Here is a 144,179-nt window from a genome sequence, read left to right as displayed (position 1 = left end):
AATAACTGTCTGGTTTGGTTCAGCTACGAAATCAGACATCAGAAGACTACAAAGGACAGTTCGGACTGCTGAGAGGATTATTGGTTGCCCCCTGCCCCCCCTTCAAGAACTATACACTTCCAGAGTGAGGAAAAAGGCTGGAAAAATCACTCCTGACCCCACTCACCCTGCCCACTACCTTTTTGAACTGTTGCCTTCTGGCGACTCTTCAGAGCTCTGAGCACCAGAACCATCAGGCACAGGAACAGATTTTTCCCTCAGGCTATCCATCTCATGAACAGTTAAATAGCCCCATTCAGCAATAACTATGTGCAATACACAGTTTAGTCTTTCTTATATTTATCCAACACATCCAACCTCTTCTGCCATTTCATTCCTCTGAAAAAAAAAAGAAAAAAAAAAAAAAAAAAAACAAACATTTGCACTGTACATAACAGATTTGTATTTACGCTGTACATAACAGACTGTATTAGATTTGCACTACCCATGTGTATGTGTGTATGTATGGATGTGTGCGTCTGTACGTATGTGTATAATTATTATTATTATTATTATTTATTATTATTATTATCTATGTCTTGCTGGTGTTTTTGTATTGTTTTTGTATTGTTGTACACTGGAAGCTCCTGTCACCAAGACAAATTCCTTGTATGTGTAAGCATATTTGGCAATAAAGCTCATTCTGATTCTGATTCTGATAACTGATCATACTGTAATCACACCTGTAGTAAGTCCATCTATCCTCTAGGAAGTTACTATAGCCTTTAGAATGAGAAAACATCATTTTTGTGTATTTTTGTGATTTTTTTAAATAAAATAATTGATTACTGTACTCATATAATGGATCATAATGTAATAATCTCACCTGTAGTAAGTCTGATATCCTCTAGGAAGTTACTACAACCTTTAGAATGAGAAAATATCATTTTGGTGAATTTTAGTGAATATTTTCCTTAAATAATTGAATACTCATATAATTGATCATTCTGTAATAATCTCACCTGTAGTAAATCCGTCTATCCTCTGGGAAGTTACTACAACCTTTAGAATGAGAAAATATAATTTTGGTGAATTTTAGTTAATTTGTTTCTAAAATAATTGATTATTGTACTCATATAATTGATGATACTGTAATAATCTCTCCTGTAGTATGTCTGTCTGTCCTCTGGGAAGTTACTACAACATTCTGAATGTGAAAATGTATTTTACTGTTTTTGTGTTTGTTTTGTTTTTTTCGTGTATAACTTGCACGTCATTGAATGAATGAGTGGACATCTCCTATGTTTTAGCGTAGTGGGTGGAGTTTTCAGACGGTCCCTTACATCTGCTAAGCAGTCAAAGCGCATAGGAGCATTTCAGGCATAATTTTGCAGCCACACCAAGCGTTGACTGTTCTGAGTCCAGTTTTTATGCCCATATAGTATAGTTATACTCCTTTAAACCAAGTGTGCTAATGACATATTTGTAAGATTGTAGACTGAAGAGAGCGCGGGTAAGAGAAACCGAATATCCAACGAATGTCGAACGTAAAACTTAAGGTGGGTGCACACTACGATTTTGGCCACGATTTTGCCGTCTGAGACAAATTTCGTCGCAGGGCAAAATCGGCAATCTTACAACGTTCAGTGTGACATGTTTACAGACGGCCTATTAATAGCCTTTGCGATGATCTTCAGCCTCCGAAGTTCTGGCAGTGTCAGAAATATAGCATCGCAGCCGTATAGTGTGACTGCTATTACGACGGCCAGATGAGATATTCCGCCCCTCTCGCGCACCCCAATTCACTTGGAAAGAAACCTGCTCCGCGTTTGCACCACCACAGCAACATTTGTGCCCAGTTATCACTCTACTCAAGCACTTTCAATGTTTTTTCTTCTTTTCATTTTATATAAAAAGTTTTAATAAATAAATAAGCAGAAAATACTTGGAGAAAAGTGTAACACGTCAGCAATATGAAAGCATTATTCTCTGAATTAAATAAATACAGAGCTTAGGCTACAAAATTAAAATAAATAAATGATTGCATTTTCTCGTTTTTTTTTCTTTACATTTATCATGCATTTTCTTTACAATGTTATTTTAATTACTATTTTACTTTTAATAAATTTACTTAAAACGTCTGTAAACTTTAGTTAAGATTCACACCACTCCAATTTTATTTATAAATAAATAAATAAAATAAAATAGAAAGATTGAACAATTTATTCTGGTAAGTATTTATGGGACGTTTTAATCCAAATCAGCAAATACAGCTGGATACAATTATAAAAATCTATGTGATATATTATCAGTTTGGTGGCCTATAGGTTACTAATCGAAAAGAGGAGAAAGACGAACTATAACCCACCTTTTTTGTTTTCTCCAGTGTGAACGGAGAAGTTTTTAATTTTTCGGGCCACAAATCTTTTTATTTCCACAATGAATATTTGCTTGTGGTAGCTCATTATTACTGTAGGCTACCTCCCGCACTCGCGTTCATTCTCAACATCTGTAATTTGAAAGTAATCGTTCAAACATGCATCCGTTGTATTATTGGTGCAGCATTATTTATTATAAAATGAGATCTGTGTGTTCGTCAGTGGAGAAAGACGGGAATGGTAATCCATTAAATGAAGCTCAGTGTGAAGTATGCAGTGCAACAGAGCCTGCTTTCTCTGCTCCAGATAACACAGGCAACAGGTAACACGGCTGTCCTTGACAATGGCTAACTATCCCACTATGCTTTCATGTTACTTTTCATATCTTGCAAGTGGATTCATTTTGGCCGCTCTGTTTTCTTTCTTTTTTTTTCTTCCTCTCGCTCTCTCCATTGTGTTTGTGTGTGTTTGCACAATTATATGCTTAGGTGTGTGATATGCGAGGACAAAAACTCATTTCAGTCTTGTGTTTGCGGGACCTCAAATATACTGGTGAGAATATCAGATATGCAGTGCATTTGTTTACATTTGGATATGCAGTGTTTATAGTATCAGAGAGTTTATAGTATGATCTCTCTATAATAGTAGAGAGATGAAATGAGGTTAACTGGAGAGATACTGTATTCTCTTATTGAATCTACGTTTTTGTATTTACAGGCAGGAGGAATGTGCTTCCTAACAATCTGCCTACCTCAGTTGCCTCCAATGTCATATTTGCCCAGCTGGTAAGAGATCAAAGTGTCTGTGTATTGTTATTTATGGACTGGGTGAGTTTTAAAGGAGTTTTGTAGTGTAATGTGTGGTTGTATTACACAGGCCACCCCTGTTCCATCGGTATGGTTTTCAAGCTTTATGTACTCTTCAGCAGCTGCCTGTTTGGTAAGTTCATACACACATCCATTGCAATACTTTAACATTTATGTTTACACACACACACACACACACACACACACACACACACACACACACACACACACATATATACACTGTATATACTGTTATATATTCAGGTAAGCAGACAAGACCAGTCAGTTTTGATCTTTGTGAAGGCATACTTAACAAACAAACTCAAACTCAAGTGTTCAAGTGTGCTGGTTCTAAATCAACACATCCCTCATATAATTTAACTGAAGTGTTGTGAAAGATCTAACACTTGCTTTATTTATCCTCTTTAGCTTTGTTGACACCCCTACCAGACAACAGTCTGCCTTCATGTTTGGGACAGCCTACGAGCAGAGTGTGAGTGACTGCTCTGTCTCACTCGTTTTCTGTTGTGGATCCATACGTGTTGCTGCTGTGTTGTGAATATGCATGTGCATGTTTTTATTTTACAGTTGAATATGTGGATGGTGTTTTTTTCCCTTTGTGTGTGCTCTCTGTATCAGAGCTACTTATTGGTTATCCAGAGCCTGTATTCTATGATGTGTTCCTGGTTATTCAGAAGGCCCAGGAGAAAAGGTGTATTCTTGCTGTACCACTCCAAAATCTCAACCAACAGTACAATGGCCAGTTTATTAACCAGGGAACTACATACAAGCACAGACACACATGCTGCTCTTACAAACTTAAATGGTAGTATGTGTGGAGGCCTCAGCTTTGCTTTGCTGCTCCATCACCATATCGATTTCTCATGTGACAGGATCTAACATAAATAACTGGTACCTGACCCAGAGGCTGATGCTTGTGGACACACTGTGTGGAAGGGAAAAGTCTTTGAGTTCTACACCTAGAGTCATACATGTTGCTTCTGACATTAAAATTGTGTAAGTAATACAAACACACATACCCTCATGCCCACTGTTCTTGCTTAGCACAATCTACACCCAAACCATTTCCATAAAAGGGTTTTCGGCACAACCCCACCTGAACAGCCATTCTTTACTCTCTAAAGATGCACACTTACCTGAATAAAGCCAAGTGTGCCATTCTGAAATTCAGTTGAAACACAATGAACATCTTTTATGTAGGGATAGACTACATGTGATCAGATGCATTTTTATGTAGAACCCGTCCCAGATTGAGCTTTAACTTGCATAATTTGTGTTACTCTGAAATTAGAAAGACTTATTGTAGAGTCATGTAGTTATTCCATTTTTAATAAGAATGTACAGTCTGTAAATTGTTTGCATATGTGTGGTTTGAGTTGGTTAAAAAAATAATATATACACTGATGGCCAAAAGTTTGGAATAATGTACAGATTTTGCTCTTATGGAAAGAAATTGGTACTTTTATTCACCAAAGTGGCATTCAACTGATTACAATGTATAGTCAGGACATTAATAACGTGAAAAATTACTATTACAGTTTGAAACATTTTTTCAGAACTTAAACTACAAAGAGTTCTCATAAAAAATCCTCCACGTGCAGCAATGAAAGCTTTGCAGATCCTTGGCATTCTAGCTGTCAGTTTGTCCAGATACTCAGGTGACATTTCACCCCATGCTTCCTGTAGCACTTGCCATAGATGTTGCTGTCTTGTCGGGCACATCTCACACACCTTACAGTCTAGCTGATCCCACAAAAGCTCAATGGGGTTAAGATCCATAGCACTCTTTTCCAATTATCTGTTGTCCAGTGTCTGTGTTTCTTTGCCCACTCTAACCTTTTCTTTTTGTTTTTCTGTTTCAGAAGTGGCTTTTTCTTTGCAATTCTTCCCATAAGGCCTGCACCCCTGAGTTTTCTCTTTACTGTTGTACATGAAACTGGTGTTGAGTGGGTAGGAGTCAATGAAGCTGTCAGCTGAGGACATGTAAGGCATCTATTTCTCAAACTAGAGGCTCTGACATATTTCTCCTCTTGTTTAGTTGTACATCTGGCCTTCCACATCTCTTTCTGTCCTTGTTAGAGCCAGTTGTCCTTTGTCTTTGAAGACTGTAGTGTACACCTTTGTATGAAATCTTCAGTTTTTTGGCAATTTCAAGCGTTGTATAGCCTTCATTCCTCAAAACAATGATTGACTGACGAGTTCCTAGAGAAAGCTGTTTCTTTTTTTGCCATTTTTGACCTAATATTTACCTTAAGACATGCCAGCCTATTGCATACTGGGGCAACTCAAAAACAAACACAAAGACAATGTTAAACTTCATTTAATGAACCAAATAGCTTTCAGCAGTGTTTGATATAATGGCAAATGTTTTTCTAGTACCAAATGAGCAATTTAGCATGATAACTCAAGGATAAGGTGTTGGAGTGATGGCTGCTGGAAATGGGGCCTGTCTAGATTTGATAAAAAATTACTTTTTTCAAATAGTGATGGTGCTGTTTTTTACATCAGTAATGTCCTGACTATACTTTGTGATCTGTTGAATGCCACTTTGGTGAATTAAAGTACCAATTTCCTTCTGAAACAGCTAAATCTGTACATTATTCCAAACTTTTGGCCACCAGTATATATATATATATATATATATATATATATATATATATATATATATATATATATATATATAAATGTAAGTGCGAAATTGATCAATCATGAATTCTGCGTGAGAACGTTCACCCTCGTTTAGAGAATGACACGCTTTGAAATCACATTAAGCCTAGTGTCCTGTCTTGTGCTCAGCCATTAATGTAAGTATTAGGCTTGAAATGTTTGCAAGACAGGACAGATAAATCATATTTCATAGCTAATAAATGTACAATTTTAGACTATACGAAAGGTGTAATGCTGCCTTTTGTAAATTTTGACTTTTCTTCCTTGGAAAAGTATTATTTAAAATGTATGTCTTTTAGATCTGTGCTACTGCTGTCTCATTGATGTTTTGGCTACTACATCCATGGACTCTCTGTTCATGGTCATGCTGACACTAACATGAACAAGATGAATACAAACCTGAGGAGGGAGGCAGTAGGAGGGAGTTTGTGTCATGCAAATGTTTAATAGTGGAAGTATATATTGTCCACTGACATAATGTGTTTGTGTGCTCTTCCATTAGGAAAATCTGTGTGGCCAAAGGGGACTGTTGCCAAACTCATACACACAGACATTTCAGTTTTCAATAACCAACCGCCTACGAGCACAATATGACAGGATAATTGAGCCACTCAACAGGGTATGAACACACACACATTTCCTAAATGGAGTCATGCCATTGAATTCTGTTGTTTTTATGTAAAGTTAAAGGAATATTCCGGGTTCAATTCAAGTTAAGCTCAAACGACAGCATTTGTGGCATTATGTTGATAACCACAAAACATAATTTTGACTCGTCCCTTGTTTCTTAAAAAGCAAGGCTATAGTAAGGCACTTACAATGGAAGTGAATGCGGCCAGTCCATAAACATTAAAATATACACTGTTTCAAAAGTGTAGCCATGAGACTGTGATAAAATCGCTTACTAACCTTTTCTATGTAAAGTGTATCCAATAATACAACTAAGTTATAAAGTTGTTATGATCATTACCAGCAATCCTGTAATCCTTATTTTATCACACTAAAATTATGTTAACACAGAAATTGTTTATAGTGGCTATACTGTATATAGTGTGAAACTGTGTATTTTAACATTTATGGACTGGCCTCATTTACTTCCATTTTAATTTCCTTGCTATAACAATGATTTCTCCTTTTTTATTTTCTTTTTTTAAATAAACAAAAGATGTCTTTATTTTCTTTGTTTTTTTTGTGATAATCGACATCATGCCACAAATGCTGTCAATTGAGCTTAAGTTGTATTGAACCCAGAACATTCCTTTAATTATAATTGCTGTAGACTAGCCCAAACCCTAACTGAACCCTTAACAGAAAACCTTCTACATTTTTAGAATAAAAAAAAAAAAGGCTAATAAATGTCTTTTCACCTAGAGAAACGGGCCCTCAAGATTGCTGGATGCTTCAGCCAATCCATGTGAGCATAGCACAAAAGCATATCATACTATGAACGGTTTCCTGGGCTCAGTCATTGATCATGTGAGTACTGCAAGCCATTTAATCTATGCTTGAGATTTCATTCGTAGTTGAGTGTGGTTATTTTTTGTTTTTTTTTTAGTTTTGTGTTCTTTCTCAATGTTGTTTTCTCAGGCACATCATGAGATGGATTACATAGTGAAAGATAAGTTGCTATTTGAGAGACTCATTGGAATGGAGTTCCTAGAGCCATTGGATAAAAGCATCTTTTACAATGGTAAACACTCTGAAGGTTAAATACACACTCATAATAAGTCATGGTCATTAATTCAATTTATGCTGTGTAAATTTGTTGTGTACTGTTTAACTATTCTGTTTCTTCACCAATGCCCTTTCTTTGTGTGTAGGAAATTTAGCCTCCTTTTTGAGAGAGGGAACATCTCTTTGTGTTTATCTTTCTTTAGATGATTCTCACTCATTCGCTGATGTTCTTTTTTATGGAAATGAGGCTGTACTGTTGATCTTTGACACACTCTTCTTCTGTGTGGTGGATCTTGGCAGTCAGAACTTCATTCTAGCAGCAGTGTTAACATACCTCCAGCAACTGGTCAGTATTTGTTTATCGACTGATGGTCTTCAGATGATTGAGGTGAAATTTCTCTGTGCTCTTCCTCAGATCTTCAGGCTAATCCGAAACGGAATGGGCCGCAGGAACCTGGCCACCAAAACTCTGGTTGACAAAAGATTTCTCATCTAGTTCATTTGCCTACTCAATCTACTTACTGTTGTCTTAATGTTGATCATACTTTAATGCCTTGTGTAGGCTTCTATAGACTTTTGTATTGTTTTTGTTTTAAATGATTGTTTTTTGTGCTGGACATTTTATACTTTATTACCCTTGAGTTTACCAAATATATAAATGGTGTTTAAAGATACGTTTGGCTTTGGTACATAAATGTTTTGATATTTAAATGTTTTTGATTAAATAAATACTTTGTTTTTACAAACGAGAGCTTTCGTGAGTATATCTGACACTACATTTTAGCATATGAATAGATGTTGTTAAATGTGTCTGGGTAGTTGAATTTTTGATAACTTTCACTACAAAATTTTTTATAAAGTGTATGTGTTACATGAGAAAGAACAGAATGTTTTTACAAAGTTAGCTTATACCGTCAAGTTCTTCAAGAGCTCACAAGCTGGACATATTAGGTTGTAAGTTCAAAAGCCAAATTTAAGTTAATGAGTGTCCCTCTTTTGCAGGCTCTCTTGTTTGACAGTGTTATAGTCTGCAAATTCTTTTTTATTATTTCTCAGAAGTAACTTTTAAGGTATCTTTCAGGCCCCAGCGAGGATCGAACTCGCGACCCCTGGTTTACAAGGCCAGTGCTCTAACCACTAAACCTGTTCCTGTGACTGTCTTTATTACCATATGAAAAGCAGACACACCCCGTTGAACACTTTAATGGAATGTTCCGGGTTCATTACAAATTAGGCTCATTAAACAGCATTTGTGGCATAATGTTGATTACAACTAAACATAATTTAGGTTCATCCCTCGTTTATTGAAAAAGAAGCAAAACTCGTAGTTACTGTAAGGCACTTACAATGGGACCAGTCCATAAATGCTGATATACACACCATTACAAAAGTCTAGCCAAAAGGCATAAACATTATACTCATTAACATGATTTTAATTTGATCACATTGCTTTATAACCTTATCTATTATATCCAATACCAGGATTACAGGGTTTGGTTGTCATGACAATGAAGTTGTAATATAGTATATAACTTTTAGATTTGATTTGTTGATTTTGCCAGCCAGCTTGAGATCACTCATACTTTTAAAACTTGCTATTTAGGAGTTATTTAGGATTATGCCAGGGAAAATACTGTCATTGTATTTTTATGATAGACAGCTTCCTGGTACCCATTTCTCTCTTGATGTCTCTTCCTTCTAGAAGTTATACAGCTCCCAATGCATTTATTAGAGGCCGAGATGACCTTCTCGGCCTTGGAGGGAGGAGGTGCACTTCTAGTATCTCTTCTTATCCCACAGAAAGCTGATATCCAGTGGATGTTTATATTTCTGGAGATAGTGTCTGTGAACAATGTATTGTGACCCAGGGGGCAAGTACAGGACTTTGGAGAGGAGGACTAGACTCTTTGAATTCACAGCTGTCACATGATTTCTGATGAGAGTAGAGCCAATCGTTATTTTGCCTCTTCTTGCTGTAATTAGTTTGGATGAAGTTCATTTTTGGAAAGTTGCAATCCTTGAAACAATTTTTTAATGCTAATAACTATGACTGAAAAGAAATTAGAATCAGAATGAGCTTTATTGCCAAGTATGCTTACACAAGGAATTTGCATTGGTGACAAATGCTCCCAGTGCAAAGAGAATGCAACCATATATACTGTACATACATACAAACATATACATTTAAACATATATACATATAGTGACATAAAAAATAAGATATAACAGATAAATAAAAAGAGAAATATACAATAGAGCAATAATATTGTTTGAATGTTTTATATACAGATATACAGTTATGTGCAGGTGATGTAATGTATTGAAGAAGAGGCAGGATATGTAAAAAAAATATAAATGAAATATAGGAATGGATGGATTGAATATTATACATGGTTGTTGACAAAAAGGAAAGTATTTGGGGACAGTTTTAACTGTTCATGAAGTGGATGGCCTGAGGGGAAAAAATTGTTCCTGTGCCTGGCTGTTCTTGTGCTCAGTGCTCTGTAGCACCGGCCAGAGGGCAACAGTTCGAAAAGGAAGTGTGCTGGGTGAATGGGGTCAAGAGTGATTTTACCAGCCCTTTTCGTCACTCTGGATGTGTACAGTTCTAGCACGGTGAGTAGGGGAGTGCCAATAATCCTCTCAGCAGTCCGCAGTCTTTTTATGTCTGACTTAGTAGCTGAGCCAAACCAGACAGTTATAGAATTGCAGAGGACAGACTCAATGACTGCTGAGTAGAACTGCATCAGCAGCACATGTGGCAGGTTGAACTTCCTCAGCTGGTGAAGGAAGTACAACCTCTGCTGGGCCATTTTCAAAACTGAGTCTATGTGGGACTCCCACTTCAGTCCCTGTGAGATGGTAGTGCCAGGAACCTGAATGACCCCACTTCAGCCACAGTGCTGTTTAGAATGGTGAGCGGGATTAATGCTGTGGTGTTTCTCCTAAAGTCCACTATCATCTTCTCTGTTTTGACCGTGTTCAGCTCCAGGTTGTTTTGACTGCACCAGACAGCCAGCTGTTCAACCTCCCTTCTGTATGCAGACTCTTCGTCATCTTGGATGAGGCTGATGACAGTAGTGTCATCTGCGAACTTCAGGAGCTTAACAGAGTGGTTCTTGGCAGTGCAGTCATTTGTGTAGAAGGAGCAGAGCAGTGGGGAGAGTACACATCCCTGGGGGGCACCAGTGCTGATTGTACATGTGCTGGAGGTGAATTTCCCATTCTCACTAGCTGCTACCTGTCTGTCAGAAAGCTGGTGATCCACTGACAGATAGAGGTAGAAACAGAGAGCTGGGTTAATTTAGTCCATAGGAGAGCAGGGTTGATGGTGTTAAAAGCCGAACTGAAGTCCACAAAAAGCATCCTTGCATATGTCCCTGGTCTGTCTAGATGTTGAAGTATGTAATGCAGTCCCATACTGACTGCATCATCCACAGACCTGTTAGCTCAATAAGCAAACTGCAGGGGATCCAGAAAGGGTCCAGTGATGTCCTTCAGGTGGGCTAACACCAGTCTCTAAAATGACTTCATTACCACAGATGTCAGAGCAATGGGTCTGTAGTCATTAAATCCTGTGATTTTGGGTTTCTTTGGGACGGGGATGATGGTGGAGCATTTGAAACAGCAGGGAACTTCACACTGCTCCAGTGATGTGTTGAAGATCTGTGTGAAGATGGGGGCCAGCGGGTCAGCACAGGATTTTAGACAAGTGGGTGAAACACCATCTGGGCACTGTGCTTTCCTTGTCTTCTGTTTCCAGAAGACCCGGCACACATCCTCTTCACAGATCCTAAGTGCAGGTTGAGTAGTAGGAGAGGAGAGGAAGGGGGTTGCAGGAGGTGTAAATGTTTATGTGGTGTGAAGGTCGGAGCGGGTGTGGGGTGTGAGACTGGTCTTTTCAAATCTACAGTAAAACACATTCAGATTTATAGCCAGTTGTTGATTCCTTACAGAGCTGGGGGATGGTGTCTGGTAGTTGGTAATATCCTTCAGGCCTTTCCACACTGATGCAAGGTCGTTAGGTGAGAACTTGTTTTTCAGCTTTTCAGAATAGCTTCTTTTAGATACTCTAATCTCCTTTGTCAGTCTGTTTTTGGCCTGATTGTACAAGATTTTATCCTCACTTCTGTAACTATCCTCTGTGGCCTGATGAAGCTGTCTGATTCCTGCTGTAAACCATGGTTTGTTATTGTTGTATGTTAAATAAATCCTTGTAGGAATGCACATATCCTCACAGAAACTGATGTATGATGTCACAGTATCTATGAGCTCATCCAGGTCAGTGGCTGCAGCCTCAAAAACACTCCAATCAGTGCACTCAAAACAGGCTTGTAGTTCCAGCTCTGCTTCATTGGTCCATCTTTTTACAGTCTTTACTACAGGTTTAGCTGATTTTAGTTTATGCCTGTAGATCAGAAGAAGATGAACCAGACAGTGATGAGAGAGTCCCAAAGCTGCTCGAGGGACAGAGCGATATATATCCTTTATTGTTGTGTGGCAGTGATCCAGTGTATTTCTGTCTCTGGTGGGGCATGTAATGTGCTGTCTGTATTTGGGCAGTTCATGTGTGAGATTTGCCTTGTTAAAATCTCCAAGAATAATGTCCGGATGTTGTTGCTCCTTGTCTGTGATCTGATCAGCCAGCTGTTGCAGCACTGTGCTCACACACGCTCATGGAGGAATATAAACACTCACAAGAATACACTAGGAAAAGTCCCATGGCAAGTAGAAAGGTTTGCAGTTTATGAAAAGCGCCTCTAAATTAGGACAGCACATCTTCTTCAGCATTGTTACATCTGTAAACCAACATTTGTTGATGTAAAAACACGTTCCACTGCCTCTCGTTTTCCCCATTTACACCGTGATGTGATCTGCTCTGAACAGCTGGTAGCCCGGTAGATGTAATACGCTGCCCGGAATGGCTTCATTCAGCCAGGTTTCTGTGAAGCACAATGCAGCAGAATTCACAAAGTCCTTATTTTTTGTGGATGAGGAGAAGTAATTTGTCCATTTTGTTAGGAATTGAGCGGAGATTCGCTAGATGGATGCTTGGCAGCATGGTTCAAAAGCCACATTGTTGGAGCTTGACCAGCGCGCCGGCTCACTTCCCTCACTTGCGTCTTTTAGCGTGCTTGTACAGCATCACTGCTCCTCCGACTAAAATGTCCAACAGAACATCAGAGTAATCAAAAACCAGTAAAAGATTGTCTTCCGATCCACGGCGCCATCCTGAACAATCATTAGGGTTTTTCCTTCCTCTTAAGACAAGGCTGGAGGTTTGGGTGGTTTCTGTATTAGCACTTTTACTTATTTGTGTTTTACTTAAGTGTTGTCGACTGAACTCCCAACCACTGGTTTACTAGACCAGTGCTGGGACAGAGATCTGTTTGGTTTAGTTTCTACTGGCAGTTGGACATGTCTGCTAATTATTTTTGGTCCTTGTTCAAAAGTGACCCTGAGTTATCCTTTAGGCCCCAGTGAGGATTGAACTCACAACACCTGGTTTACAAGACCAGTACTCTAACCACTGAGCTAAAGCTGGGGAACAAAACTCTAAAATGATGGAATGTGGAACTCAGTGGAACATGTTAAGAGTTTGTCTGTCTATCTATTGTTCTATGGTTTTGACTCGTATTGCCTTACAAACAGTGAACAGATTGCTCAAAGTTAAAATATGATAATTAAACCTGTCCTACATGGACCTGTGCCAGAGAACATGATCACCTAAAAACAGAAAGGGTATGTGAGAGTATATGATTTAATTTAATGTTATTTTTTACAAAAGGCAAATAGGCCTCTAACTGGCACCAAATATGACCAGACATTTAATGCAGCATTGGAGATGCTCTTTGTATTCATGTGTGTTTTGTTCCTTGGCCTGGATTTTAACCATGAACTACTTCCCTCACTCCTTCTTAGTAAAGTGTAAATATTCTGTAATAGTCACAGTGCAAACAACAGTAACTGCTATTTGTCTGTTGTACCACTGAATATACATAAGTGAATAATTTGCATGACTTATACACAACATATATGATTTCTTTATGCATGGTATCTAACAAATTATTAATTGATTTGCTCAAAATATTCATTAATTTGCTCAAAACATACATAATCGCAAAGTCAGTGGGCATGGCCATGAAGTTTTGGTATTTTCATGCAAGCATGCACTAAGTTTCAGCGCAAGAGGGTTTGGCAAAATCACTTGTGCAGCATGGTTATGGGCTGGGTCAAGTGTAATTTAATTTGGAGGTTCTTCTCTGGTTATAATATTACATAGTCCATTCCCTCAAGCGCCAGCAATATAAACTAAAACAGCACATTCATAAAACGTTGGTAGTGTAAACTGTATGCAGTGAATTAGAATAATAGAAATATGGACACGCTCCTTTTATATGCTTAGAAAATGTTTTTCTCATCAGGATTTGTATGTACGCTCTTATAAATTACAGGGAATGTAAGTATTATTAATCATTTTCATCTACTGACACACAAATCATGGCTAGTATTAATAATAACTGTATCAGCACTCACTTCTACTTATCAATTTAAATTTTGAACAATTAAATCCATTTATCGAAACAGAAAAAATATTAAGCCAAATATATTTCTAAATTCTAAATTACACTTCAAATGAAAAGAAAATATAAACAAAATATTGAAATGGTCAAAAAAATAATAATATACCAAACAAAAACATTTTATCCTCTCCAACTTCCTTCACCGGCACCTTTTGCAGTGACTCTGTGACAACAGGTGGAAAAATACCAATACAAATTAAATCAACAATAAACTATGACCTATAGATAGTTTAACACAAATCTCATAAATTTGTGTTTCATAAAATGGCTATAACTCTGATTGCAGGGACATAATTTGATCTTCCACTATATTTTCAGAGTTTGGACAGGAAATGTATTACCGCCTGCTGGTGGAAACTCCGAACTGCAAATGCAGGAACTAAGTTTGGACATAGTGCTGAAAACATACCTGTTTTTGAAGTGTCATAGCACACTGACCTATTTCTCAGGAAAATATCTACTTTCACCTCATTTACACACAATATACCCTCAGTTTGCATGCATACACCCACAGTTAGCGCAAACACCCCCACCAACGCCCACTTGCACTTTGCACTGGCACGAAAATTGCACTTAGAATTAACGTTCTCATGAACATTGGATGCATACACCCAATGCATCTAATGGTCCAATGTAGCACACTGTTGTTGCGCATAGCACTGCATGTGGTGCACTTACGAAAATAGAATATTTGATTCTATTCTGAAATTATTGCCTTCAGTTGATTACATTAAGGCCCAGCATTTGATGGAACATGGGATACTTGACCTTTGCTTTCTAACTAACTAACTATTTGGCATTAGATAATTGTACCTAGACTGTAGGGACTAAATTAAATTATTATTTAGAAAAAACTTAAATATCAGTAGTCATTAAACTTTTTTACTATAAATGTCCACTTTCACTTTCACTTCTACATTCTTCTTTTGTTTTTGGTGATTCGCAGAATTAAGAGTAAAAAAGGACTCAAATGTTGATCTGTTTCTCACCCACACCTATCATATCACTTCTGAAAACATGGATTGAACCGCTGGAGTCATATGGATTACTTTTACTGCCTTTATGTGCATTTTGGAGCTTTAAAGTTCTGGCCACCATTCACTTGCATTGAATGGACCAACAGAGCTGAGATATTTGTCTAAAAGTCTTTGTTTGTGTTTAGCAGAAGAAAGAAAGTCATACACATCTGGGATGGCATGAGGGTGAATAAATGATGAGTTCTGGGTGAACTTTAAGTGTATATAGGAAACTATAGGACTAAACAAAACTATTTGGATAAAGGTAATGTTGGTCAGTCTATCCAAATAGAATTAGTCATTACCTCTGACTTTTTATAATGTTGCTTTAATTAAATGTATACAGATCTAGGGGACTAAGCAAAACTACTGTTTAGATAAACGTAAGCAGGGAGCAACCTATCTAAACAGCATTAGTCGGTTACTTCTGGCTAATGATCCAAAACTCGGTTTCTGAATAAATGAGCACAATTTAAAATACAGAATTAAATAGAATAATCAAGTATCTCAAATATCAAATAATGATCAATAATAATTGGAATCAAAACCTAAAGTCTAAGTCTGATTTAGTCTAAACTAAACAACAGTTGGGTCCTTCCTGGGATTCTGTAATACTTCAGTCTCCCAGACTTTTTAAAGTTGTGGTTTACTAAACTTAAATATTGGAAATTTATTGCAATATGTTAAAACTGTATGTCCATTATAACGAATTTAAAGAAGTATTGCATTAAAATAATCTTTATCATAAAATAATGTCTTCTTTCTGTCTTATACCAAGCATTTTGTCATGTCCCTGAGGCACTTCACTGAATTTTTACCAAGAAAACAAAAAATTAAATGTACACAATGTCATGTCAAGTAATTTTTATTTGTATAGCACTTTTCACAACACACATCGTTTCAAAGCAGCTTTACAGAAAATCATGCTTTAACAGAAAATGAAATATCTATAAAGTCTTAGAGTCATCATTGTGTAGTTTGATTAAATATGATTGTAAATTCTGTATAAAAATAAAGAATTAAATAATTAAATAATAATTGTTTTTAGAACCCCAGTGAGCAAGCCGAAGGCGACTGTGGCAAGGAACACAAAACTCCATAAGATGTTGGTTAATGGAGAAAAATAACCTTGGGAGAAACCAGGCTCACTGTGGGGGCCAGTTCCCCTCTGGCTAAACAGCATGAATATAATGGCAATATTAGTGCAAGTCATGGTTTAAAATGAGTAAAATAAGTAAGTGTTAAGGGTCAGTGTTTAAACAAAGATTCTGTATGAAATGTAAGATTAATGACTAATGTCTTTGAAGTCCATCCTGGATTAACTGCAGTAGTTCACTTAGATGCATTGTCCTTTGTTAGTTGGCTGATGAAGGCTTTTGTTGGCAATTAAATGATAGTCTATGTATTCCATTATAATGTCAACTGTATATTGTTTTTCATTAAAGTAAACATTTATTTCTGTTCCTTTGCTGAGAAAGCTATTTTACCAAAAATTGCATGTTTATATATATATTGGAATTGCGAGGTGCAGTGCGAAAGTGCGAGCGAGGTTATCGTCTTTGTTCCGCGACTGCTACTGGGTCATTGAATAATATATAATGTGCAAGTAAGGGCAGCCGGTGGAGTTTTGCTTCCACCAAAAAACATGGTTTCTACCATATTACTATAGTAAAACCATGGTTTATTTTACCTGGACCAAATCTTTCTCTCAACTCCTGGACATTCACCGTGACCAAATCACTGAGAGGCAATCAAACTTCATCTTAATTTATATGCATTATTATTATTATAAGTAGTATTAAAGGAAATATTAAGAGTGGAAACAGGAGGGGGCCTGGGTAGCTCAGTGGTAAATTACACTGGCTACCACCCCTGGAGTTCACTAGCTCACTAGTTCAAATTCCAGTGTGTGCTGAGTGACTCCATCCAGGTCTCCTAAGCAACCAAATTGGTCCAGTTGCTAGGGAGGGTAGAGTCAAATGGGGTAAACTCCTTGTGGTTGTTATAATGTGGTTTGTTCTCGGTGGGGCGTGTGGTTGCCACAGTGGAAGGCAACGCACTCAACAAGCTATGTGATAAGATGCGCAGGGTCTCAGACACGGAGGCAACTGGGATTCATCCTCCACCACCCACACTGAGGTGAATCACTACGCAACCACAAGGACTTAAAAGCACATTGGGAATTGGGCATTCCAAATTGGGAGAAAATGGAAAAAAAAAAAAAAAAAGAGTGGAGAGTTATGAAAAAGTTATGTTTTCAAGTTTTACAAAGAAAGCTCTCCATGTTTCTTTAAACTCTATTATAATATATTAATATTGTACTGTAGTGTTGGGTCTGTGAGAGCCAAAATGACTGCTGCTATGCCCCTGCTGTAAATGATTATAAGAATGAAAGTGATTAAGAATGAGAGTACATGTTGAAACTAAATATTGAATATTAAATGTCTCTTCTTTGACTTATAAACTCTCGGGTTGGGTAAAAACAAGAATTAAAACATTAGCTGCCTAATGTAAAATAAAAAAATATGCTTGCTTAAAATGGCAACTAACTAGATGGTCCTTCACTTGTTCACTGAAATTCTATCTTTTCTGTGTAAGACTTTTATTTTTATGTTTGTGCTTCAAAAATGTATCTGTGCCCTAAAAGTTCTACAAGAAACTGTTCAGGGCTGCGTTCCACTTCAAATCTTTAGGCCCTCCCCTCGTTAACTTTCCTTCCCTCTCATGGACTCGGATGTTCAAAACTTAAAACTTTGTTTTATTTAGTTTTCCAGAGATACAGATTTACTTATATTCAGTTTTTATTGAATGTTTTTACATGGGGAAGTTTAACATTCATAAAAGTAAGTAACCTAACACTAAACCTTTGTTATTGTTGTTTCCAGTGATAGTCACAAATACATGAAAATGTATTTAAAATAAAAAAATAAAAAATACCTCAGTTTAAATGTATCAAAATAAAATACCAAAGACTGTGTGGAAAACATTTATCAAAATAAAATACAGTATTTTGTATCTTGAAAATACACAAAATACATGTAAAATTAGCCATTCAATGAAGTATCACTATTAGGCTGAAATCTATCTGGACCTATTCTGAATGCAAAGAACATTTTGGTGCATAACTGCTTAGAAACTTTTGTTTTCATTTCACCTACTTACCTCTTCAGTCAATCAAAGGCAATTATATATAAAGAGGTAAATTATTACAAACAAACTAACGTACTGCAAAATTCCAAATAGCAGCCATTTCTATACTTATGTCTGTCCAGGTCACACTGCAGCCTGCTATGTTGCAGACCCTATTAAATAAATCATTTGTAAAACAGTGGGTACTTTTCCTGCTATCTAGCAAGGAGTAATGCTTTACACACTTGACTAGCTAATAAATACACAAGCAGTTGCTAACACCAACAACCAATTAGCTAGCGCTAATGTCCTCTGTTAGTGCTAACGCTATTTTCCCCTTGCCAGTGCTCTTTTATTCCTTCATGTTAACTGAAGGCAAATCTGAATGATGTTCCATTTTAGCTTGCTAGCTAGTGATTTAGCTAATGATAGCTAGTGAACTCACTAACATTTAGAGTTAGACTAGCTCACTAGCTGGCTGCTGACTAGTTCCCTTACGATTCAGTTCACTCGACATTGCGTCATGCTGATGCATATGGGAAATCCTTTTCTGTCGATCTAGTTGAAACCCTTCTACAATAACGGTAATTCTAAGATTGGCTATGGTGTTTAAGCCCCACTCTTTTAGGCGCGAAGCTGTCCAGTATATAAGAGGGCACGCAAACACCATTCCTCCGAATTTTCTTCCTTCAAGACTGTGAGCATCTCTCTCGTCTAGAAGCCCTCTACAACTTCGCCGTCGACATACATGGGTGGGATCTTCATGGCATCGAGATGTCTCTCCGCTCCCCTGCAGTGTTCCAGCGGACACTTACTCTGCCTCGCTGCTTGATGCTTCGCTGGTGAACGGGCCGCTTCAGCATCCTGATTCCCCGCAGCACTTCGGCAGGAGTTTTGTATTCTTATAAGCTTATTGTTGATATTGTGTGTATATACACTGCGTGCCCAATTATTAGGCAAGTGAGTATTCTGATCTTATCATTATTTCTATGCACATTTTCCAACTCCAAACCATATAAAATTGAATGCTTATTGGATTCAATCATTGTCAGGTGGTATGTATTTGTGTAATGAGGGAGGGTGTGGCGTAAGTGACTAACACCTTATATCAAGGTGTGCATAATTATTAGGCAGCTTCATTACCTCAGGTAAAATGGGCCTAAAAAGAGATTTAACTGACACTGAAAAGTCAAATATTGTAAAATACCTTTCAGACAGATGCAACACTCTTGAAATAGCTAAACTAGTGAGGCGTGACCACCGGACAATCAAACGTTTTGTTACGAATAGTCAACTGGGGCGCAAAAAACGCATGGAGAAGAAAAGGCGCAAATGAACTGCAAAAGACTTGAGAAGAATTAAACGTGAAGCTACCAGGAACCCATTATCCTCCAATGCTACCATATTCCAGAACTGCAACCTACCTGGAGTGTCCAGAAGTACAAGGTGCCAAGTGCTCAGAGACATGGCCATGGTCAAGAAGGCTGAAACACGACCACCACTGAATATATTCACAAGTCGAAGCATCAAGATTGGGCAAAGAAATACATGAAGACAAATTTTTCAAAGGTTTTATGGAGAGATGAAATGAGAGTGACTCTTGATGGACCAGATGGATGGGCCCGTGGCAGGATCACTAATGGACACAGGGCACCACTTCGAGTCAGGTGCCAGCAAGGTGGAGGAGGGGTACTGGTATGGGCTGCTGTCATTAAGGATGAGGTAGTTGGACCTTTTCAAGTTGAAAATGGACTGAAACTCAACTCTCAAACCTACTGCCAGATTCTGGTAAGTACTTTCTTCAAGCAGTGGTACAGGAAGAAGTCCTCAGCATTCAAGAATGCTATGATCTTTATGTAGGACAATGCTCCATCACATGCATCCAAGTACTCCACTGCTTGGCTAGCCAACAAGGGCCTCAAAGATGCCCAAATAATGACTTGGCCCCCTTCCTCACCTGACTTAAATCCTGCTGAGAACTTGTGGGCCCTTCTCAAACGTGAGATTTACAGTGAGGGAAGAAAATACACCTCTTTGAACAGCATTTGGGAGGCTGTGGTTGCTGCTTCAGCGAAAGTTGATCATGAACAGATCAAGAAACTGACAGACTCCATTGATGGGAGGCTCATGGCAGTTATTGAAAAGAAGGGTGGCTATCTAGGTCACTGAATATTTCTGAAAGGCCAAAATTTTTATTTAATTGTCGTTTTGTGTTACTTATTTGTTGCACCTACTCTAAAAATAGAGAATAAACAAATAAACAAGAGTTGGGAGAAAATATTTTTTAATTTAGTTGCCTAATAATTGTGCACACTAATAGTTGCCTAATAATTGTGCACACTTATATATTCCCCTGAGAAAGACAAAACTCACTTTTTCTTTGTTAAACATACAGGTTTGAAGTTCAGTAACATTTTGGATTGACTGAGGGCATTGTGTTTGTTCAACAATAAAATTAATCCTGAGGAATACAATTTGCCTAATAATTGGGCACGCAGTGTATACACCTATCAGCCACAATATTAAAAGCACCTGCCTAATATTGTGTAGGTCCCCCTCGTGCTGCCAAAACAGAGCCAATCAGCATCTCAGAATAGCATACTGAGATGCTATTCTTCTCACCACAATTGTACAGAATGGTTATCTGAGTTACCATAGACTTTGTCAGTTCAAACCAGTTTGGCCATTCTCTGTTGACCTCTCTCATCAACAAGGCATTTCCATCCACAGAACTGCCACTCACTGGATGTATTTTGTTTGTGGCACAATTCTGAATAAATTCTAGAGACTGTTGTGCATGAAAATCCCAAGAGATCAGCAGTTATAGAAATACTCAAACCAGCCCATCTGGCACCAACATTGCCATAACTTGCCGCTGTCTTGCTGCTCTAGCACCATTGACATCTCCAGCCTTTTACCGTCAGGGTGTTATGCTGGGTCAGGTTTTCAAGTGGAAAGTAGTGACCATGGGCACGTCCAACGCAGGCTGAGGTTCGTTGTGTGACAGATGTCAAGCCTTCGGTACCTGGACAGGTGCGAAGAAGGTGTGTCACATCAACCACCCGGAACTGTTAGCCATCTTTCTAGCCCTGAAGGTTTTTCATTCAGAGATACAGAATCACCATGTGCTGATTCAGTTGGACAACATCACAGTGGTAGCGTATGTAAATTGCTAGGGCGGAATTAATTCACTGTCAATGATGAGCCTGGCGTGGCGCCTCCTCCTGTGGATTGAGCACCATCTCCTCTCCCTGCATGCAACATATATCCCAGTCTGTCTGAATTACGGTGCAGACCTGTTGTCACGCCAAAGAGCGATGCCGGGTGAATGGAGACTTCATCCTCAGACTGTCCTGAGGATTTGGGAAATATTCAGCAAAACGGAGCTCGATCTATTTGCCTCCGTGGAGAATGCCCACTGTCCCCTCTGGTACTCCAATACCAAGCTCCGTTAGGAGTGGACACAGTGGCCCACAAATGGCCTGTGAAACACAAATACATGTTTTCCCAGGTGTGCCTCCTTCACTCATATGCAAAGTCCGAGAGGACAAGGAAACTATTCTATTAGTTGTGCTGAAGTGGCCCAATTAGTCCTGGTTTCCAGAAATTATAGAGATTCCGGACGGCCCTCCATGGGAAATACCACTGAGAAGGGATCTCCTCTCTCAAGCATAGGGCACAATCTGGCATCCTCAGCCCAAGCTGTGGAACCTGCATGTGTGTACCCTAAACGGAGCATGCTTAATGTGCCAGAATTAATTCAGTCGGTTATGAACACCATTTTACAGGCTAGAGCACTGTCTACGAGACGCCTTTACGTACCGAAATGGAATGTGTTCACTAATTGGTGCTTTTCACAGGCAAAGACCCAGTGAACTGTTCCATACCAGAAATTCTTAAATTTCTTCAAGAGCGACTGGACGCAGGGCTAACTCCGTCAATGCTCAAAGTTTATGTAGCGACTATCTCTGCGAATCAGGCACCTGAAACCGGCACCTCTATAGGCAAACGTGATTTGATCATATAGTTCCTTAGGGGAGTGAGGCAGCTAAATCCCCCTCGCCCAGCTACAGTCCCTACTTGGGACCTAACTTTGGTCCTAAAAGCACTTGCAGGGCCCCCATTTGAGCCTCTGGACTCTGTTGAATTGCGCGTGCTTTCTCTTAAGGTCGCATTACTGCTGGCTTTGGCCTCAGTAAAATGGGTCGGTGATTTGCAATCGCTATCAGTCTACAATTCATGTCTAGAGTTTGGTCCAGGTCTTCAAAAGCCACCATCAAACCCAGAAAAGGCTATGTGACTAAGGTCTTATCCATGCCTTTCAGAGCTCAGGTGGTTCAGCCTTTTTCCCTCCTCCATTTAATTCGGATGAGAAACAGTCCTTGCATTTGTTATACCCTGTGTGAGCACTACACACTGACGCTGAGCGCACCTGCCAGTTCAGACCATCTTACTAGATCTTTGTGTGCTATGGAGGATGCACAGAAGGAATGTCTGTCTCCAAGCAAAGACTTTCTCACTGGGTTTATGCGAATTGCCTAATTGGTGTTAAAGCACACTCAACTAGAGGCATGGCCTCTTCATGGGCATGGACGAATGGTGTGTCCTTACAAGACATACATTTTACAGCAGGTTGATCTTCTCAAAACACATTCGCAAGGTTTTACAACCTAGAAGTAATGTCTCTCTCTTCACAGGTCCTCTCTGTCTAGAGCACTTGCAATTTTGTTGGCCAAACATAAACTTGTGCCTTTTTTAAGTATGGGCTCCCCCATCATTTTACACAACTACCTGCATTCAGACCATTGTATTTCCTATAAAATCACAAGCACTTTCATTGTAAATAAAACTCCCTCCCCGATTGGGTTCATGAAGGGGTTAATTCATACTATATGACTATAGTTCATATATCTATTCTAAGTGCTCCCCTCCTAGCTTAACATGAGGGTTATTCACTTGTGGCACACTCAGTCGCCCTCCCACATCGTCATGTTCTTTTGAGTATTATGATTCGTTATCCCTCTCTGGGAGGGCTATGTCATGTAGTGCACCATGATGGGATGTCGAGTGAACTGAATCGTAAGGGAATGGTTACCTGAGATGTAATTACCTTATGTAACCTTAGTTCCCTGAGATGAAGGGAATGATAAGCTGGCCGCACTACAGACTCAGAGTTTTTTAGGTGGGAGCGATGCGCTCTTTGTCCCTCAGTCAGAAAGTTCCGAGGAATGGTTTTAGCTTCACGCCTAAAAGGGTGGGGCTTGAACACCATAGCCAATCTTAGAAGTGTCATTATTGTAGAAGAGTTTCAACTAGGTCATCGGAAAAGGATTTCCCATACATGATGCAATGTCTCGTTCCCTTCATCACACGCATCGCATTGGCTGGCGAGAAGTATTATAGCTACCTTAAAGGGATAGTTCCCCCAAAATGAAAATTCTCTCATGATTTACTCACTCTCATGCAATCCCAGATGTGTATGACTTTCTTCAGCAGAACACAAATTAAAATATTTAGAATAATATTTCAGCTCTGTAGGTCCTCAAAATGCAAGTGAATGGGTGCCAAAATATTGAAACTCCAAAATCCACATAAAGGCATCATAAAAGTAATCCATATGACTCCAGTGGTTAAATCCATGTGTTCAGACACAATATGATAGGTGTGGGTGAGAAAAAGATCAACATTTAAGCCATTTTTTGTCATAAATTCTCCTCCCTGCCCATTAGGGGGCGATATATACCAAAAACAAAAGGAGAATGAAGCCCCTTACACACATGCAGCGACTTTATTGCTTGATGTCGCTAGTCTCTGTACTGTGAAGTCGCTCTTGGGCATTCCTAGAAATGTTGCTCTAATGTTATTGGTGGAATGTACCTCTGGCCATATCTTTAAAAATGTGATCACAGATATATTGCTGGTATAACTAACATATTTTAATTTGACAAGGAATTTGAACTATCAATGTACAAATCAAACTCACTCAGACTGCTGACATTTTCCTTACCATGCATAATTTTTTTGTATATACATTTACAGTTACAGACAAATCATATAGAACAGTGAAATAGCTCATAGAAACTTCTCCTGTCTTGCCTGCACTTGACTCCATTATCTCAAAGGAGACGGGTGATGCGAGCTACAATGGCATCCTCTTCACTCCTATTGGTTGTCGCTCCTCATTTGCATCAAGTTAAATGTTTCTCAGCTTTATCGTGTCGCTCGCCATGCACAGATCTGGTCACTCGTGTCGCTGGAAGTCGCCAGCTCTCATTGAAAATTAATGATATCAGGTTGCTTTGTCGCAGGAAGTCGCTGCATGTGTGTACGGGCTTCAGAAAGTGAAAGTAAATTGGAAATTGACTGAGCAGGGAGGAAAATTTATAGTAAAAAAGAACTTAAATATTGATCTTTTTCTCACCCACCCACACCTATCAAATCACTTTAGATTATATGGATTTAACACCCAGAGTCGTCTGGAGTACTTTTATTTTGCCCTTATGTGGATTTGGGAGCTTAAAACTTTGGCACCCATTCACTTACATTGTATGGACCTAAAGAGCTGATATATTCTTCTAAAAATCTTCAATTGTATTTAGCAGAGGGGTTCACGTGACGCCATGCGAGAGATAGACGTGTGAGACACGAGCTCTGCGAACTTTGCTAGTTTTTTTTATTATTTTCATGTTGTGATCCGGTGAGATTTGATACACCCAATTACATACTTGCTCTTTGAGGTAAATACAGCAAAGAAGTAAAAATTCTCAGACTCTGGAGACATTAAAAGACACTTACGTGTTCAAGCTGAGGCCTCTGATGGGACTGCGGACCGGAGACTCGATTTGGACGGCACGTCTGGAGAAGATATTCAGCGTCAGTTGTCCAAAATGTCGGTGATGCTGACGAAGGTTCTTGCTGACTTGGAAGATCTCGCTGTAATACGTCGATCGATTACGGCGATGGAAACAAAATTCTCTGAGTTGTTTACAAGAGTGACAGAAGTTGAAAAACGAATCGATTATATTGAGTCATCGGAAAGGGAATTAACCGCTAATCCGCCCGCGAGCAAAACAGACTTGGAATTAATTTCGGAAAAACTGGAATATTTCGAAAATATGAGCCGAAGGAATAACATACGAATTGTTGGAATTCCTGAGCATGAAGAGGGCAGAGATATGGTGAAATTCCTGGACGAGTTTTTCCCAAGTCTGCTCCACATAACAGGCCAAACTGGAAATCGAGCGAGCTCACAGAGTGCCTGTTTGCAGAACTGCTGAGGGAGATAGGCCTCGATGCATTCTGGCCAAATTTCTGAAATCATCCAATAAAGATCTCATGTTGCGCCAGGTGAGGAGCAAAGGGAAGCTTTCTTGGAAGAACCATAATATTTTCTTGTTCCCGGACTTTGCGAATTCCAAAAGAGAGAAATGTGATCGGTTCAAGGAATGCAAGAAACTCTTACATCAGAAAAAGATCTCATTTGCTCTGATGTTCCCGGCCAAATTAAGAATAGAAATGAAGAATGGTCGCAAAGTATTTACTTGTCCAAAACATGCACTCTCCTTTATAAATACATTGGAGTAAGCCATTTGATGTTTCTTATATTAGTGGACTGACTCACGGTTCAGAGACTCTATTATCTGAGGAAGCTGGGTGCCATTTTTGTTTCTTTTTGTGTTGACTCCACCTAGCGGCTGGAGTTTGTTTTATGGCATGACTCCAAGAAATTTTGAGATTGAGAGATTTTGCATTGACGGAAGTTTTTTTGTTACACTGAAGTTCCCGGCCAGATCGAGAATGGACACTTTGGATGACCACAAAATATTAATATTTTCACATAAAGGACTTCTTTTATAAAGTTAATGGGCTGAGTAAGTTATGGTGTTTTTTATTTTTTATTTTTTTTGCTTTGCACCTCCGAGTTAGTTTGGCTCTTGATCATCCGAGGAACCGGGATGCCGGTTTTGTTTTTCGCGCTGGCTCTGCCTAACGGTTGGAGCTTGTTTTGTGGAATTACACTACTTCGGGACAGTTGTGGTTAAATATGTTTGTTCTTTGTGCTTATGCCTCCTAGTAGAACGATTACCTCATCTGCTGCACTCATAACAGCCAGTTCACTGAACAATTGTTTGTCTGTCTGAGGAAACTGAACAGTTTTATATCAGCTGGAGTTTATTTTGAGGAGGAATACACCTTCAAGACAGTTCTGTGAATGAATCTACATGTTTTTTCTGTTATTCTGCCTGTTGGCTGGGGTATGTTTTACAAAGTATTTTCTGTTATTGTAATTGTGTCTCACAAAATTTGTGCAGAAGCACCGGACTTGAGCATTCCGATGGCAAAGTTGTTGCGGAGGCTCTCGTAGGCGTACATGGACTCTTTGAGTTTAGGGGGATTGTCGCCGGTTGGCGCTTTCGTGCATGGGGTTAATGCACACGTTTTTTTTATTTTTTCGTTTTGTTTTGTTCTGGGGGAAGTTTGGGGTTTGATTGTTGCATTAATGGGGAATGTGGTCTGTATAATTTTGTTTTTGACACTCATCTTTTTTATTTTTTTTTATTATATCAATATGTCAAATGTTGATGTGAATGGGTTATCTCTCTCCACATGGAATGTGAATGGGTTGGGGCACCCCATAAAAAGAAGGAAGGTTATTACTTTTCTTAAACGTAAGAAATATGATATAGTGTTTCTTCAAGAAACGCATCTTTCCCTGCAAGAAGCTGAAAAATTTGGGAAGATATGGGGTGGACATGTTTTCTTTAGTGCTGGCTCAAGTAAGAGCAGGGGAGTCATTATATTGATTAATAAACATCTACAATTCAAATGTCTCAAACAGATTAAAGACAAATTAGGAAGAGTCATTGTTGTGTTAGGAGAAATTCAGGGGCAAAGGTTGATTTTGGCTAATATTTACGCACCTAACGCTGATGATCAGGGCTTTTTTATGAAGGGATGTTGCAAGCTGCTGGCACCCCTCATGATATAATATTGGGAGGAGACTTTAATCTTTTGATGGACTCAGTCCTTGATCACAGTGAAGCAAAAGTGTGTAAGCCCCCTAGAGCTACATTGACACTTCACAAGATCTGTAAAAATCTTGGTCTTGTAGATATCTGGTGACTTTTGAACCCATCTGGTAGGGATTATACATTTTTTTCATCAGTTCATAAGATTTACTCTAGAATAGATTTTTTTTTTATATCGAAGTCCCTCATTTCATCTGTTGTTGATTGCTCAGTTGGAAATATCTTAGCCTCAGATCATGCCCTGGTGAGTTTAGAGATATTGCCACATACAGAGAAAAGGAAATCATATAATTGGCACTTTAATGTATCCCTTTTGCAAAATCCTGATTTTCAACAAATGTTAAAGACTGAAATCAGTGTCTATATGGAGACCAACTGGTCCTCGGTGTCCTCTGTGGGCGTGGCTTGGGAGGCACTTAAGGCGGTTCTTAGGGGTGGAATCATGCAGTATGCCTCATTTATCAAAAAATTCAAAGCATGAGAACTTGTGGAGTTGGAAGGAAATATTAAAAGTACTGAGGCAGAGCTGAAGCGCCGTTTGTCATCTGATGGCCTCAGAGAATTGACCCGATTGAAATACAGGTATAATACTATTCTGTTGCAGAAAGTGGAGTTTTGGTTGTTCAGGGCAAGACAGTCATACTTTGAGTCAGGGGACAAAGCAGGGAAGCTTTTGGCTAGATATATTAAGCAGAGAGAGTCTTTTTCTACTATTCCCTCAGTGAAATCTGCTGGTGGTGAAATTTTTACCTCAGCCATTGATATTAATAATGCTTTTAAAGAATTCTATCTTGATCTCTATAGTTCCACGTCTTCGTCTACTGATGATGATATTAGGAACTTTTTGGAACCATTAGATCTTCCTAAACTGACGAATGAGCAAAAAAACTCTCTTGATTCTGAGATAACCTTGGAGGAACTTGACGAGGTAATCAAGTCCCTACCTACTGGTAAGGCTCCGGGGCCAGATGGTTTTGCCGCTGAATTTTTTAGATCCTATGCTACAGAACTGGCTCCACTTTTGTTAGAAGTTTATACTGAATCATTAAAGAATGGAAAGCTTCCTCCAACCATGACACAAGCCCGGATCAGTCTGATTCTTAAAAAGGACAAAGATCCAAGCGAGTGTAAAAGTTACCGTCCAATTTCCCTGATCCAGTTAGACGTAAATATATTGCCAAAAATTCTGGCTAACCGATTAAGTAAAGTTATGACATCTCTTATACATATAGATCAGGTGGGGTTTATTCGGGGCTGCAGCTCTTCTGATAACATTAGGCGTTTTATCAATATCATGTGGTCAGTGGCGAATGATCAGACTCCGGTCACTGCCATCTCACTTGATGCTGAAAAGACATTTGTTATGGTAGAATGGGATTATCTTTTTAAGATTTTGGAAATATACGAGTCCTTTTATTGGATGGATTAAGTTACTTTATAGACACCCGGTAATGGCAGTACAAACAAATTGATTAATTTCAGATTATTTTACTCTGGATAGGGGCACCCGGCAGGGTTTCCCTTTTTCCCCATTATTATTCTGTCTTGCCCTGGAACCATTAGCAGCCGCAATAAGAAGGGAAAATTATTTTCCAGGGGTGGTGGTGGGAGGTGTGGTGCATAAGCTTTTGCTTTACGCAGATGATATTTTGTTATTCGTCTCCGACCCCATTAGATCTATGCCTTGCCTTCATAGAATTAATTCCTTTTCTAAGTTCTCGGGATACAGAGTCTATTGGTCTAAATCCGAAGCTTTGGCTCTGACAGTGTACTGCCCAGTAACGGCTTTCCAGCTGGGCGCCTTCCAGTGGCCCAAACAGGGCATTAAGTGTTTGGGCATTTTATTCCCAGCAAATTTGTCTGATTTAGTTAGTTAATTTTGACCCCTTAATAAAAAGTTTTTCGAGCGATGTGGGCAGGTGGGCTTCATTACATTTATCTATGATTGGGAAGGTTAATGTTATTAAAATGAATTGTATCCCAAAATGTAACTACCTGTTACAATCTCTCCCTGTAGATGTCCCCCTCTCTTATTTCAAGCAATTTGATAGCATAGCAAAGTCCTTCATTTGGAATGGTAAGCGTCCTTGATTCAGTACCGGTTCTTCGGGGGTACTTGAGGGTGATAAGCACCCTCAAATGAAACTTGGGAGCACCCTCAATTGCAGACCAGGGCAAACTACTGCCCACGGGTCAATTTATCATTAATGTTTTTTATTAGATCTTTCATTTATCTGGCTTTTGGACCTATCACGCATCCACAAGCTTTTAATATGCTCAGGGTGCCAGATAATATATGCAACACCCCAATCAAAGATTTATACTTACACAAATTGGAAATATTTCGCATTATGTCATACTTAATTTATGCAATCTGGCAACCATACATGCAAGTGCACACACTTTCTCTCCGCAAAAAACAAACAAACAAACAACAACTTAGCTCTCAATAGTGCACAGAGGGGCCACGCGAGTAAAACCAAATGAGAGAGGAATATATTTATTCTTTGTGTTATTTGTAAAATGCTGAATTCCCTCACACCTGTATGCGAATGTTACTTTGGCAGTAATAATTTATCAGTGTCTTGCAGCCTGTTTTATTCAGTTGTGTGCTGAATGGGGAGCCAAACATTGACAAGACTCACATCATGACCCATGAGCATGTAAACAGGTTGATAATGTTCTGAGAATAAAACAAGTAAACGGGTCCACTTTGCGGCCAACATTAAAATAAGCTTATAGAATCTCTTTCCCAAATATTTTATTTTACTTTTAAACCAGACTCCTGATATAGAGTGTTAAATTGAATACAAAATTACCATTGCGTTGAAGTATGGTAAAATAATCAATTAATAATTTTATTCAGCCTTTATTCAGTTTTACTAACACATGATAGAAAGTATAGCAGCAAAACTTCAAGCAATCACAGAATGGTCCCATCAGTATGCACTTCAGAAAATTGTGCATCATTCATTGAGTGCATGTCCGGGCTTAAAAGATACAACTATGCAGAAATTTTTATCTTCTCTGTTCCATGTTCTACTTAATGGCTGATGTGGCCCCAGTACCAAAATAATTGCACACCCCCGCTCAATTGAATATGTAAGACTACTGCTGTAAATTGGCAAGCAGATTTTCTTAAATACCAGCACAAACACAGAAATTTTGAATGCACAAAATGCTGCATCAAAACTTATAAGCATGTATGATTTTTGCAGTTAAGTCACACCGTTATCTCGCATTTGCACTCCGTATGGACAAAAATGTCCAGAGTGTTTAATTCGGACATTTATTTGAATGTTGCCTCAAGCATATGGCTGAACCCCAAATTACATATTAATAAGTCCCCTTTCTGCTGGTCAGAGTGGATTGTGAGGGGGGTTACTACACTCGGTGACCTATATGAGAGTGGAGTGTTGAAATCTTTTGAAAATATGGTTAAACATTTTAAGATTCCCAGATCTCAGTTCTTTAGGTATTTACAGCTGTGCCACCTGCTCTGTTATATCTGGGAGTAGCATACACCCCCCTAAAGCAGTAGATACTCTGGGAGAGGTGATTACTGCTTTTGGAAAAGGTCATGAGGCATCAGTGTATTACTCCCTGCTAATTCAGAGTCTGGGGGTTGGAGCTTTAACTTCTATCAAGAGAGTATGGGAGAAAGATTTAAACTTGGTATTGGAGGAGGGAGTGTGGGCTAGGATTCTAAAAAATGTCAAGTTTACATCTAGAGATGCAAGGGTGCATCTGATGCAATTAAAGATCTTGCATCGATTCTATTGGACCCCCTCTAGACTGTATAGGCATGGTCTAAAAGACACACCCACCTGCTGGCGATGCCAGTTGGAGGATGGAGATATAACCCATGCTTTCCGGTCTTGTCCTGGGATTCAGGAGTTTTGGTTGAGAGTCCAGAATTTTGTTTGCGAGTTCCTGGGCACTCAAATTCTGTCCTGTCCCAGACTTTGTGTGTTGGGTGATGGGGCGGTTATTGATATAACTGACAGGTGTTTAAAAAGGTGGGTCCTTACCTTCAGATAATTCAGATAATTCTGAGGGGATGGAGATCAGCGGGCGCTCCCTCTTTTTATGAATGGTGCACCGAACTGGGCAAGGTAGCGTCATTTGAAGAGATGTCGTATAGGTGGCTTGGCAGTTCGGTTGCATATGACAGGAAGGTGCTCAGTGACATTTTGTTTTGTTTGGGTATATACTGTATTTGATGAATTAGATTTTTAAATATATTCTTAAGTGTTTCCTCTTGTCTGTTTTTTTTTTTTTATATATTTTTTTATGTGTGGTTACTTTCATTTTGTGTTGGACCACTGGATGTTTGTAGTGGGGGGGGGGGGGGGTTCAGGGGGAGGGACATATAATTTTATGAATTGATTCTGTGTGTGTATGTTCTGTTTGTGTAATCCTGGTTTTCGAATCAATACATTTTTTAATATATATAAAAAAGGGTGTCACCATACCACAATTTTTAGCATTCTTGTAGGTCAACTACTTCAAACATTTTAACATATTACAAATATGGACTGTTTCTGTCTTCGTGAAAACAATAATTGTTAGCCACAACATTATGGAACATAACAAACTTATGGTCAGATATCAGAGGTTAGCCATCAGTTATGGCTACTCCTTATTCCTTTATGTCAAAGGGGTACCAAGGAGAGCAATTAAAATCCTTGGAATTTGTTTTCAACTATGGCAGTCACATCTGAGAGGGCACAATAACTGTAAATAATTCAGAGACATAAGTTATTTAGACATTCAATGTGTAGGTGTTATCTTCTCATTAGGAATAGAGGCATCCTCCTAAACCTTGCTGGAATGCCAGGCCTCACCATCTGTGGAACAATAGGACAGAGCTCAGAGAGAAACAAAAGGGCACAAAAAGAGCATTCCATTGCTGCATCTAATTGAAGTAAACTAATGAGGTAGATGTGTTGTCCAGTCATGGTTACAAAAGAAAAAGGGCTTTTGCCGTCGTTCATTGTGTAATTGTTTAAGATTGGCTTCTTTCGTATTTTGTTCCCACATGAATGCGTGACATGTTGTTGACTTGGAGGCACGAGCATCCTAGGTGCACTTGAAGGCAGCATCCGATTTCACAGAGATGCAGGTGCATGACATCACTCATCACCAAACATGTCAGCACCAGGGGAGATATACAAAGTAAGTCACTTTTATTAAGTAATATCGATAAATGAGTCAAAGTTCCTACATTACATGATATTAAAGCTTGTTTAGCAAACAATTATATATAAAATTATATATAAAACATATATAATACTCTCTTTTGATAATCGTACACCTGCAGTACAAATGCTAGTGTTGCAGCATTGTTTATCAATTGGGTTTCTAAGAGGTATCTCTGGTGACAGTCAAACACCTACTAAGCTAATGAGAGCATTGCAGTTTTGTTTCCTTACACGTCATCTTCCGAGCATCAGGCAATGGAATGCCTTTATGGTTGGAGATTGGAGATATCAAGTAGAAATGTCCCACATCCGAGTTGAATGGAACGCAGCATGACTCCATATCAGGGTCGCTCTGATACCAAAATTTTGGCTTCGGTACGATACCAGTCCTGGTACCTCGGTATCAATACTAACTCGATACTTAAGCAACAAATAAAAAAATTCAGATTTTTTATGAAATTACACAGAAAATTATTGACAAAAAGAACTGCATAAAGTCTAATAGATAAAAATTATGCCTTTTTTGTTTTAATTTTTCTGTATTCCATATTCAATATTTTAATTAAATGTTATGATCAAATTGTGTTTAAATACATACTGTACAGCTTTGATCAAATGAAAATATAATAATTTATAAATAATTATTTTTGGTAAAAAACAAAAAAGATGCACAACAGAGCTTTACAGTATTAATGAAAACATTAAAACAAAACAATATGATTACCTGAGGCTGCCATGGCTGAATGCTGATATTCATTCTTAACATGCTGATATTCTGTACTGGTATTCAGCTTTTGTGATATTGCTTACAGATAGTAATACTAATAATATAACCATTTAATATTATATTATTGTTATTATGAGTATTATTGCTACAACTTTTAATATTACACTTTTATACAGTAGTAATATTTCAGTCGTAATGTCTTCAATTTCACGCATCCAGTTAAATAAAGCTCTCATTTCAGCGGGACTTTTAGTTTGAAAGATTTTTGAAGTTCTTCCTGTTTCTGAACGGTTTGTTATATCAAACTTCCCAGGACTCGCGAGCTGAAATCTCTGGTGAAAAAGGTCATTTGAGAGTTGACAGCCATTTATAAACTAAACACACTGCTCTGCGGCCCTGCCGATGGATACTATTGGACACTCTGCATGAAAATCAAGCAGTAGTAGTAGTGTGTGTGAGCGTGCGTGCGCACCTATATGTCTGTGTGTGTGAAGGAGATGGCAGAACAGAACCTCTCGTTCATTCTGTGGTGCACAGCGCATGTGACTGTTTATTATTTAATTAAATTAAATCCTTTTTCTGTTTAATGATCACACTTGGCCATATCGAGACTTTGTTTTTTGGTATCGCAATATTTTGTTAGTACCGGTATACCCTACTCCATATTTCCGTGCAGGAACGCAGAAAATTTTCTCACCCAATGCTAGATGAAGCCGTTCTCTCAGTGCCTGCCCTCCTTAATGGCAAACTAAGCAAGTTGCTTAGGGGGCCCCCACACTGTCAGAGACATTATCTTACGAATATAAGTGTATGTTATGAACATAATGACGATATGATGATCAAATTAATCATAATTAAATGCATGCATAAATATTTGCTGAGAAATCCTCTCAAACAACAATTCAATATATAATGATTAAATAAATAAATAAATATATATATATATATATATATATATATATATATATATATATATATATATATATATTTATTTAATCATTATATATTGAATTGTTGTTTGAGAGGATTATATATATATATACAGGGTTGGGGAGTAATGGAATACATGTAACAGGTTTACGTATTAAAAATACAAAATATTAGTAACTGTATTTCACTACAGTTACAATTTAAATCATTGGTAATTAGAATACAGTTACATTCAAAAAGTATTTTGATTACTGAATGGGAATAATGGGAATCGTAGTTTGTAAGAACAGTTAATACTCGGGTGACGGCGCTGTCTGGTGGTTATCGAGAGGAGTGTTTGTAACAACTGAAGAGATTACTTTGCATTTTATTGTCATTTGTTTCATTTAATATTTAGTCCTTTCAGATGGAAAACATTTATACATATAAATGATGCAATCCAAAGTGCATTTGAACAGCAGTGAAACACATTCTTATGATGTGTTACATTCATATGAGCAGACAGAGAAGTGAGTTTGGAGCAGAAGAAATAGAAATAAACCTTGTGTAAATTGTCAGCTTTGTGCTAAGCTAAAATGCTATTTCTAGCCATTTTGCATGCGTTACCAGGCATGATCATTTTTTTTTTTATTTTTTTTTTTTATCAAGAAAATTCATGTTGGATCATAATTTCTCTTTTTCTAGTAAGACCTTTGATATTAGGGCAAAAAAATAGTATTCTTGATAATCATTTTTGTATTGTTTTCTTGTAAAAATATCTAAAAATCCTTAAAACAAGATCAGTTTGATTTATCTTGTTTTAGAAACAACACTGCATAAGATATTTAGGTTTTTCAGAGAATGTATTGTTAACGTGTATTTTGTCTTACTGTACTGGCAGAGTTTTTATAGTCAAAACAAGTGAAAAAATCTACCAGTGCTGAAGAAGTAATCCAAAGTATTTAGAATACGTTACTGACCTTGAGTAATCTAATGGAATATGTTACAAATTACATTTTACAGCATGTATTCTGTAATCTGTAGTAACCCTACACAAGGAAAAAGACGGTGTGGTTGTTTCAAGGAGCACAATACTTGTTGACCCATCTCCAAACATAGCGCTTATGATTGTGATCATAAATCTCTATTTTGGTCTCGTCACTCCAAATTACAGTGTGCCAGAAGCTGTGAGGCGTGTCAAGGTGTTGTCGGGCATATTGTAACCGGGCTTTTTTGTGGCATTGGCTTCTTTCTGGCAACTCGACCATGCAGCTCATTGTTGTTCAAGTATCGTCGTATTGTGCTCCTTGAAACAACCACACCGTCTTTTTCCAGAGCAGCCTGTATTTCTCCTGAGGTTACCTGTGGGTTTTTCTTTGTATCCCGAACAATTCTTCTGGCAGCTGTGGCTGAAATCTTTCTTGGTCTACCTGACCTTAGCTTGGTATCAAGAGATCCCCAAATTTTCCACTTCTTAATAAGTGATTGAACAGTACTGACATTTTCAAGGCTTTGGATATATTTTTATATCCTTTTCCATCTTTATAAAGCTCCATTACCTTGTTACACAGGTCTTTTGGCAGTTCTTTTCTGCTCCCCATGGCTCAGTATCTAGCCTGCTCAGTGCATCCACATGAGAGCTAACAAACTCATTGACTATTTATACACAGACACTAATTGCAATTTAAAAAGCCACAGGTGTGGGAAATTAACCTTTAATTGCCATTTAAGCCAGTGTGTGTCACCTTGTGTGTCTGTAACAAGGCCAAACATTCAAGGGTATGTAAACTTTTGATCAGGGCCATTTGGGTGATTTCTGTTAACATTATGATTTAAAAAAGGAGCCAAACAACTATGTGATAATAAATGGCTTCATATGATCACTATCCTTAAATAAAAGACTTTTTTTTTTTCTTTTTTTGCATGATCAGTCATATTTTCAAAATCAATGCCAAAATTTCACAATTTCTGCCAGGGTATGCAAACTTTTGAGCACAACTGTATACACTTTATCAAAAGTTTGTAGACACCATATGTGCTTGATGTACATTTGATTTCAAAACCTTAGGCATCAATTTCCCCCTTTGCTGTAATAACAGCTTCCATTCTTTTGGGAAGGCATTCCACTATACTGTATGTAGTAACATGGCTGCAGGGATTTGCTCTCATTCAGACACAAGGCTATCAGTGAGGTCAGGAACTGATATTGGTTGATGGGGCCTGACTTACAGTTGCTGTTCCAGTTCACCCCAAAAGTGATCAGTGGGGTTCAGGTCTGGCTTTGCGCAGGCCAGTCAATTTCTTCCACGCCAGACACAGTAAACCATTTCTTTATGGACCTCACTTTGTTCACAGAGGGTCATTGTCATGCTGGAACAGAAAGGGGCTATCCCCAAACAGTTGCCACAAATTTGGAAGCACACAAAGCCCAAGCCATTACATAAAGAAACATTAAGATTTTTCTTTACTGGATTTAATGGAGTAACCAAATTCGTTAATTAGAACGAGGTGTCCACAAACTTTTGGCTATATAGTGTATATATATATATATATATATATATATATTATAAAAAAAATAGTACAGATTATTAAAATGCATTACATTCTTTTGGCACACAAGTGAAGCATTAAAAAAAGACAATTCAAAAAGTGGCTTTAGAGAAGGGAAGCTTTTAGGGAAACAAGTTATTTATTAGAATCAGATAGTGAAACATAAGTGAAGCATATGTTTATTTTAGTATAAATAAATATATTCAACATTATATAATGTGTTTGGGATGACTTAATATCAGCATCATAATTACAAAATAATATTTATGTGTATATTTATATCCTTCTTTGTTATCCTTCTCACCCAGTAATCACCTAATTTTGTTTGTTCTTGCCTAATACTGCTGGTCATTTTGGTAATTTATCATCCAGTGTGGCATATAATATGCGGTCTAGTAAATGTTGTTTTAAAATGAAAAATTCTGATAAGTTGTGTAAAGCACAAGCAGTCTTCAGTTGTCTTATACTGTATAAATGAGAAGCCAAAGCATATAATTTAAATGGTTTGTGTTAGTAGCTATTAATTGATCACACAAGTTTAAAGAATAAAGTTTTCATTAATTAAGTTTTATGCAATGTATTGAGAAACAGTGTAGAAAGAAACTGCTTATATTTCATATTTTCAAGCAGTTATGGATGACGCAATTTTACAGCTGATGCATGTGGTTAGAGTCTTTTTTTATATTTAATATTTTTGCTTATTGATATTATGCTTGAAATCAACTATAATCAGAGTTATGCAATCATATTCACATTCATGTATTCAGTTTTATATTAATTTCATTTTATCACTTTGGCCAAAATGTGTATTCCTTCATATATACATTCATGCTACGAGATGCATTCCTTATGTGCTCTTGTATATGTGTTCATGACTTTATGACCCGATGAGGTTATAGAGCTGGAGCAAGAGAGCCTAGTTTATGGTTTTATTATTGTTCCAAGTAATGTACAGACGAGGTCTTTAAGACACAGGATATGTCTAAGACACCTGTGTTCGTTTCTTGCCGAGATCAGGAAATTTACAAGTACTTGCAAAGATATATGTACGAGCTAGTCTGCAGTCTACCCTTTCCACTCAACCACAGTTTTCACACTTCAACAGATCATAACAATATTACCTGACACCTTGAATTACAACTTAACCTCGTGCAGAACTCTCTGTGCCTAAAAAGGAAGTGCTTTCTGGCACAGTCTCAAGAGGGTATAAAGACCTTAACGAATCTTCGGGTGTTACACTAACACATCAGCTCTCTGGCTCTTCGCATCTGATCTCCAACTTTGAGGCCTCATCTCGACTCATTTCTGTACTTTAACTTTTTTTCCATTTACTTATTTCATTAGACAAAGACAAGACTTTGTGTTGTTAGGTTTACCCCAGGACTTAGACCTTGGGTATATCCTTAGGATATATCTACTTAAAATGAATAATCAAACATTTATTTTTATTCATCTATTAATTTCTACAAATTAAAGTTGTTATTCCTTCTACAAATCATCTAATTTATTGAAGTCATTTCCATCTGCTGGATCTCACTGCATCAACAGTTTACAAAAACTTTTACAATTATTTTCACACAATAAAAACATTATAAAAATTTAACTTATACATATTTTCTACAGCACAATACACTTCCAACAACCAGTAGTGTATTCATAAATGAAAAAAAAAATGGTAAGATTTTCAGTGATTTATTATTTTAAGTAGGCTATAACACTCACCGCTACCAAAAACAATAAGTCTTCAGCTGAGAGAAAAGACAAAAAAGCTGTCGCAAACAGCACCAACAACGTCAAGTCAACGAGTGTCCAAACGTGCAATCAAAAGTCATACACACACTCGCAGACTTCACTTCTACTTGCAGGCCACATAAGGGCCAGAGTGGCACTAGTCCACCCAAATTGATGGCTGGTCCACCCAATCAAAACTGCAGGAATATAAGAACAGTTTGCAAATAAAAAGGAACTGCATTTTGTCGCACGCAATATAGCTCACATGCAAGATAATCATCACATTCCTGTTATAAATATAGTTAGAAAAATGTGTTCCCTTACAACTCAGTACACTTGACATTGCATTTGCAAATGCATATGAGCAGTGTCCTTCCACACGACCTAGTTGAAACCTCTCTACAATAATGGCAATATTCTAATACTGGCTATGGTGTTTGAGTCCCACCCTTTTAGGAGTGAAGCTGTTGGCTATAAAAGCAGGTGCATAAACACCATTCCTCAGAATTTGCTTCCTTCAAGACAGCGATTCATCTCTCGTCTAGAAGCCCTCTACAGCTTCGCCATCGACAACATAAGTCAGCAGGTGGGATTTCATGGGAACGAGAAGACTCTCTGCTCCCCTGCAGTGTTCCGGCGAACATCACTCTGCCTCGCCGCTAGACGCTTTGCTGGTGAACGGTCCGCTTCAGCATCCTGATTCCCTGCAGTGCTTCGGCAGGAGTTGTGTATCCTTATAAGCAATTGTATATTGTTTTATTGTGTGTGTATATATATATATTATATATATATACTGTATATATCTCTCTCTAAAAGAGTCGCTTAATTGTTTGTGTATTTTTAAAGATGTTGTTCCGTAAGTGTTCTTTGTGCAAGAGGCACATCCCACTGTCAGATCAGCATGAGAGCTGCATTCACTGTCTGGGCCACTCCCATGCAGAGTCAGTTCTCATGGAGACAGAATGCCCTCACTGTGAGGGCATGAGTCTCAAGACGCTTTGCTCACGAATCGCCCTCATTCTGAGGGATGATTCAGCCTCCCATGCCCTCCCACCCACCACTTCTGTGACACCTGAGGGATCACACGAGGAGCCACGGCGGGGCCATGAGGTCGAGCAGGATGAATTTGAGGTGGTCCCTGTGCTGGCACATGCCCCGCGAGCCCCTCAATCTCCATGCCTATGCCGATACATTCTGTGCATGACCAGTGCATGGCCTCATCTCATTCGGCGGTTCTGACACTGGGGATGATAAGGATGCCATGTCTCTTGCTGCATCAGGCGAGTGGTCAGTGGATGACCGTCCCTTCCCCCAGCGAGGGCGAGGAGCGTGTATGCGCCACTGACAAGAAGATGCTTTGCGTCCTTTCAAGGGCAGTCGAAGAGCTCGATATCGAGTGGTCTCCTCCAGAGGAACCTACACAATCTCGCCTTGATGAACGGTTCCTGCAGTCCAGACACCGTCAAGCAAAAGTGTCCTGTAGATCTGCCCCGTTCTTCCCTGAAATTCATAACGAACTGTCAAAATCCTGGCACATGCCCTGTTCAGCTCGCCTGTGCAGCGATTATATCCTCTCTAATGTGGATCACAGAAAATGGTTATGCCCAACTACCCCTGAAAGAAGCGGTAGCAGCACATCTCTGCCCAGCGAGTAGCAGGGCGTGGAACTCATGCCCCGTTCATCTTTCTAAGCCGTGTCGACTAACGTCCGCACTGACTGGAAGAGCATACTCAGTGGTGGGCCAAACTGCTTCAGCACTCCATGCGAAGATGGTGCTCCAAGTTTTCCAAGCTAAGCTCCTCAAACAAATGGACGAACAAGGCTATGATCCAGAGAATTTCAAAGAGCTCCGCACCGCTATGGACTTAGCGCTGTGAGCCACGAAAGTCACTGCACAGGCCATTGGCATGTCAATGAGCAGCCTGGTGTGTTTGGATAATCACATCTGGCTGACCCTCACGAAAATGCGTGACGTGGGAAAAGCCACTCTATTTGATGCTCTGGTGTATCCACCCGGCCTTTTTGGAGGCTCTATGAATAGAATTGCTGAGCACTATGTCACAGCACAGCAACACTCAGCAACAGGCTACGAGACATTTCATGCCAAAACAGAGCAGTACTTCATCACATCCGGCTCACTCCCGCTCTGTCTCGGTCCAGTGCCTGGCTAAAAACCCCACACCAGTTGCCTATATGCCGCCGCTGAGCCGCTGGTAAAGCCACGCAAGCCGAACAAAATGTTGTTCAATATGATGTTTTCTGTGTCTCACATTAATCACATGCAATAAAGTTTCACATAATGCACAACCGCTTCCCAATGGTGAGCGGTGCATTATATCATGTATGAACATACAAAGATTGTAAAAAGAGTACAGCACTCGCACGAGACGCTCACACTTTTTCAATAAAGGGCTTTCCCACTTCAAACCCACATATTTTGCTCAACAACTTCCCAATGGTGAGCAGCGCATTATATCTTGTAATGAATTACAAAGATTGCAAAAAGATTACAGCGCTCCTTGCACATGCACGAGGTGCTCACACTTTTTCAATATTTTCAACAGTGTTCTGCTTCCACGGTTTTATCAGAAGACGCGCTGATGTTACAAGCCGAAATACACAATCTTCTAGCAAAGAACGTGATAGAGGTTGTTTCATTTGAATTAATAAGCCTGCTGTCCCGATGCATGAATGTGTGACAAGTCCTCATGGGTGTGTCAGAGCTGGTGTTTACAACGATCGAGCACAATCTGTGGTCCGACCACACGATATGCCGGTGTTGCAGGCACAGAATGTAACACAGCGAGATTTACAGCCATTATTTTGTCGTTCTGGAGAAGGATGGCGGGCTTCGGCCCATTCTAGTTCTGAGACTCTTGAATCACGCGCTCGTGATGCGCCCATTCAAAATGTTAACTCAGAAACAGATCTTATCGCACAACCGTCCTCGGGACTGATTTCCGTCAATAAATCTAAAGGACACGTACTTCATGTACCAATTGCACCACGTTACAGGCGGCTTTTTAGATTTGCCTTCGAGGGAACTGCATATTAATTTAAAGTCCTTCATTTCAGTCTGTCTCTGGCTCCCCACACATTCACGAAATGTATCGTTGCGGCGCTCGCCCCACTGAAAATGAATGGTGCATGTGTGTTTTGAATTACCTCAGCGATTGGTTATTACTAGCCAATCACAGGCACTACTGAGCGAACACAGAGACTTGCTGTTTTGCCATATGGAAAATCTGGTCTATTGTCAACTGGGCGAAAAGCACACTTTCCCCCAGCCAGTAAATCTCCTTTTTTAGAGGATCATGCTTGCACACCTCATGAGCGAGCACGTACAGACCATTCTTCGGTGTCTGTTTCAGTTCAAACTGAAAAAACATTACCACTTAAGTCAGTTCATTTTCGTGTGCATCGCGGTAACTCACCACTGTTTGGCTGCTCTAGCACCATGGACAGCGGCAGCCTTCTACCTACAGGGTGTTATGCTGGGTCAAGTTTCAGAAAGAAAGTGCTGACCACAAATGCATCCAACACAGGTTGGGGCATGGTGTGTAATGGACGCCTGACTTTCAACAACTGGAAACAGGTGCGAAATGGCCGTGACATGTCAACCGCCTATAACTACTGGCTGTCTTTCTAGCTTTGAGAGCTTTTCATTCCGATATTGTGAATCACCACATTCTGTTAATTGCCCCGAAATGGCCCAATCAGTCCTGGTTTCTGGAAATACAGTTGAAGAAGGATCTTCTTTCTCAAACACAAGGCACGGTTTGGCATCCCCAGCCAGAGCTGCGAAGCCTATACGTGTGGCCTTTGAACGGAGCACACTAAACGTGCTAGAACTGATGCATTTAGTCATGAACACCTCATGAACATTCACGAGACACCTCTATGCGCTAAAATGGAATGTGCCTTTCACATGGCAAAGACCCAGTTATCTGCCCCATACATGAAATTCTCATATTTCTTCAAGAGTGATTAGATGCAGGACTCACTCCATCAATGCTCAAAGTTTATGTGGCGACTATATCTGCGTATCAAGCACCTGAAGCCGGTGCCACTATAGGCAAACGTGATTTAATCATAAAGTTCCTTAGAGGAGCAAGACAATTAAATCCACCTCGGCCGGCTACAGTCCCGACTTAGGACCTAACTTTGGTCCTAAAAGTGCTCGCTGGGCCACGCTTCGAGCCTTTGGACTCTGTTGATTTGTGCATGCTGTCCATTAAGACTGAACTACTTCTGGCTCTGGCCTCAGTAAAACAGGTCAGTGATTTTCTCACTGGATCATTGATGTGATTGCCCTGGCTTATGAGTCACAGGGTAAGATTTGCCCAATTGGTGTTAAAGCATACTCAACTAGAGGCATGGCCTCCTCACAGGCATGGACGAACGGTTTGTCTTTACAAGACATATGTTTTGCAGCAGAATAGTATTCTCAAAACACATTCGCAGGGTTTTACAACATACTGTACTTATGGCCCTCCCTTTAAGTACGGGCTCCCCATCATTTTACACAAATGCCTGCATTCAGGCCATTGTAATTTACCATAAAGTCACAAGCACTTTCATTATGAATAAACTTCCTTCCCGACTGGGTTTGTGAAGGGGTTAATTCATACTATATGACTATAGTTCATATATTCATTCTGAGTGCTCCCCTCCTGGCCCAACATGAGGGTCAATCACTTGCGGCATACTCATGTTGGTCACCGTCCTGCAGGACTGCGGCGTCATGTTTCCTCTCTGGAAGGTTATGTCGTGCAGTGCAGCATGATGGGATTCTGTTCCCCATATACGGTAGCAAATGCAATGTCAAGTGTACTGAGTCATAAGGGAATGTCTCAGTTATGTACATAACCCTGAGATGAAGGGAACTTTGCGAACGCAGGTCGCACTACAAAACTCAGAGAAATTTTGAGGTGCAAGCGATGCGCTTCTTGTCCCTCAGTCAGAAAATTCTGAAGAATGATGTTTGCACGCCTGCTTTTATAGCGAACAGCTTCACGCCTAAAAGGGCGGGACTCAAACACCATAACAGTATTAGAATATTGCCGTTATTGAAGAGAGGTTTCAACTAAGTCGTGTGGAAGGACACTCCCCATACGTGTTAGCAAACGCAATATCTCGTTGACTTCATCTCAGGGAACCGAGGTTACGTATGTAACCGAGAGGTTTTATTTTAAATAAAAAGCTTGATATGATTAAGGTGAACTGAAATGGGTTGCGGCGCGCTTCTTACCGAGTCGCTAATTTTCTCTGCACTGAGCAGCTTTCTACAGTCATGCCTGCAAACAGATCCACTTACTGCACTTAGCACCAAGATAATGTATCCACGCTTTGTCTCACTTGATTAATTATTATTAATATTTTACGTGGGAGTGTGGTAGATGTTTCTGTAGATTACATGGCAGGGTATGAAATTATCAGGTAATTTTGCTCGTCATCTACATGAAACTGTGTAGCAGGCGACCTTTAAAGTATACTTCAAGCAAATAGCAAACGCAGACACAAGCGCTTGGCCAACGCGTGGTCCCGTTGTACATACATTATGTGCGCTCTTGCGTTACTCTTGTGGTTACAAACCTCAGACCACAAGAGGGCAATAGATTTTTCAGACATGACCGCGAAACCGCTGCTGCTTCTGAAACCGGTATTTTATAGATCCATGTCTGAAACCAGGAAAATGCTGCCTTCGGAGGCAGGATGAAAATAAGGTGCTTTTCAAACTGTTCGGAGAACAATTCCTTTAGAGTTCCATTCTTTCAAATGTTTAAGCCATTAACTGATTAGGCAGCAAGTCAGCGGCCTACGTTTTCGGATGCAGCCCTAGTGGATAGTTGAGGAGTGGGGAGAGACACAGAGCAAAAACAAGATCGTTCAATGGACTGGGGACAAAAAGTCGTATATATATATATATATATATATATATATATATATATATATATATATATATATATATATATATATATTATATTTAGAAAATATAGCAACGCTGAGAATGCAGTGCGTACTTGCATTGGGATATGAACTGACACATTTCACAACGCAACGACGCGTGAAATCGAGCTTGCTTAGCAAGGTGCGTTTGCGTTCACGTACTTGCGAAGAGTATATGTTTGGGCCTTAAGACTTCTCGGAGTGACAAATGACAAGAAACGCTATTGACACAAACACATGCGTTTGAAGACCATCGACTCTATGATTCGCTGTGTGTTTAGAGGTTTATATGAGGCGTTCTCACTATTTCTTCCCTGTTCATAATCTGGGAACAATTAGCAGGAATGGTGTCGTCTATGAGAACGCTGAATATGATCTCAGACCATCTCAGGATGCAAGGACATTGGGACGACAGGTGAATTGTCACATGTGTCATAATTCAGTAGCTTCAACCTCAGAAATGGTTCTTGACAAGAAGTTTCTCTTCAGTGCTTGTCTACTCTTTAGCCTCCATTTGAATGTAACATTCCCCAACTCTGTAGGACAGCTGTTAAATAGAACATCTGATTCACTCGCGTTTTTCACCAGACCTCATATTTTACATAGACTACAGGTGCATCTCAATAAATTAGAATGTCGTGGAAAAGTTCATTTATTTCAGTAATTCAACTCAAATTGTGAAACTCGTGTATTAAATAAGTTCAGTGCACACAGACTGAAGTAGTTTAAATCTTTGGTTCTTTTAATTGTGATGATTTTGGCTCTCATTTAACAAAAACCCACCAATTCACTATCTCAAAAAATTAGAATACATCATAAGACCAATAAAAAAAAACATTTTTAGTGATTGTTGGCCTTCTGGAAAGTATGTTCATTTACTGTATATGTACTCAATAGAATATGGTGACATGCCAATCAGCTAATCAACTCAAAACACCTGCAAAGGTTTCCTGAGCCTTCAAAATGGTCTCTCAGTTTGGTTCACTAGGCTACACAATCATGGGGAAGACTGCTGATCTGACAGTTGTCCAGAAGACAATCATTGACACCCTTCACAAGGAGGGTAAGCCACAAACATTCATTGCCAAAGAAGCTGGCTGTTCACAGAGTGCTGTATCCAAGCATGTTAACAGAAAGTTGAGTGGAAGGAAAAAGTGTGGAAGAAAAAGTTGCACAACCAACCGAGAGAACCGCAGCCTTATGAGGATTGTCAAGCAAAATCGATTCAAGAATTTGGGTGAACTTCACAAGGAATGGACTGAGGCTGGGGTCAAGGCATCAAGAGCCACCACACACAGACGTGTCAAGGAATTTGGCTACAGTTGTCGTATTCCTCTTGTTAAGCCACTCCTGAACCACAGACAACGTCAGAGGCGTCTTACCTGGGCTAAGGAGAAGAAGAACTGGACTGTTGCCCAGTGGTCCAAAGTCCTCTTTTCAGATGAGAGCAAGTTTTGTATTTCATTTGGAAACCAAGGTCCTAGAGTCTGGAGGAAGGGTGGAGAAACTCATAGCCCAAGTTGCTTGAAGTCCAGTGTTAAGTTTCCACAGTCTGTGATGATTTGGGGTGCAATGTCATCTGCTGGTGTTGGTCCATTGTGTTTTTTGAAAACCAAAGTCACTGCAGCCGTTTACCAAGAAATTTTGGAGCACTTCATGCTTCCTTCTGCTGACCAGCTTTTTAAAGATGCTGATTTCATTTTCCAGCAGGATTTGGCACCTGCCCACACTGCCAAAAGCACCAAAAGTTGGTTAAATGACCATGGTGTTGGTGTGCTTGACTGGCCAGCAAACTCACCAGACCTGAACCCCATAGAGAATCTATGGGGTATTGTCAAGAGGAGAATGAGAAACAAGAGACCAAAAAATGCAGATGAGCTGAAGGCCACTGTCAAAGAAACCTGGGCTTCCATACCACCTCAGCAGTGCCACAAACTGATCACCTCCATGCCACGCCAAATTGAGGCAGTAATTAAAGCAAAAGGAGCCCCTACCAAGTATTGAGTACATATACAGTAAATGAACATACTTTCCAGAAGGCCAACAATCACTAAAAATGTTTTTTTTATTGGTCTTATGATGTATTCTAATTTTTTGAGATAGTGAATTGGTGGGTTTTTGTTAAATGTGAGCCAAAATCATCACAATTAAAAGAACCAAAGACTTAAACTACTTCAGTCTGTGTGCACTGAATTTATTTAATACACGAGTTTCACAATTTGAGTTGAATTACTGAAATAAATGAACTTTTCCACGACATTCTAATTTATTGAGATGCACCTGTACTAATCAAAAGAATTAGAATTTGCGACATTGCAGCAGCTCTACAAAGCCCAGAACGTAAGCCAAAGGAGAGTTGTCATATTTTAAAGATTCGATCTTTGGGGAAATAGCCAACGCTGGGTTTCCCGAAAACGCTGCAACTTAAGCCTTTACGATCCTCTTAATTGACGTCGTTCATTATTTTACAATGGAGTAACGCCTGTTTCCCAAACCAGCACGTAGGTTGCTCGTTATAAAGTTGAACTTAAGTGCTTCGTAACGGGAGCTGTCCGGTCTAAAGGTGCTGATCACTTTGGCAGATATATCCAGATGTTTGTCTTCTCAAAATGGAAATAATGTGGAAATACTAACAAACATGGAAGTTGTTTGTAACCTTGTCGAGGCCCTAAAATGTATTAACTATTACATAATTCAATTAAATAAATAATTAGGGCTTTGATAAGACAGAGTTTCAGATGTTTGCTCAGCTTATAGAGATTAATAAAAGTGACGCAAGGTGTGCATGTAACGTGAATGTACCCGATGAGCATCACATCATAATAAGGGGATCTCACGTAGCCTGTGTTGTTTCTTTGGCTGGAAACTGAATAAAATGACGGACATCATTACTGAACTACTCATAGACCTTTCTAAACAGAATGAAGGGAATCTCTCACTGCACACTCACTCTAACCTCCTTTGATAAACGTATTTTATTTATTTATTTAGGCCTATTTATTTAAGTTTTAAACTGCAGGGTCACTTTACTCACATATGTCTAAAGAAATCTATTTAATAAGATGATCTTTCTGTTGCTATCATAGTTATGATTATCAAATAAGGCCAATAAAAAGTTATACTGTATTATGTACATTTAGATTTATCTTTAGACCTAATTTAGACCTATCACATTGCTTGCGCAGACTGTGGAGACTGCCTGTTGATTTCAGTGCGATTTTATTTCACACTTTTTATCCTCTAAAAGAGTGTACAATGGCTTTCCAATGATCAAAATATATTAATATAATGTATTCAATGTCCCTTTGTCTCTGATAAACTGTGAAAGATGCGAGAAAGATACATTTAAGTTGCACTTAATGGACGTAAGAGTGGTTCGAAGCTCTCGTTAATTTACAAACGTTTGTACTTAAATAACGATGCTTTTGGGAAACTCACCGTAGAGATTAAGTAATACTTAAGTGCTTCCAACTTAGTGCTTTGGGAAACCCAGCCAACACCTGTGAAAAGCAGGAGGACTGAAAAGTGTCTAATAATAATGTTTATTGCAATATCTCTTATTTTAATTGGTTGTATTTATTTCTATGGCCGTTTCATTTTTCATTATGTAACAGGGTCAGAAAGGTGCTTCCGCTTGCTTTACTTAATTTTGTGTATGACCCTTTAATTATATTTAAGCTGCACTCTCCACCCATTCGCTGGTGCTGTGTTGCGAACTGGTTCCGGTTGGGTCATTAAGATTTCGCACCAGCCAAGTGGTTGTGGTAGGCGAGTGCTCCCCGGAAAAGTATTTTAATTAATTTTATCTTATTTTTGGGGGGTTAACATCGACATGTATTTTGTTTTGTCATGTATGAAAGTGTATTGTATGCTCTCTTCTCAAGCTATCATGTTTTATATGTAGTAATGTTTGATTTAATGTTCATCCTCATCATGCGTGAGCATGATTATTGGGATTGACCACCGCTTTTCGATGTGTTTAAACAGAATAAAATCCAACAGAGGTGTGAGATAGTGTCAACTGAGTGCTTTATTCAACACAACGCAGAGACAGCCCCATTACAATTGCATCAATATGACCTATTAGGGTAACATTTTAATAATAAACTTAATAATTGTTATTGTACATTTAATTATGCAACTGTAAGTATTAGGTAAATAAGCGAATATTGACACATAAAGGCTTAGGAAAGGGGCACGCTTCATTATATTCACGATGAAATTAGGCACAGAATAGAGGTCCACCCTGTTTCACCAAGGTCCACTCATTTGGAGATTTCTGGCCTCACCCCGTTGCACACTAGTGGCCAAACACCGGAAATACGCAAGTGGGTATGTAGGCAAGACCAAAACCGCAAGTGGGGGTATTGGGACAGGGCCTTTGTTATACAGTCAGCCTGTGTTCATTGTAAGGTTGCCATTTTCATTTTTGTAAAACTTGATTAATCCTTTCTAACTATTAATGCTAATAAAAAGTTCTTTTTTTCATGACAGACAAGATTTATACAAGCCTCTGAAAATACAGCTAAACTTTACCTGAATCTGTGATTGCATAAATCTCTGAAAACGTTGTCTACTCGTGTGCAAAAGTCACTAAATAATTCCACAAATTGACAGCCCTCAACGAGCTCCAAGTGATCAGGGGCTTATGTTGTATCCATTTCAATACATTGCACGGATTCCGCCAGTAGTGGGCACTCGCGCAACGTAAGCAATGACGTACATCCGAGTCCATGAGACGGAGGGAATTTAGAGAGGGAAGGGCAAAAAAAATGTGAAGTGGAACGCAGCCCGAATTTCTCCCATTCTTTTTAATAGAAGTGGCCACTCTCTGCTAAATACTCTCTGGTGGAACGCAGCCCTGGTCATTCATTTGTTACCTGACCTAGTACAGGACGCGGGTTAAAACACCCTAAATGCAATTTGGTGAGTAAATTATAATTTATGGCTATAGAAATATCAGTTTGTTTTTAACAGTATCTTTTATAACTTTGGAGCAAAGTTTGCTTAATTTAAGATCATAACTAGCATAAATTATTCTAAATCTATGGGATATTTTGTACAATTACAAACAAAAGTAATTTGTTAAATGACGGAATTTCTAAATGATTGCATTAAGAAGCATAATTGAGAGTTCAAGGTTATTTGGCTTATTTTAAAAAAATAAATAAAAAAATAAATAAATCAATGACTGGAAATAGGTTTGTCTAAAATGTACAAGAACAGATCAAAGTAGTCAGTGCCAACTCTACTCTCAACAAGCGACATTTCCTGCCTTTATCTTGCTGTGGACATGTTGCTACTTTGTCAGTTAGACATGCCCAAAGTTTCGATTTCCACACAAAGCTGAAACTGTGTCATCTGTATAATTAAATACACAGAATAATCTTCTCATAATAATAAGCAGACATTTTAGGAGAGATCAATTAATTCAAAGTAAATATTATTTTGTAACACTTTGGAAACAAAATCACTGTGTGTTGGTAATGTAGAAGTTATTGTAATTTGGCAGTCAGCCACAAGACCAAAACAAGCACTGACATCACATAGTTTACTAAGAGTACAAAAAAATATTACTAGTAAATGCTTTACTAAATATTTCAGTTTTGGTCTCAGTTTTGAAAACTTCAATAAGTAGAACAAGCATAAAACAAAGTCTTGTGTATTCCTGCATAAGAGAGAACAACACTACACTTAATTGACACATTTTGGTTGTCTGTCATTGTTAATATCTTTGTTTAAATTATTTTATATAAATTGGAGAATTTTTAACATTTTATAAAATTGGTATTTTTTATTCCTATGGTGCAACTAGCTACCACACTCCAATTTCAGATGTAATTTAATCTTCAAACAGTGCCATATCCCAACCTAAAAGAATGAATCGGCTCAATGAGAGAGGATCTGAGGAATATTTCTTTGAGGGGGTGCACCTGAAGCTTCATGAGCTCAGATGGACAGGAATGAAAAATGGATACCTGTATACAAACAAATCAATCCCAGCACACCCTAAAAAGGTGCAGTTCAAAGTGGCATACCTTCAGCATGACACTAATCTTGGTGGATACCACAGTATCATGACAGAACTTGGGTTCAGAAAGCCAACAGCAGATGCCTCGCCAACACGCAATCTGGTATGGTGGAGACCGTACATTTCAAATAGTGATATTACTACTGCTGAGGATCAATACCTGTACCAAAACAGATTGCATCCAGAAAAACCTTTCCTGCACAAGTTCACCTCTTCCCCAGCCTTCCTGCCATCCTCTCGCCTGGGGAACTTTCGTTTCAGGCTGTCGATCCATGAGCTGTTACAAAACTACAGAGAACAGTTCTGCAGAGGCCAGGAGCCCAACATTCGCATTTTTGAGACTGTGGTCTATAAGCAGGAAGTGATGTATTCTGTTGTGATTCATAATCCTAATGCTAAAGATCTGTTCTCTAAGTATCCTCTTCTCCAGGAGACCCCTGATGCTGTGTGTGTGTTCCATGATGACACCATTATATGGCGTCCACAGGCAATGAGCGAAACACACCGTTTCAGACTGTCTCGTTCCATACAAGCATGCCGGTTACCTGTAAAAAAACTTATGTACTACATGTGGGATAATATAGGAGTGGCATTCCATGTTCCACATGGACAGGTCTTCAGCTTCAGCAAGGAAAAACTGGATGAGAGTCTTCGACTCTGTGAAGGGACTGAACCAAAACTTAACACAGAGGAGTTTGTGAAGTGTGATTTTGGCAAAATCTAGTCTTAGAGTAAACCGATATGTCAAAAATGGCCATATGTGTTTTAGGTTTTTCTTTCTTTTTTTCCTTCTTTTTTTTCTTTTTGGAGGTGGGGGGGGTTTGTTGAGGATGTCAACAATTAGCCCATTTCTCTATAATTCTATTCTCCTTTTAATATTAGTCTACAAACATTGTTGTGTTCTGTGGCATGCTGCATAAATAAAGTGCTAATGATGAGAGAAATGATTCCAGCCTCTGTCTTTGTTCATGGAAGAGTTGAAGAATACCTAACATACAAAATTTTGCTTACTGTTACTTTCCTGATGGCATAAATACAGTGAATAGAACATTCACTGAACTTATAAACTGGCCCAAACGGAATCTAAAGACTTTTATCACATTTTCTGCATTTTCTGTGTAAAATGTGTTAAAAGGAGCTGAGAGTACTTAATTCTTATTGGTAGTTGAATGCATCATCTAATTAGCCAATATTTTTGCAAGTGGGAAGGAAAGATTAGAACTTTTACGACTACGTATTCTGTACGCGCAGATTTCGTTTGGGCCTGCTTAAAAATAAATGTAAGCAACGTTTGCTGCCGTAACTAAGATTATTGCAGTTATTTGAGATTGAAGCTTCTTCATTTGTTTGTACATGAGGTGATTGTTAGCAAAAACATTTTTCAGAAACAGAGTGGCTTTTTCCAACGCTTTGTAGAGAACATTGTAAACAAGTGTGCAATGCTATTCTAACTGCAAATTCCTCCTAAAAACGTTTTTTTTTTTTTTTTTTTTTTTTTTTAGGTTCCTGGCCAAATATAACATCATGCGTTGTATTATATTTGTTTTTCATCCTTGCCAGGTCATTAAAGTCGCAACTTGTGGTGAAGACATTTTAAGGTAGACAAAAAAGGAGCCTATTTATTTTTATTAATTTTAAGACTTTAGTTATTCATAACGATTTACGCAATGTGTATTTTTTGTAGGTTTGTAGCTAGTAGCTGAAACAGGAGGAGGCGGTTCGCAGAGAAGAACAGTTTGTCTTTTTTTTTTTTTTTTTTTTTGAGTGTGAGCAGAGAAGAACATTTAGTCTGAAGAAGAGGGGAAAATAACGTCCCTCGAGTAGCAGGTAACATCTTAGTTTTATTTACAAGTTATTTAATATATGCCTATGTAATGTTCATGAGTGCAGCATGTCGTGCACGTATCATCAATTTGAATCTCACGGTGAAGCTGTAAAATCGAAACTTAAAATGCCCGCTGTTATTACTTGAATTCCAGTAAGTAAAAAAGCCATAGAGATGTTTCTGTATGAACTGTGACTGAAATTAAGCATTGTCGTATTGACAACGGCAGACTCTGACAGCTCTGCAACTCAAACTTTTTACGTTTAGCTTTGTCCAAACAGATGGCACTGCCTACCTCATAGCCTACTTTGTGGCGCCAGCAGTTAATTTTCATCTATATACCCATGTTACTACAGTCTGTTTTTTTATTAGTATCTCGAATCATGGAAAGCATCACCATATAGTTCACATCTGCTAAACATCTTGATCAGAATTACAAACATTCTAAATCATAAACATCTCAATGACATCTGTTGAATGTCTTATTGATATCTGAGACAAACTTGTTGACAGATGTCTTCTAGATGTATTGCAGATGAACAAACAACATAAAAAATACCTCTTCCAGATGTAAACAGACACATCAAATAGACTTCCGGGTGATGTACATATGCTATCAAGGTCTGACTCTGAATAAACTATATTGGTACTTTCACCAATTTTCTTAACAGCTTTTGTCTGTTTACAAAGTGCGGACTGGTTAAACTGGAAGAGATTGCAGCTTTAACCTAACCCGTTTTTGGAAATGGATTACATTTGTTTATTTGTTGGAAAGTCATGTGAAACTATAGTAGTGACCAATTTTCAGTTATTAGTTTTCTGAGCTGTTATTTTGGAATTAAGAAATAGGCAAATACTGTACTGTAAAAAGTGGTAACATTCAATTGTTAACTAAAGGAGCAATTTCCATTTAATCTAACCATTAACACTGGGTTTGTTTGTGTGATCTAATGTATTATTCAGGTTGATTGAGTGAGGTTTTATTTTTTGACTTAAATAAAACCAGTTAATTTAGAATTGTGATATTTTAAGACAAATTACAAGACTATCATCATCGTCTCTTCTGTTTTAGAAACATGAACAAGCGCCTAAATGCCAGAAATGTTAAAGAGACCTACTTTGTGGGACAACACTTGAGTGTGTCAGACCTAAAAGAGGACCCTAATATTGAGCATAGGTACTTGCATAAGAAAAGCATTCCAGCTTATCCTGAATCAGTGGAATTCCACGTACAGCATGTGTCCCATGTCACTGGAGAAAGTGGTCTCAGGGGGATTTTTGACGATTCAGGGTTCAGACAGCCACCGGACATGGTGGCTAGAGATCAGTCCCATTTCCTCTGGTGGGATTTATCAATCACATCTGATGACATATCCACAGCTGAAGAACGTTACCTGACATCTTTATTCCCTCATCGAAGCGTTGCCCAAATTCGCAACCAGTTGCCTGTCCTTAAGCATTTCACCACCTCAAAGGCCTTCCAGGAAGAATCTTCCTATGGAAACTTCTGTTTCACCTTTTCACTTAAAGAGCTTCTCTGGCACTATGGCGACCAGTTCTGTGATGGCCACAGTCCAGCTCTGAGTGTTTATGAGACTGTGCTCTACCGGCGAGAGATTCTCTATACAATTGTGGTGCACCCTCGTGACATTCATCTTTATGACCATTGCCCTCCACTTCCCAAAGACAGTAAGGGTGTGTGTGGATACCGTGATGGGGCCATGTGGTGGCATTGTCAGGCCCCCTCCGAAACCTACAGGCAGGAGCTTGAGGTGAACAGGTTGGATTGTAGTGTTAGTGTCAACCCCTACAAAGAAGAATACTATGTGTGGGATCATGTGTGTATAGCCTTTCACATGGAGCCAGGCTGGGTGCTGCGTTTGGATCAGCACAGGCTATTAAGAAGTGTGAGTGTGTGCAAAGTGGCTCAACCCTGTCTCCTGAGACCCCCGGAGTCTCCACTGAGTTTACATGAGGCCAGGACTATACTCCGTGATCTGAAGGCCAGTATGGGCTAGGCTGGGGCTTAAAGCTAGGAACACCAAAGGCCACACAGACATTACATTCACACAGAATAACAAAGAATAATGATGTCCTTCATATTAGTTAAACCATTTATAACACCACTTATTTTCGTTAAGTGCTCCAGTACACAGTTAAGTACACAAGAAAAGTTTGTGAAACCCATGTTGTGAATGTATTTCTGTTGCATGAAAGGCATCCAGTGGCATATTGTATTATGTTGTATTTTAATAAAAGTCATAATAAAAATAAAAAGTATTACCTACATAACAACAACCAGACATTTTCTGTCACTGCTGATCCAATCACTGCAGCACATTTGAATGTAATTGTATCTACTTGTACTTTATTTTTTCCTCTTTTTTTTTGTCTTGGATTGATCAATTTGCCTTTGTACTAATCTCTTACTTAAAGTGAAGAACAGATTACATTTTAGGAACCATTCATTCAAGTTCCTTTAGTTGCATTAGGTGCTGTTTTTCTCGTGTATAATCTACCACAAAACAGATCTTGTGATAGTTGATTAGTATTAACAAAAAGCTATGTGACTTTTGTTCATACTTGTACCTTTAGTTCTGTCCATAAGAGGTCTGTATTTTATTATTTTATTCCATAGTGATTGTAATGCCACTGATCTATTCATATTTTACAAGCAAAATTTCTTAATATTATCTCAGAATTATATAGTCATTTTTTGTTAGTCGATTTCCTTTACATTTGCATTTTATTGTCCATTATGTTTAAAAGCAATATAAAATTTTCTAAAATGCCTGTATTCAAACTTGAAGCATGTTGTGGGCAAATCTCTATGCCTATAGCTTTACTAGTTTGGCATTTTTTAAATCTGTTTATCTTCCTTGATGTTACTTTCAGTGATAAGTTACTAAACCAATAAATAATGTATGTGACTTAAGTTTTAGCCTGTGGTTTTCTTTTTCCAGAGTAACAATTTAAAGAAACAGTAAGTGTTAGTGTAATTATTTATACTTATTGAAAACCCCTCTCTGTGGAGAAGTAACAGCAGTATGACATAACAGACTACTTTCATCCCTCACAGCCATCTTTTTTTCACATCAAATTGTATAGGTATCTCTCATTGCAAAAGTCTAGGAAAAGTTTGATTATAGTAAATTGGTGCTTTAACCAAGTGGAACAATACAAAAAAGCTCTTTTGTTTTGGCTGTATCCACTATGGTGGCAGCAGTTTTTGTGGCACGTTTTGTGAAAAGGGGTAATGGCAGCAAATGTGCAAAATATGACGTTAAATCATGGTCAAACATACGCAAGCGCAGAAACACAGCGCACAAGTGAATTACTTTAGGGTAAGCACAGTAACAAAACTTGCAAGTAAAATGTAAATCTGCAGAAATCGCAAATCTCAAACTCGAGAGGAAAACAATATGATTGTGCACATCAATCAACACGCTGCAAGGAGACATAACAAAAACGCACATCTGGCAGGTCCCTCACGCGCAGAACTGAACACACGCACGCGAGTTTAATCTTCACGCTCAAGCACAAGTTGTTTCTACACGCTCACGAGTCATTTGAGGTTTGATAGTCAGGGGCGGGGCTCAAAACTTTGTGTAAACAAATTCTATTGGCTGCTGGCCATCTCCGGGAAGGAGGCAGCTCAGAGTTGAAGAGAAAACGGGATGATGCAGACACTGAAGAGGTAACTTTTCTTTTTATAATATAACCGAATTCCAACATATTTGGAATTTGTACAACAGCTGTAATTTTCAATATTCAATGGGGCACTGCCTATCAAATAATTCATGCTAACTTTAGCTATCTAGATGTGTTAACTATGCAGTAAGCACATTGGTGGATTTTTGTGTCCCTCATTAACATGTGTAAAAAATGACTTTAACGATGAATAGCTGATATCAACTTTTACAACGTGTTTTATATAGGCAGTTTTTCTTGAACCTTATTTAATCGTTTTTGAGGATGTCTGTCATTTTGATCGAAAAAACAAAAACATGGGAATAAAGGCTAGTATTTATTGTCTTGATGTATGTTTTATACTTTAGTGGACATAATATACGAGGATTCGACTATTAAAATGTGCCCTCATTGCATGTATGAATGGAAGCGGGAATACAATTTGGCGTTCTTCAAAAACGACTCATCCACCTTATCATGTAAGTGATTCAAACATGTTAAATGCTTACATAATACCTCTATTGACAACTGGCTTATGATGTATATGTTTTTTATTTTTCTTTCTTTCTTTCTTTCTTTTTTTTTTTTTTTTTTTTTTTTTGCATGGCAATTCCAATATACAAAAAAAAAAAAAAAAAAAAAACTCAAACCAGTAACTCTGATACAGTGAAACACAAGTGTCGACACATCCATAAAACATATTTTTCTGCAAGCATACCAATTGGCACAGAGATGGAAACATACTGTAACATAGTCAGCATGGCCTTTTTCTATTACATAGGCAGGAGTTCTCATCTGCTGTCAATGTCCTAGTGATAAACCTGCCAAAGAATATTTGCACATATCTAATCACCTCGGTTAGCCATGTTCACATGATATTAAAATACACAGATGACCTCTTGTGAATAGATGGTTATGAAACGGATTCAGTAAAGCAATCAGCTTTTGAAGGACTAAATGTTTTCTATTTTAAAGTTTTTACTTTTTTGTCCATCTTTGAACATTCTTCAGTACAGAATAACTGTACAAATGAAGCTCATTGCTGTGTAATTCTGCTTAGTTTTCTGTTATGTTTTTTTGCACATGAATTTAACAGTTTTGAAAACAGTATGTTAATGTGTACAAAAATAGCTATAGATTCACAGAGGTTTGCTAATAGTTGCGTTAGAGTAAGAAAAGTTTCAAAACTTTTGATAGATCTTGACTGCATTTTGTATCGAAGCAAAGACAAAATGATCCACCATTTAGTCCACAGACACTGCTGTTGTGTTGACTAAGTTATTTTAGTGTTTAGTTAGGTCTGCTGGAACACTTCAACTGTTCTATAACTCTACTTTAAAATTAAGTGAATGGCATCTACACTAATATTATTCCATTTTTTTTTTTCCTTTTCTCATCATAACTACCGCCCTATAGCTTTAACCAGTTGTTTATGCAAAACAATGGAGAGGATGGTCAATGATCGCCTGGTCTGGATACTGGAATCTAAACACCACATAAGTAACACCTAGTGTGGTTTCAGGAAAGGTCGAAGCACTATGGATCACCTTATTTGTCTTGAAAGCTATATTCGTGATGCCTTTACCAGAAAAGAACACGTTGTAGCTGTCTTCTTTGATTTGGAGAAAGCTTAAGACACGACATGGAAACATGGAATTTTAAAGGATTTGTACCAAAGGAATTTTAGAGGTCGACTGCCAATCTTCATTGAAAGTTTTTTATCGAACAGACTTTTTAGAGTTAAAATAGCAAACACCTTGTCTAACCTACATAAACAAGGACTCGGAGTACCTCAAGGAAGTATCCTATCAGTAACCCTCTTCAGTATTAAACTAAATAGCATTGCAAAAGTCATTGGCTCTGATGTCCTCTGTAGTTTATATGTAGATGATATCTGCATTTGCTACAAGAGCAATTACATGAATACTGTTGAGCGAAAAATCCAATTGAAGATAAACAAAATGCACTCCTGGTCAACACAGAACGGTTTCAAGTTCTCACAAACAAAAAACATCTGTATGCATTTCTGTCAGCTTCGTTCGCTACACAATGAACCAGAGCTGTTTATGGATGGAGTCCCCATTAAAGTTGTTAAAGAGAACAGGTTTCTTGGTATCACTTTTGACAACAAACTGTCTTTTATTCCTCACATTAAATCACTAAAAAAGAAATGTTTTATAGCCATGAAAGTTTTAAAGGTTTTATCCAAAACCAAATGGGGAGCAGACAGCTCAACTCTCATGAACTTGTACAGAACCATGGTACGCTCAGCTGGACTATGGAAGTATAATTTATGGATCAGCTAGGAAGTCATACATACGACTTTTGGACACTGTACACCATCAAGGTATACAACTAGCTTTGGGAGCCTACAGAACATCACCAATCCAAAGTCTCTATGCGGAAGCCAGTGAACCTTCCTTGGAAATCAGACGCCTAAAGTTGGCCTTACAATATGCAACCAAACTTAAAACAAATAAAGAAAACCCAGCCTATTCAGCAGTTTTCCCACTTCAGCATTCAACAATATATGAAAAAAAAAAAAAAAACACGTTTCATTTGTCCATTTGGCCTACGTATAAAAACCCATCTGGATAATCTGAAAGTGGATCTAAACAGTGTGGAACAGACACATTTCTGCAAAATTCATCCATGGGATCTCAAAAAGCCTAAAATCCATCTGGATTTAACAAGGAACCAAAAATCCAAAACGCATCCAAATGATTTCCATCAACAATTTCTGGACATAAGAGCAGTATACCCACAACATATCCCAATATACACAGATGGATCTAAATCTGGAAATAAAATGGCAGCAGCTTTTGCAACAAACCAACTGTGTCAGGGTATCTGCATCCCTGACCAAAGTTCAGTCTTCACTGCAGAGGCAAACGCTCTACTACTGGCACTGAAGTTTATTGAGACTGCTCCACAACATTTTTTTTTAATAATAACTGATTCAAAATCATGTCTCGAAGCATTGGAAGCTGCTAAAACTGATCACCCAACAATCATGAAGATTTTAATCAAACTGTCATCTCTTGAAGCAAAGAGTTTTAATATTATTTTCTGCTGGGTATCTGGACACTCAGGAATCTCCGGTAATGAACAAGCAGACAGAGCTGCCAGAGAAGCACTATCTACTGAACCAGTAAAATGCCCTATACCTTCCACAGATCTGAAACCAACTCTGAATGTATATATCAAAAACAAATGGCAGTCGGAATGGGATCAATGTTTAAACAACAAATTACGAGAAATAAATCTTGTTGTTGGAACAAGATAGGTGTTCCCGTTTAATAATCGCTGGGATCAAGTCATTTATACACGATGCCGGATAGGACATACAAGACTCACACACCAATTTTTACTATCAGGAGAAAATTCACCAAAGTTCTCATCTTGTCAGAACTCACTATCCATTAAACATATTTCACTGGACTGTCATACCTCTACACATCTGAGGAACCTGTATTATTCAGTTAATTCTTTTGAAAAGGTTTTTAATCAAGTGAATCCATATTTAGTTTTAAGGTTTTTAGGAAAAATGAATCTTAAACACCTCATTTAACTTATTTAACTATTTTAAATAACTAAACTTGGTTCCCACCATGAATATAGCCGTAGAAGCTGGCATGGCGTAAAAAATGAAAGAAATAAACAAACAAACCTACTGATACACTAAAAGCATAATACCCTTCGTAAGACAAATGTTTTTCTGAAAAATATAACATGCCTAAGACTTTTGCACCTGCATGTCAATATAACTTTAAAATACGACATTTCATGGCTTTTAAATCACACGTTAAACACGTTTATATATGTATAGTTTATATATAATAGAAGCTACAGAGTGTGAAATTAAATTCTTGTTTTCTTTGTGTTTTTCAGTTAGCCAACCTTACATTTTGCAAGTTAACTGCTAACCGATTAGCAGTCCTTAGTGTAATTACATCAGTATTATATAAAGAAAAAGTTATATTTTCTTAAATGGGGAAAAAACCTTAGTCTTGAAATGATGTTCAATTATGTGTTTATTATCATCATTTACCAATAGTTTTAGGACAAGTTCCATATTAAGTGAAATGTTAAAAGAAATCAGATTATGTACATCAAGTTTTTGCTCTCAATTTAGATTTAATTATGCAATGTATGGTATGGCATCACACACCAGATGATTTTTATTTGCAAATATCTACTCAGTATAACATACAATTTTTAAATGACTTTACTTACTACTTATACAGAACATACATAATGCATAATAACATGAAGAAAAAAAAAATGACTGAACCATAATACATTTTACATTATACTGTATATTACAGATTTACACAACTTTCAATCGCTCAAAGAGCTCCAACTACATTAACGCAAAAACACGGTGTAACAAAGTTCGTGGATGACGGTTGAGGAAGCGGGAGCCGGTTTTCAGTCCATGTGAGTCAACTTTTAATTCTTGTTAAATAACAATTGCATTTCAGCTTACAATAAACAGAGGGGCTTTTCAGCATACACACATCAGTATTGGCTTTTCATCACTCAAACAAAACACTCGTTAGAACACAGTATCTCGTGGGTTTCTCTCCCTCTGTGGACTGGGCCGTCTTTTATCTCCCCCGATACTCACTGTGAGCATAGAAATGGTAATTAGTCACAATTCATCTCAGGTGGATGTCCTTACTGCTCTCTCTCTCCGATCGACCACGCCCTCACCTCCACACACTGTTTTTAATCAAGCATTACAAACGGCTACCCCCTGCGCACTCGATTGACAGGACAGAGAACTGACCCTAACCGAACCCTTTCCCTAACCCTAATAAAAGGCCTTTATATAGCCTACATCCTACGAAATCAAAGAACGAACGGGACATTTAGAACAAAATCTTGCCAAAAATAAGTTTTTGCGAAAGTTGCAGCTTTTGCAGTCAACATCCAGAGACAGCTATTTATTTTGGCACTGCCCATATGTGACTGTTATTTTTGGAAAAAATGAAGCCTACTTGATTTTATTGTTGGAAGTGTTGAGGAAAATGTTACTTTACAGTAGAAACATGTTCGGTTAGACATGCAGAAGACAAGCAAACTCACACATTATTCATTTTATTTTAATGGCTAAATTCCACATTCATAAATGTGGATTTTCAGGGAAGAAACCATGTTTTATAGTATTTAAAAATGAAGTGAAGCATTATATTAAAACAATATTGCCCTCAAAGAAACAGAAAGCTATTCATATTCTACAGGCATGTATTTTCTTTAAAGTCTTTGTGTAATTTTATGTATACATCCCCCTAGCATTATTGTACTATGTTTGTATTGTATTGTATTGATCAATAAAAATAAAATAAAAAAATTGCTTTTGCATTCGTTTCTGTGTTTCGTAACAGCTCGCTAGGGTGAACTTTTCTAAAAGTTCTATTCGACAGCAAAACACCTTCTTACTGCAATTGGTCCACGCCATCGGTAGGTGTGACCTAGAGCTCCACCTACCTTGATGCTGACAGCAAGTTCTGTTTACGTTGTTCAGGGGGTCAAAATGAGTCAACATGAACACATCGGCATGCTGTCCTTTTCTGCATATCGCCCCCTTCCGCATATCGCGGCGCCTTTTTGTGGCACGTTCTGCATAACGTGGCGGCCCATGCAGCCCCAAAAGTCTGTACATTATCACTTTTACACACTTATCTTTGCAGTTGTATCTGTGTCATCAGTGGCAGGGGCGAAAGGATAAAAAGGCATGATTTTGTTTTCTTTTTTAAGAGTAGCACTTACATATACTTAATTTATTCTTTGCTTTTTGAGTATTTAGCATTTTTCCTTGTATTATAAACACATTTTCCATTATTTCCTTTTTGACAAATAATAGCCTATTCTGTTATATTCCTAACAAAAAGCACCATATTTTACACTTTTTCAGACATGGGCTGGGTTTCCCGAAGCACTAAGATGTTAGTAGCACTTTAGTACTTAATCACTGTTGGGTCTCATGTGCTCAGATAGGAAACAAAGGCAGGCCTACACAGTCATAAAGCCTGACTGTGGCCTGTAGGAACACTCAAAGCCTGATGACATGGAAACGGCACCAAAATCAAACAAAGGGAGTCCAAAAAGACTACAGATCTCATCAAGCCTTGTTCACTTTACACCTAGGTGTGAAATTCTGAAGGATCGAACTCAGAACTCCTATTGGATGGAATGCACAACAGAACGCGTCCCTCAACCATGATGTCATTGAGAGTATAAAACCCCGGAGATTCCTCCTAAGCCTTACTTCCAGCGACAGTATTCGCCACGTCTAGTTGCAGCCCTGCTGCTCCCAGGTGTAGCCTCGCTGCCCAAGGAAGTAATGTACGTACCTGAACTTTGGCCATACAATCTCCATCTCACTTGATGAGCCAAAACTCTCAGTGTTCCACAGAACATGCTCACGGATCCGAAGGAGACCGCCAAGTAATCCGCGTCTCACCCTTTTGGCTGCAGAAGTGAAGAAAGATGATTTTTCTTCTTTCTTCAACCAAGTCGATTTCGCTGATTTCTCTGCCAACCTGCCGAGAATCAGCCGCTGTACTGCCCGCCGACAGAGCGAGGAAACAGCCTCAAACGGAGTCAAACGACGGACGAACACACATTGTACCCGCGTCCTCACACGACTCAAGTAAGAGGTTTACGCCTGGGCAGAGATAGATTTATTATGGGGTTATTCTTGTGTATCAAGGTTATTGCTTGTACAGTTTACGTTTTTGTGCAATGCGCAAAGGTTACTCTTTAGTTTGTAGTTGGAAGTCGGAAGTTTATCGACTGCATTGTATTGATTATTAATTGATATTACTGCATCAGTAAACTTTGTTATTGTAAAGAGGATGCGAGAAGCAGTTTTCCTGGTTCAGGTCAGGGTTTATTTTGTCCCTCTCTGCAGCAGCAATTACAGTCTCCCAGTCTTTGCGTTATGCACAAAGTTAATCAACAATTACACACCGCTTCACAAAAATAAACTCTCATCATTTGTAATAAAAACTCCTTGCTTCTTGCTCAGGTCTGTCGTGCCCAGGCTCTCTCTCTCCTATTTGCGGTGTGTCTCTATTTATGCCGCTCTCCCCGTGCTCACTGAAATTAGAGACAGGTGTTATACATAATTTAGCTCAGGTGTAAGCGCCCTTACCGCTTTTTCTCTCTCCGGAGAGATGCTTGACCACGCCCCCGCTGCCACATATCCCCACCGCCCGACTCAGGCCGGGGCGACATCCGGCCTGCCTACCACTCCCCCCCCATTCCTGGAAAGGAAGTCGGCGACAGCCATCTGCGCCCCCGGTCTGTGGACCACCTTGAACTTAAACGGCTGAAGAGCCAGATACCAACGGGTGATTCGGGCGTTAGTATCTTTCATGTGGAGGAGCCACTGGAGTGGGGCGTGATCCGAGCAGAGGGTGAAGGCCCGCCCCAACAGGTAGTATCGGAGAGTGAGGACCGCCCACTTGATGGCGAGACACTCCTTCTCCACGGTGCTGTACTTAGTTTCCCTTAACGAGAGCTTACGGCTAATGTACAGCACCGGGCGCTCCTCCCCCCCCACCACCTGCGAGAGCACGGCCCCCAGCCCCCTGTCTGAAGCATCTGTCTGTAAAACAAAAGGGAGAGAGAAGTCAGGTGAATGTAACAGCGGCCCCCCACAAAGTGCGGCTTTAACTTGCGTGAACGCCTGTTGACACTGCTCCCTTTTTAGTGAGATCAGTCAGCGGGCTGGTGACGTCCGAATAGTTAGGCACAAACCTCCTATAGTAGCCGGCCAGCCCCAGGAACTGCCTCACCCCCTTTTTGGTCTTGGGTCTCGGGCAGGTCGCAGTCGCCGCTGTCTTGTCAATTTGGGGCTGCACCTGCCCGTGGCCCAAGTGGAACCCCAGATACCGTACCTCCACCCGCTCAATCGCACACTTCTTCGGGTTCGCTGTGAGCCCCGCTCGGCGCAGCGATCTCAGAACCGCCCTCAGGTGTTGCATATGCCGCTGCCAATCATTGCTATAAATGATGATGTCATCTAAATAGGCAGCAGCGTAAGCTGAATGCGGCCTGAGGATTCGGTCCATGAGACGCTGAAACGTAGCCGGGGCCCCAAACAAACCGAACGGAAGTGTCACAAATTGGTGTAATCCAAACGGTGTGGAGAAGGCGGTTTTTTCACGGGAAATTGGTGTCAAGGGGATCTGCCAATAACCCTTCGTCAAATCCAATGTCGAATAAAAACGAGCAGTGCCCAACTGATCGAGCAACTCATCAACGCGAGGCATTGGATATGCATCAAATTTAGACACCGCGTTGACTTTTCTATAATCCACACAGAATCGCACAGACCCGTCGCTCTTAGGCACTAGAACAACTGGGCTGGACCAACCACTGTGGGATTCTTCTATTACCCCCATATCAAGCATCGCATCCAATTCCTCCCGAACAATTTTCTTTTTGTGTTCGGGTAGTCGATAGGGGCGGCTACGTACCACCACCCCCTGCTCGGTCTCGATGTGGTGATGGATGAGGTTTGTACGTCCCGGTAGAGGGGAAAACACATCTGCAAACTCCTGTTGCAACCTGGCAACCTCCGCGAGTTGGCTCGGTGAGAGGTGGTCTCCGCAAGTGACCGGGGTGAACTGTTTATGTTTTGAGCTCACTTCCGGTCCGAGCTCTGCCTTCTCGGGAACCACCGTAGCCAACGTCACGGGGACCGCCTCTCTCCACAATTTTAGGAGATTGAGGTGGTATATTTGACGTGCGTCCCCTCTATCGGATCGTTTAACCTCATAATCGAGATCTCCCACTCGTCGTGTGACCTCAAAGGGTCCTTGCCACTTGGCGAGTAATTTAGAGCTCGATGTGGGAAGCAATGCAAGCACTTTATCTCCCGGTGCAAATTCCCTTAGCTGAGTTCCCCTGTCATACAGTCGGCGCTGTCGTTCTTGAGCTTGGAGCAAATTCTCCTGTGTTAATTGCCCCAAGGTGTGGAGTTTTGCTCTAAGATCAAGAACGTACTGAATTTCATTTTTACTGTTCGAAGGTCCTTCCTCCCAGGCTTCTCGCAATACATCAAGCACGCCGCGTGGGCGTCGCCCATACAGTAGCTCGAATGGGGAGAAGCCAGTGGAGGCTTGCGGGACCTCTCGTACTGCAAATAACAGGGGGTCGAGCCATTTATCCCAATTTCTAGCATCGTCGTGCACGAACTTACGAATCATGTTTTTGAGGGTTTTATTAAATCGTTCCACCAGGCCATCCGTTTGAGGATGGTATACACTGGTGCGAATCGATTTAATATTTAATAACTCGTACAGTTCGCGTAGTGTCCGTGACATAAACGTTGTGCCTTGATCGGTGAGGATTTCTTTCGGAATCCCCACCCGGGAGATTATTTTGAAGAGTGCCTCCGCAACACTGCGTGCTGAGATGTTGCGAAGAGGCACTGCTTCCGGATATCGCGTTGCATAGTCCACTAGGACCAATACAAAGCGATGTCCGCGTGCTGACCGTTCTAATGGCCCGACGAGGTCCATTCCAATTCTCTCAAAGGGGACCTCGATCAGAGGGAGAGGGCGCAATGGCGCTTTTGGGGTGGCCGGTGGGTTAACCAGCTGGCATTCGCGGCATGCCGCACACCACCTGCGGACATCGCCGCCAATGCCCGGCCAATAGAAACGGGCTATTAGACGGTTCAGTGTTTTCCTTTCTCCTAGGTGACCTGCCATAGGATTATAATGAGCCGTCTGGAATACCATTTCCCGACGGCTCCTTGGAATCAAAAGTTGGGTTGTATCCTCTTTGGTTCGAGTGTCCTGTGTCACTCGATACAACCGCTCATTTATAATTGCAAAATAGGGATATGAAAGTGCGATGTCAGGCTGGAGTCGTTGACCATCGATAACTCTCACTTGGTCAAAGGCGTGTTTGAGGGTTTCGTCTCGCGACTGCTCCAAAGGGAAATCCCCCTCAGGGAATTCCCTGAGAAGGGGAGGGGCCGCGGCCTCTCCCCCTCTCTCGTCATCATGACGCGGAGCTGTCGAGGACGGCCCCGGCTCCGCCTCCCCTGCCAGAGCATCGCACATCACACATCTCCCTATTCTCACACAGGACCCATCCGCACAAATTCCCTTTAATAAAGTTTTAAAATCAGGCCAATCAGTTCCCAAAATCAGCGGATGGGTGAGGCGGGAACTAACCGCAGCCTCCACTCTATGCTTTTTCCCCCAAAATTTAATTGTCAGGGTCACCACTGGATACTTGTGAATATCCCCGTGTACACACTTCACCTTCACCGTTTTGGATGTGGCCAATGCCTCGGGTTGAACCAGGCGTTGGTGGATAGTGATTTGGTTACACCCGGTATCCACCAACGCTTGGTGAGTACCCCCCTTGACACTTACCGGTATCCGGTACGCTCCGGCCCGGTCGGGGGCAGCCTGTGGGAGGTCAGAGACCCGCACCACCGTCCCCAGCTCCATCAGAGGGCATTGATCTCGGAAGTGGCTCGGGTCTCCGCACCTCCAGCAGGCAGGCCCAGGCGCCACGCCCGCACTTGCGTCGGCGGGCGCCCCCCCCCCGAGGGGGAGAGCGGCGGGGCACTGGAGTAGGGGAAGGTGTCGCCTCCCACGCCCGGGGAACTGGTCTCAGGGGCTGGGTTCCTCCTCGTCTGCGTGGGGCAGGAACAGGACCTGGAGAGAGAGCAGACGAGAGAGAGAGAGGGGAGGGGGAAGAGACAGAGGGAGGAGAGAGAAGGTAGGAGGGATCTTCTGTCCTCGGGATCGCCGCCATGTGGTCCTCCGCAAGTCGGATAGCTTCCTCCAACGACGCCGGGCGGTGGCACTGGACCCACTCCGCCGTTCCTTTTGGCAGTCGAACTGTGAACTGTTCCAGTACCACCTGGTCGATAATTCCCTGGACGTCGCGATCCCCCGCTAACAGCCACCTTCGGCAGGCGTCACGGAGCCGCTGGGCAAAGGCAAACGGGCGGTCAGAGCTTTCCAACTTCAAGCTCCGGAAGAGTTGACGACTTTCCTCCGGAGTGCGACCAACCCGTTGCAAGATGGCTCTTTTTAAATCTCCGTAGGCCAGGAGGCTCGACGCTGGCAGTTGCTAGCAGCTGGGCTTCCCCGGACAGTAGTGGGATCAGTCGGGCTGCCCATTGACCGAGCGGCCAGCCCCAGATCTCGGCGGTCCGCTCAAACAGATCCAGGAAAGCCTCGGGGTCGTCCGCCGCCCCCATTTTCTGTAATGCTGGCGGGGGTAACGGCGTGGGTGTGTCCGGGGTCGCGGCTGAGGATGCCCCCTGGTTGAGGAGGCTCCGGATCGCCTGCCGGTCCTCGGCTTGAGCATGCATGAGCTCGACAAACCGGCGGTCTTGATCTTGCCGGAGCTCAAGCAGCGTTTGTTGGTGGTTCCGATGTAGGCTGGCGAGGGCTTGGAGGATCTCCGCCAACTGGGAGGACTCTACGGGACGACCTCCATCCATCTTCGACCCAAAACTTCAGTTCCTGGGTTTCGGCACCAGTGTAAAGAGGATGCGAGAAGCAGTTTTCCTGGTTCAGGTCAGGGTTTATTTTCTCCCTCTCTGCAGCAGCAATTACAGTCTCCCAGTCTTTGCGTTATGCACAAAGTTAATCAACAATTACACACCGCTTCACAAAAATAAACTCTCATCATTTGTAATAAAAACTCCTTGCTTCTTGCTCAGGTCTGTCGTGCCCAGGCTCTCTCTCTCCTATTTGCGGTGTGTCTCTATTTATGCCGCTCTCCCCGTGCTCACTGAAATTAGAGACAGGGGTTATACATAATTTAGCTCAGGTGTAAGCGCCCTTACCGCTTTTTCTCTCTCCGGAGAGATGCTTGACCACGCCCCCGCTGCCACAGTTATACTTTAAAGAGAAGTGTTTTGTTATTGTTCTGCATGCACCTGTGCCAAGGGCTGGCAGGGGATGTCAGTGCTCAGATTCAAGCCTTCATTGTTCCTTTTTGAATGTTGATGTTCTCTGGACATCAGCTTTGCTAAGAGAACAATCCTATATTGAGACTGCTATACTGTCTGGTTATTAGTCCCTAATTCCAGGGTGGTGCCCCGGCAATATTAAATCTTATGAATATTTAATTGATTTTGATAATTGATCATTATCTTTGATGATTGTTGTTTTTACTTTTTTATCCCCTTTTATCCCAGTATGGAATGCCCAATTCCCACTACTTAGTAGGTTCTCGTGGTGGCGCGGTTACACCTCAATCCGGGTGGCAGAGGACAAGTCTCAGTTGCCTCTGCTTCTGAGACAGTCAATCCGCGCATCTCATCACGTGGCTTGTTGTGCATGACACCGCAGAGACTCCCAGCATGTGGAGGCTCATGCTACTCTCTGCGATCCACGCACGACTTACCACGTGCCCCATTGAGAGCGAGAACCACTAATCGCGACCACGAGGAGGTTACCCCATGTGACTCTAACCTCCCAAGCAACCGGGCCAATTTGGTTGCTTAGGAGACCTGGCTGGAGTCACGATGATTGTAGACATGAAGGATTAATAAGCTAATGTTGATTCTAATCAATGTTCTATTGATTTTAATAATTATTTGATAATTATTAATTATTGCTAATAACCAAACCCGCTCCTGAATGAAGCCCCAACAATCTCGAAGGTGCGTTTTCCAAAAAAACATCGTTATCCAAGTAGTTCGTAACAACGTTCGTAAATTAACGATAGCTTTGAACCGCTCTTAAGTCCATTAAGTGCAACTTAAACGTATCTTTCTGGCATCTTTCACAGTTTATTAAAGACAATTGTATTAATATATTTTGATCATTGTAAAGCCATTGCAAAGCTATTTCAGAGGATAAAAAAAAGGTAATCAAGAGGCAGTCTCCGCATACAACATGATAGGTCTAAATTACAAGACACGTAATACAGTATAACATTATATTAGCCTCCTTTGATAAGCATGATTGTAATGGCAATAGAAAGATATTCGTATTAAACAGATTATTTAAGATGACATGAGTAATGTAATGTGACCATGCAGTTTAAAACTTAAAATATGCCTGAATAAATAAAGTATGGTTAACAAAGGATATTAGAGTAAGAGTGTTCAATGAGAGTCTCCCTCTATCTCTTCCTCCTCCTTCCTCCCTTTTAATGGATGTTTCAAATCGACTCGCCTATAGTCATTTTACAAGGCAGTAACAAATTGCATGATGCATAATGGCAGTAAGGCTACAAGTACACAATGCCTCGCACTCCAACTAGATGATCTATTAATATTTAGATAGGTCTATGAGTAGTTCAGTACTGATGCCCATCATTTTAATCCTGTTCTGTGTGCATTTGTTCAGTTTCTAGCCAAAATACTTTAGGCTACGTGAGAGTCGCTTATGATTCACATCGTGTACATTCACGTTACATGCATTTATTGCGTCACTTTCATTCATCTCTATGATTGAGCATCAATAAATCTGAAACGGTCTTACTCAAGCCATCATTATTTCTGTAATTAATTCATTTACAGTTAAATTTCCGTGCCTCGACAAGGTTACAAACAACTTCCATGTTTGTTAGCATTTCCACATTATTTTCATGTTGAGAAGACAAACTCTGGACATATTTGCCAAGGTGATCAGCACCTTTGGACCGGACAGCTCCCATATCGAAGCACTTAAGTTCTACTTTTTAACGCTATCTACATGCTGTTTTGGGAAACAGGCGTTACTCCATCGTAAAATAACGAGCAATGTCAGTTAAGATGATTGTAAAAGCTTAAGTTGCAACGTTATTGGGAAACCCAGCCTGTTAGTCTATCCCTCACAGCCATTCCCATTAAAAATCAAAGATGGCGCTAGCGTGAATAAGGTCTATAAGGAGATCTCCATCCTGAAGCGTCTCTCTTTTTAGTGCAAGTGTGCAAAAGATTGTTTGGGCCCCGTCAAGCGGAAGATAACGTTCCCTTTGTACAAGGTAAAATGTAAAGTAAAATGTATTTTATGCTTTGTGTTTGTTGTTCGCTAATACATTTTTTATCTAGAATGAGCTCTTTTGTCATAACATCATTTAAAAAGCCATCTTATTTGATTCTAGAGCAGTATTAAGACTTAAATTCCTCAAAAGGAAAACCCCAAAGTGATGCGATTTAGGTTCCCTCTTTGATGCACGAAGATCCAGTAGATGAATGATTACACACAACCAGATGATTTGTTAAATGAATAACAAACTTTAATTTGTAAAAAATTGAATGAAATAAACCAGAATAGAATGAATACACTGAATAAATGCAAAAATAGATGTTTGAATATACAGTGGATGTTGTCTGGGCAATTAAGGAGTCAGGTGGCAGCGAACTGTCAACGTGAGTATTTTTATTACTCTTCAGTGTTGTTCATAAAACATAAACAAAAAGGCACTCAGTTGCCAGATAGTCACACACAAATGAGTAAAGTCTTCTAACGAGCACACACAGGTACAGTCTCACTCTGACGCCTCGTGCGCCTTTTTATGTCTCCTTCCACCATCACTACAACAAGAAACAGGTGTTCGAGATAATGACCACCCAGGTGGTGAGCCTTTTCCGCTCTCTCTCCCGCAGACAGATACACAACCACGCCCTCATCACCACAGTGGACAAGCTCTAACATGCGGTGTATTCATTCTCTGTCCTCTTGTCTTTCTCTGTCAGGCTAAAAAGATAGTAATAGTGGAGAGAGAGCCTGGAGAAGTGTTTGAATGTTTACTGGTACATTGTCATTAAGATATATTTTAAATAGCCATCTCTATCCGTGACCGCCTCTTCCCACTGTAATACACGCCTTCGAAACATACCTTACGCACTCCCATGTGCCAAACGCTCCGTCTGAGCTTTCCATTGTGTGAAGTTCAGATGGAGCGTTTGATTTATGGGAGTGCAAAGGATCGGTTTGGAAGGTGTGCACTACAAAGAGGCGGTCACGAATAGAGATGGCTATTTAAAATATATATTTTTTTTACACTGTACCAGTAAACACTGAAACTCTTCTTCAGGCTCTCTCTCAATTATTATCTTTTTAGCCTGACAGAGGATGCTAATAGAGGACAGGTAATGAATACACTGTATGTATGAGTGTCTTTTTAAAAAAAAATTTTTTTTTTTTATTTCATAGTGCAACTAGTCCCGCCTCTCCGAGATTCCCATTGGTCAACGGACGCCTACACCAGAGTGCGTTGTAGCAAAAGTTTCAATGTTTTCAACTTTGGTTGCATGACGGAGCTTCACTATCAGACCCTTTACAACCCTTGTGTTTTCCCTCTTTGTCCTTCCGATGCACCGTCCCCTTTGAAATTAATGCATTCACAGCGTTCTCTGACGCAGCGTTAACTCTAGTGTGTAGATGCCCTAACATGGCATAAGAAGCCTTTATTTGAAGAAGAAGCCTTTATTTTGACACACATTATACATTTGCACTTATACAGTGACATTCTTTTTTTTGCATATCCCAAGGGTCAGAGTGCAGGGTCAGCCATGATACAGATAGGAGCAAGGACCTTGCTCAAGGGCCCAACAGTGGCATCTTGGCAGTGCTGAGGCTTGAACCCCTGACCTTCTGGTCATTAATCCAGAGCCTTAACTGCTGAGCCACCACTTAACCACACGTTACAGTTCGGTTCGACTCGACTCTGCTCGCTTTACTTTTCTGAGCTTGCTTTTCCACTGCAGTTTAGTGCCGCCTCAACGTGGGTGGGATTTATAGGCTGATCGTCATAGTTGCACCGCCTCTACTGCCGTGACATAATCTTAAACGTGACACAAACATTACAGACCATAAACAATAACATGAACGCTAGCTGTTCGCTACTAGCTCATTGTGCTGCATAAAGCAGTTGTTGCATGGTGATTTTACACGAGTGTAACAGTTATATTGGCCTGGTTGTTTTAGAAGCAAGCTTTCCAGTAGCTGGTCAACTAAATAAAGTGAAGTTTTCAAGCAGAATATAGAGTTAACGTAACAAAATGTACCATCCTCCATCATGGACTCCAACAACGCAGAGTCCAGGGCACTCTCCCTCCCATTGCTCGCCGGTCTATTGCCATAGATTGCGTCCATTTGGTCGAACCACTTCCACTTTCTTCTGTTTGAACCACTCCGGCTGTTGTGGTCCTTGATGGTTCTGTAGTCACTTAAGTTTTTTTAACTTTTCCCTACACTGTTGGTAGGTCCGGTGGTAGCCATGTGTGGCCAACAGCTGAGACATTTCCTGACAGACTTTTTCGTTTCACGTCATTTCGTTCGTTGCTAATGAGAGGAACGTCTGCACCTCGTTTATTGACCACGGCATGGTTTTGCGCATAGCCATTTCTTTTTACAATTTGAAAGTCGCGTGAACAAATGATATCGCTGTCGCTGTTGCTAACTTTAAAACTAGCGGGCTGATGTCTTGTGTCGCAAATCCAGTGACGCTGATAGTGACAATTCTCTCTGACCAATTAGTGATCTGCAGGGTTTTGACATCACATTTAGTATCGGCTCGGCTCGCTTGGAACCTCGACCGAGGTGGTACTAAAAAAGTATCAGGTACCAGGTACTATCCACAGTGGAAAACCCCCAAAAAGCAAGCAGAGTCGAGTCGAGTTGAGCTGTACCGTGCAGTGGAAAAGCCCCATTACACACTAGGGAAGGCTCAGACAGACCATTTGGTGTATGGGAGTGTGTAAGGTCCTTTTGGAAGGCGTTTATCACACAGGGAAGAGGCCAGATCTTTTTTACAATGTACCAGTAAACACTGAAACTCTTCTCCAGGCTCTCCCTCCACAATTACTATCTTTTTAGCTTGACAGACAAATATAATAGAGGACAGGGAATGAATACACAGCAAGTATGAGTTTGTCCGCCATGTTTGGTGCCAGACGGGCTGGTTTGAGTATTTCTGTAACTGCTGATCTCCAGGGATTTTCACACACAACAGTCTCTAGAATTTACTCCAAATGGTGCCAAAAACAAACAAACAAAAAAAATCTAGTGAGCGGCAGTTCTGTGGACGGAAATGCCTCGTTGATGAGAGAGGTCAATAGAGAATGGCCTGCCTGGTTTGAACTGATAAAGTCTACGGTAACTCAGATAACCTGTCTGTACAGTTGTGGTGAGAAGCATAGCACCTCAGAATGCTATTCTGAGATGCGGGGTTGGCGCTGTTTTGGCGGCATGAGGGGGACCTACACAATATTAGGCAGGTGGTTTTAATGTTGTGGCTGATGTTTAATGTATGTTTTATTTTATATTGTTTACAACAATTTTAATCACATTTAAGTCTCTAAAAAAATGCAGGGTGACAAATTAATTTTAAAAATTACAATTGTAATTTTCTTTAATGTTGAGCTTGTATATGAGCTGTCACTGTTGGAAATTTCATATCAACTACACATTTTTAACACAAATTATTAACAAGTTGAAACCTAAAAATTAAGCAGAATTGAAAACGCTTGTATTATGAAAAAGTGCAGTGTGTCATAGCTAGGGATGCCACTTTTGAAGTTTTAAAATAAGGGACACTTAAATTAAACTCCTCCACAGTCTTAGCAATAAATGCATTGAGTTAATATGCGTTATTAATAAAAAATTATATGCTAAAATGAGAGCTTTCCTGACCCATGACTTATAAAAAAAATACATCATTTATATGTTAAAAATATATGTATTTAAATTTTTTTGATTATTTGTCGTTTTTATGTATACATTTTGGATGGTTTATATATATATATATATATATATATATATATATATATATATTAAATAATTTGTATTTATTTTATTTGTTTATTTTTTTCCTTCACCTGTACTTGTCTTTATGATTGTATTCATACATTGTTTGATCTTACTGAACATTTTACATTTTAAAAAAACTCCACAGTTTTACCACCATTTGTGGACTTTTCAGACGGTCCTTTACCCACCCTAAATTGGCGATCTGGAACTATTTCACCATGACGCCATCTGACCATACGCGACAAATCGTGGCAACCCTACTTGGCTGTCTGAATGTGACCTGCCAGGTCCAGTTTACCTCTGGGTAAATTGCATTTTCACGTAGTAAAGGGGTGGTGTAGACTCACACCATCCACTCTTGGTGAAAAATACTTTATGTGCTCCCACATGTAATCCATTCTTATCGTCTCTTCTCAGTAGCTTCAATACAAAAACTAAGTTAGATGACAAAATTCGGAAGAGCAGAGCGCGGAAAAGGGGCGGGGCTAAATAAGGTGAATACGTTCCTAAGGCTATATGAACCACTGCCCAATCGCAGTGGTTCATATAGTGGTTCAACAACTGCCCAATCGCAGCCCAAGTAGCTCTTAGTAGCCAATGCAAATGCAGGAGGCGGGACCTGCCAGAAAACGGGTGGAGAAAAAAATAACGCTTAGCTGCTGCTCAGAATCACGCAGCGTCTTTCTACTTCTTTTGTAACGACAGATCACAAACTAAAATAGCGCATTACCATTAACTACTGGCAGATAAGAGGCTGTCTGATGGTTATGTAAAGCGACCAACCACAGTTTGTTTACTTTTTTTTTTCTTTTTTTTACAGCGGTAAGTAAATCCGAAAATGATGAAAGAACACCAATCTATTTTATGAAACAAAGAATGTTCCAAACACTTTGATTCTAAAATAGACAACACAACAGCTTATCTTTAGATTTTTAATGAAACTAATTCAGTAAGTTATTGCCTTTTGATGGATTTATTTTCAGTTCTGAATATGTTTATTTCGTTTCTCATTATCTGTGCGTTATTGGGAGCAGCGAGACAAATAATTTCTGTTTGTAAAAAACTCTTTGATAACACATTTTCTCTATAAGCATGTCAAAAAAATAAAATGACTGGTAAAAATAAATAATTTATTATGGCATGTATTATTATGCGACTATTTATTACAGGGTGACCATACATAATTTATTTTCCTGGGACATGTCCTCTTTTTGGACCTGAAAAAAAGCGTCCGGCCGGGATATCAAAATTGTCTCTAAATGAAGGTCACGTGACGCCATGCAAGAAGCAGACGTGTGAGCGAAGAGCTCTGCGCACTTTGCTAAATTTTTAATTATTTTCATGTTATAATCTGGTGAAATTTGATACACCCAGTTACACACTTTCTTTTTGAGGCAAAACATGGCAAAGAAGTCAAAATCCTCGGGCTCTGGAGACATTAAAAGACACTTATGCGTTCAGGATGAAAGCCCCGACAGGCCTACAGACCGGGGACTCGATTTGGATGGCGCAGAGGGAGAGGAGATCCAGCGTCAGTTGTCCAACATGTTGGTGATGTTGACGAAGGTTCTTGCTGACTTGGAGGATCTCGCTGTAATACGTCCATCGATTATGGCGATGGAAATAAAATTATCTGATTTAGTTATAAAGTGACTGATGTTGAGAGACGAATCGATTGTCTGGAATCTTCAGAGAGGGAATTAACTGCTAATCCGCCCGCAACCAAAGTTGATTTGGAACGTCTCCTTGAAAAGCTTGAAGATCTTGAGAATAGAAGCCACAGGAATAACGTTCGAATTGTTGGAATTCCTGAGCATGAGGAGGGCAGAGATATGGTGAATTTCCTAGAAGAGCTTTTCCCGAGTCTGCTCGACATAACAGGCCACAAGCTGGAAATCGAGTGAGCTCACAGAGTCCCAGCTCACAGATTTGCTGAGGGAGATCATCTGATAAAGATCTTGTGTTGCGCCAGGCGAGGAGCAAAGGGAAGTTTTCTTGGAAGAACCATAATATTTTCTTGTTCCCGGACTTCGCGAGTTCGACGAGAGAAACACGATTGGTTCAAGGAATGTAAGAAACTCTTACATCAGCGAAAGATCACTTTTGCTCTGTTTCTGGCCAAACTGAGAATAGAAACGAAGGATGGTCGCAAAGTATTTACATGTCCCAATCAGGCAGTCTTTTATTGAATCAATGGGTGAGTAAACCATTGGGTGTTTCTCATGTGAGTGTGTTGACTTACTCTGTACTTACTCTGGCTTTTGAGGAAGCTGGGCATCATTTTGGTTTCTTTTTTCTTTTTGCGTTGGCTCCGCCGAGCGGCTGGAATTTGTTTTGTGAATAACACTTTTCCTTAAAGAAACTTTTGCATTGACGAAAGATTACTTTTGCATTGAAGTTCCCGGCCAGTTTGAGAATGGACACTACGGATGACCTCAAAATATCTACATGCTCACACAAAGGATGTCTTTTATAAAGTTGACGAAATGTGTAAGTCACGGTATATACTTTTATGCGGCCTCCGAGTGAATTGACTCGATCATCTGGGGAACCGGGATGCCGGTTTTGTTTCTTTTTATATTGGTTCCGCCTAGCGACTGGAGCTTGTTCTGTTGAATAACACTCCTTTGGAACAGCTGTGGATTAATTGTTCGTTCTTCATGCTTATTCCTCCTGCTGGCTGGAGTTTGTTTTATTGAGTATTTTTATGGGACATTGGAATGATTACGTCATCCGCTGAACATTCGTTTGTCTGTCCGAGGAAAATGAACGGTTTTATATCAGCTGGAATTTGTTTTGTGGAAGATCACACCTTTGAGACAGTTCTGTGAATTAATCTACATGTTCTTTGTGTTCATTCTTCCTATTGGCTGGGGTTTATTTTACAAAGTATTTTCTGTTATGTAATTTTGACCAAAAGTGAGCAATCCGATGGAAATGTTGTTGTGGGGGCTTGTGGGCATTCATGGACCTTTTGAGTTTAGGGGGACTGTTGCCAGTTGGCGCTTTCGTGCGCAGGGTTAATGTGCACATTTTTCTTTTTTCTGTTTGTTTTGTTCGGGGGGAAGTTCGGGATTTGATTGTTTCACTAATGGGGAATGTGGTCTGTATAATTTTGTTTTTGAGACACAATTTATTTTTTCTACTATATCAAAATGTCAAATGTTAATATGAGTGTACTATCTCTCTCCACATGGAATGTAAATGAGTTGAGGCACCCCATAAAAAGAAGGAAGGTTATTACTTTTTTAAATGTAAGAAATATGATATAGTGTTTCTTCAAGAAACACATCTCTCCCCGCAGGAAGCTGAAAAATTTGGGAAGATATGGGGTGGACATGTTTTTTTTTAGTGCTGGCTCAAGTAAGAGCAAGGGAGTCATTATATTGATTAATAAACATCTATAATTCAAATGTCTCAAACAGACTAAAGATAAATTAGGGAGAATCATTATTGTTTTAGCTGAAATTCAAGGGCAAAGGTTGATTTTGGCTAATATTTACACACCTAATGCTGATGAGCAGGGCTTTTTTTATAGATCTTGAAGGGATGCTGCAAATCGCTGGCATCCCTCATGATAATATTGGGAGGAGACTTTAATCTTTTGATGGACTCAGTCCTTGATCACAGTGAAGCAAAAGTGTGTAAATCCCCTAGAGCAACATTGACGCTTCACAGGATGTGTAAAAATCTTGGTCTTACGGATATTTGGAGACTTTTGAACCCATCTGGTAGGGACTATACATTTTTTTTCATCAGTCCAAAAGATTTATTCTAGAATAGATTTTTTTTTTAATATCCAAAACCCTCATTTCATCTGTTGTTGATTGCTCAATTGGAAATATCTTAGTCTCAGATCTGCCCTGGTGAGATTAGAGGTGTTGCCATATACAGAGAAAAATAAATCATATAGTTGGCGCCTTAATGTGTCCCTTTTGCAAAATTCTGATTTCCAACAAATGTTAAAAACTGAAATCAGTGTTTATATGGAGACCAACTGGTCCTCAGTATCCTCTGTGGGCGTGGCTTGGGAGGCACTTAAGGCAGTTCTTAGGGGTCGAATCATACAGTATGCCTTATTCACCAAAAAATCCAAAGCACGAGAACTTGTGGAGTTGGAAGGAAATATTAAAAATGCAGAGGCAGAGCTGAAGCGCCGTTTGTCATCTGATGACCTCAGAGAATTGACCCGATTGAAATACAGATATAATACTATTTTGTCGTGGAAAGTGGAGTTTTGACTATTCAGGGCAAGACAGTCACACTTTGAGTCGGGGGACAAAGCAGGAAAACTTTTGGCTAGATATATAAAGCAGAGAGAGTCTTTTCCTACCATTCCCTCAGTGAAATCTGCTGGTGGTGAAATATTTACCTCGGCCATTGATATTAATAATGCTTTTAAAGAATTCTACTCTGATCTCTATAGTTCCACGTCTTCGTCGAAGATATTGGGAACTTTGTGGAGCCATTAGATCTCCCAAAACTGACGACTGAGCAAAAAAATTCTCTAGATTCTGAGATAAACTTGGAGGAGCTTGGCGTGGTTATTAAGGCCTTACCTACAGGCAAGGCTCCGGGGCCTGACGGCTTTGCCGCTGAGTTTTTCAAATCTTATGCTACAGAACTGGCTCCACTTTTGTTAGAAGTTTATACTGAATCATTAAAGAATGGAAAGCTCCCTCCAACCATGACACAAGCCCAGATCAGTCTGATTCTTAAAAAGGACAAAGATCCAAGCGAGTGTAAAAGTTACCGCCCAATTTCCCTGATCCAGTTAGATGTAAAAATTTTGTCAAAAGTTCTGGCTAATCGATTAAGTAAAGTTATGACATCTCTTATAGATTAGGCGGGGTTTATTCGAGGCTGTAGCTCTTCTGATAACATTAGGCGTCTCATCAATATCGTTTGGTCAGTAGCGAATGAACAATCTCCGGTCGTGCCATCTCACTTGACGCCGAAAAGGCATTTAATATGGTAGAATGGGATTATCTTTTTAAGATTTTGGAAATGTATGTGTTCGGGAGTACTTTTATTGGTTGGATTAAGCTACTTTATAGACACCCTGTAGTGGCAGTACAAACAAATGGACTAATTTCAGATTATTTTACTCTGGATAGGGGCACCCGGCAGGGTTGCCCTCTTTCCCCATTGTTGTTCTGTCTTGCCCTGGAACCATTAGCAGCCGCGATAAGAAAGGAGGATGATTTTCTAGGGGTGATTGCGGGAGGTATGGCGCATAAGCTTTTGCTTTACGCAGATGATATTTTATTATTTGTCTCTGACCATACTAGATCTATGCCTTGCCTCCACAGAATTATTAATTCCTTTTCCAAATTCTCAGGATACAAAGTCAATTGGTCTAAATCCGAAGCTTTGGCTTTGACAGCGTACTGCCAAATAATGGCTTTTCAGCCGGCCGCCTTCCAGTGGCCCAAACAGGGAATTAAGTATTTGGGAATTTTATTCCCAGCAAATTTGTCTGATTTAGTTAGAGTTAATTTTGACCCCTTAATAAAAAGGTTTTCGAATGATGTGGACAGGTGGGCTTCATTACATGTATCAATGATTGGGAAGGTTAATGTTATTAAAATGAATTGTATTCCAGAATTCAACTACCTACTACAACCTCTCCCTGTAGATGTCCCCCTCTCTTATTTTAAGCAATTTGATAGTATAGCGAAGTCCTTCATTTGGAATTGAAAGAGTCCCAGGTTACATTGCAATAAGTTACGTAGGCCAATTGACAAAGGTGGGCTAGGCCTACCCAAGATTTTGTTTTATTATTATGCGTTCGGTCTCAGACATTTAGCTCATTGGTAACTTCCACCTGAGAGAGCTCCTCCCTGGTTTGGAATTGAACAGAAAGTTATTGCCCCTATTTTACTATTATAAAGCCTTTATATTATACTAATTGGGGAAGTTAAGTTGCACCCCATTATCTCGCATCTGCATGCGCTATGGACAAATGTGTCCAGAGTGTTTAATTCAGACATTTATTTAAATGTTGCTTCAAGCATATGGCTAAACCCAAAGTTGCTTATTGGTGAGTCCCCTTTCTGTTGGTTGGAGTGGATTGAGAGGGGTGTTAATATACTCAGTGACCTATAGGTTGAGATCGTTTGAAAATTTGGTCCAACATTTCAGGATTCCTAGATCAGTTCTGCAGGTACTTACAGCTGCGCCACCTGCTTTTTACTATTTTTGGGAGTAGCACACACACCCCTAAAGCGGCAGATACTCTGGGAGTGGTGATTACTGCTTTTGGAAAAGGTCATGAGGCATCAGTGTGTGGCAGCGGGGGCGTGGTCAAGCATCTCTCCGGAGAGAGAGAAAGCGGTAAGGGCGCTTACACCTGAGCTAAATGATGTCTAACACCTGTCTCTAATTTCAGTGAGCACGGGGAGAGCGGCATAAATAGAGACACACCGCAGATAGAAGAGAGAGAGAGAGCCTGGGCACCACAGACCCGAATAAGAAACAAAGAGTGTTATTATTACAAATGATGAGAGTTTATTTTGTGAAGCGGTGTGCGATTGTAGATTAACTTAGTGCATAACGCAAAGACTGTGAAATTGTAATTGTGCTACAGACAGAGAAAATAAATCCTTACCTGAACCAGGAAAGCTGCTTCTCGCCTCCTCCTTACACTGGTGCCGAAACCCGGGAATTGAAGTTTGGGTCGAAGATGGATGGAAGTTGCCCCGTAGAGTCTTCCCAGTTGGCGGAGATCCTCCAAGCCCTCGCCAGCCTACATCAGAGCCACCAACAGACACTGCTTGAGCTTCGACAAGATCAAGATCGCCAGTTTGTCGAGCTACTGCACGCTCAAGCCGAGGACCGGCAGGCGATCCGGAGCCTCCTGAGCCAGGAGGCGTCCTCAGCCGCGACCCCGGACACTCCCACGCCGTTACCCCCGCCAGCATTACAGAAAATGGGGGCGGCGGATGACCCCGAGGCCTTCCTGGATTTGTTTGAGCGGACCGCCGAGATCTGGGGCTGGCCGCTCGGCCAATGGGCGGCCCGACTGATCCCACTATTGTCCGGGGAAGCCCAGCTCACGGCTCAACAACTGCCAGCGATGAGCCTCCTGGCCTACAGAGATTTAAAGAGATCCATCTTGCAACGGGTTGGTCGCATTCCGGAGGAAAGTCGTCAACTCTTCCGGAGCTTGAAGTTGGAGAGCTCCGACCGCCCATTTGCCTTCGCCCAGCGGCTCCGTGACGCCTGCCGAAGATGGCTGCTAGCGGGGGACCGCGACGTCCATGGAATTATCGACCAGGTGGTACTGGAGCAATTCACACATCGACTGCCAAAAGGGACGGCGGAGTGGGTCCAGTGCCACCGCCCGGCATCGTTGGAGGAAGCTGTCCGGCTTGCGGAGGACCACATGGCGGTGATCCCGAGGGCGGAAGACCCCTCCTACATTTTCTCTCCTCCCTCTGTTTCTTCCCCTCCCCTCTCTCCTCTCGTTCTGCTCTCTCTCCAGGTCCCGTTCCTGCCCCATGCAGACAAGGAGGACTTCAGCCCCTGAGACCAGTTCCCCAGGTGTTGGAGGCGACACCTTCCCCTACTCCAATGCCCCGCCGCTCTCCCCCTCAGGGGGGGGCGCCCGCCGATGCAAGTGCGGGCGTAGCGCCTGGGCCGGCCTGCTGGAGGTGCGGAGACCCGAGCCACTTCCGAGATCAGTGCCCTCTGATGGAGCTGGGGATGGTGGTGCGGGTCTCTGACCTCCCACAGGCTGCCCCCGACCGGGCCGGAGTGTACCGGATACCGGGCCGGAGCGTACCGGATACCGGTAAGTGTCAAGGGGTGTACTCACCAAGCGTTGGTGGACACTGGTTGTAATCAAACCACTATCCACCAACGCCTGGTTCAACCCGAGGCATTGGTCACAACTAAAACGGTGAAGGGGAAATGTGTACACGGGGATATTCACAAGTATCCGGTGGTGACCCTGACAATTAAATTCCGGGGGAAAAAGCATAGAGTGGAGGCCGCGGTTAGTTCCCGCCTCACCCATCTGTTGATTTTGGGGACTGATTGGCCTGATTTTAGAGTTTTATTAAAGGGAATTTGCGCAGATGGGTCCTGTACGAAGTTAGGGAGATGTGTAATGTGTGATGCTCTGGCAGGGGAGGCGGAGCCAGGGCCATCCTCGACAGCTCCACGTCATAATGACGAGAGAGGGGGAGAGGCTGCAACCCCTCCCCTTCTCAGGGAATTCCCTGAGGGGGATTTCCCTTTGGAGCAGTCGCGAGACGAAACCCTCAAACACGTCTTCGACCAAGTGAGAGTTATCGATGGTCAAAGACTCCAGCCGGACATCGCCCTTTCATACCCCTATTTTGCAATGATAAATGAGCGGTTGTATAGAGTGACACAGGACACTCGGACCAAAGAGGATACAACCCAACTTTTGATTCCAAGGAGCCGTCGGGAAATGGTATTCCAGGCGGCTCATTATAATCCCATGGCGGGTCACTTAGGAGAAAGGAAGACACTGAACTGTCTAATAGCCCATTTCTATTGGCCGGGCATTGGAGGTGATGTCCGCAGGTGTTGTGCGGCATGCCGCGAACGCCAGCTGGTTAACCCACCGGCCACCCCAAAAGCGCCATTGCGCCCTCTCCCTCTGATCGAGGTCCCCTTTGAGAGAATTGGAATGGACCTCGTCGGGCCATTAGAACGGTCAGCACGCGGACATCGCTTTGTATTGGTCCTAGTGGACTATGCAACGCAATATCCAGAAGCAGTGCCTCTTTGCAACATCTCAGCACGCAGTGTTGCGGAGGCACTCTTCAAAATAATCTCCCGGGTGGGGATTCTGAAAGAAATCCTCACCGATCAGGGCACAACGTTTATGTCACGGACACTACGCGAGCTGTACGAGTTGTTGAGTATTAAATCGATTCGCACCAGCGTGTACCATCCTCAAACGGATGGCCTGGTGGAACGATTTAATAAAACCCTCAAAAACATGATTCGTAAGTTTGTGCATGACGATGCTAGAAATTGGGATAAATGGCTCGACCCCCTGTTTTTGCAGTACGAGAGGTCCCGCAAGCCTCCACTGGCTTCTCTCCATTCGAGCTGCTGTATGGGCGACGCCCACGCGGCGTGCTTGATGTATTGCGAGAGGCCTGGGAGGAGGGAACTTCAAACAGTAAAAATGAAATTCAGTACGTTCTTGATCTTAGAGCAAAACTCCACACTTTGGGGCAACTAACACAGGAGAATTTGCTCCAAGCTCAAGAACGACAGTGCCGACTGTATGACAGGGGAACTCAGCTAAGGGAATTTGCACCGGGAGATAAAGTGCTTGTATTGCTTCCCACATCGAGCTCTAAATTACTCGCCAAGTGGCAAGGACGCTTTGAGGTCACACGACGAGTGGGAGATCTCGATTATGAGGTTAAACGAACCGATAGAGGGGGCGCACATCAAATATACCACCTCAATCTCCTGAAATTGTGGAGAGAGGCGGTTCCTGTGATGTTGGCTACGGTAGTTCCCGAGAAGGCGGAGCTCGGACCGGAAGTGAGTTCAAAACATAAACAGTTCACCCCGGTCATTTGCAGAGACCACCTCTCACCGAGTCAACTCGCGGAGGTTTCTAGGTTGCAACAGGAGTTTGCGGATGTGTTCTTCCCTCTACCGGGACGTACAAACCTCATCCATCACCACATTGAGACCGAGCCGGGGGTCCTGGTATGTAGCCGCCCCTATCGATTACCCGAACACAAGAAGAAAATCGTTCGGGAACAATTGGACGCAATGCTCGATATGGGGGTAATAGAAGAATCCCACAGCGATTGGCCCAGCCCAGTTGTTCTAGTGCCTAAGAGCGACGGGTCTGTACGACTCTGTGTGGATTATAGGAAAGTCAACGCGGTGTCTAAATTTGATGCGTATCCAATGCCTCGCGTTGATGAGTTGCTCGATCAGCTGGGCACTGCTCGATTTTATTCGACATTGGATTTGATGAAGGGTTATTGGCAGATCCCCTTGACACCAATTTCCCGTGAAAAAACCGCCTTCTCCACACTATTTGGATTACGCCGATTTGTGACACTTCCATTCGGTTTGTTTGGAGCCCCGGCTACGTTTCAGCGTCTCATGGATCAAATCCTCAGACCGCATTCAGCTTACGCCGCTGCCTATTTAGATGACATCATCATTTACAGCAAGGATTGGCAGCGGCACATGCAACATCTGAGGGCGGTTCTGAGATCGCTGTGCCGAGCGGGACTCACAGCGAACCCGAAGAAGTGCGCGATTGGACGGGTGAAGGTACGGTATTTGGGGTTCCACTTGGGCCATGGGCAGGTGCGTCCCCAAATTGACAAGACAGTGGCAATTGCGACCTGCCCGAGACCCAAGACCAAAAAGGGGGTGAGACAGTTCCTGTGGCTGGCTGGCTATTATAGAAGGTTCGTACCTAATTATTCGGACGTCACCAGCCCGCTGATTGATCTCACTAAAAAGGGAGCTCCAGACCCGGTCCAATGGACAGAGCAGTGTCAGCGGTCGTTCACGCAAGTTAAAACCGCACTTTGCGGGGGGCCGCTTTTACATTCACCTGACTTCTCTCTCCCTTTTGTTTTACAGACAGATGCTTCAGACAGAGGGCTGGGGGCCGTACTCTCGCAGGTGGTGGGGGGGGGGAGGAGCGCCCGGTGCTGTACATTAGCCGTAAGCTCTCGCTGAGGGAAACTATGTACAGCACCGTGGAAAAGGAGTGTCTCGCCATCAAATGGGCGGTCCTCACTCTCCGATACTACCTGTTGGGGTGGGCCTTCACTCTCTGTTCCGATCACGCCCCACTCCAGTGGCTCCACTGCATGAAAGATACCAATGCCCGGATCACCCGTTGGTATCTGGCTCTTCAGCCGTTTAAGTTCAAGGTGGTCCACAGACCGGGAGCGCAGATGGCTGTCGCCGATTTCCTTTCCAGGAATGGGGGGGGGTGGTAGTCGGGCCAGATGCTGCCCCGGCCTGAGTCGGGCAGTGGGGGTATGTGGCAGCGGGGGCATGGTCAAGCATCTCTCCGGAGAGAGAGAAAGTGGTAAGGGCACTTACATCTGAGTTAAATAATGTCTAACACCTGTCTCTAATTTCAATGAGCACGGGGAGAGCGGCATAAATAGAGCCACACAGCAGGTAGACGAGAGAGAGAGCCTGGGCACCCGAGAGCCAATTGTGAAGCCAAGAGTTTATTATTCCAAGAGTTTATTTTGTGAAGTAGTTTGTATATTTTTAGAGTTAGTCACTGAACAGTGTAAGAGCCCTGAACGAGTGCATTTGCTGCAGTAAGGAAAATAAAACGCTTACCTGAACCAGGAAATCTGCTTCTCGCCTCCTCCTTCCACTGAGAAGTGTTACACAGTCATTAAAACTTCACTGAAATATGGCGTGCCTTATGACCGGAAGCATGATTTAGAGTTAAAAAGTACTTGAATATTTAGCTTTTTTTGCACCGTGTCATTTTAGAAGACATTAACAGCTGGTGTCGTATAGATGACGTTTATGCTGACTGTGATTTTTGGAGCTTCAAAAGAGAAATCTCCATTCACTTGCATTTTAAGGGCCTACTGAGCTATAATAATGAGTTATTTTTCTGTTTTTCTTCAAATGTGTTCTGGTGGAGAAAGTCATACACACCTGAGATATCATGAGGGTGAGTATATAATGAGAGAATTTTCATTTTTGTGTGAACTATCCCTAACTCATCTCGAGTCAGTTCAGCAATATCTTAGGTTTATAAAATCAGACTGATTCAAACAAGAGTTCAACAGAACAGAACATTCAAACAGAACAGTTCTGTGATGGCCAAAGTCCAGTTCTGCGTGTTTATGAAACTGTGCTCTACAAACAAGAGATTGTCTACAGAGTCATTGTGCATCCTCCCAACATTCTTTATGACAGTTATCCTTGACTTCCTAAATCATGTTGTGTGTGGATACCGTAATGGGGCCATTGTGGTGGCGTTGTCAGGACCCTTCTGAAACCCACAGGTGTAAGCTTTATGTGAACTGGTTCGATTCCAGTGTGCATGTGTACCCTCACCCAGAAAATTATTATGTCTGGGATCATGTGTGTGTGTAATTTACCACATGAAGCCGGGCTGGCTGATGCATGTGGACAAAGACAGAGTGAGTGTATGTAAAATGGCTCCACCCTGTCTCCTGAGACTCCTAGAGACTCCATTGAGTTTACATGAGGCCAAAAGTATATTAACTGATTTTATGGCCAGTATGGGCTAGGCTATAGGGCATAATCAATCTAACGATAATGCCAGCAAACTTGTGATTATACAATTACACCTATATTGGTAACCCACTACATTTGCTAGCAATTTAGTATGTACTACAGCAAACCTTTATGTATTTCTTTAAAACAGTATATAGGCATATTAACAATTGTAAATATAAACTAACCAGTGTATTTAGCAGCAGTACAATGAAGCTTTCAGCAAACCAATACAAAATTCACACATGAAAGAAGACATCAATATGTATACTTGAAAACCAGTGGCCAGAGACAGAAACCAATGTACTGTATGTTATTGAAAATGAATATACAGGATATCCTTGAAAGCCAAAATGTAAGCTTAGAAACCAACATACAGTATGAGTAATCATACTAATATATTCTAAATCAATACCATTACATATTTACACAATATGTGTTTTATTTTCTGAACTGCACCCCATATATTTGTATCTGATTGTTGCCTACTCTGCTTAGATTTTGTTTTCTTTGTTTGAAGATTTATTCATGTGCCTTTTTTTTATTGATCTTCGTAATTCTTTGAAGAACAAACAACATTTTAATAATCATGTAGAAACCCAGATAAAGATACAATGAGGACTCACAAACCTTTTATGTTTTAAAAGTGCCTTTATTTGGATTTACAATCAGGGTGTTTGTCATTGTTGTTTAATATCTACAATGAGATGCTCTAGTGAGAATTATCTGATTACTACTGAACGCAATATGTAACTTTCGTTCAAACCTGTACTTTGACTGCACACCAGAGGTCGTTGTTGGATAGCTGGTTTTATAGTGCTTTTCAGCCGTGACGTCAATTTGTAGGCGAACCCGGAAGTCTAATTCGACATGGGCTCCCTCTGGATTTTCCTATGGGGTTTTATAATGGAAGATTTAGATTCGAGTAAAATAAGCTCTGTGGTAAACATTACTTGACGATACGTGGAAGTTTTGTTCTACAACATATATTACACACTTTCATACCTCAAACGTGAATTTGGAAGCCACCATGTGATTAAAAAAAAAAAAAAGTATTCAATTCAATACGGGTTCCAAATTGACCTTTGAGGTATGAAAGTGTGTAATATATGTTGTAGAACAAAACGTCCACGTATCGTCTAGTAATGTTTACCACAGGCCTTATTTTACTCATAAATGTAAAACTCCCATTATAAAACCCCATAGAAAAATCCAGAGGGAACCCATGGCGAATTATCTTCCGGGTTTGTGGATTACAAACTGAACAGCTCTATTGTTGTGTCTAATAAGCGATTGCAATGCCACCTACTTATTTACATTTTGACCAAAACAAATCCTTATATTATCTGATCTGATATTATGGGTTTTAAGTTTATGTTGCAAAAATGCAATGTTCTGCTGTCTTAAAGGAAAAGTTCACCCAAAAATGAAAATGCTCTCATTATTAACTTACCCTGATGCCATCCCATATGTGTATGACTGTCTTTATTCAGCAGAATGCAAATTAAGATTTATGAAAAATTTTGAAGATCTGTATGTCCTTATAATGCAAGTAAACAGGTGTCATCAGGCTTCTGGCTGTTTGATGGTCCAAAAGCATAAAAGTAATCCACAAGACTCCAGTTAATCAATTAATGTCTTCTGAAGCAAATCGATAGGTTGGTGTAAGAAACAAATTGATAATTAAAACTTTTAACTTTAAAAATCGCTTCCTGCCAGCAGTCGACACTTTAGTGTCGTAAGCGCTATGGCGCGTTCACGTGAGAAGTCAGATGTGCATGCTTTGTATACAACAGAGGAGCGAATGTCATGCGAGAGTTAGTTAATTTAAATGAACAGAAGTACAGCGCTGGTTAGAAGCAATGATTTAAAGTTAAAAACAATTTATTTATCGATTTGTTTCTTATACCAGTCTATCGGATTGCTAAAGAAGACATTAATTGATCGACTGGAGTTGTGTGGATTACATTTATGCTGCCTAAATGTGACTTTTGGACCGTCAAAAAGCCAGCAGCCTAATGGCACCCATTTACTTACATTATAAGTACCTATAGAGCTTCAACATTTTTCTAAAAATCTTAATTTGTGTTCTGCTGAAGAATGACAGTCATACACATCTGGGATGGCATCAGGGTAAGTGAATAATGAGTCATTTCATTTTTGGTTGAACTATTCTTTTAAATCAAATTTGTACACTGTTGCACAAAAATGTCTATTTTCTAACATATAGTGTAGTTTTGAATCTTATGGTCTTGTTTGATTTGATCAAGTAACCAAATATATATGTGATGATGCTGTATGTGTTTAGCCTTTGTTTTCACAGCACCCATTTAAGGAAATAATACAAGTTAATTGCATTCAGGGTACTAATTTATTCAACCTTTAGTGATTACAAAACATAAGTTTTTATCTGGTACATAGATTTACACATCCACACCCATGTGTATTTTGGCACAATGTCTGGACTTTTTGGCATTTTCTTTAATAACATTAATAGAAAAAAATGTAATTACACTGCAGGATTTCATCTAATTAGTGACATACCCTCTATGGATAATGGCTGATAAGTATTTTTTTTTTTACTGTTATAGGGCTATCAGCCAGTTCCATTTTTTCCTTCTCTCATTCCGTTTTTCCTCAGGAAAAAAAAAAAAAAAAAAGAGAAAAAAAATGATGAACTATAACCATATCACTTTTAAACAGCTAGGGCTTAACTTTTAAATTCTTACAGCCTGCCCAGTTCTGAGATATAATTGGTTGAGTAGCCATCTGACAAACAAACAGTTTTCTTTCAAGTGTGCATGCTTGTGCAATGTGCATTCTCTTGGTTTGGACTTGGTTTTAGCTCAATGTCTCCAGCTGGAAACAGCAATGCCAACACCCATATATGGCCACATGGCTTATAAAGATGATGTCATCACCATAGTCCTTAGCAGAGAATCCCCTCTGCCCTTGTACACAAATGCGAGAGAATGAAAGTTAAGTGAGGAGGAAAGAGAAAGAAAAAGATACCCCCTTTTTGAAATGCTGAAAAAGGAGGCATTTGAAGTATATTTGTATAATGTTTAGAAATAAACATCAAGTGTATGCATTGCAGTGGATGAAAAATTAGATTGCAGACCAAATAGAAAGAAAGAGAAAGGGGTGGAGAAAGGAGAAGTATTGTAACAGCTGCCAGGAACTGTGACAGTGCATACAAGCAAAAACACAACTAAGAGGACTCTTCTTACCATGGGAAAGTCAGGTAAGTGCGCAGTTCTTGTCTTTGCATCTGTGATATTATGGAATTAATATCTTCAGTCTCTTTCACTGCCATCCTCTGCTGCTGAATGATGTTTTGTTAGCACAGGTTGTGTATATGCCAACTATATCATGCTGTATGTGTGCTTGTTGTTGTGTGTGCCAGGGATTGTTAGTCACTCAGTCTTTTCTTTGTTTAAAAGAATGGCATCATGCTGTTGGATTTATGCCTCAGTAATAGTCACAAGCATATTTGTTTGGTAATATTCAGAGCTAACATTGCTTTCAATCATTTCGTACATCTGAATGTTCAAGCCCTGTATAGCTTCACTCAAAATAGACTAACATGCTTAAAAAATTTTACTTCAGTAAACTTATACGAAGCAACTTTACTTGAGCTAATAAAAGATGGCTGTGCCAATGCAATCCAGAAAGGCTGCAGACATACCTGTACATAGATTTGGCTTGGTGATCTTGCTGAAAGGAATAGTTCACCCAGAATTGAAAACTGTCTCATCATTTACTCACCCTCATGCCATTCCAGATGTGTATGACTTTCTTTGTTCTGTAGAACACAAATTAAGAATTTTAGAAGAGAATATCAGCTCTGTTGGTCCTCACAATGCATGTGAATGGGTATCAAAATTTTGAAGCTCCAAAAGCACATAAAGGCAGCATAAAAGTAATCTGGATGACTCCAGTGGTTAAATCCATACCGTAAAGGAATATTCCGGGTTCAATACAAGTTAAGCTCATTAGACAGCATCTGTGGCATAATATTGATTACTAAAATAATAATAATAAAAATAATCATTTTTGCACTTGCCTCACCTTTTCTTTAAAAAAAAGCAAACATCTGGATTACAGTGAGGCACTTACAAATGGATTTGAATGGGGCCAATCCATAAACGTTAAAATACTCAATGTTTCAAAAGTAGCCACAAGACATAAACAATATGCATGTAAACATGATTTTAGTCTGCTAAAATCACTTACTAACCTTTTCTGTTTAAAGTTATAGCCAATTTTACAACTTTACGATGTAATGTCAACAAACCCTGAAACCCTAAAATGACTGTAAAAATGACAATTTAAACAACTTTACAGCTTAAATAATACATTAATTTTAACAGAAGAATGAATGTAAAATTATAAGTTTCACATTTCTGCCTTTAAACCCTTCAAAAATTGACCACATGCCTCACTGTGGGAGAGACAAGTCGAAATTAATTTTTGTGGTAATCAACATAATGCCACAAATGTTGTCAGCTGAACTTAACTTTTATTGAACCCGGAATATTCCTTTAAGAAGCGTAAAGTGTTTGAGAAACATGTTGATCTGTTTCTCACCCACACCTATCATATTGCTTCTGAAGACATTGATTTAACTACTAGAGTCTTATGGATTTTTCCTTATGCTGCCTTTATGTGCATTTTAGAGCTTCAAAATGTTGGTACCCATTCACTTACATTGTGAGGACCTACAGAGCTGAAATTTTCTTCTAAAATGTTCATTTGTGTTCAGCAGAAAAAGTCATACAGATCTGGGATGATATGAAGGTGAGAAAAAGGTGAGACTTTTCATTTTTGGGTGAACTATCACTTTAAAATATGTATATAGAGGATACCGACAGTAAAGTGAAAGTTCACCCAAAAATGAACATTCTGTTATCATACCTTCAAGACTTTCTTTTTTCGCCGTAAAACAAAAAAGGAGATGTTAAGCATTGTTCGCTTTCATTGTATGGAAAAAAGATGCAATGAAAGAGAATGATGACTGAGGTGAACATTCCGCTTAACATCTCCCTTTGTGTTCCACTGAAGAAAGTCATATGGGTTTGGAACAACATAAGGGTGAGTAAATTATGAATTTCATTTCTTTGGTGCATTACCCCTTTAAACACAAAGTGTGGCTCTTTAGTTTACTCAACCCAACCCCCCTTCTGCCCCACAGTTAAACTTGTTTACTCTCAACCCATCCCCCCTCCCGCCCCACAGTCAAACTGGTACTAGCATAAAAATGAATATAATTTTCACTCACATTCTTAGAAAGGATGTCAAAGCTGTACATCTGTTGTGTTTGTTTTATTTTCACTAAGAGAAATTATACTGCTTTCTGATCATTGCAGCCTCCAGGCTTTTTTGTGAGGAGGTGCTGAAGACTCATAATGAGTACAGGAGAAAGCATCAAGCCCCATCTTTAAAACTCAGCAATAAACTGAGTCGTGAGGCAGCCCGGTGAGACCTCTTAAGAGACCTTTCCCATCTATGTTTGTTCTGCTCTTTGCTATTTAAAGGGATAGTTCACAGAAAAATTTAAATTCTGTTGTTCCAAACAGGAATGATTTTCTTTCTCCTGTGGAGCACAAAAGTCATCCAGGTTCGGAACAACATGAGGGTGACTAAATTATGATAGAATTTTCACCTTGGGGTGAACTATCCCTTTAAATCCACCTTGTTTCATTTCCATGGGCTTCTTTGTCATGTTACTCCTGTTAAATGCTATTCAATTAAGCTTTCACCCAAGATTTATCCGGTTATGTTTCAGCTTACTTAAAAAGTTTTTTTTTGTGTTCACATGCATGTGTTTTGTAGATATGCAGAGAGTCTTGCTAGCACACGGATTCTGAAGCACAGCGCTGAGTCTAGCAGAGGAAATTGTGGAGAAAATTTAGCTTGGGCATCTTATGATCAAACAGGTATGAACACCCATGTCTTCTGTGTCCACTTCATGTTTCCCGGCACCTCTCATAGAGAATAGCACAGTGTGTCTTAGGTCAAGCTTTATTTCTGCCTGCAAACATTTGATAACCATTGATCATCCTGTAGACAGGAGCTGTACTTGAATTTATGACAAAAAGAGACTTGCCTTGTTTATTCAGGTTCAATGGATGGAAGGCTTGTGTGGGCTGCCAGTTTTAGGGGTTTGAGTGAGATATTTCACACCAGGTTTTTATATTCAGGCCAAAATATACCTTCTTTCAAAGGGTGCTCAGCAAAGGTGTTGAAAAGTAATTGGTAGGCTTTTCTCTTCTCAACAGCTGGGACTCATTATGCATTGACTAACTCTATGTTCGGCCTAACGTTGATTACTAAGTGGAATGGAATGTCTGCCCACTCCAGGGTGATTTGTACAGTGTCAATAAATGTATAGTGGTCTGGGTCATATAAAGTTAAAGGATTAATCCGGGTTCAATACAAGTTAAGCTCAATCGACAGCATTTGTGGCATAATGTTGATTGCCACAAACATTAATTTCGACTCGTCCCTCCTTTTCTTAAAAAAAAAAAAAAAAAAAAAAAAAGCAAAAGTCTGGGTTGCAGTGAAACACACAATGAAGTGAATGGGGCCAATCTGTAAATGTTAAAATTTTCAAAAGTTTTCCAAAGTTTAAGCAAAAGACGTAAACAATTTTTGTGTTAACATGATTTTAGTGTGATAAAATCGCTTACTAACCTTTTTTGTGTAAAGTTATATCCAATTGCAATGACAACATTGTCAACAAACACTAAAACGACTACAAAAACGGCAATTTAAAATACTTTAAGCTTTTATACAATTATAAGCTTCACATTTTTGCCTTGCTTCCCATTCATTTTCATTGTAAGTGTCTCACTGTAACCTTGATTTTTGCTTTTTTCAAAGAAAAGGAGGGACGTGTCAAAATAGTTTTTTGTGGTAATTTGAGCTTAACTTGTCTTGAACCCGGAATATTCTTTTAAGCTTAATAGAAAAGTTAAGGAATTTCTGATCTCTCATTTAATTTACTCTGAAACATAGAAGTTCCACAGCCAGCTCACAAAAAATGTGATAAGGAAAGTTTGAAGATGAATCTTCAACTTTATAATTACTACACTTCCTGCCACTTTTACTTTAAAATATCTGTATATGTTTGTGTGCATGTGCCAACAGGTAAAGACGTGTCCGATCGCTGGTATAATGAAGTGAACCAGTACAACTTTAACCAGCCAGGATTCTCCTCTGTCACGGGTAAGAATATTTACAGTAGACATGACAATAAATACATACAGAAGATTACAGTATAAAAGAAGGTGATCATTATTTCCTCACTTATTTCTACTTTCATGTCTTTGATTTTGAAGACTCTATTTTGCCTCAGAGAGTGGATAAAGAAAGTGATATTTTATAATATTTCCATTTTAATTTTTTCTTATCTGGAAGTATTTAAAGGGATAGTTCACCCAAAAATGAAAATTCTCTCATAATTTACTCACCCTCAGGCCATCCCAGAAGTGTGTGACTTTCTTCTGCAGAACACAAACAAAGATTTTTAGAAAAATATCTCAGCTCTGTAGGTCCATTCATTGCAAGTGAAAAAAGTAAAAGTAATCTGTAAGACTTCATTGGTTAAATCCATATCTTCAGAAGCGATATGATAGGTTTGGGTGAGAAACAGATCAATACTGAAGTCCTTTTTTACTATAAATCTCCACTTTCTCTTTCACTTCCACATTCTTTTTTCTTTTCTTTTTCTTTTTTTTTTTTTTTTTGTCGATTCACATTCTTCATCAGTGTTGGGTAAGTTACTCCAAAAAAGTAATTAATGACTAATTGCATCTTCTACATTTTAATTAGATTACTGTACTAATTACTTATTTAAATTACTCATTACTTTTCTAAGACCCATATCAACTTTGACCAGATGGACAATAGAAGGACAGACATCAAATTATTATTTTAATTCTTTCAAATAAATTCTATAACATCAAATAAATTTTTCTTGAACTGTTCTTAAATGGTTAATGAAATAAAAAATAAAAAAAATAAAAAAAACTCAAAATCGATCACTCTATAATTTCTTCTCCAAGCAAGTACATTTGTTGCAAAAGGCTGCATGTCATGTAAGCATCGTAGGCAACATTCGTAACAGTACTGTAACAGTAAACAGTTTTAACAAGGCACAGCGGCCCCTCAGCAAACTAGAGCAGAAGGGAAAAATATTGGCTTAATGTTTATCATGCGCTGAAACTTTATTTGGACTTAAACTTTCACATCTGGAATCATGTAAAGGTGCAACAGTCACTTGACTCTTTGATGCCTGAACTTCCTCAGAACATCGAATCTTAGTGAAGCCTGCGCTAAAAACTCGCTAGACGCACTGCAATAAATGAAACAGAACGCAGGTGTCTCGAGGTGCATTTTTAACAGCAAGATGCGCTGCAGCAGTCAAAGACGTCTGTCTAGAGCGTGATTACATCAGAAAATTTGAAACACAGTGCAGACGTGGGCAAAAACACGTTCGGTTTGAACAGCCCCTGCGATCTCTCAAAAGTATATATTTATGTTGCCGTGTCAAGTGCTTCGGATCTGCATTTGTCATAAACTCGTAGTAATGGGGATATTTCCATTTAGTAAAACAGCCACTAATATCTTCCAACCTCTTTTCACTTGAGCGATTTCTCAACATACTGGCGCGAGCTCAAGCGTGCAGGCATATTGCCAATGCATTTAATTCAATATTGTTTTAAATATAATTGTTGAAAGTCTATACAGAAACGCAAGTACATCATAAGTAACTAATGAAATTACTAAAAAATGAAGAGTAATCCCTTACATTTTTCATGGAAAAAGACATTTTATTACAGTAATGCATTACTTTGTAACCTGTTACACCCAACACAGTTCGTCGTGCATATCGCCACCTACTGGTCAGGGCTGGAGATTTATGGGGGGGGGGGGGAGGACTTAAATATTGATCTGTTTCTCACCCACACCTATCATATCACTTCTGAAGACATTGATTTTACCACTGGGATCATATGGATTAATTTTATGCTGGCTTTATGTGACTTTTGGAGATTCAAAGTTCTGGTCACCATTCACTTTCATTGTATGGACCTACAGAGCTGATACTTCTTAAAATCTTTGTGTTCTGTAGAAGAAAGAAAGTCATACACATCTGGGATAACATGTGGGTGACTAAATAATGAGAGAATTTTACTTTTTGGGTGAACTATCCCTTTAAGTTCTGAGAAATGACTCATTTTATCAGAATGAGGCATCCTAAGCCCTCCCAGTCACAAGAAGTTCCCTATAAATTCAGCTGTGAGAAGTCTCTTTCACCACTTATAACTGTATAACATTCCCTCAGCTTTTATTTCACATCACCTTGCTGGTGATTCGGACTGCAGGAAAGTAGTATTACCATGCACCACCACAAGAGGGCAGAACACATTTGAAAGATGATACAGTAAGAGTAACAAATAAAATAAATAAATAAATACAATTCTTCTGAAGCGAAGAAGGCTCTTTATACTTCATCTAAACCTGTAAGATGAGGTGGGGAAACCTCCTCAGGAAAACAGGAATCTCTAACTCCACTCAAATATTTCCAAACAGACTTGCAGGTTATACATGTTTATATTTAACTCCGTACTAACATAAACATCATACAAGTCAAACACACAAACACTTCATAAAAGTCACACAGACATCCTAATCCTTGCAAAAATATGAATTTATGTAAGAATTGTCTTTTATGTTCTAGGTCATTTCACTGCAATGGTGTGGAAAAGCTCAAAGAAAATTGGTGTGGGTAAGGCTGTGGCCTCAGATGGTTCTACCTTTGTAGTGGCACGTTATTTCCCTGCTGGCAACATCACCAATCAGGGCCACTTCCAGGCCAATGTCCTTCACCCAAAAAGCTGATCCAAATGCACAAGGAGAACAAGGGTATAGAGGGAAATAGAAAGCAGTGAGAAGAGCTGAATTTGGAGAGAGCTTTACCTGGAGGACAAAACACTATCCAACATGGTGACTGCACAGTGCAGGCTTTGGTTGGCTTGAATACACAGGGCTTACTTGAATAAAGTAACTTAATATTATTCAAGGCAATTATTAACTTCAATTCAATGGGAGCTAATGTTAAACCTAATGCTGCAAGTTAAACGGTTAACTATTCAATGAAAGCACATTTTCTTCTTTTAAGACCCAAGGTGAAACCAGTCCAGGATTAAAACTAGTAAAATTGGTTAACTTTAAATTGGTGCCAGGTTTCAATGGGGAAAAAAGGGGCATCACAATAGAAGTATTTAAAATAATTCTATGAATGACATGGTAACATGTCAAACTACATACAGTACCTCTAGCCTACTTAATCTATTGTCAGTGTTTCTTTAGGAGCCATGTTTAATCAGATTTGTAAAAGAATACTGAATTTTAGTAATGTTCATGACTTCATGCCATAGCCTGATAATTTTTTAAGCGCCAAGTATGAGTTTTTGATAATCATTGTATTGATGTATTAATGTTATGAATTAAAATCCCAAGTGTTCAAATGGTCTAGCACATGTCATGTTTTCATTTAAAGTGGTTAAAATGTTAGCTTTAATTTGTACATGCTGAATCCACTCACAGTCTAGTTACAACTGAGTGAACCATAATTTGTTTGCATAAATCTGACACCTACACAAAAGTACAGGCAGGTTCTCTATGTAAACCCGTTTCTAAAATCAATTTCAGTTTAATTATAGCGCCATCTGCTGGGTACATACTTCTCTTGTGTCTGCAAGATAAAATATACTGGATGTATCACAAAACGATCAGGAAAACTTAAAGTCAGATTCAAACCAGCAATCTTAAGGATACCAGCTTTTATTTCTACAATTTTCTGCTCTAACAACTGAGCCATTAAGGCAATATTAAAAGTAAGTTCAAACTGTATTATGATTTAAGAAACAAACAGCTATAGTTTTAACAGATTTATTTCAACAGGATTTTGGGTGGTGCAATATAGCAGCATTACTTGGGGAAACACACAAAGGGCAGAGATGATGTCTTTTCCTCTCTTACATTGTCAGCTCCTAAAAACAGACACAAAATGTGAAATATCAGGGGGGGGGGGGGTTCATGTCCCTACAAGGACAGTACAACCTGAAATCTCCTACATTGTGCGAACCAGCCAATGGTCCCCATGAGGAAAACAGATTAACAAACATAATTAACATATTAATGAAAATGTAAAAGCGCAAATATGTGTGAACTTGTTTCTCTACACTTATAGACAATTTAGTGTAAAGGGTAGTATTGCACTGGATAGTGGAACTTTGAATGGCTTATATTAAAGTAATCTCTCACCATGATGGCGTTGACAATGTCATTCTTATTGTGACGCAGCGCTCGGACAGCTTTAGCTCGAGACACATTGGCCTGTGCCATTACCAGCTCGATATCTCTCTGCTCCAGCCCACCCTCGTCCAGCTTACAAACAGAGAAAGAGAATGAGGTTCACCTTAATGCATTCAATTCATTCAATCAATTATATATTTAGTTTTATAATTATATAAAACTGTACCTCTTCTTCTTCCTCACTCTCTTCCTTTATGGTCAGGCTGGGTGTGATGTCTGATGGCAGAGGTGAGGGGTCGAGAGGAACCTTAAATTTCTCTGCTGCTGCCTTGTGTACCTGCTGTGACAGGTCTTCGATCTTACAAAGAGAGAGAGACAGACAGAAAGCACTGATAAACAACAATGGACACTGATCCAATTTTGGGAAATATTTGTGCTTATTGCATGTAATGGAAATCTTTGATGGGAAATACCAACCTTGGCCTCTCCAAATACTATGTAAATATCTGATGCAGGACTTTTGAACACATCTGGGCGTGTAATAACAAAGAGTATGTTCTTGGACTTCCGAATGGTGATCCGTGTCACTCCATGGATCTGTTTCAGCCCAAGCTTTGACATCGCCTTGTAATAACAATTACACAGAGGAAAGTCAAAGATTACCTGCACAATGTGGTTGCATAAAAATCAACTAGGTGTTCTCTTTGATGTGAACTTTAAGACCTCACCTTTCGTGCTTTTTTCTCACTTCGACTCTGCTTAGCCCTGCTCACTGATTCATCAGCAGGAGAGTTTGGTAACTGAGAGAGAAAAAATAAAATAAGAGTACATACGTACATAAACACTGTCCATACAGTACATTAAATTACATAAATTGTTCAGTTGTGCTTGTTTACAATGCATCATACACAAGTATATGTACTGATGCCTTTTGTTTTTGTACTGCATTGTGAATGACATATACTGCAGTTTATGAAAATGGCTTATCAGCTACCCACCTGTGGGTTTGAGGGTCTTAGCAATGTTCCAGTGGGTTCCTCTAGCTCAGGCACTGAATCATCACTATCTGTTTCATTACCTGAACCTACTAAAGGAGAGGGAATAGTTAACAGGGATAACCCATACAGAAATCTGATATGTGGCAATATTCATTATGTAAAACATATATAATATATTCAGGTATGGTTTTCACAGATACAGAAAGTCACATATTTGATCATGTACATTTGTACAAAAATTTCCATGTATGAAACTTATATTTATCTTAGTGGAATTGAATGTGAACACACAGTATATGCCCAAATATGTGAAGTATAATTTTACATAAATGTTCAAATATGGACAGATATATATATCAGATTTCTGTATGAGAAAGCAGTATAATATTATTTATAGAAATTATAATTTTCAAAGCAGAAAAAAAATGCTTTGCAAAAGTTAAGGTATTTCAAGAAAGATATACAGTGTAAGAAAGATGCTGAGGGCAGATGATGTACATACTGCAATTTTTGAAGGGGAGATCCACATCCTCTGGGCTTTTTGATATGTAGCTAATTGGGCACACATCTCGTTCTTTACTCTGTTGCTTTTGAGATTTTACCAAGGAGTCTGGTCTTGGACTGATGCAAGGTAGGGTCTCTCTTTCACCTGACTGATTCAATGATCTTTGGGCACAGGTACTGTCTCTTTGTCCATTGGATGTTGTGGACTGGGACTGTTCTGTTCGGTGTCCTTTGTATACTACTTAAAAATAAAATAAATAACAAATGACATGTAAATAATTGAAATACCTGCGCTTCCTGGGATAAAACATGAAACACATCTGTAAAAATACTCTGATAAAAAAATTAAAAAAACTGCTTCAGCCAGCCTAAAATGGTTTGCTGGTCTTAGAAGAAATTTGGGTAATTGTCAGGCTGGGAGACCAGCTGGCCCACCAGCTTGGCTAGACGGTGAGACCAGCGAGACTAGCTGCAGACCATCTTAGCCAGGCTGGGAGAACGACAGACCAGTTGAAGACAGCTAGATCAGCTTAAATCAGCCAAGACCAGCAGACCTGTTTTTGTTTTTTTAGTTCAGCAGGGTAAACAAACAAACAAAAGTTTACCTGGAGGGTTCTCATGTCTGCATGGCTTTGCCATCATGACTGTTTTCTCGCTCTCATGATGGCATGTGTCTTGAATAGGAAGCAAAATTGGTGTTTGTTCCTCTGATTCCCATGATTCTACTTCCATAGTGCTAACTCCAGAGGACTGAAGGGCACTTTGAAAGTCAGAAGGGCATGGTTTGTCATCTGGATCTAGTTGCATATGTGAGGAGAGAGTAGATGTTTGGGAGATGTCATGTATGGGCTGTGACTCCTGTTTGGGGGTAGAGAGGTCCTCCTCCTGGATAACTTTGGATGTACATCTGGGAGAGACCCTGTCTTGTTCTGAGACTTCCACACAGAGGGATAGACTGCCCCCTACATGATCGTCATTGTTGTCTCTTGTGATTTCTGTCAAACCTACTATACACTTTGGAAGTTCTTTTAGCCCATCAGGACTTGTAAGGTCTTTTGTCTGAGTTGCAACCACTGACTCTGTACAAACAGAATCTTTTGGATCAATACAACTACTATCAGGGGAGTGAAAAATGGAATTTTCTGATGTTTGAAAAGGTTCAGTGTTCTCTGCTATACAGACAACCTCTTTTTGCTGCACTTCAGCAAATACCTCTCTCAATGAAAATATATCAGAGCTTGACATTTGATTATCTGTAGCCTTCATTTCCTTATCTTGGCACTGGATCTTTTCTTTATCCTTTGAGACTGAAACTGCAAGGTTGGTTTCAAGAGCATCAATTACCTTTAGTTTTGTGGCATGAACAGAATTGGTATCTGGCACTGCTTTTAGCGCTGCCTCTTCTCTCTCATCATCAAGAAGAGCTGATTTATTTGAACCTTCATCAAGCTTTTTGTTGCTCTCCAGAACTTGAATTTCCTCTGGAAAATCTTGTGCCTCTCTTTTTTGACATATTTTCGATCCATTTTCTATGTCCTCATGTGTGACAAATTTAACACTCTCCTGAACCTCAGTGCCAGCTGTAGTCTCTTGCTCTTGGTGTTGTAGGTCATTTAAAATTTCATTTTGGATGTTTGCCCCCACTTGACTGACTTCCTGCCCTACTGCTTCATTTTGAGCCCCATCTTCAAAATATGATGTTGCCTCTTTATGTGCCACAGATATTTGTTGGAGAATTGTTGCTTCTGAGGTGCCAACAATCTTTACATTGGTTGGTTTCTTTCTAAGTGTAAAATTGCCAAATGATCCCCCTTGCAAGTTGAATGTGAGCTTGTTTTCTGAGAAAGTGTTTGTTAGGCTAATTTGTTGAGAGTTCGAATGACACTGATTTGAAGCTAGACCAAGATTGTCTGATTGGTTTGAAATCACTGTTGTAGAATCACTTTGTTCATGGGAAACGGTCGATGTTGAAATAGGGACCATGTCAGGTTCTTGACCAGATTCACGATCCTGAGATGTCAGTTTAGAAGTTATTTCAGCACTTCCTTCGCTAAATATGTCTGAAGACAAATTCTCTGGAATGTTGAAGTCTGTGTTTGGAGTCTGATCTTTCACATCTCTCCCATCACTTGAAAGCATATTCAATTTAAGTTTTGATGGAGCACTTAAAATTATGGGTTTGCAAGTTTTTTCAGGATCATTCCATGATGTAATCAGACCCTTATCAGAACTGCAATGTATGAGTGGATTGCTTTCTGGATTTTGAAGGTTATTTGCATCATCCTCACCCCCTCCTGCCTCTGAAAGATCCTGAATGGATCTCCAACTGGCAATGTTTGACTCAACCACGGCAACTTCAATATCTGCCATCTTCTCTTGGAGGTCACAATATCTGTTGTTGTCCTCATCATCACCCATTATATCTTCTCCAGCAGCAATGTTATGAGCAACAGACAAACCCTTACTGTGCACTGTTCTGGCTATCTCACACAGCAGATTTTCAGCCTCAAAGTCACTGCATTCACCTAAAGACAAGGGATCCCTTGGTCTCCAACTCTCAGAGTAAAGTTCATTTTCTGTCATGTTGATCTCTGCATTCTCTTTCTTTGGTGAAATGACAAGTCTGCTGTAAGTGGAGCAAGACATATTTGAAGAGCTATGGTTTATATCATCATTGCCAGGCTGATTGTCTGTTAGATTGTCTTGATTCATGGAACGTTCAAATGGTAGAACATCAGCTGAAGTTAAGTTATCTGGTACATCAGAAAGTTCAGGATATGCACAGACTGGAATGTTTGTGGGGCTGCATTCATCAAGGTATGTTAGCTGGGGGTCTCCCTTATTTAAGTCATTGGTTGCCATTTCAGCCAGCTTCAGTGATGTGTCCATCAATTCCATGCTATTTCCATTTTTCATATCCAGTTCCTGGTTATTGTCTACATTAGTTTCGTAGCATATGTTAGCGGCTGAGGCACCTTCCACACAGAGGTGAATTGTACTATATTTTCCTAATGCTTTGTCTTGATCAACTGATCGGTCTTGATCAACTGTTGGATCATTTTTGATGATCTGCTGTCCTTTCTCTTCAGTTAATGTGACTGTTGAGGGATCTGTGCTATGTTGGTCTTCCTCTGTTGCTTCAATATTTACAGATAATCCTTCTGCAAGCTCAGCCTTTTTTTCTGGGGATGGTGGTGTGATTATGCTTTCATCATGAACATTGCATTCTGGTAGATTTTCCTGCGATTCTACATTTGGAGACTCAGATGATCCAGAGGATATCTCCATTTCACTCTCTCTGCTCGAGGATTCTGGTTTGGGGCAGCTCACTGACTGCAGAGGTTCATCTGGCCCAAGAAACTGTTGTGCAAGTTCAGCATGCTTTTCTGTGCTATATAGGTGGTCATCTTCATCCCCGTTATAAGAAGTGGAATCAATAGACTCCTCTGTGTCATCCTGATAAGCAAAAGTCTCATCTACTCCATCATTTATTGAGTTCTCTGAAAGGGAATTTAGGAAAGATGCTGTGTCATCTTCATTTGGGTCTTCCACACCCCTTCCACCCCTCCCATCTGCCTCTTGCTGTTGTGCATCGTTGTTGAGATCCACATCTTCATTATCATCACCACCATCATCATCTTTATCCTCCTCATCATCATACTCATCTACATCTGCTTCCTCCTCTCCAGCAGCATATGCATCAACATCATTCCCCTGCTCATCATCTGTAGGGAACAGGGTTATCTCCATGGAATCAGCCTGGAATATCAAGCTTCCGTGAAAAGGCAACATGGAGGCAGGAATCATTGCATCTCCCATGGGTCCATCCTCTCTGGAGTAGCCATGAAACAGTGGAGCAGAGGATCCAATCTCAAGATATAAACTGTTGCTGTCTATGTCTTCGATCTCTGAGGAGCAAGCAATAGGGGTTTCGCTCCCTGTGTCATGTACAGTAGGCAATGTTGTCAGCCTCTGATTGAGGAGAAAAGAAGTTGTATTCTCTTCTGGTGTTAGAGGGGGATCCAGGCTTGCAAATGGCTCTGACACACAAGGATGAAATTCCAGTTCCAGAGTATGATGTGGATAATCCGAAGCATGGATTACACCAGGTGCTCTCTGGAAATCTGTTGGCCCTGGAGAGCCCTCAGACATGCTGGCCTCTTCCTGGCAGTCTGTGTGTCTCCTGCTGCTCACAGGTGTGGAAACCTGTTCCATCACCCAGGTCTCCCTAGTTTGCATATCCCCCTCACAGGCCACATCTTCGAGCAACTCTGGTATATCAGGTTTACACATGCAAGCATCCCTCTCAGTTCCAATTCGCTCATCTCCAAGCTCGTCACCGATCTCTGACAGGGACCCCACATAGCAAGCAGGAGCCTCTTGCAACTCTGCCTCAGCTGTTATATTTGGGGAGCAGGAGTGTGAGGTGCTGGAAGTGTATGAGGTCCAGCTGCCTCCCTCTGCTGTGATGTAGGAGCCAGAGGGAGATGTAGGAGGGGAGCACAGATCAGATTCATCAGTTGGGGAACCAGGACTTTGGCTCTGGCTCCCTGAGTGCCATTGTTGCTTGAGATGTGAGCAGTAAGCCATCTTAATGGGAGTTGAAGGGGCTGTATAGTATTGATCAGGATCCAGACCTGGAAGGACACCAATGCGTCGTGGGTCAACAACATAGGGAGGCTCGGAAAATGACAAGGAAGGCACTTCACCCTGAGATAAAGACAGTGGCTCTCCCTCATTGTCTGGGAAAAGAGAACTGCTGTCTGTCAATTCACCATCTTTTACTTTGGACTCTAGGACTGGACATTCATTTTGCTGACCCATGGTTGTCTCTTGTTCTGGGTTTGAAGGTAAACTCTTACCCTGGTCTACAATGGGACTCACTTGACCAGTGTCTAGAGAAGTTGCTTTCTCATCCAGCACCGCCTGACCTTTCATGAAACATTTTGAAGGCTGGTGTCCTGAACTAGGTGTTTCTTGGCATATCTGTTTTCCTAGCAGCATTCCACTTTGTGTCTCCATGTTTCTCAGTAGAGCTTCTTGCCCCATTACAACCCTTGAGTCCATGGTCTCTGGCTCCTGAAAGTCACTCTCTATTTCTGCTCCAGTTAGGACTTTTATCCGTTCCATTTTCACAGGACCTCTTCTATAGGCTCCTTTACCAAACCGCCCCATTGGTTGGCTGATAGATCCAGACCGCCCTTCCAGTTCAAAACTTGCACCTTCAGGCTGTGGACGAGGAAAAGTGGTGGGTTTGGCCATTACTATACGGGGGCCAAATGGAGTATATAGTGGGGAGAGTTTGGGAGGGCTGCTGGGAGAAGGACTGGAGACACTGTCAGTTGGAGTTGAGGCTGAAGAGCTGGATGTTTGACCAGACAGATCTAAAAGGTTGAAGAATGGAGAAATATGACATTTAGTACCTGCTTAGATTTACCATTCATGCCCAAATATTATGAGTTTAATAAATAAATTGATACATTTCTGCATGAATATTCAGGGTAAAGGGGTCTGAATCATCAGCACCGTGGGGAGCATGTTAATGTCTGTGTTGTAATTAAATGTCTTTAGAAAACAAGGCTCTTTTTTGCCTGCATGGCAAACTCAGACTGACAGCATGGATTTAAAAGGGAGCAAAATAGGCAGCAGTGTCAGCAGAAATCCCTCTTATTCCTCTCTGGTTTTCTAAAACCCCTGCATGTATTCACATAATATATTTACATATATTTAAATTTTAGGAGATGCTGGTGCAGTGTATGTATAAGTACATGTGTTCAGAAAACAAAACTAGTAAAAATGTGTTTGTTTTATAATACTTAACTCTTGCTCATTGAAAAGTTTGGGAATATCCTCTGTCATATAGAACAAATAGAAGATAGAATATACAACAGTCAATAGATATATATATTTTAGAATTGTAGTATTGATCTAAGGCCCCTACTGTAAAGACCAGCTTAGACCAGGATGAATTTCCATGATGGTCCTGACTGGTTTATGCTGGTTATGGGCTGGCCTATCTGGTAGACCAGCACAGCCATAACAACCGCCTGTAAGCCTCAGCAGAAAGAACATGCTAGTTTAGCAGGATTTTTTGTTGCATGTAAACATCTTGGCTGTTGAAGGAAGTCTTGCTAATTAAGTTAGTTAAGCAGCCTATAGTGTGGACACCAGCACACCACCATCCTATGTTGGTGACCAGCACCATACAACATGGTGACCAGCAATGTGTTGCTGCAAAACTGTGAAATCTCTGAACTGCTGCAATAGGTTTTATAGTCTGTGGGGAGTTATTTAGCATTATAATTTTGCCAGGCAATGATATTCATGAAGTTCATTACATTCAGTGGATCCATGACATCCAATACTGTGCATTTGTATGAGTGTTGTATTTTTTTTTCTAATATGATTAGCACAGAGTTGTCTCTGCCAGCTCTTTACACACTACATCAAAATTATGGTGTTATTAGATTTGAATTCTCCCATCCAAATAACCTTCCACTAGACACTCCAATAGTGTGGAATATCATCACCATCTCTTTTTATTAACTTTGTGTAACACTGTCACATTGCCATTCATCTTTCATGACCAAAGTTTCATTGCTTAATGATGCGTCACACATACAGAGAGTATGATTTTCCTAATACAGCACTTAGTAGGTTGTTGACAAGAGATTGAGAAAAAATTTCTAAAATCATCCTTACAACATCAATGACTTTGAGGCCTAACATAAAAGCAGATTAGCACCCTAAAAACATCAACAACACTCACACAGGCACAGTTAAAGACAAATGACATGAAGTCGAGTTACATAGGATTGGGGATATACACATGCAAGCACACATCCTGTCTTTATAGAGTTTCAGTTTGTAGTTCTTAAAGCTGAAAGAGAATTATCATGGATTTTTGAGCCATGGATTCCCTCTGGAATGTCCAATGGGTTTTTAAAAATAGTGATTTTTAATTTGAGTAAAACAGTGTTTGTGGTTACCAATACTTGAGGAGACTTTAATGTTTGTCCTACAACATAAATTGCACACAGTCATCAAAAGTGAACTTTGAAGCTGTTGTGTGCTTTAAAAACGTAAATTGCAAACATGTTGCTACAAAAGGATTACAGGGATTTTTAGTTCCTTGAGATTTCGTTATTGATGTATCAGACAACCGTTGTAGTCCTTGTGTATCTTATGTAGCCTACAAATTGATGTTATGACTGAACAGCTCTCTCTATATATATTCATGTTTTCTATATATATTCATGTATCGTAATGTTTTCTCACACATCTATACTTTTTTTTTTTTCTATTCTCATTTGTCCATTGTCTTCCTTGTCTCACCATGTGCATCACTCCAAACTGCTTCAGGCCTCTCTGGTTTCCCTCTGTGTATCACAGTCCTCTCCCTATTGTCTCTCCTACTATCTAAAAATGTCATCAATGGCCAGATCCATCATATTGTGTCATAACAGCGTGTATCATTGTGTATTCACACTGCCCAAACCTTTTGAGCTATATTGTACATGTGTTGGTGCATACTTGACAGTATGTTTGTGCATAAGTGACAGAAGGTTGATTGTTCTGCTAAGTCATGACTTGAAAAGATAACGTCACCCCTTGTGTTTTCTGCACAAGGCAGCGCTGTTTTGAAGCTGTATGTTTTGGAGCTGTATGCAAAGTGATTGTGTGCATGTGTGAGGAGCCTTTTGTTGCATAACAAAATTACAGAACAAAATCACTATGGGGCAAAGGAAGTCTATCTAATTGCATGTGCACATCATGGGTCTATTGCGGGTATCTGCGTAACTGCGCAAATAGCTACATGTGTAAACAGGTTGGATACACCCATCAAAAAGAGGCTTTTGCTTGTGCCAATTGGATCAAATGCATGCTCATTTACAGTACAGTCCTGAGAAGACTACGTTAGTAGATCAGCTCAGACCTTTTTTGTGCGTGCTATCAAGTTTGCACAGCTGTTTTTATACACTCAAACCTTTGGTAAATCAGGGCCTTTGTCTTCTTAAGTTACACTTGCTTAAAAAATGAAAATTCTCTCATCATTTACTCACCCTCATGCCATCCCAAATGTGTATAGACCTTAGTCACGCTAGCACCATCTTTGATTTTTAATGGGAATGAAAACGAGGCTGTGAGGAATAGACTTACAATCTCTTCAATGGCACAAATGGTAAAGCGGTATAAATCTCCTAAATCACATCTTATTTTCACAACTCATGTTGTCTGGAGTTCTTTGTATAATGAATGTACTTGGACAGATATTTTATAAATTTTTTGTCCGTGGAATGATCCAAAAACACTTTAAACTGCAGTACAGTCCATTGAAGAGACTGTAAGTCTATTGGTGCGTTCAGACCAGAGGCGTCGAGACCGTCAAATCGACCGGAAGTCATTCATTTTCTATGGCAGCCAGTGTCGGCAGCGAGAAGTGGCGCATCCGTGGCCGGCGCGTCTTGGGCGTCAGAAGAAAGTTCAAGTGCGGGCAACATTATGGTAATGAGCTTTGACGCGGTTCGGCCGCAACCTATTGGAATATAGAAGTGCTCCGCTCTAGCGAAGTCTAGAGAACACAACAGTGTAAACTTTGGTTCCCACCAAACAATAGTTCTGAAGACAAAATGGAGGAGAAACTAATTATTGCCGTGGCGGGTTTTCCCGTAATATACGATCTGTCCCTGTTTGCTTACAGGGATATAAATAAATACAGCTTGGTGTGCCAGGTGAGTTGATGAAGTGGATAATATGGTTTATATAATATTATATATAAAATATTGCATGCTAATTTTGGCGCCTTAGCATGCAAAACTGTGCTGCCTGATCAATCGGTAACACATTTATATCATCAGCATTTGTCTTTTTATATTTAATTACTTTCTGCCATCGATCGATTTCTTACTTTCACATTTAAAAGATTTCATGAGGATATACGCTACTTGTGATAGGTCAGCAAAAAGATACTGGTTGACATGTCTGGATGTTTTGCGGCCCCTTTAAATATAGTTCACAAAACGAAGCATTCCGAACGAACGTTCGACGAAGAGCGTTCACAAATCTTCGATAGCATTGTGGCAGGGCAGCCAGAGCGAATTTTGAGGCTCTCGACTCCTCTGGTCTGAACGCACGGTATCCCTCACAGCCTCATTGTCATTCCAAAGATGGCGCTAGTGTGGATAAGGTCTATGGTTTTCTTTCTTCTGCTAAACACAAACGAAGAATTTCAGAAGAATATTTCAGCGCTGTAGGTCCTCACAATGCAAGTGAATGGTATCAACATTTTGAACCTCCAAAAGCACATAAAGTCTGCCTAAAAGTAATCCATATGACTATAGTGGTTAAAGCTACACTATGGGTCTGTTCCAAAACTTAGTGTGCTGCCTCGCTGTCTCCTGCCTACATACAGTATTCTATGGCAGTATCCTTACTTAAATGATGCCTCATAAGAGAGCGATTTGGAACGCTCTACATAGGTGGCAGTTCTACGCATCATTCAAATAACGCTCCTCAGTGCACGGGACACTCGAATTGCAACTGATTTCAAAACAGATGACGAGAGAGAAAAGATGTGATCCTCTAATGAGCCTAAATACGCACGGCATGCACACATTTTGGGCAAAACAGTTGGTTTTGTGTCATATTAAACTGTTATTTATCGATACTTTTCAGTATTTAATTGATTATAAGTATATTTATAATGTAAATTTCTCTTGCTTCGTCTACCATCTTGAATTTATTTTTCCATCGAGCTCATCACGGTGCATTCTGGGATCACCTACCCGGGGAAGGATACATACGATGCTACCTTAGAATTTGGCCAAAACGAGGTATCTTAAGAGGTAGCATAATTAAGATACCTACCTTTTGGAATAGCCTTCACATTGGGAGTGCACCTATGATGCCTTAAAATGCTGCCTCCGGTGGACGTTCACTAGGTTTTGGGACAGACCCTATGTATCTTATGGCCATCTAGTGGTTGAATCATAGAACTGCAAGTTACAGAGGAACACTGTTTTGGTAATTATGTGAGCTAGGATTTGGCTCTGCTCTTCTGCATGGATGAATCTGATGGTTTGAGGAGTACTTATCAGAGCGAATGTCGCTAACGATAACAAAACTCACCCCCTCCCCTCAAAAAAAATGTAAATAAATAAGTAACGAAAGGAAGAAAAAGACGGATATCCGAAAAATCTGTCTTATTAGCAGGTAAGCAGCATATCTTTCACTGTTGTTTTGAGTAATTGAAGACAACTGTTTCAAAATAAATAATGTTACAAAAGTTAGGCAATGCTGACATTAGACAACGATTGCTAGTCATATCAGATAAAGTAAAATGGTGGAAACTATTATAACTTAGCTAGCAGGCAAATAGACTAAGGTAGTAGGAGGGTACAATGTGGCTAAAGGCACCCCTTAAGGAAATGTAGAATTTTTCATGATCACAAAATATATCAAGGTCAAAAAATTTTGTATTTATTTTTACTGAATATTGATGGAGCAACATAATTTGTGTGGAAAGAAATAAAAACGGAAGGTTGTTTCGATTAAATTTCAGTTTTTTAAAAAAGGTGGTGAGGGAGCCTTTTACCCACACTTGGGGTAAAAGGCTCCCTCTCTTGGGGTAAAAGGCCCCTAGGGGGTTTAAAGTGATATCGTGTAGATAACAGCACACATTTTCAACTAATACAAATAATTTTGAGACACCAAGATGGTTTTTTGATTAACAAATTAAGATGATGCTTACTCAAAATAACTACTTCAGAAAAAGTCAACCATTTCCTGTTAATTTCAAACACATTTGGCATTTTATTACATCTTAAGTATTCCTTAAACTAATCTCTATTATGATTGGATGAGTCAAGGTGAGTCCACTTTTAACATTTTTCATAACAAATCTATTTGCCCCACTTATAACAAAAAACAAAAACTATGTGTTTTATTGGGGCCTTTAGCCTCTGCAACAGGGGGGCTTTTTACCCAAAATACTATCCTTTCACTAATTGGACAGTTATTTAAATTTTTTTGATTTAATGACCTTAAACAAAACTGAAAGTGATAAATTAGTATTTTATCTCAAAAGAAACGTTAATTTCAGGGATTTTCATTAGCTACATAAATTTGCAACATTTGAAAAAAATATTAAAAATGAGATCAAATTGCCTAAAACTAAAAAAAAAAAAGAAAGAAAAAAAAAACCTTTAGACATCACACACATCTCATGGAACAGGAACATTTTCCAGCGTATAGTGACAAACAGGTGTTTAGGAAAGTGCGGTGGTAGTTTTTGTTGCAGTTTTGTGTTTTGGGAGAAAGTAAAATCAACGGAGCCCGCAAGGCCTCTAGCCCCATTATACCCTAACTGGTTTAGAGATTGCGTTGCTACCAGCATAAAGTAAAACATTTTCCCATTGTCCTTCCTTGAAAATGAAATCAAGCACTGCAGTATCACAATCCATAATAAAATGCCCCATTAGAGTGGCTAACGCTATCTAACGAACTACCGCACTAAGTGAGCTACCTGGCTAACTGTCGGTCCAATAAAATAGCTTATCTGTCGAGCAAGAAAAACTCCATCTCTGGGTCGGTTTTAAATACTTTTTCGGAGTTGTCGCCTCTTCTGAAAAAGCCAAGCCGATGTTGTTTTGTGTTTTATTACTACGGGTTCTGTCGCTTTGCTTTTTTGCTTGCGGACTCTTTTTCGGTTCGAGGTTTCTTTAATTTGAAAACGAATAATTCCCCAGAGGGTTACCTTTCTGGATGATCCATGGTCAATGTTTCTCATGTGTTGTGGCTACAAGCTTTCAGCTTCAAACTACTACCATACCTATCACCGCACATATACACGCAAGGGCTGGGCGATATGATGATATATATCGTGGCGACGATATAAATTGTTAACCGATAGAGATTTTGCTATATCGCGATATGTTAATATCCATATGCCCAGCGTGGGCTTATATATCAGTGGGCAGGGCTTCACGTGAGACTGAGAGAATTTAAAAAACATGGACAGGGATTTCTGGCATTGAACGTTTTTCTGCGGCCGCCCAAGTAAATTCAATGACCTTCATCGCGCGTTTGGCACTTTAAAAGCTCTAAATATTATTCTCATCAGACACGCGAATGTTTCACGTGACTGTGGTGCGTGTTGTCTCTGGAGCTCCGAAATGTGTGCGAATCTAGCAGGCTTTCCGATATTTGTGCTCCAGAGACAGGAGAGCTCAGAGCGGGATCATGCTACTCAATCATTTTTGACCCAGGAAAACCCCAAATGGAGAAATAAATCTCCACAGAACGGGACGACTCCCAAACAGGGCAAGAAAATGAAGAGGAGATTGTTATTAAAATAGGTGCGACATGGTGTACAGAGCAGAAAAATTTAACCTGCAAACTGTTTCGAAATACGATAATCACTCGTAATACAAGCAATCTGTTTTACCACCTCAAAATGAAGTACGCAAAAGAATATTATGAAAGTCAAAAGATGAAATCAGCATTAATTCGGTCATTTATGTATTTGCAAGAAGTGATATTTATTTGATATTTATTTTCTTCAAGAAATGTTTATTTTCGTTGGATATTTTTTTTTTTTACTTATGTTTTCTTTTCTTTGTCGCATTGCTTTGAGAAAATCTTAAGTTTCTTGAGCAAAGTTTATAATAATAAAAAATATTGGTCAACAACATTTTAAACTGAAATTTGGCATACTTCGCATTTTGGCAAGTTTGATTTTTGAAAAGTTGTTTTTTTTATTTCTTTTTTTAAATATTTTTTTACTTTGACATTGTTTGTCTTGTTTGTTGTGACGGATTGTTGGTGTACTTGCTCATTAAAGAAATTTTGTTTATTCCTAACAAAAAGAATCTTACATAGTGTAGCTTTATATCCATATCTTCAGAAGATATACGATAAGTGTGGGTGAGAAACAGATCAATATTTAAGATCTTTTTACTATCAGTCTCCACTTTCACATTCTTCTTTTGTTTTTGGCTATTTGCATTCTTCGTGCATATCGACACCTACTGGGCAGGGAGGATAATTTATAGTAAAAAAGGACTTAAATATTTATCTGTTTCTCACCCACACCTATCATGTTGCTTTTGAAGCTATTGTTTTACCACTGGAGCCTGGATTACTTTTATGCTGCCTTTATGTTCATTTTGGAGCTTAATTTTTTTTATTCCTTTTCACTTTAATTGTGAGGACCTACAGAACTGAGATATCCTTCTAAAACCTTTTTAAATCATAAAAAAAAAAAAAAAAAAAAAAAAATTGTGTTCAGCAGAAGAAAGAAAGTCATACACATCTGGGATGGCATGAGGGTGAGTAAATGATGAGATAATTTTCAGTTTTGGGTAAACTATGCCTTTAAGACATCTCCTCAAATCTCCTCCTCAAGTGTGTATGTGTGTCTTTGTCTGACCTCTTTCTTGACTACCTTTCGGTATCAGACCACTGCTGTTTTCCAGGTAGGATGAGCAGATGATGCTACCACCTCATTGGATCCAAAATCTAAAACTGTCTTTCTACCCTCAGCCATGGACAGAAACAACCGAGCAGACAAATCTGTCCTGCATCATCACCATAACTAAATGCAACACACTGGGCCATTCACATAGTAGGTTTAGCTGTTTTTCTATGTTAACATGTGCTACGGATGTCTTTGATCATGTCTCGCTGTCTTCAGCATCTCGTGTCATGAGCCGTGACGCTGACTCATTTTTAAGACGCTGTGTCAAGTTAAAGGTGCACTGAGTAATTTTTTCCCCATTGAAAAAGTTTTACTCCTAAAGAAATTAATTGTAATTTTGACATGAGATGAGAACTCTAGTCATATCAATAACCTTATAAAAGCTTTTTTATTCTACAGTACGTGGTGCAGGGGTGCCCTCATGGGGGCTGCCATTTTAGAATCACATGACCAGCTGAATACTACTCAATCTCAGTAGCCATCTTATTATTGGACACTTTCACTCTTGGATTAAATTAATCATGGCTGATTTTGAATAGTGAATTTCTACAATGGCATCTGTAACTAAAAACTATTGATTTTGAACTATGCAGCATCCACACCAATAGGTGTCACTGTAAGTCCAAGATGACACAAGCAAAAAGTTACTGAGTGCACCTTTAAAGGAAGTTAATCTTTTAAAAACGTGTCTTGAGACATCTGCATTCTACTCCATTCGGTTGCGCTGCGTCTAGCTGTTTTTGAATACAAAAATGCGTCCTGGTTGAACAGCTACTTACTTAATTTTACAATGTCTGCTTGAACATTGATCTCAAGACCGGATTTTTTTTTTCATTGTAGAAATGTTCCTGTTTTCTCTACTGGAGTTGATTTAACAGTTATTAGGCTACAGAATGGGATACACAGATTGTTCAGATTTAAAACAAAAATACAAGGACAATTCATAAAATAATGTTTGAGTGGCTCACTGAAGCCGAGCAACGATTGATAAAAACATTGTTCTCTTTAGAGGCAAGTGTGAAACATCCCTGGTATTGGATTGATTTCCCAATGGAAGGTCTCTTGTGTCAGCAGCAGCGTGGTACTTGCAAAAAAATAATAAATAAATAAATAAAATACTTTAACAAATAAAGATTTAAAAATACTTTTTAAGTTTCATTACTTTTAGTCTGTCTGTATCTCAGAGACAATAATTGTCGGTTGTGTTTGGAAGCGGCCTCGTTAACACACATGGTCAATAGGAACCACACAGAGCAGTCTTCAACACAAACACATTAACCCCCCTTGTCTGCCTGTCTAATGCCTGACCTGTCTGATTCCTTGGTATGTATGTGTGATGTAACTGATGAGGACTGAATAGAAGCAGGCCAAGCAAACCCTCCTTTCAGCTTATCTCTTATATTGCAACTGTGCCAACAGGTTTTATTCAATTATTGAGTAGACCAGTAGTCTCTGATAGTTTCAATCCTTTCGTAATGCCTTTAATATTTAAAAGCAGTTTAAAACCAATGAAATATAAATAAATCCATAAATCAAAGAAATGGAAATCACTTTATTTTTAATTCTTTTTATAATTTAAAGCATTTTAGCAAAGATTATTATTTTTTTTTTTTTTTTTCAACAAAGCATCTTGACAGAATTACATATTTTGTATTGTAGCAATTTGCACTGATTGGGCTATTCTTCTCTACACATGCAGAAATAAGTATTTTTTTTTTTAATGTGGTCAGTGCATTTTAATGCTGACAATATAAATGATAAAAGTAACTGTATCATCCCCAGGTGGGCTTGCAAATAATGCTGTTGTATTCCTCACAGCTGTCCAGTATCACACTCTTATTGCCACTGAACACAGCCATTACTGTCCCAGTATGCCTCATACTGTGTTGAGATGCTGCTCAGTTCAAATTAGATATCTGATTTAGAGATAGGGTGGACTGAATCAACACATTTCACTATCAGGCCCTGTGTCCTAGGTTCCTTTACTCCTTTCTTCTAATTATAAGTTCAGTTATCTAAAGATAGATCAGACAAACTGTCACACAAGTGGGTTCTCATTTTTAGGACAGTTTTTCTGCCTGTTTAAACACACACACACATGTTGGTGCAGCTATCATTGTGAGGACTCTCCATAGACATAATGATTTTTATACTGTATGAACTATAGATCTATCCCCTAACCCTAACCCTAACCCTACCACTAAACCTAACCCTCACAAAAAACTTTCTGCATTTTTACATTTTCAATAAAACATCATTTAGTATGTTTTTTTTAAGTGATTTGAAATATGGGGACACTAGAAATGTCCTCATAAACCACATTTATACCGTAATACCCTTGTAATTACCAGTTTGTAAACTAAAAAAAAGTCCTCATAAACCACTTAAACCTGCCCCCACACATACACACACACACACACACACACACACACACACACACACACACACACACACACACGTTTACAGGAAAATTACATGCCTTTTTGCGGACTGTATTTCTTTCTCCAATTAATCAGTGTTGAAGCAAAGTAGCCTGTGTCTAAGCATACAAACAGTCAAACCAGTAGCCACACTTTGACAAGCTTTCTTCCTCCACTGCACCAAAACTATTAACTCCACTGGTCACAAATCAGTGACCATCTGCCCAAATAATAACCACCTTTACTATTATCATAAAAAAGCATAATAAAAACTGTGCATAAACATAAGGTGCAGCATAGTGTATGTTAGAATTAATTATTAAGCAGTTAATCAGTTTAGTGTAGTTCAAATATAAATTGAACATTCTGAAGCTAAGAAAAGCAACCTGTAATTTGCAAGAATGTTTATTTTTCATACATAACATATGGGTGTTGTTCCCACTCTTATTGTCTTTCAAAACAAGCAAACAGACATACAGTACCCATATACCCCTAGCATGAAGATCTTATCCTAAACAAGTAACATATTAGCTCAAGGTATTTCAAACAGGCATGTCAAGGGCACCTAAGCACTTGTCCTAATATGGCCTTGATTCCAAGTGATGCTGTAACTTCGGGGCCTGAGAGTGATGCTGTGTCATGCTCCTGTAATTGCTGGCAGGAAGAAGGAGTGTGTGTGTGTATATATGTATGTTTGTGTGTGTACTACAACTGCTTTTTGACCATGCTGTGTGATGTTTCTGGGTGTGGCTGACCTCTTCTGTTCTCTTTCTTCAAGGCTCACTGTCCCAGTGGATTCATTCATTAGACACATGATTTTAGTCACGCATGACGCATCCCATCATGCACAAATCCAGCCTACCACTAATTCCACCTTTCTCCTTCTCTGTCCCTGGTGTATTATGCTGTAGTGAGGTGCGAGCTCACCTGCTCCTGGGTGCTCTGATTGTGAGTCTCCAGAATCCATCAGGCCCTGTGATGGGCCGCTCTGATGTGCAGTTTCACCAGGCATAGCCGTGTGCCACAGCTTCTGACGCACTCCCTAAAAACAGTCCTCAGAGGAGAGGAGCCAGCAAATGCAGGAGAGAGAAAATGAGTGTAGGCTGATGCCTGCTCAGTACAAAGATGCTGTCCAGTGAATATGCAAGAGGATCCGTGCTCAATGCGTGTGCGTTTATGTCATTGTGCATGTGAGAGAGAGAGAGCTGCAGAGCCACACTGGTAACAGCATGGGAAATCTGAGCTTGAGCTGCAGTATTTTCTCTGATTAGGAGAGCGCCCGCCCCAATCCGACTCTCTCTCCTCCTCCTCCTCCTCCCTCCCTCCCTCTCTTGTTTTTCCTCCTGGTTTTTCCCTTCGGCAAGTGGTCTTGGACAATGATGTCAGCAGATTTCTGTATCTCTTTGGAGGCTGGAGGAGAGTAACACAAAACAGCGCAGACAAAGAGAGGGAGGGAGGGAGAGAGAGAGAGAGAGAGAGAGAGAGAGAGAGAGAGAGAGAGAGAGAGAGAAAGAGAAAAAGAAAGAGGAGGGCCTTTATATTAAATGTAATCTAATAAACAGTTACATGAGAGATATACTGCAGAGAAACAGAGATCTCATTCTCTCTCACTCTCTTAGGAGTGAAAGTTACACTGTTGCTACTTTGGGGGTATGGCATCAGTTTTAAAAAGTTCACAGGCAAAGATGAGTGCAATGGATGCTCATCATGTTTGGATGTGATAGGCAGTTAGAGTGAGGTGTTTCAGTAACTTCCTCCACTATCTAAAAATCTTATGGTTGTTATTTTTTTCTTGCCACAATCGCTTTTGGCCTGCTCATTGGGGGCTTAAAGAAATTAAGGCATGATGTTTTGTAAAGTTGCTTTGCTACGATATATATTATAAAAAATGCTATACGAATAAATAGAAAATAAACAAATATTGGAAACAAAATGTTTCACGCTAAAGAATCTGTCATACTTAAAATGAAACACTTAAAAAAATTTGTTTTTAAAAAAACCAACTGTATTTTTCTAAGAATGACTAAAATGTGAGAAAAAAAATCTATTAAAGTGTTTTAAACTCAAAAGAGATAATATATATATATATATATATATATATATATATATATATATACACACACTACCGGTCAAAAGTTTTGAAACACACTCATTCTTTATTATAATTTTTTTCACATTTTAGAATAATAGTAAAGTCTTCAAAACAATGGAATAACATAAATGGAACTATGGGAATTATGTTGTGACTAAACAAAATCCAAAATAAATCAAAACTGTGTTATATTTTAGCATCTTCAAAGTAGTCAACCTTTGCCTAGAATTTGCAGACATGTACTCTTGACATTTTCTCAACCAACTTCTTGAGGTGTCACCCTGGGATGCTTTTTAAACAGTATTGAAGGAGTTCCCATCTATATGTTGGGCACTTATTGGCTGCTTTTCTTTATTATTTGGTCCAAGTCATCAATTTCAAAAACGTTTTTTTTTTTTTTTTTTTTTTAAATAAAATTTTAGATTTATAATGAAATAAATTAATATGGTGGCACAATTATATTTTTGTCTACAAAACTAATTTCAAACATTTAAGCATACGCCTTCAGGTCAAAAGATTTTTAAGATCATGAGAAACATTTCGGTCAAGTGTTTCAAAACTTTTGACTGGTAGTGTGTGTGTGTGTGTGTATATATATATATATATATATATATCAGCCTTGAAAATCCATGAAACTGAGCTTTACGAAAGTGAGAATGAGGACCACTGCAGTGAATTTAGCTACAGCATACAGCGCTATGTTTCCACGGCAACTATGGGGGAGAACTCATGGATGTTAAAGAAAGGGAATCCAATATTCAGCAGGTTCCGGCACTGGCAAGACTTGGGGAATTTCCTGAGTCTCTTTCTCTCTCTCTCTCTCTCTCTTTCCTTCTCAAACATTATATTCTTATACTGGAATTTTAGGGAACAGAAGAATTTTCTTTGTCTGCATAAGTCTGTACATCATACACAGAAATAGTCTGAAAATACTAAAATACTTAAGAATAAGCTAACTATGCTAGACTATAGATAGATAGATTAGATAGATAGATGGATGGATGGATGGATGGATGAAATGGTCAACATGATCATGTGGGAAGTCAGAATGTTGTTTTCAAAAGTTCCAGAACTCAACTGGCAACATTATGATGACTCACTGAAAAGCCCTCACACCCATCAGACATTTCTGCATTGGCTCAAGTTTGTTAACCTTTCCCTTGTGGTGCAACCAGAAGCACGTTGTGTCAGCAGTGTAGGAGACCTGGGTTCGCATCCTGCGTTACCACTTGGAAGTAATCACATTTTGCATAATCTGTGAGGACTGTAAGTCAGCATCCACATTTTCCACTCTAACATTAAATTTTTTCTCCACTAATGGTTAGGGTTAGGTTTGGGGGGTACAGTTTATAAAATATGCATTCCTTTTCAATGTTTTACATCGTGTACAGCTGAAAACAACTTGCTTTTAGTGCCCCTCCGTGGAAAATTTACCTGGAAAATGGCGCTCACACATGCCCATACTCCCACCCATACTAGAACACTTACCGCTTTGGTCACTTTTTCAGTATACATCTTGTCATTGCAGTCTCTAGGCACAATCATTTTTTTAAGCTCGATTAAACTTCCTAGTGCTTGATGCATGCGCAGAGCACTAGAAAGTGTAATCATGCTTGAAATCTGGATCGCCAAAGAGACTGCTGATGATATATAGTGAAAAAGGAGTTCTATTTTGGTCTGTTCTTACCCAAAATCAATAGGATCGATTTAGATGATATGGATTAAACCACCAGAGTCTAATGGATTATGCTCTATGCTGCCTTTATGTTCTTATTGGAACTTGAAAATGTGGTCACCATTCACTTGCATTGTATAAACAAACAGACATCATATCTTCATTAAAATATCTTTGTGTTCAGCGTATGAAAGTAAGTAATTTGAGTTTGAGATGACAAGGGCGAGTAAGGATAAATAAGGATGAGAGAATTATCATTTTTGGGTAATCTATTCAATTAAAAGCAAAAGGCACTGTCCTGCACCTCAACAATTTTGTCATTAAACCTCTCTTCTTTGTGATGAGGCCAAAGTAGAATCAAAAGTGAAATGGGCCCTAAATGCTGATATACTGTCAAAAAGAGATGATAGGAGAGCTCCATCTATCATATATATATATATATATATATATATAAACTCAGCAAAAAAAGAAACGTCCCTTTTTCAGGATAATTTTGTTAAAATCCAAATCACTTTACAGATCTTTATTGTAAAGGGTTTAAACAATGTTTTCCATGCTTGTTCAATGAACCATAAACAATTAATGAACATGCACCTGTGGAACGGTCGTTAAGACACTAACAGCTTACAGACGGTAGGCAATTAAGGTCACAGTTATAAAAACATAGGACACTAAAGAGACTTTTCTACTGACTCTGAAAAACAACAAAAGAAAGATGCCCAGGGTCCCTGCTCATCTGCGTGAACGTGCCTTATGCATGCTGTATGGAGGCATGAGGACTGCAGATGTGGCCAGGGCAATGAATTGCAATGTCCGTACTTTGAGACGCCAAAGACAGCGCTACAGGGAGACAGGAAGGACAGCTGATCATCCTCGCAGTGGCAGACCACGTGTAACAACACCTGCACAGGATCGGTACATCCGATTATCACACCTGCAGGAAAGGTACAGGATGGCAACAACAACTGCCGGAGTAACACCAGGAATGCACAATCCCTCCATCAGTGATCAGACTGTCCACAATAGGCTGAGAGAGGCTGGACTGAGGGCTTGTAGGCCTGTTGTACGGCAGCTCCTTACCAGACATCACCGACAACACCATCGCCTATGGGCTCAAACCCACCTTTGCTGGACCGGACAGGACTGGCAAAAAGTTCTCTTCACTGACGAGTTGCAGTTTTGTCTCACCAGGGGTGATGGTCGGACTCACGTTTATCGTCGAAGGAATGAGCGTTACACTGAGGCCTGTACTCTGGAGCGGGATCAATTTGGAGGTGGAGGGTCCGTCATGGTCTGGGGCGGTGTGTCACAGCATCATCAGACTAAGCTTGTTGTCATTGCAGGCAATCTCAATGCTGTGCTTTACAGGGAAGACATCCTCCTCCCTCATGTGGTACCCTTCCTGCAGGCTCATCCTGACATGACCCTCCAGCACAACAATGCCACCAGCCATACTGCTCATTCTGTGCGTGATTTCCTGCAAGACAGGAATGTCCGTGTTCCGCCATGGCCAGCGAAGAGCCTGGATCTCAATCCCATTGAGCACATCTGGGACCTGTTGGATCAGAGGGTGAGGGCCATTGCCCCCAGAAATGTCTGGGAACTTGCAAGTGCCTTGGTGGAAGAGTGGGGTAACATCCCACAGCAAGAACTGGCAAATCTGGTGCAGTCCATGAGGAGGAGATTCACTGTAGTACTTGATGCAGCTGGTGGCCACACCAGATACTGACTGTTACTTTTTGTTCAGGGACAGATTATTCCTTTTCTGTTAGTCACATGTCTGTGAAACTTGTTCAGTTTATGTCTTAGTTGTTGAATCTTTATGTTCATACAATTATTTACACATGTTAAGTTTTGCTGAAAATAAAAGCAGTTGAAAGTTAGAGGATGTTTCTTTTTTTTTTTTTGCTGAGTTTATATATCTCTGAGGATATGGCAGCTCCTGTCACCTTCCCTTTACCCTAATGGCAAGAGGAGCCAGCAGAGGTCAGCTTCCTCATTCTTCAAGGCCTTTTTTTTTTTTTTTTTTTTTTTATCAGGGTCTGTGCATAATGACGTCTGACTGAGCTGACCTAACCAAGTGTCAACCCTGTCTTTCAAGGTAGGAAGAACAGAAGGGCAAAAACAATAATGCAGCCAGTCCATTTCCTTTTGCACTGATGTCACTCACTTGGCCTACAAACAACTACTGTATATTTATGTAAAAAGGAAGCAAAGTAAAGGGTACTCGAATAAAAAAATCAACAAGCGATTTCATGGGGTCTTTAAGCTAACATTAGAGATCTATTTATTATCTAATCTATTTATTGTTGATATACACTACCGGTCAAAAGTTTTGAAACACTTGACTGAAATGTTTCTCATGATTTTAAAAATCTTTTGATCTGAAGGTGTATGCTTAAATGTTTTAAATTCGTTTTGTAGACAAAAATATAATTGTGCCACCATATTAATTTATTTCATTATAAAACTAAAATTGTATTAAAAAAAAGTTTTTGAAATTGATGACTTGGACCGAATAATTAAGAAAAGCAGCCAATAAGTGCCCAACATAGATGGGAACTCCTTCAATACTCTTTAAAATCATCCCAGGGTGATACCTCAAGAAGTTGGTTGAGAAAATGTCAAGAGTACATGTCTGCAAATTCTAGGCAAAGGGTGACTATTTTGAAGATGCTAAAGTTTTGATTTATTTTGGATTTTGTTTAGTCACAACATAATTCCCATAGTTCCATTTATGTTATTCCATAGTTTTGATGACTTTACTATTATTCTAAAATGTGAAAAAAAAAAAATTATAATAAAGAATGAGTAAGTGTTTCAAAACTTTTGAACGGTATTGTGTGTATATATACAGTTGTGCTCAAAAGTTTGCATACCCTGGCAGAAATTGTGAAATTTTGGCATTGATTATGAAAATATGACTGATCATGCAAAAAAACTGTCTTTTATTAAAGGATAGTGATCATATGAAGCCATTTATTATCACATAGTTGTTTGGCTCCTTTTTAAATCATAATGATAACAGAATTCACCCAAATGGCCCTGATCAAAAGTTTACATATCCTTGAATGTTTGGCCTTGTTACAGACACACAAGGTGACACACACAGGTTTAAATGGCAATTAAAGGTTAATTTCCCACACCTGTGGCTTTTTAAATTGCAATTAGTGTCTGTGTCTAAATAGTCAATGAGTTTGTTAGCTCTCACGTGGATGCACTGAGCAGGCTAGATACTGAGCCATGGGGAGCAGAAAAGAACTGTCAAAAGACCTGCGTAACAAGGTAATGGAACTTTATAAAGATGGAAAAGGATATAAAAAGATATCCAAAGCCTTGAAAATGCCAGTCAGTACTGTTCAATCACTTATTATGAAGTGGAAAATTCAGGGATCTCTTGATACCAAGCCAAAGTCAGGTAGACCAAGAAAGATTTCAGCCACAACTGCCAGAAGAATTGTTCGGGATACAAAGAAATACAGGCTGCTCTGGAAAAAGACGGTGTGGTTGTTTCAAGGAGCACAACACGACGATACTTGGACAAAAATGAGCTGCATGGTTGAGTTGCCAGAAAGAAGCCTTTACTGCACCAATGCCACAAAAAAAGCCGGTTACAATATGCCCAACAACAACTTGACACGCCTCACAGCTTCTGGAAATTTGGACTGACGAGACTAAAATAGAGCTTTACGGTCACAACCATAAGCGCTATGTTATAAGACCTATAGTGAAAAGAATACCATCCCCACTGTGAAGCATGGTGGTGGCTCACTGATGTTTTGGGGGTGTGTGAGCTCTAAAGGCACGGGTAATCTTGTGAAAATTGATGGCAAGATGAATGCAGCATGTTATCAGAAAATACTGGCAGACAATTTGCATTCTTCTGCAGGAAAGCTGCACATGGGACGCTTTTGGACTTTCCAGCACGACAATAACTAAGCACAAGGCCAAGTTGACCCTCCAGTGGTTAGGGCAGAAAAAAGGTGAAGGTTCTGGAGTGGCCATCACAGTCTTCTGACCTTAATATCATCAAGCCACTCTGGGAAGATCTCAAACGTGCGGTTCATGCAAGACGAACAAAGACTTTGCATGGCCTGGAGGCATTTTGCCAAGACGAATGGGCAGCTATACCAGCTGCAAGAATTTGGGGCCTCATAGACAACTATTACAAAAGACTGCACGCTGTCATTCATGCTAAAGGGGGCAATACACAGTATTAAGAACTAAGGGTATGCAGACTCATTTTTTCTTTGTTGCCATTTTTTTTTTTTTTTTGATTGTGCCATTGTTATAACCTACAGTTGAATATGAATCCCATAAGAAATAAAAGAAATGTGTTTTGCCTGCTTACTCATGTTTTCTTTAAAAATGGTACATATATTACCAATTCTCCAAGGGTATGCAACATTTTGAGCACAACTTTATATAAAAGCTCAGTGTTAAAACACTAACCAAAGGATATAGTTTTCTGTTCAATATAATCTAAAGTAGTTGAAAAATAAATGAAGACAAGTTTCCTCAGAATTGTATGCTCATTTTATATAATATATATTGGAGACACTGAACATCACAGTATGACTGTAGACTGACAGCCAACACTAGAAATTAACTTCCGGCAAAATACAGCGATGAGTCACCATATGATCTTTGATGACAACATATTATTTATTTTATTGATACCACACACTGATGTGCTTAAGATGAATGTATAAATGGAAAATTCCATTCTCTGCATTTCCTCAAGTACAATATAAACCTCTGAGATTTTCTTTCAAGAGGAAGGTCTATTCTTCAGTAAAGACTGACCACAGGAAGGACCTCCAGTTTGACTTGACAGCAAATAACAGAAGCGCAATACTGACAACAGGTCTTAAGCTCCTCTAAGGTCTGAACGTTCCAGAACTGGGTAATAAGTTGTATGCTAAACAAATATTCAATGGAATTTTATTTCCACTTACATGTTTGTGTAAAATTGTTAAGATTGCTCTTTATCAAATAACACAAGTACATCCATAAATGCACAAATAACATGTAAGTCAAGTAGAGTTGATATAATAAATTATTAAAGGGACAGATCACCCAAATATGAAAATTCTGTCATCGTTTACTCACCGTCATGATATTCCAACCAAAGCCATATGACTTATTCTGTGGAACACAAAATGAGATGTTAGGTAGAATGTTAGGGACTGACAGCCTCAGTCACCATTCACTTTCATGGCATCTTTATTTCCATTCATTGAAAGGTGGCTGAGGCTATCAGTCCCTAACATTCTGCCAAATATCTCAAGAGTTCCACGGAAGAAATCAGACATATAGGTTTGCAACAACATTCTGGTAAATGAAGACAAAATTTTAAATTTTTGAGAGAACTATCCCTTTGATATTATTTTCCAACTTTACTAATTAACAGGAAACATAGAGAGAGGTATTCTCTGTCTGTAATGAAAGTATCTTTTAAATACTGAACTCTCAGTTTCTGAGCTATCCCCTCTCTGTAAATATTTTCAACCTCAACAACTGTCTCCTTGGAAACAAGGAAAGCCTTAAGTGTTGTCTAGGCAACTGCATTAAAAAAAATATGTATTTATTATTAGTGGTAGTAGAAAGTGTTTGTCCTGGTGCTTTTGAGGACAACAATGGACAATGTTTTAGACAATGGAAGCAAAGATATTATAATTTAATGTGGTTGGAGAAGAATGGTTTCCCCTGTGGTGAATATCACTTATGTTAGCTCAGACACACACTTGCACTTTAGAGCATATGCTTGCCTCTTTGGTTGCAAGATTGCTTTTTGGGAAGGCAGTAGATTCCTTAATGTTTCTTCCAAGCATCTGCTGATTTCTGGAGGTTCTGCTTTTTCTGCATGCAGAGATGACAGCTCCCAGACATATGTTTGCTTTCACTCCTTTATTCCACACTGATGTTCAGATTTTTCCATCATGAAACGTGTGGACAACAACATTTCTGTCACAGTTATATATGTGTGGTAGTACTCATTATCCTTCCCTCATATGTTATGTTTTTGCCTGGGTCTGTAGTTTGTTTTAGTAGCCTGTGCCACAGTCTGTCTGAAAGCATTTACATTTATTGATTGGTTTGATGAACAGTTGGTCCATCATCTCACTTCGCCATGTCCTCAGCCACTGCCTTCCCTAACTTGTCCTTCAGGTAGGCCACTTTCTGCCTATCAGACTTCAGCTCCAGCCATTCAAAGTACGGCACCTGCAGGGAAGGACACATGAGAAGTGAAGCTCTGTCAAATCAATATGCTGGACAGTGAAAATCACTAGAGTCCAAACCAGAGGCAAAATCAATTACAGAGAACAAAGGAATGGAAGAACTGAATCCTGCTCAATTAAATGTTTGCCTCATCTTCTCATTACTACTCTGAAATGCTACAAACTTTGTCAGCCATATGCTCTACCCCAGGAGGTAGAGAGCTAACAGGATTGGCCTACATGCTGCAGACAGAGCCTGAGACCTGTTCTGCAGTTCTGTCTTACTGCCGCTATTTATAACCTAAAGCCTGAGGGGTCTGCCTGCAATGTAACTGGTGCGACAATAGGGATAGATCTAATTAGGCTAACTGCACTGGTGCTATAAAAAACTTTTAAGAAAATAAGATAATGTTCTTGTGTAAACTGGACACTGTTGTTATGAGTTAGAAAGCCCTTAGTAAATGATGGAGAGTTAATACTTCAGTCTAACCCCTAATGCCCACGTAACTGATCCTAATTAAAGGAAATTAAAGGAAAAAATAAATAGAATGCATCCCTTGCACATGCATGAGCACTGTGAGAGAAGCTCATTCACAGTGTCTCGCATGTTCACGCTAGAACTTGCGTTGTTTTTAGCGCTAAACAAAAGAAGTTCTCATGTGAATGCACATGCCACTGTGAACGAGCTTCTCTCATAGCGCTCAATAATGCGTAACAATGCCAAGACTTAACTTGTTGGTAGTTTTCTAATCAAAATTTATTGCATGCCTTCACAACACTTGGAATATGGTGCTCGAGTCACATTGTCTACTTTTATAATACTTTTGGGTCCTTTAAGCTTCAAAGTGAGGCATTGTTAGGGCTGCACGAGGATGACAAAATTAATATTAGTTAATTATTGCCCTTGATATTGTAGCTATGATTATTAATGTCAATAAATAAGTTACATTGAATACTTATTTGTTCAACTTCAAGCCACATTATTTATGTAGGCTACACATCCAAAACAAGCTGAGAACTGGTAAGCTACTTTATTGCCATTTTATACATCAGTAAATCAACTTTACTTTGGCCCACTTAGTAGCATGTCAAAACTAAACTGTTCTTTTTGAATAAATTGTACACAGATATTGAGCAACACATCAATTGCAGAACCCTCCCATTATAATAAATAAAGCTGTGACTCACTGCAGGTTTACTGTTTGAGTACTGCAGTTCAGCGCATGCTTACTGATGCTTTGCATAAAGTTCTGCATTTGTTAAAAATAAAACCGTTTACATGGCACAATAAATAATTTATTTTCACTGGCTCTATGCCATGATTATTAACGGGAGCATTCTAGTTTTGTTGTGTTGCTCGTTTGCAGTATATTTATTACCGTCTACACGTAGTGAAAGTCAAACATAAAGCATCTGGGCATCAGTTTAAATCTTGCGCAAAACTTGGGATTGGTTGTCATTACTGATAGGACTTTAGACTAATTTAAGCATCTCTGATTCACCATTGCCATTTCATTGCTCAATGGATATGTCGGAGGTTGGTTAGAGTACTCAACCGCTGCAAAACACGTTGTAAATAGAAACCTTTGAAGCAACAAAAGTAAACTTTTTTGGAACGATGTAATCGTCAGTTTTTACGATTATTTAAGATCGCGTTCTTAGGGGGCCTGGGTAGCTCAGCAAGTATTGATGCTGACTACCACCCCTGGAGTCGCAAGTTCGAATCCTGGGCATGCTGAGTGACTCCAGCCAGGTCTCCTAAGCAACCAAATTGGCCCGATCGCTAGGGAGGGTAGAGTCACATGGGGTAACCTACTTGTGGTTGCTATAATGTGTGGTTCTCACTCTCAGTGGGGCGCGTGGTGAGTTGTGCGTGGATGCCGTGGAGAATAGTGTGAAGCCTCCACACACGCTACGGTAACACGCCCAACAAGCCAAGTGATAAGATGCGCAGACGCAGAGGCAACTGAGATTCATCCTCCGCCACCCGGATTGAGGAGAGTCACTACGCCACCACGAGGACTTAGAGCGCATTGGGAATTAGGCATTCCAAATTGGGGAGAAAAGAGGAGAGAGGAAAAAAAAAAAAAAAAAAAACTTGCGTTCTTGCCGTAATTCAATTAACTGTGCAGCCCTAGGAACCATCCACTACCATTATATTGAAAAGATGGCCCACGACATTCATTAAAAGAATATTCCAGGTTCAATACAAGTTAAGCTCAATCGACAGCATTTGTGGCATAATGTTGATTACCACAAAAAATTAAATTAAGGGTTTTAGGGTTTGTTGACTATATCATCATGGCAACGATGTTGTACAATTGGCTATAACTTCACACAGAAAAGGTTAGCATGTTAACAGGTATATTGTTTATGTCTTGTGGCTAAACTTTTGAAACAATGAGTATTTTACCATCCATAAATTGGCCCCCATTCACTTCAATTATAAGTGCCTCAATGTAACCCAGATATTTGCTTTTTTTAAAGTAAAAAGTAAAAAAATAAAACAATTTGTGTTAATCAATATAATGCCACAAATGCTGTCAACTGAATTAAATATTCCTTTAAAACATCTCTTTCTGTGTTAAGCATAAAAAAGTAAGTCATATGACTTTGGAACGAATCCTCCATTATTACAGAATTTTCTTTTTTGGGTAAACTACTCCATTACAGTATGCCTACAAATATAGCTTAGACCTATTTCGTACATGTTCAAACATATTATTACATGGCTCTCTAGAATACTTGCTTCTAATCAAAATATCTGTGAGTATTTGACCATTGTCCCTAGCAACCAATCTCCTACACTGCTAGTTTGATTGGAACTGTATTACTAGCATAAAAAGATCAATGAGTTGCATGCATGCAATAAACACTGCTGACCTTGCAGCTGATAAAACTTCCATTAGCTATGATAGAGGATAAGAGATGAAAACATTTCTTCACTCTGTACATCTCACCTCCACCACTATAAAACCAGCCAGCTGTAGGTGACGTTTCTGCATGGCAAAGCGCCCCAGAAGATCCTTACTCCTGAGACAAAAATTAGGAAACTCCCAAGCCACAAATGCTATCCTGCAATATACATAAACACATTCACATTCAGAAACTACATATCTTCAATTGTGAACTTGTGGAAAAATCTTCATACATGTGTTTTTACTTTTACTTTCACACCCACCGTCGTGCCCCAGCAGGTAAGACAACAGTCCCACCGCCTCCAGGTAAATGAGGGGCTTTTAAGTTCTCCAAGTCTATAGGCTTATTTTCTGAATCTACAACAAGCTCTCCATCTGTAATGAACACATCAAACAACAAACTTGCAGATTACCAGGGGGTGCTAATGAACTGGAATTAAACATATGACCTGCTAAATTCATGTTAAAGCATAATGCTGTACGTATGCAATTTCTGGCAGGAACAGTCCATATTCACCTATTGTCCAGCCGTATACTGTTTTTACAGTAGTACGGAGAGCCTGTGTACGTGCGTTTGTCAAGCTCTGGAGGGCTGTGTGTAGGCCACTCCGTAGAGGGGTGTTTGAGTCCACTTTGCCCTGGGAAGCAGGCAGCAGCACAGCAGAAGAGACAGCAGTGGCTCCAAGAGGCTCCAGCTGAGCATAGGCAGAGATATGCAATAGTTTCTGTTGATAGTTCTCGGTCCGGCCCACACTTCCACCTGCTGGACAGGTCAGGAGATGATGTAAGAAGTGAGTGTAAGAAGACATTGAAGATTGAAGCTATCATGCCATCATAGTGTGACATAGAAACACTGGAAATGCAGATATAGCAGTACACCAACAGAGAATTGTTTTCTCTGAATTTTATCATTACATACAATCTAACACACCTGATAGTTTCTTCTGAAAGGCAGGCTTTGTAACAGAGGTGATGTAGTCAGGCTTGGCCTGGTTCAGCACACACAGTGACCAAACAACATCTGTTTTCAGAAAGGGCTCTAAATTTTGAAAGGAATTCTCCAAAGCTGTATGTACCTACAGTCAGATAGTAAAATACATATATTACATATCCTGTGTAAACACACACACATATACAGTTGGAGTCAGAAGTTTACATACACTTCGGTTGAAGTCATTAAAACTCATTTTTTAACCACTCCACAGATTTCATATTAGCAAACTATAGTTTTGGCAAGTCGTTTAGGACATCTACTTTGTGCATGACATCTGTAATTTTTCCAATAATTGTTTACAGACAGATTGTTTCTGGCTCCTAGAGATGAGCGTAGTTTGGTACGAAAAGTGCAAATCCCAGAACAACAGCACAGGACCCTGTGAAGATGCTGGAGGAAACAGGTAGACAACTATCTATATCCACAGTAAAACGAGTCCTCTATCGACATAACCTGAAAGGCTGCTCAGCAAGGAGGAAGTCACTGCTCTAAAAACACCACAAAAATGCCAGCCTACAGTTTGCAAGTGCACATGGGGACAAAGATCTTAATTATGGAGAAATGTCCTATGGTCTGATAACAAAAATTGAACTGTTTGGCCATAGTGTCCATCGTTATGTTTGGAGGAAAAAGGGTGAGGCTTGCAAGCCGAAGAACACCATCCCAACCGTGAAGCATGGGGGTGGCAGCATTATGTTGTGGGGATGTTTTACTGCAGGAGGGACTGGTGCACTTCACAAAATAGATGGCATCATGAGGAAGGAAAATTATGTGGATATATTGAAGCAAAATCTCAAGACATCAGCCAGGAAGTTAAAGCTCGGTTGCAAATGGGTTTTCCAAATGGACAATGACCCCAAGCATATCTCCAAAGTTGTGGCAAAATGGCTTAAGGACAACAAAGTCAAGGTATTGGAGTGGCCATCACAAAGCCCTGACCTCAATCTGATTTTTTTGTGGGCAGAACTGAAAAAGCATGTGCAAGCAAGGAGGCCTACAAACCTGACTTGATTACACTAGTTCTGTCTGGAGGAATGGGCCAAAATTCCAGCAACTTATTGTGAGAAGCTTATGGAAGGCTACCCAAAACGTTTGATCCAAGTTAAACCATTTAAAGGCAATGCTACCAAATACTAACAAAGTGTATGTAAACTTCTGACCTACTGGGAATGTGATGAAAGAAATAAAAGCTGAAATAAATCATTCTCTCTACTATTATTCTGATATTTCACATTCTTTTTTTATTATTTTTTTTATTTTCTCCCCTTTTCTCCCCAATTTGGAATGCCCAATTCCCAATGCGCTCTAAGTCCTCGTGATGGCATAGTGACTTGCCTCAATCCAGGTGGCGGAGGACTAATCTCAGTTGAAACCGTCAATCTGCGTATTTTATCACGTGGCTTGTTGAGCGTGTTACCGCAGAGACCTAGCACGTGTGGAGGCTCACGCTATTCTCCGTGGCATTCACACACAACTCACCATGTTCCCTACTGAGTGCGAGAACCACATTATAGTGACCACGAGGAGGTTAACCCAACGTGACTCTACCCACCCTAGCAATCGGGCCAACTGTTTGCTTAGGAAGCCTGACTAGAGTCACTCAGCAACTCCAGGTGTGGTAGTCAGCGTCTTTACTTGCGAAATTTCACATTCTTAAAATAGTGATCCTAACTGACATAAGAAAGGCAATGTTTTCAATGATTAAATGTCGGGACTTGTGAAAAACTGAGTTTAAATGTATTTGGCTAAGGTGTATGTAAACTTCTGACTTCAACTGCACATACACCAGATTCATGCAGTTACTTAAAAAAAGGATATTGCATAGACATATCCAATAAACACACATACATCAGATTAATGCAGTTAATTAAAGCAATGATAAAAGAATGCTGGAATTATTAATTTAGAACAACTTTATTTTATCCCTCTTATTGGTTACCTTTGGGTAGAATTCCTCCCCTTTGCTGAGCTGGAAGTTGAGTTTGGCGAAAGACATGAGGAGATTACACACCTGCAGAGTGCTGTACTTTTCACTATTACTTGTGTAGTGCTGAAAAAGGAAATACAATGCAACAAATACATTTTTACTGAAAACAGGTTGCATTATGTGCAGTGTCATAAAGATGCGGCAGATGATGTGATATGTTGATGTACCTGAGCAAAGCCTTCAAACAGAGGCAGGTGGAGCCACTTGAGGAAGGCCAGAGACTTGGCACAGCGTGTGACGTCAAGTGAACTCAGTTCAGATAACCTAGGCAATAACTCCGCAGCTATTCTCTGGAGCACCTGTGTCTGGTGAAAATTCAGCTTACCTTTATTTGCAAGGAAGAATGAGAAGACAATTAGGAAGGCATTTTTAATATTTTCTTTGGAATTATTCTATGCTCAGTCCATGCATTCATTTCAGAACTAAACTTTTATAATGGTTTTAGTTAGTATACTTACAGTTATAAAATATACTAGGAGTGGGCAGTATGGCCAAAATCACAGAGCAATTTTGTATTTGGGCTGCAAATCACTATTATTTAAAAAAAAGTTTTTACTAATTAATCACACAGTTTTCTGTGATGAATCATGATTAAATTATGGTACATGATACATTACAACAAAGTAAATATTATATTATTATAATCATAAATATTTACTTTATACTTTTCTTGTAAGAAATTGGTTAGCCATTATTTATTTTAATTATTTAAATGTTAAAACGTTTTTTTTTTATTGTTTTATTTTTGCAGATAAGAGTTCGACACATTTTACAGGTATTAATCTTTGATAAAACTAAACTCAGCAAAAAAAGAAACGTTCTCTCACTTTCAACTGCTTTTATTTTCAGCAAACTTAACGTGTAAATATTTGTATGAACATAAAAAGATTCAACAACTAAGATATAATCTAAACTGTAATTAACAGAAATGGAATAATGTGTCCCTGAACAAAGGGGGGGGGAAGGGGGGGGGGATTTCAAAATCAAAAGTAACAGTCAGTATCTGTTGTGGCCACCAGCTGCATTAAGTACTGCGGTGCATCTCCTCCTCATGGACTGCACCAGATTTGCCAGTTCTTGCTGTGAGATGTTACCCCACTCTTCCACCATGGCACTTGCAAATTCCTGGACATTTCTAGGGGGAATGGCCCTAGCCCTCACCCTCCAATCCATCAGGTCCCAGACGTGTTCAGTGGGATTGAGATCCAGGTGCTTCGCTGGCCATGGCAGAACACTGATATACCTGTCTTGCAGGAAATCATGCAGAGAACGAGCAGTATGGCTGGTGGCACTGTCATGCTGAAGGTTCATGTCAGGATAAGCCTGCAGGAAGGGTACCACATGAGGGAGAAGGATGTCTTCCCTGTAACGCACAGCGTAGAGATTGCCTGCAATGACAACAAGCTCAGTCCGATGATGCTGTGACACACCGCCCCAGACCATGACGGACCCTCCACCTCCAAATCGATCCAGCTCCAGAGTACAGGCCTCTGTGTAATGCTCGTTCCTTCGACGATAAACGTGAGTCCGACCATCAACCCTGGTGAGACAAAACCACAACTCATCAGTGAAGAGCACTTTTTTGCCAGTACGGTCCGGTCCAGAAAAGGTGGGTTTGTGCCCATAGGCAACGTTGTTGCCGGTGATGTCTGGTAAGGACCTGCCTTACAACAGGCCTACAAGCCCTCAGTCCAGCCTCTCTCAGCCTATTGTGGACAGTCTGATCACTGATGGAGGGATTGTGCATTCCTGGTGTAACTCGGGCAGTTGTTGTTGCCATCCTGTACCTTTCCCGCAGGTGTGATATTCGGATGTACAGATCCTGTGCAGGTGTTGTTACACGTGGTCTGCCACGGCGAGGACGATCAGCTGTCCTTCCTGTCTTCCTGTAGCGCTGTCTTAGGCATCTCACAGTACGGACATTGCAATTTATTGCCCTGGCCACTTCTGCAGTCCTCATGCCTCCATGCAGCATGCATAAGGCACGTTCATGCAGATGAGCAGGGACCCTGGGCATTTTTCTTTTGGTGTTTTTCAGAGTCAGTAGAAAGGTCTCTTTAGTGTCCAAAGTTTATATAACTGTGACCTTAATTGCCTACCATCTGTAAGCTGTTAGTGTCTTAACGACCGTTCCACAGGTGTATGTTCATTAATTGTTTATGGTTCATTGAACAAGCATGGAAAACATTGTTTTAAACCCTTCACAATAAAGATCTATAAAGTTATTTGGATTTTTACAAAATTATCTTTAAAAATACAGTGTCCTGAAAAAGGGACGTTTCTTTTTTTGCTGAGTTTATATGTATATATGCCATAAAATTAGTGGATATGTTACAAATACAATGTTGGCAAAATCTTCTGGCATTTTCCAGTGGACATTTTTTTTTATAATAGGATCAAATGGGCAGATTTAATTCATACCAAATTTTATTGGGAGGAGAAACTTAAAGTGTACATTGCATTATTAGACTACATTCAGATATAAAACATATTGAATTATTAAGTTTAATTTGCTGAATTTTAAAATCTCAAAATTGGTCACGTGACAGCATGCGAGAAGCAGACGTGTGAGTGACTGGCTCTGCGCACTTTGCTAGTTTTTAATTATTTTCATGCTCAATCCGGTGAGATTCGATACACCCAGTTACATATTTGCTCTTTGAGGTAAACATGGCAAATAAGTCAAAATCCTCAGACTCTGGAGACATTAAAAGACACTTACGTGCTGAAGATGAGGCCTCTGGCGGGCCTGCGGACTCAATTTAGAAGGCTCGTCGAGAGACGAAATCCAGCATCAACTGTCCAACATCTCGGTGATGCTGACGATGGTTGTTGCTAACTTGGAGGATCTCGCTGTAATACGTCGATCGATTACGGCGATGGAAACAAAATTCTCTGAGTTGGTCACAAGAGTCGCAGACATTGAGAAATTAATCGATTATTTGGAGTCGTCGGAAAGGGAATTATCCGCTAATCAGCCCGCATCCAAAACAGAATTGGAATATGTTTTGGAAAAATTGGAAGATCTCGAAAATAGAAATCGAAGGAACAATATTTGAATTGTTGGAATTCCTGAGCATGAAGAGGGCAGAGATATGGTGAAATTCCTGGAAGAGCTCTTCCCGAGTCTGCTCGACATAACAGGCCATAAACTGCAAATCGAGCGAGCTCACAGAGACCCGGCTCGCAGATCTGCTGAGGGAGACAGGCCCCGATCAATTCTAGACAAATTTCTGAGATCATCCAATAAAGATCTCGTGTTGCGCCAGGTGAGGAGCAAAGGAAAGCTTTCTTGGAAGAATCACAATATTTTCTTGTTCCCGTACTTTGCGAATGCGACAAGAGAGAAACGCGATTGGTTAAAGGAATGCAAGAAACTATTAAATCAATGGAAGATCACTTTCTCAATTGTGTTTCCAGCCAAACTGAGAATAGAAACGAAGGATGGTCGCACGGTATTTACGTGTCCAAAGCAAGCAATGTCTTTTATAAAAACAATGGGTGAGTAAGCCATTTGGGTTTTTTTCATGTAGCTCCAGAGTGGATTAACTCGCTATACTTACTCTGGCTTTTCGAGGAAGCTGGGCGCCATTTTTGTTTCTGTTTGTGTCGGTTCCGCCTAGCGGCTGGAGTTCGTTTTGTGGAATATCACTTAAGAAACTTTTGCATGAACGGAAGATCGCTTTACACTGAAGTTCCCGGCCAGATTGAGAATGGATATTAAGAGGGACTGCAAAATATCTACATGCCTACACAAAGGATATCTTTTATAAAGTTGACGGACTGAGTAAGTCATGGTGTATTTTGTCTATGCGACCTCCAAATGATTAATACACACTTGGCCATTCGAGAAACCGGGACGCCTGTTTTGTTCTTATTGTGCTGGTTCCGCCTAGTGGCTGGAGCTTCTTTTGTGGAATAACACTCCTTTGGATCAGCTGTGGATGAATCTGTTCGTACTTTGTGCTAATGCCTCCTGTTGGCTGGAGTTTATATTTGTGGAGTATTTTTAAAGGACATTAGAATGATTACGTCATCTGCTGCACTCCTAACAGCCGGCTCACTGAACAACTGTTTGTCTGTCCGAGGGAACTGAACGGATTTATATCAGCTGGAGTTTGTTTTGTGGAGGAACACACCTTCAAGACAGTTCTGTGAATGAATCTACACATTCTTTGTGTTTATTCTGCCTGTTGGCTGGGGTTTGTTTTACAAAGTATATCTGTTATGTAATTTTGCCTCACAAAATTTGTGCAGAAGCACCAGACTTGAGCATTCCGATGGCAAAGTTGTCGCGGGGGCTCTCGTATGTGTACATAGACCTTTTGAGTTTAGAGGGATCGACCCAGGTTGGCGCTGTCGTGCGCGGGGTTAATGCGCACGTTTTTCTTTTTTCTGTTTGTTTTGTTCGGGGGAAAGTTTGGGGTTTGATTGTTGCACTTATGCGGAACGTGGTCTGTGTAATTTTGTCTTTGACACAATTTTTAATTTTTTTATTATATCAATTTGTCAAATGTTAATATGAGTGGATTGTCTCTCTCCACATGGAATGTGAATGGGTTGGGGCACCCCATAAAAAGAAGAAAGGTTATTTCTTTTCTTAAGCGTAAGATATATGATATAGTGTTTCTTCAAAAAACACATCTTTCCCCTCAGGAAGCTGAAAAATTTGGGAAGATATGGGGTGGACATGTTTTCTTTAGTGCTGGCTCAAGTAAGAGCAGGGGGGTCATTATATTGATAAATAAACATCTACAATTCAAATGTCTCAAACAGATTAATGATAAATTAGGAAGCAGAAGTTTTAGCAGAAATTCAGGGGCAAAGTTTGATTTTGGCTAATATTTATACACCTAACGTTGATGATCAGGGCTTTTTATAGATCTTGAAGGGATGTTGCAAGCCGCTGGCACCCCTCATAATATAATATTGGGAGGAGACTTTAATCTTTTGATGGACTCAGTCCTTGATCATAGTGAAGCAAAAATGTGTAAGCCCACTAGAGCAACATTGACACTTCATAGGATGTGTAAAAACCTTGGTCTTGCTGATATCTGGCGACTTTTGAACCCATCTGGTAGGGACTATAAATGTTTTCACCAGTTCATAGATTTATTCTAGAACCTCATCTCATCTGTTGTTGATTGTTCAATTGGAAACATCTTAGTCTCAGATCACGCCCTGCTGAGTTTAGAGGTGTTGCCACATATGGAGAAAAATAAATCATATAGTTGCCACTTTTTTGTATCCCTTTTGCAAAATCCTGATTTCCAACAAATGTTAAAAACTGAAATCAATGTTTATATGGAGACCAACTGGTCCTCAGTTTCCTCCATGGGCGTAGCCTGGGAGGCACTTAAGGCAGTTCTTAGGGGTCGGATCATACAGTATGCCTCATTCACCAAAAAATCCAAAGCACGAGAACTCTTAAAGAGTATTAAAAAGAATATTAAAAGTGCAGAGGCAGAGCTGAAGCGCCGAATGTCGTCTAATGGCCTCAGACAATTGACTCGATTGAAATACAGATATAAAACTATTTTGTCACGGAAAGTGGAGTTTTGGTTATTCAGGGCAAGACAGTCATATTTTGAGTCAGAGGACATAGCAGGGAAGCTTTTGGCTAGATATATAAAACAGAGAGAGTCTTTTTCTACCATTCCCTCAGTGAAATCTGCTGGTGGTGAAATATTTACCTCAGCCATCGATATTAATAATGCTTTTAAAGAATTCTATCTTGATCTCTATAGTTCCATGTCTTCAGCTACTGATGAAGATATTAGAAAATTTTGTGGAACCATTAAAACTCCCTAAACTGACGACGGAGCAAAAAGATTCTCTTGATTTTGAGATAACCTTGGAGGAGCTTGACGAGGTAATTAAAGCCTTGCCTACAGGCAAAGCTCCGGGGCCAGATGGTTTTGCCGCTGAATTTTTTTAGATCTTATGCTACAGAACTGGCACCACTTTTGTTAGAAGTTTATATGGAATCATTAAAGAATGGAAAGCTTCCTCCAACCATGACACAAGCCTGGATCAGTCTGATTCTTAAAAAGGACTAAGATCCAAGCGAGTGTAAGAGTTACCATCCAATTTCCCTGATGCAGCTAGATGTAAAAATTTTGGCTAACCGATTAAGTTATGACATCTCTTATACATATAGATCAGGTGGGGTTTATTTGGGGCCGCATCTCTTCTGACATTAGGTGTTTCATCAATATCATGTGGTCAGTAGCGAATGATCAGACTCCGGTCGCTGCCATCTCACTTGACGCCGAAAAGTCGTTTGATATGGTAGAATGGGATTATCTTTTTAAGATTTTGGAAATGTATGGGTTTGGGAACACTTTTATTGAATGGATTAAGTTACTTTATAGACACCCTGTTGCAGCAGTACAAACAAATGGACTAATATCAAATTATTTTACTCTGAATTGTTCTGTATTGCCCTGGAACCATTAGCAGCCACGATAAGAAGGGAAGATGATTTTCCAAGGGTGGTGGCGGGAGGTATGGCGCATAAACTTTTGCTTTACGCAGATGATATTTTATTATTCATCTCAAACCCAACTAGATCTATGCCTTGCCTCCACAGAATTATTAATTCCTTTTCTACATTTTCAGGATATAGAGTCAATTGGTCTAAATCCGAAGCTTTGGCTCTGACAGCGTACTGCCCAGCGACGGCTTTCCAGCCGGGCGCTTTCCAGTGGCCCAAACAAGGCATTAAGTATTTGGGCATCTTATTCCCAGCAAAATTGTCTGATTTAGTTAGAGTTAATTTTGACCCCTTAATAAAAAGGTTTTTGAGCAATGTGGACAGGTGGGCTTCATTACATTTATCTATGATTGTGAAAATTAATGTTATTAAAATGAATTGTATTCCAAAATTCAATTATTTGTTGCAGTCTCTCCCTGTAGATGTCCCCCTCTCTTATTTCAAGCAATTTGATAGCATAGCGAAGTCCTTCTTTTGAAAAGGTAAGCATCCCAAATTACATTTCAATAAGTTACATAGGTTGATTGACAAAGGTGGGCTAGGCCTACCCAAGATTTTATTTTATTATTATGCTTTCAGTCTCAGACATTTGGCTCATTGGTCGCTTCCACTTGAGAGAGCTTCTCCCTGGTTCTGTATAGAACAGGAAGTTCTTGCCCCTATTTCATCACTGCAGAGCCTGTCTATCAAATTAATCGGAGAAGTTAAGTTACATCCCGTTATCTCGCACTTGTACTCGGTATGGATAAAAGTGTCCAGACTGTTTAATTCGGACACTTTTTTAAATGTTGCCTCAACCATATGGCTGAACCCCAAATTACACATCAACAAGTCCCCTTTTTGCTGGTCAGAGTGGATTGGGAGGGGGGTTACTACACTCGGTGACCTATATGAGAATGGAGTGTTGAGATCCTTTCAAAATTTGGTTCAACTTTTTGGGATTCCTAGATCTCAGTAAGTATTTACAGCTGCACCACCTGCTCTGTACTGTTTTTGGGAGTGGTTTACACCCCCCTAAAGCTGCAGATACTCTGGGAGTGGTGATTACTGCTTTTGGAAAAGGTCATGAGGCATCAGTGTATTACTCACTGCTAATTCAGAGTCTGGGGGACGGAACTTCAACTTCTCTTACTAGATTATGGGAAAAAGATCTAAACTTGGCATTGGGGGAGGGAGTGTGGGCTAGGATTCTAAAAAACATCAAATCAGCATCTAGAGATGCAAGTGTTCGCCTTATGCAATTTAAGATTTTACATAGTCTATTGGACCCCCTCTAGATTGCATAGGCTTGGTCTTAAAGACACACCCACCTGATGGCAATGTCAATCAGAAGATGGAGACACAACCCATGTCTTTTGGGGATGTGTTAAAATTCAAGAATTTTGGTTGAGGGTCAGAGTTTTATAGGCAATGTATTAGGTACTCAAATTTCATTTTGCCCCAGACTCTGTATTTTAGGTGATGGGGCGGTCATTGATGTAGGGGATAAGTACATGAAGAATTGGATCCTGGCTGGTGTTATGATAGGCAGACAGGTTATCCTTAGAGGATGGAAGTCAGCTGGAGCTCCCTCGTTTCGTGAGTGGTACGAGGAGATGGGCAGGGTAGCGGCTTTGGAGGAATTGTCATATAGAAGGCTAGGCAACATGGATATGTTCATCAGGAGGTGGGGTGGCTATTTGGCCTTTTTGGAGGGCTCTTGGGGAGGAGCAGTGGAGGGAGACCTGTTGTTTTAAATATGTGTGTTGTAGCCTTCTTGTTTTTGAATGTATACTTTCCATTATGTATTTCTAAATATTTTCTACTGTTTTATTGTCTTTTTGTGTGTCTTTGTCAATTACGTTTGACCACTGGGGGATCTGTTCGTGTTAGGTGGGGGGGTTAATGTTCAGGAGGAAGGGTTGTAAATAATATAATGTGATTCTATATATTTTGTTATTTTTTATTATTATTATATTTATATATGTTATATGGAATCAATTAAACTGTTAATAATAAAATCTCAAAACTATTATTTTCTCTGGCTCTTGTTCAGTCTCTAAAAGTACAGTTTTTTCACAATTCCTGACATTTAATCATAGAAAACATTCCCTGTCTTAGATCAGGATCACACATTGTTTAACTTGGGTCAGACATTTTGGGTAGCCTTCCACAAGCTTCTCACAATACGTTGCTGGAATTTTGGCCCATTCCTTCAAACAGAACTGGTGTAACTGAGTCAGGTTTGTAGGCATCCTTGCTCGCACATGCTTTTTCAGTTCTGCCCACAAATTTTCTTTCAGGATTGAGGTCAGGGCTTTGTGATGGCCATTCCAATACCTTGACTTTGTTGTCCTTAAGCCATTTTGCCACAACTTTGGAGGTATGCTTGGGGGCATTGTCCATTTGGAAGACCCATTTGCGACCGAGCTTTAACTTCCTGGCTGATGTCTTAAGATGATGAGACAAAGATCTTTGTCCCCATGTGCACTTGCAAACTGTAGTCTGGATTTTTTTATGGCGGTTTTAGAGCAGTGGCTTCCTCCTTGCTGAGCAGCCTTTCAGGTTATGTCGATATAGTACTGATTTTACTTTGGATATAGATACTTGCCTACCTGTTTCCTCCAGCATCTTCACAAGGTCATTTGCTGTTGTTCTGGGATTGATTTGCACTTTTCGCACCAAACTATGTTCATCTCTAGGAGAATGCGTCTTCTTCCTGAGCGGTATGAAGGCTGCGTGGTCCCACGGTGTTTATACTTGTGTACTATTTTTTGTACAGATGAACGTGGTACCTTCAGGCATTTGGAAATTGCTCCCAAGGATGAACCAGACTTGTGGAGGTCCACAATTTTTTTCTGAGGTCTTGGCTGATTTCTTTTGATTTTCCCATAATGTCAAGCAAAGAGGCACTGAGTTTGAAGGTAGGCCTTAAAATACATCCACAGGTACACCTCCAATTCAGTACACCTCCTATCAGAAGCTAATTGGCTAATTGTCTAAAGGCTTGAGATGATTTTCTGGAATTTTCCAAGCTGCTTAAAGGCTCAGTTAACTTAATGTACGTGAAGTACTGACCCACTGGAATTGTGATATAGTCAATTAAAAGTGAAACAATCTGTCTATAAACAATTGTTGGAAAAATGACTTAAAGTAGATGTCCTAAACGACTTGCCAAAACTATAGTTTGCTAATATGAAATCTATGGAGTGGTTAAAAAATTAGTTTTAATAACCAACCTAAGTGTATGTAAACTTCTGACTTCAACTGTATACCTGGCTGCAGCTTGCTGAACGGCCACGCACTTCTCAGTCTCTATCGTGCACACGCTGGGTCTCTCATTTGCAGTTTCGCTTTTGACAGTGGTTCAGATGAACATGTGTTTTTGGACGATGCAAAGAGATACAACAGCGTGCCTGTATATCTCGAACACCTGGTTTACTGCTTGCGGGTGAAATCTTCATTCTCCGTATCGTAAATTGCTCCCGTGTTTATTATGCCTGGGACATGCGTCATGCATAATGAATAAGTATCAGTTTCTGTGTTAGGATGTGCTGTTGAGTCGAGCGTGTAACAATATATATATGCCAATGTTAGCCACAGAAAGTGCGGAAAACAATCAGTAAAGTTTCACTCATTGTACAAAGGTGCCTGGGTTAGTTCCTGGCAGGCAGCAGATGCCCTTACCCTACCCCCACCATAATCAGAGCCTATAAGGATAAGCAACCTGCCAAGAACAACTCTGAACACCTCTCTCCTAACACATGAAGTTTCAAGAAGTAAAAAAAATGGATACATCATTAATTGCGTTAAAAAAAAATTACGCATTAAAAGATATTAATCGCTGAAATTAATGCGCTAAATTTCCTAGCCCTAATTTAAGTCATATCATGAGTATTTATTTTAATCAGGTGAATTGAATATTTAACAAAAGAGAAGTGTATAATTTAATTTGATTATTTTATAATGCAGCAAGGTGCAATATTTCAACCGCAACCATACATATTTAAACTTTGTTCAGTGTCATGACTTATAACACCCCTTAAAGAAATATTCCAGATTCATTACAAGTTAGGCTCAATCGACAGTAATTGTGGCATAATGTTGTTTAAAAAAAAAAAAAGCAAAATTCTAAGTTACAGTGAGGCACTTACAATGGAAGTGAATGGGGCCAATTTTTGGAGGTATTAAAGGCAGAAATGTAAAGTTTATAAAAGTACTTTCATATATTTTTCTGTTAAAACTTGTGTATTATTTGAGCTGTAAAGTTGTTTAAAAAGTAATTTTTACAGTCATTTTAGGGTTTGTTGACATTACATTGTCATGGCAACGAAGTTGTAAAATCGCCTATAACTTTACAAGAAAGTGTAAATAAGTGATTTTATCGCACTTAAACCATGTTTACACGCATATTGTTTATGTCTTGTGGCTATACTTTTAAAACAGTGAGTATTTTCACATTAAAAAATTGGCCACATTCACTCCCATTGTAAGTGCCTCACTCTAACCCAAATTTTTTTATTTATTTTTTTTAAGAAAAGGAGGGGCAAGTCAAAATACATTTTTGTGGAATTCAAGATTATACCACAAATGCTTTCGATTGAGCTTAACTTGTATTGAACCCGGAATATTCCTTTAACGAGTTCTTCGTCATCTTGACTTGTTTTGGACATGTCCTGCTCTGTGTTTTTGCATTGCTCCACATTTCCTCTACACTTTCACATGTAAATTATGTCAAGCATTCCTGCCCACTGAAAGCCATGCAAATACACCAATCAGCCACAACATTAAAACCACCTGCCTAATATTGTGTAGGTCCTCCTCGTGCCGCTAAAACAGTGCCAACCCGCATCTCAGAATACCATTCTGAGATGCTATATTCTCGCCACAGTTGTACAGAGAGGTTATCTGAGTTACCATAGACTTTGTCAGTTTGAACCAGTCTGGCCATTCTCTGTTGACCTCTCTCATCAACAAGGCACAGAACAGAACTGCCACTCACTGGATGTTTTTTGTTTTTGGCACCATTCCGTGTAAATTCTAGAGACTGTTGTGTGTGAAAATCCCAGGAGATCAGCAGTTACAGAAATACTCAAACCAGCTCGTCTGGAACCAACAATCATCCATGCGATTATCTAATTAGCCAATCGTGTGGCATAACCATGCAGTGCATAAAATCATGCAGATGCGGGTCAGGAGCTTCAGTTAATGTTCACATCAATCATCAAAATGGGGAAAAATGTGATTTCAGTGATTTGGACCATAGCATGATTGTTGGTGCCAGGTTTGAATATTTCTGTAATTGCTGATCTCCTGGGATTTTCACACACAACAGTCTCTAGAATTTACTCCAAATGGTGCCAAAAAGAAAAAACGTCCAGTGAGTGGCAGTTCTGTGGACGGAAATGATTGATGAGAGAGGTCAACAGAGAATGGCCAGACTGAACTGACAAAGTCTGCGGTAACTCAGATAACCGCTCTGTACAATTATGTGAAAAGAACAGCATCTCAGAATGCTATTCTGAGATGCAGGTTGGCGCTGTTTTGATGGCATGATACACAATATTAGGCAGGTGGTTTTAATGTTGTGGCTGATCGGTGTATTTTAACTGCTGTATAAAACAGCCCTTATTTATACAAGTCTAATCAAAAACTCAAATAAGAAAGAGCTTAACAATAGCAAATAAAAACCTGCTGACCATAAGCATATGCTATGTCAAGCAGCAGTGGTGTTTTCAGTTCAAGGGAGGGTTTCTGGTTCAGGTGATATGAGAGTGCCCGCAACAAAGAAACGGCTCTTCTGTTTTGAGAGGCCAGTGCAAATGCCACCCTGCGGATATCCTCTGCGCTGAAGTTTTCAGACAACTCCAGGGCCTGGACAGCATAAGGTACAGCTAGGTGTTAAACAAGCCTATCACAACATAATGTTAAAAAATAAAAAGTATGTATTCACCTTGTCCTCTAGTTTGTCCATGAGTGAGGGGGAGAGGAGAGAGGCACGGCTCATGAGAATGCTGATGGTACGAGGATCACACAGCTCAGTCCAGCGCAGCTCAAGTTGTTTCAACAGGGTTTTGGTAAGAGCTTCATTTTCCTGCCTATCAAAGAAATATAAAATATTAGCAGAACATACAGGCACTGTCAGGGCAAACCTTAGTCTCATGATCCACAACTCAAATTTGTTTTCCTTTTGCCTATTTAGTCAATGCCAGTTAGGTCAAATTTATGGACATTTATGCCATTTAAGTAACAATATTCGTTCTATACACTTTTTCAATGCCTGAATAAATCAAATATCCCAATTATATCCCATATACCTGTAAATCACACAGAAATTACATTGTTGACATCAAACATTTTAAAAGACATTTTGAAAACTCAAGATTATTAAAAGTGAGCATAATATTTTAAAATATACAAAAGTCCTAACTGTTGATGCGCTAAAGTCTATGATGTGAATCAAGCTTTGTTAAGCATATGAATCCTACCCTCTACTGCGCTGAAAGGCTACCCAATCCACCAGGTAGGCCAGGTGACGGTAAGTGAGGCGTCGAATCCTCCAAAGAACTTCATTCTGGAGAGAGCGGAGCAGAGGGGCATCAAAAGGGAGACCCAACATGGAGAGAGCGCGCAGGAGAGCCACTAGAGACCCATTCCATACTGAAGACACCTGAAAGACAGGGTGGAAGAGGAAAACAAAGAATATTCACCATTTTCTCCATCTTATCTTGATCACTGACAAGTGGATCAGAACTGGTTGTCATGGTTACCTGAGAGTTTACGGTCTCCAGCATATTTTCACAGCGTGGATCCTGCAGAATTCCGTCACCACCCTTTTCCATGACCCGTAGGCTGAGCTGGATCAGACACCTGGCTGCATCACCGGCAGATCTGCCTTGCTCTGCCCACAGCTGAAGCACTTCCTGTGGAGTGGCTGCCTTTTCAACAAGTCCCACTAGTTCTGTGCGTTCATATGGAATTGGGGTCTCCTCCATCTTGGCCAGTTCACTGCCCTGACAGAGGTGTCTAGGAGCAGGCCGAAGCCAAGACAATGACAAAGAGCACCATGGCTCTATAGAGTGGAGAGTGGGTGTCTGTAATCGGGCTGGGGCTGCAGCAATCTGAGGGCAGCGAGGAAACTGTCGCGCCCATCTGCACAGCCTGGTGGTCATTTTGGAAATTGAACATCTGGTATTC

At 39.9% G+C, this 144,179-nt stretch overlaps 4 protein-coding genes and 1 pseudogene across 16 annotated transcripts in view; 3 read left to right on the top strand and 2 right to left on the bottom strand.

Annotated features, from left to right (window-relative positions):
- The first annotated feature begins 2,342 nt into the window (after positions 1 to 2,342).
- On the top strand, positions 2,343 to 8,155 carry LOC127453413 (meckelin-like; annotated as a pseudogene).
- A 40,939-nt stretch (positions 8,156 to 49,094) lies between these two features.
- On the top strand, positions 49,095 to 55,148 carry LOC127453008 (uncharacterized). 5 transcript variants are annotated; one of them, XM_051718988.1, is made up of 5 exons: positions 49,095 to 49,280; positions 50,212 to 51,665; positions 51,888 to 51,983; positions 52,070 to 52,212; positions 53,283 to 55,148. In XM_051718988.1, exon 5 carries the CDS (start codon positions 53,287 to 53,289, stop codon positions 54,226 to 54,228), a length of 942 nt encoding a protein of 313 aa, XP_051574948.1. In that variant the 5' UTR covers positions 49,095 to 49,280; positions 50,212 to 51,665; positions 51,888 to 51,983; positions 52,070 to 52,212; positions 53,283 to 53,286; the 3' UTR covers positions 54,229 to 55,148. The 5 variants fall into 5 exon arrangements, with proteins under 5 accessions (XP_051574948.1, XP_051574945.1, XP_051574946.1 ...); XM_051718985.1 differs by having other exon boundaries at positions 50,170 to 51,665; XM_051718986.1 differs by having other exon boundaries at positions 50,170 to 51,743.
- Positions 55,149 to 55,755: 607 nt separating this feature from the next.
- On the top strand, positions 55,756 to 96,688 carry LOC127453010 (Golgi-associated plant pathogenesis-related protein 1-like). 5 transcript variants are annotated; one of them, XR_007899349.1, is made up of 9 exons: positions 55,756 to 55,907; positions 56,269 to 56,379; positions 60,229 to 60,340; positions 80,234 to 81,439; positions 84,253 to 84,709; positions 85,296 to 85,321; positions 88,991 to 89,137; positions 91,088 to 91,139; positions 91,263 to 91,371. XR_007899349.1 is itself a non-coding variant. In XM_051718991.1 (6 exons), the coding sequence occupies exons 2-6, from the start codon at positions 89,125 to 89,127 to the stop codon at positions 95,800 to 95,802; spliced, it is 465 nt and encodes a 154-aa protein (XP_051574951.1). In that variant the 5' UTR covers positions 84,758 to 85,321; positions 88,991 to 89,124; the 3' UTR covers positions 95,803 to 96,688. The 5 variants fall into 5 exon arrangements, 2 of the variants coding, with proteins under 2 accessions (XP_051574951.1, XP_051574950.1); XR_007899350.1 differs by having other exon boundaries at positions 85,292 to 85,321; XR_007899351.1 differs by lacking the exon at positions 85,296 to 85,321.
- Positions 96,689 to 96,841: 153 nt separating this feature from the next.
- On the bottom strand, positions 96,842 to 115,920 carry LOC127452990 (uncharacterized). Of its 3 annotated transcripts, none has more exons than XM_051718940.1 (9): positions 115,548 to 115,920; positions 99,329 to 104,107; positions 98,722 to 98,964; positions 98,220 to 98,305; positions 97,950 to 98,021; positions 97,699 to 97,845; positions 97,448 to 97,579; positions 97,231 to 97,353; positions 96,842 to 96,956 (listed from the first exon to the last, which is right to left on the bottom strand). In XM_051718940.1, the coding sequence occupies exons 1-9, from the start codon at positions 115,630 to 115,632 to the stop codon at positions 96,942 to 96,944; spliced, it is 5,682 nt and encodes a 1,893-aa protein (XP_051574900.1). In that variant the 5' UTR covers positions 115,633 to 115,920; the 3' UTR covers positions 96,842 to 96,941. The 3 variants fall into 3 exon arrangements, with proteins under 3 accessions (XP_051574900.1, XP_051574898.1, XP_051574899.1); XM_051718938.1 differs by having other exon boundaries at positions 98,220 to 98,308; positions 115,548 to 115,919; XM_051718939.1 differs by having other exon boundaries at positions 98,220 to 98,308; positions 98,722 to 98,961; positions 115,548 to 115,918.
- Positions 115,921 to 123,028: 7,108 nt separating this feature from the next.
- The window catches only part of LOC127452997 (FAST kinase domain-containing protein 4-like), a 21,758-nt gene continuing 607 nt past the window's right edge, over positions 123,029 to 144,179 (bottom strand). For 2 of the 3 annotated variants that reach the window (XM_051718956.1, XM_051718957.1), the window contains exons 3-13: positions 143,753 to 144,179; positions 143,471 to 143,652; positions 142,936 to 143,080; positions 142,682 to 142,856; positions 130,675 to 130,832; positions 130,460 to 130,570; positions 128,458 to 128,602; positions 128,044 to 128,289; positions 127,790 to 127,901; positions 127,569 to 127,683; positions 123,029 to 124,612 (exon numbers count right to left, since the gene is read on the bottom strand). The exon at positions 143,753 to 144,179 is cut by the window's right edge and continues 36 nt beyond it. In XM_051718956.1, coding sequence (XP_051574916.1) covers positions 124,511 to 124,612; positions 127,569 to 127,683; positions 127,790 to 127,901; positions 128,044 to 128,289; positions 128,458 to 128,602; positions 130,460 to 130,570; positions 130,675 to 130,832; positions 142,682 to 142,856; positions 142,936 to 143,080; positions 143,471 to 143,652; positions 143,753 to 144,154 — 1,893 coding nt within the window. In that variant the 5' untranslated portion in view covers positions 144,155 to 144,179 and the 3' untranslated portion in view covers positions 123,029 to 124,510. The remainder of the gene's footprint in view (positions 124,613 to 127,568; positions 127,684 to 127,789; positions 127,902 to 128,043; positions 128,290 to 128,457; positions 128,603 to 130,459; positions 130,571 to 130,674; positions 130,833 to 142,681; positions 142,857 to 142,935; positions 143,081 to 143,470; positions 143,653 to 143,752) is intronic. The other variant, XM_051718959.1, reaches the window with a different exon arrangement.

This window comes from Myxocyprinus asiaticus, chromosome 15 (genome assembly GCF_019703515.2).
Source record: "Myxocyprinus asiaticus isolate MX2 ecotype Aquarium Trade chromosome 15, UBuf_Myxa_2, whole genome shotgun sequence".
Taxonomy (NCBI): domain Eukaryota; kingdom Metazoa; phylum Chordata; class Actinopteri; order Cypriniformes; family Catostomidae; genus Myxocyprinus; species Myxocyprinus asiaticus.
The sequence above is the reverse complement of the archived record's forward strand: the minus strand, read 5'-3'. Positions and strand labels throughout refer to the sequence as shown.

Bases quoted from the DNA above. Each gene is read 5' to 3' on its own strand.
- LOC127452990 (XM_051718938.1), bottom strand. From the start codon at position 115,632: ATGCCTGGTGAAACTGCACATCAGAGCGGCCCATCACAGGGCCTGATG. The intron at 98,309-98,721 runs GTATGTACATCA...CCTCTCCTTTAG, and splicing joins TCTCCCCTTCAAAAATTGCA to TAGGTTCAGGTAATGAAACA. The intron at 97,354-97,447 runs GTACAGTTTTAT...TCTGTTTGTAAG, and splicing joins AGAGTGAGGAAGAAGAAGAG to CTGGACGAGGGTGGGCTGGA.
- LOC127453010 (XM_051718991.1), top strand. The intron at 91,372-91,728 runs GTGAGACCTCTT...TGTGTTTTGTAG, and splicing joins CTGAGTCGTGAGGCAGCCCG to ATATGCAGAGAGTCTTGCTA. The intron at 91,833-93,045 runs GTATGAACACCC...ATGTGCCAACAG, and splicing joins GGCATCTTATGATCAAACAG to GTAAAGACGTGTCCGATCGC.
- LOC127453008 (XM_051718989.1), top strand. From the start codon at position 53,287: ATGAACAAGCGCCTAAATGCCAGAAATGTTAAAGAGACCTACTTTGTG.